Source organism: Hirundo rustica, chromosome 2 (genome assembly GCF_015227805.2).
Source record: "Hirundo rustica isolate bHirRus1 chromosome 2, bHirRus1.pri.v3, whole genome shotgun sequence".
Taxonomy (NCBI): Eukaryota; Metazoa; Chordata; class Aves; order Passeriformes; family Hirundinidae; genus Hirundo; species Hirundo rustica.
Window position 1 is genome coordinate 5,108,600 of NC_053451.1, and position 139,991 is coordinate 5,248,590.

The 139,991-nt window shown below is 49.6% G+C and overlaps 3 protein-coding genes across 7 annotated transcripts in view; 2 read left to right on the forward strand and 1 right to left on the reverse strand.

Annotated features, from left to right (window-relative positions):
- Nucleotides 1-5,761: 5,761 nt before the first annotated feature.
- On the forward strand, nt 5,762-99,897 carry IGSF3 (immunoglobulin superfamily member 3). Of its 4 annotated transcripts, XM_040054689.2 has the most exons (11): nt 6,553-6,655; nt 6,737-6,825; nt 33,164-33,541; nt 66,694-67,104; nt 67,936-68,325; nt 70,027-70,428; nt 73,924-74,328; nt 89,566-89,976; nt 91,593-92,000; nt 95,736-96,167; nt 96,920-99,897. In XM_040054689.2, exons 1-11 carry the CDS (start codon nt 6,594-6,596, stop codon nt 97,168-97,170), a joined length of 3,639 nt encoding a protein of 1,212 aa, XP_039910623.1. In that variant the 5' UTR covers nt 6,553-6,593; the 3' UTR covers nt 97,171-99,897. The 4 variants fall into 4 exon arrangements, with proteins under 4 accessions (XP_039910624.1, XP_039910623.1, XP_039910626.1 ...); XM_040054690.1 differs by lacking the exons at nt 6,553-6,655; nt 6,737-6,825 and adding an exon at nt 5,762-5,833; XM_040054692.2 differs by lacking the exon at nt 70,027-70,428 and having other exon boundaries at nt 6,554-6,655.
- A 263-nt stretch (nt 99,898-100,160) lies between these two features.
- On the reverse strand, nt 100,161-108,696 carry ADPRH (ADP-ribosylarginine hydrolase). Its single transcript, XM_040054694.2, has 4 exons — nt 108,485-108,696; nt 107,497-107,843; nt 102,083-102,443; nt 100,161-101,399 (listed from the first exon to the last, which is right to left on the reverse strand). The coding sequence occupies exons 1-4, from the start codon at nt 108,694-108,696 to the stop codon at nt 101,012-101,014; spliced, it is 1,308 nt and encodes a 435-aa protein (XP_039910628.1). The 3' UTR covers nt 100,161-101,011.
- A 15,884-nt stretch (nt 108,697-124,580) lies between these two features.
- Nucleotides 124,581-139,991, forward strand: part of LOC120748806 (T-lymphocyte activation antigen CD80-like) — a 22,237-nt gene continuing 6,826 nt past the window's right edge. For both annotated transcript variants that reach the window (XM_040055641.1, XM_040055642.1), the window contains exons 1-3: nt 124,581-124,704; nt 136,175-136,498; nt 137,882-138,163. In XM_040055641.1, coding sequence (XP_039911575.1) covers nt 124,617-124,704; nt 136,175-136,498; nt 137,882-138,163 — 694 coding nt within the window. In that variant the 5' untranslated portion in view covers nt 124,581-124,616. The remainder of the gene's footprint in view (nt 124,705-136,174; nt 136,499-137,881; nt 138,164-139,991) is intronic.

Sequence of the window (139,991 nt, forward strand, 5' to 3'; positions counted from 1 at the left end):
ACTCACATGCCTTATTCTGGCACTCACTCTAAGCGTGGGGAGGTCTGAATTAACTGGCAAAACAGCCCACAACTGGGACCCGAGCTTGATTTTGGTAGGTAGGATTAGAAAACAGAAAAGCAGTGTGTTCAATCCTGCGTGAATTCCAGGCAGAGCCTGCAGAAGCTTGGAAGGTCCCAGCAGCAGCTGCAGGTCTGGCTGGCCATGGAGCAGAGCTTACAGCAGCTTGCCAAGGAGTACCTGGGGCATTGCCTATGTCATCTGTGCCTAATGAGCCCAGTCTTCCTGGCCCTGAAGGGCTCTGCCCCTGTAATTTGCACGTGCCCAAGTCAGGACCAAGACATTTTAGCAGTGCAGCACTGAAGAACAGCCTTCTGGGCTGCTTTCTGCCCGTCCTTAGCGATGAAGGATGCAACAGCTGAACGCCACAGAGCACAGAGCCTGAGAGTTAAATCAGGAACAAGCAAAGCTTCGCCTTACTGTAGCTCTTTGCTCTCGCAGAGTGCTCACCAAGCTGCACTAATGCTCCAGCTGTGTCTGGAGGGGAGGACTCCTGCAACTATCCAGCAGGGGTTTGAAACCAGAGCTGACCATCAGCCCAGCTGGGCTGACCTCTGCCCTGCACTGGCTTGGCTCAGCCTGGGAGAGATCCAGCAGCCAGCAGGGGTGTTGGAGAACTGCAGGTACATAGTCAGGGAGCCACCTTGCCTCTGGCCTTCTTCATCTTCAGGAAACATCTTTCACTCTGCACATACTCCAAAGCTTGAAGCTGCTGTGTGTTTCTCGGAGAGATGTTCCCCTAATGTTATTTCCCAAGGTAGTAGTATAATGTTTTTCCTCGCAGATAGATCATAACCTCAGGCTGAGTGCAACATCAGACGTGGGTACATTTATGAAAAAAATTGGCATACTCTTCTGTCAAGCAACAGTTAAAAGAAAATCTGCGAAGAGATTAGCTGCCATACACTCTGGGGCTTGCTGACAGATGTCCTGAAAATCTGGAAATGTGTCGATCTATCTTTACACAGGGTTTTTGGGTTTTTTTTCTCATTTTCTCTCCTTTTCCCTCTCCTCATCCATCTTCCTAGGGTACACAAATGGGAATTCCTTCAAATCCACAGGGCTTCCTAGGAAGTGTCTTGATGCCATCCATGGATTGGCATACGTGTCCTAGGCTGCAATCTGGGCTGAGTTAAACCCAAAACCTTAGTCTCATTAGATGCCAGCTTCCCTGCAATGGCAGCAGCACTGCTTTGTGCCAGGGCAGTTAGGGTTTTCTTTCTGTTCCAACTGCAACCTCTCAGCTCATTTTAAAGGAGCTTAAATGTTGGCCATTAAATATAAATATCTTCTTTTTCCTCTGGGTGAAACTGATGTTCAAAACTTCACAGTGTAAATAAGATCTGGAGAAAATGGTGTAGGCAATGATTCTGTCAAAATAAATGGCTCTGGCCATTCCTCCCCATTTCAGACCAGAGCTCTAGGTGTATCTCCTCTCCCTTTCACAATGTGGCAGAGGGGATTTGATCCGACTGTGATGTTCCCGCAAGGACATCTTCAGGCTTAAGACTCTGCGTTCTGTGGATTGTGTTGCGTGATCATGGGCAAATAACACGGGACAATTTTGTTTTTTTTTTTTCCAAGTGCTTTCTGTTTCTGGATGGTTTGACTCTGATTGCTCCATCTGAAATGCTCAGGTGGCCTCTGGAAGGAGAGGGATGTGGATACACCTCCCTGTCCTTGAGCCATACAGTCTTTTCTGTTCTTCAGCTCTGGCCCAAGTCGCTGCCCTCAGGGAGAGAGTCACTCCTGCAACTGCGGTGAAATCTCCCCCTCCTCTTCTCCCCCCACGATCTCTTTCCCTCTCCTACAGGAAGAAAATAATTTCTCCTGATTTATGGAGGAGTCGGGAGTCTCCTGCCTTGGTGAAAACAAGACAGGGGCCTGCCTTGCCCTATTGAGTCCAGTCTCTCTTTTTGCTCTAGTTTGTTACCATTAGCACCCAGGTTACTGCCTGCTCTAAAATCTAAGGATTGCAAATCTGTTCTGTGCCTTGTTCCCTCTCCTACCTGCTAACCAGAGGAGCGGGGTAAATCCCCACTGGGTCTAAACTTGAGGGTGTACGGTGCTTTGTCCTGAAAAAGGACCAGCATTCTTATTTCATAACGTACGTAAGTTGCGTTTTGGCCAAACCTCTTTTCTCTACGGGCCAGACAATAGTTTAACTTCACTGTTCATCTGTGGGCCACGGGGAGCCTGTGCACATCGGGCGAGCAGCATATTCAGAGTCTGGATGTTGATGTCACTCTGCTTCCCTCGGGCAAAGGACGCAGCTCTCAGTCACAGCTGTTGTATTACAGCAGCCTCTGGCAATCCAGAGGTTTGGGATGCATCTACCCTGCAGGCCCTCGGCCGCACAGCAGCTGCCCAGTCTCGCCTCTCACCCAGGCACCCGTTGTTTGTGCTTCTGCTAGAAAAGGCGGGGGCATGGGAAGTGCCTGTGACTTGGTCTGAGCACTGAGCAGCCCAGCGGACGGCACCACGTGGGATCATTCCCCCTTCTCCCGCTGCCCAGCCCCAAGCCCTGCCTGCCAAGGGGAAGCGAGTCCCAGCACACTGCTGGCAGTGATGGAGCAGCAAGGAAGACGGCGGTGTGGGTTGTGACCTAATGAGTGTATCATCAGCACGGCTTGAGTCACGCCTGTCTGCCTCCAGCTCTCACAGCTGCCCCACTGCCAAAGAGCAACCGCGTGGCCCGACCAAAACCATCCGGCTGCTGCTGAGGACGGCGCTCCTGAATGACTCAGTTGTGCTGGGAGAACAAGGCAGCCCAGATCTGTCTTCCTGGAAAGCTGCTTCGCAGTAACCTTGTGCTTGAAAGGGTTTTGTGTTTGAGGTGACTGTGGTGCTCGTTTCCATTCCACCGTGTGAGTAAATGACGCGGACAGGCAGACGTCCACAGGGAGTCAGAGCCCCACCACGTGAGCCTGAAACGCCGGAGCCAAGCCCGAGGGAGGGCTGCCTGCCTCCCTGGGCTAGAGAGAGCTGTGCTGCCCAAGTCTCAGTTTCTGCACTGATGCAGAAGTGAGGCTAATGTTTTCCCCAAAAGACCAGAAGGTGTTTGTGAAGTCCTCTGAGGAAGGGAGCTCCCGTGAACACCGAGCTATTTTTATTATTGGGGTCAGGGAGGAGAACGCACGCAAAAGGTGATGAAGCTCTTGAAACACAGGTTCCCATTAATAGTCTTCAGCACACACAGTTCTTATTATAATCTAATTTGACTGGAATTGGATTAATCTTATAATGCTATAATGTCATTTCCATGGTCTTTTTTATATTTTTATTGTTACTATGCATTAATGCAATACTCTGCAAGAGCTCTGAGAAGAGGATGTGAGTTTAGTGAATCTCTGATAACATTTTTGCAGGGCATTTTTATGCTCCTGTTAGGCTTGTATGCTATAAAGTCACATAGTGTAGCCTGGAAAATAGCAAGAATTCACATAAATTCATCTTGAATTATCTTCCAACAGGCTCCACTGGCAAAAGCAATGTAATCAGAACCAAGACACCAGGCTTGTCCCTGACCTGTCCCGTGAGCTCACCTGAATCACGCCAGTGTTTTCATCTCTGTCTCTTCATCTGAAGATGGAAATAATGTGTCCACGTAGGAATGTCATGAATCTGAGGTCTATATCCCTTGCCATCTGGAAAACCCATCTTGTGTATCACAAAGCTTTAATATGTCCTTTTTTATTGAGTTCATCCTGCCTGTGCCCTTTCTTAATTTGACTTTTTTTTTTAATTTTGCTATTATTTATTTCTCTAGCTACACATCTTATGAAGCAAAAGAGTAAATGATCTTTATCCTGCACCAATTTAGAGATGTTGGACATTTACTTCAAAGTAGCTCCACGGTTCTTTCTCCGAATACTCACAGACTTGTCCATAAGGACTTATAATAGGACAAATGTGACGTATATTGGGTAAGCCGAGCAATATTACAGTGGATGACATTTCAGTCCTCAAATCACCTAAGAGAAAAGCCAAATAGACTGGTATTTTCTATGAACTCTTATCAACACCTGTGTTCCTTTTCCAAGTCTCACTTGAAGGCAGTCTCGATGCAATTAAAGCTTAAGGGCCAAAGCGTGAGCTCCATTTTCAGTGCAAGTACAACACTAACCCTTTCCTTCCCAGATCCCTGGTTGTTCTGTTCTTTGGTTCCTCTGCTCAGAGAGCGTGGCAAAGCTTCCAATTAAACCTCCCACTCCGAAAGCGGCACGCTTAACATTATTAGCCTGCAGAAACAGAATTTGCTGGGTCACTAGGAGCTGGCTACCAACGCATCTGCCACGACAGCCACGTTGGGAAGCAAGTCCATATGGTAATCCAGACAGCTTCTGACTTCTGCTGGGTACAGCTTCTAAGGACTTGGCATCTTTTATTAGACAGTTTGGGTTTGTGCTGTTTTCTGCCTTTCTGTGGCATAGAAGGGTTGGGTTCCTACATTTGCATCACCAACACTTCTCTGGGGACACTCCGTACGTAGGCAGAAGGGTCTCCTGCAGAGGATCCTTGCAGGATGGGAGCACTAGGAGGATACCTCATTCTGCTATTGCTGTCACTTCTGGCCTCCTTCTTATTTTTGTAAGCGAACAAGCAACTAGGAGTTTCATTTGGAAGGAAATTTGAACGTCTGCACCCTTGAGAAGGGCTTTCTTGTTTTATTTACAAACAACCTCAGCCCCAGTCCCTAGTGCTGCCATATTTATGCATTTCAGTGTTTCCTGGATGTACTTTTAATGCGCTTCTGCCGTCAACACACTGTGGTGTTGACTGACTGGGCAGCATCCCAAGTGCAGCAGTGCCCGCACATGGGGAGGGCTCACATCTGGCAACCTGGCATTCATACCAGCCCTGGATTCGGGTCTCGGCAACAGCGCATCGCAGCGGGACGGTCACGACTTGATCGAAACTCGGAAAAGCCCCGCTGTTATTTCTGGTTTGCAAGGGAACAAAAGGGTGCATTTATACCACGTCTCAAGACGCCGGCTTTCCGAGGAGCGCCCGAGGAGTCTCCTATTTTTTAATTCTTTTTTTTTTTTCCTTTTTTTTTTTTCTTTTTTTTTTTTTTCTTTTTTTCCCTTAAAACAAAGGAACCCGGTTTAATCCCTGCAGCTCCCTCACGACCCCTAGCCCCACGCCACAAGCATCCCGAAGCCACCGCAGCGCCGTCCCAGCAGCGCCGCTCGCCGGGGGCAGCGGCGGCCGGGGCGGGCCGGGCCGGGGGCGGGCCGGGGGCGGGCTCTGGCGGCGCGGAGGAAGCGCCGGGCACCCCGCGCTGGCGGCGCCGCTGAACGGGCGGGCTGGGCGGGCAGGTGAGGGCGGCGGGCCGGGGCAAGCCGGGGGGCGAGGCGCCCCGCTTATTTTTGCAACTTTCCGGGGTGGGGTCTTTTTGTTGTCGCTCGTGCCCCCCCCCGCCTCCTCTCTCCCGCGCGTTCCCCGTGCTATTTTTATTTTTATTTTTTTTTCCGCCCCTTGGAGCAGACGGTTTTTCCTCGCTCTCCCCCTGCCTCTCCCGCGGGAGCCGGCGGCGCGGAGGGGAGGCGCGGCGGCCGCCCCGCTGCGGGGGCGATGCCCCCGCCTGCCTTGGCGCCTCCCCGTGCCGGCCCCGCCGCCTTCCCTTTGTGCCGCCGGGCCCGGCGCGACGCCTGCCCCGGGAGCCGGCGCCCCGCGGCGCCCCGCGGCGGGAGGTAAGGGCGGCCGCCGCCCCGCGCCCCGGCAGCCATGCGGACCCTGCGGCCGCAGCTCGCCTCCCTGCTGCTCCTCGGTAAGTGCCCCTGGCCGGCGGGGAAGGGCGGGACGGGACAGCGCGGGGGTCCCTCGGTGGGGCGGGACGGGACGGGGCCCCCGGTGGGAGCAGTCCCTGGCGGGGCGTGCGGGAGGATCACCCCTTGTCAGCGCCGAGCGCCTGTCCCCAGGAGTTGTCACTGTCCGCGCTGCTCCTGTGGTCGGAGGGAGGAGTGGTGGAAGAGGAAAAAAACCAAACCACCATAAATGTGTGTGTGTGTGTGTATATATATATATATATGTATGTATGTATGTATGCAATAAACCAGGGTTTCGTTCCCATCCGCAGTACCCCGGTGACCATTCCTCGCCCCGGGGCGCGGGGTCCGGCCGGGGCGTGGGAGCAGAGGGGACGGACGGGCTCCGGCTCCGGGCGGGCTCCGGCTGCAACTTGGGAAGGCGAGCGGCCGTCCAGGGGCTGCTGCTGGGGTTGGGGCACGTCTCGGAAGGAAACCGTAAGGGCAGGGAGTTGCACGGGTCTGTGCTGAGCTTGCACAATGAAAACGGGGAAAATGCCTGGGGTAAGGTAGGCTGCAGAAACAAAGTGCTCTGCTTGCTCTCGAAGAGCGCGTTGAAATGTAGAGGGAGGGCAGACCCCGCTGCCGTGAAATGCAATTTGACTGCTTTGTGCTGCCTCTCAAAGTCCTCCTTGTGGTCCCTTCTCTCTGCCGGCCCGGTTTTGTAGCCCTGGACCGCTAAACGTGTGGTTTTGTCCCGTCCCGCAAGTGCCTGCCCCAGGGATGACTGCACACTGTTCTGTAAAGTCCTTCGGGATCCCAGCGCTGCCTGAGAGGTGCTGTGGGTATGCGAGATTCCTCCCTACAAATTCGGGAAAAAGCAGAATATGAGACAGTTAAAACGCCTCTACGCTTTTTTGCTGCAGACCAATTGTGCGAGGTTTAAGTGCTGATGAGTTGATGGGAACATTTGTGGAAAATACAGCACGGCACCCTCACGCTGCTTTCCGCCTGTGTACGTACAGAGCAACCTCGGAGCTGTTTTGGTTTGCCTTTTCATTGGTATGATTTTCTGCTGGCATTAATGCTATTGAGGGAAGAGGCGGCAGGGCTGGCAGTTTTACTGTCTTGAGAATTGTCACATACATACCTGCTCTGCCAATTTGGAAACAAGATCTCTACTGGAATTGCAGTCATGCTTCCATGTCTGTAATTTGGGGGGTGGGTGGAGAGAGGGTGATGTGCTCTGCCTGTCTCTAGCAAAGAGAGAGAGAGAGAGCAAACTCTTTTGAAATGGTTTTGGAGATGGTTCAAACTTCCCCTAACCACTAGCTTGCTTCCTTGGGTTCCCTGGTAAAAAAAAGCCATCTCCGAACTAAGTTTATCCAGGGTGCCTGTGCTCCCTGAGTGCAGGGAGGCTGTCGTAGCCCGCAAGATGGGTGTAGGCGAAGGGCACAGCCTTGGCTTCGCACGCTCCATCGCTGCTGCTGAAGAACAATAGCACCATTCTGGATTGGGGATTCCTAATATGGAGCGCTCGGGTCCGTGGGTCGGTGCGCGCTCCCTCCGGAGCGCACGCCCAGCTGCTGCGGCGGAGGAGCGGCAGAGGGCATCCCTCCTCCTGCCCAGGGCATCCCTCCTCCTGCCCAGGGCTCCCCGCCGCTGGGACCCGCCAGCCCTGCGCTGCACACCCCACGCTGGTGCTCACCCGGAGCCCTGCCCGCTGCCGAGGCCGCCCCGATCCCGTGCTTGCAGGAATTACCTTTCTGTGTTTGACCTAAAACTGGCTCTAACCTGCCTTGATCCTCCCCGGCTGCTGTCATCTGTCGCTTTGGAGGATCGGTTGCTTTTCATTGGTCCCCAAATCCCGTGGACGTATCTAGTTAGTAACAACATCGTGCTGGCCTGCCTGTGCTGAAGGTGAGGCTGTTTTTAGGGGTAGGATGTGTACCACGTGTGTGCCCGGAGTTACTTTTCCTTCTTTTCCCGTGGACTTCTTTAGCTGGTTGGTCTGCATTTGCCCAGCTGCCAGTTTTAATAAAACTGGAGGTGTGTGACAGTGCCTCAAAACCGCAAGTCACACAGAAGTGCTTTAGGTTGCTCCTTGTAAAACTCAGACGTCATTTGACTCAGTCGAGTAAAAATGTGTGTTTTGTAACGTAAATGTGACGGACTAGAAAAAGACAGTTGTTTTCCAAACAAGTATTGTTAATGCTAGTATATGGGGATAAGATACTATGGGTCAAATACGCAGAAAAAGAAATGCAACTCATTTTTCCCCTTCTGCAAACTCATTAAAATCCCTGAAGGAGGGATTGTGGTTATGGAAAGAGATGGTGGGTGATTGAATAAAATATATCAAGCATTAACTACCTACCAAAATCCAAGTAACTGTGAAACCGGGGTCTGAAAACCCACATCTGGCATGTGGGTGTAACATTTGTAGATCTCTGCTGTTCTTTCCCCCCTTCTTGCTGCAGTGTTTGTTACAGGATTCTTTAAACAAGTGGCACTTCATCACAGCAAGTACAAAATGGGAAAATAGAGCAAGTGCTGTAAATAATCCTCATGCAGCAATGAGACCATTAATACTTGTGCCAGCCAGTGCTAATCCTGTGTGTAGTTGCAAGATTTACCTCCTCTTTTTTTTGCAGGGATGCAAAGTCTGATACTCCTCATATTTATAGTGTAATATATAGGAAACACAATAGGCTTCTGGGGAACGCTGAACTCATTCATGTCAGTGACTGGTTTATGAATAGTTCTGCTTTTGAGTCTCTTGCAGTCTCCAGAATACCACCTGTGAATGCAATTTACGGCTCTTTGTGTTCAAACATTGCATATGTATATATGTACATAGACTCATTACCCTCTTCCTCTCTCTATTCATGCATAGTAATTGGTGATTTATTTGCGATTCCTAGAGGGGAGCAGAGCATGCGTAAGGTCTCGAAGCCGCGGCTCGCTTGTAAATGGCACGTTGGAGTGAAATACCCATGCCGAGGTGGCTCCTGGAGAATGAAGGGATGGTCTTTCCAGCCTGTCTCCCAGAGGGGAAGGGGTGCTGGCTGGGAAGCAGCAGCGTGCAGTTGGCTGCCGCTCAAGACTTCTGCTCTGCACCCTCCTGCTCTTCTGCTGCCTGCCCCTGCCGGGGCCAGAGGCTGACACACAAGTCTAGGTGCAGTAGCCCTGAGGACCGGTGGGCTGGAGGGGAACATACGGAGAGAACGGCGTAGTGGGTGTTGGCACACAGCGGGTTTGGGGTTGTTTTTGTTTACCGCAGCTCGCGGCCCAGGAGCGTTGCTGGCGCCTCATCTGCTCCTCGATGCATTGTTAGCAGCAGTGGCCAAGATTGTGCTTTCTCCATCTGCGTCTGCCCCAAGTCCTGCGCCGCGAGCTTCGTTTTGTGAGCCGACTCCGCTGCCCTCGTGCCTGTGTTTGCTGCCTCGGGATCGCCGCGGTGTGCGGTGCCGGACCTGGACCGAACCCGAGTGTGCTGGGGTGGGCTGTGACCCTGCTTTATTTGGGGACCGTGCTCTGCAGACGGCTCAGGCCATTGCCTCGTTTCTGTGCTTGGTTGAGGTGGCTCTCTGAGTGCCCCTAGGGTGGGAGGCTGCTGCAGCCATCGGAGCCAGGATGGCAGGCTCTGCTCCAGCTTGTCCCCAAATGTAATTCTTCATGGGCAGACTCCCTCCCTGCAGTCTTGGCCAGACTGTCTGACATCCTGAGGCTCCTGCAGATCCTGTTTATTTACACAGGAGGTTTTGGTTTATGCGAATTGGTTGTCTTTTAGTTGACCTTCCGTCAAGTTAGATGTCTTTATTAAAGCAGTTTTTATTGCAAATCGAATGTGTACTTAGAACACTTGTACCAGACCCATTATATAAAGTGAAAGGCAGAATAAACAGTGCTGCAGACCACAGGGAAGGAGGTGGGAGAGAGAGGGTCATAAGGAGAACATTACTTCAGTATTGGGAGGCTTGTTGAGTGTTTTTTTAATCAGGAAGTTGCCTTTAAAAACAAAAAAAAATAAAGTTTTTTCTTTTGGTCTTTCTTGGTTTCTTTCTTACCTGTACAAAACTGTCCATGAGTTCTGTCCATGATTTAAAGGTTAAACAGTCTGGTGTGAAGCCAGAAGTGTTTTCATTGGTTTACCTTGGGTGAATCAAAGTGCTGTAACCTGAAAGAGTGCACTTTGCTGTCTGATAGTCAGCAGTCTGCAGGATTGCTGCCCAGGAACTTAAAGCACCAGGAAAATCACCTGAAAGGAAGGGGAAGATTTTTGAGCACAATAGGGTTTTCTTATTGTTGCTAGGGTTCCTCAGCTCATGATTTGACTTGTCTACTGGTAACAAGGGCGTTCAGGCCCTCCAGCCAGTGTCTGGAAAACCGCTGTATTGTGATTTGCCTCTGGCTTTGAAGTTCCTAAATACTTCTTAATGCTAACCTGCTAAATGAGTTTTGACTCCATTTTTATATTGGGTATTTCTTTCCTAGTCATATAAAATCTTCTTATGGAATGGTTCTCTCTGTTAGAATATTAGGAGACTTTTAGCATCTGTTTCTTATCAGCCGTGGAGAGGCTAAAATGGAGCCTTCCCTGACAAAGCTGGGTTTGATCTCATGGCAAGGCAAAGAAGTTGAGTCTGCAGCTGCCTTCGGTGGGTCAGGGGTGTCTGTGCATCTGTGTCATGTCCAGCTCTAACCTGTTGCTCACCCTGTCTCCATCAGGAACATGTTTCAAATTATGTAAGTCACTGAACTTTTTCTTGTTAGGTTTAATTAGCAAGTGGCAATGAGACAAGAGGGAGTCTTGCCTTTCTTACTGTTGTTAAAGTCACATTTCAGTAAGTAATTGGACACGAGCACAAAACCAGACCATCTCAGCTAAGTGATGGGAAGCCTTTCTTGGAAAGAGAAAGGCTTTGACACTCAGTACTTGTACCATTGCTGCACGGTATTTTAACAAATACCAAAGAAGCAGGGATGCTCCTGAAATGAGATGTTCCAGCCTGGGTCCTGCCCAGTGTGGCAGGCAGAGGAGGGTGGAGGTCAGGGTTTTCACATGAGGACCAGATGGGGAGACTTGATTGATCTCAAAGCTGACTTGGCAATCCCAGTAAGTACGTAGAGGGACTGTGTGTGTGTATGTCTGACAAGAGAGTAGATCTCTTTTTCACGTGGTCCTGCAGATGTTTGTGGAATCCCAAGGGAAGGGGGATGCTGTGGAAACAGGTGGTGAGAGGGCATGGCAAGTTCATCTTGTCTGGGTTACCCAGTTTGCTGGGTGTGCATGCTCTGTGTCCCAGGGCCTCATTACTGTGGGTCCAAGGATGTGTGCCGGGTTACTCAGCCCTCCAGTGAGCCCAGTGTTTGATCTAGCCACTCTTTTTAAGTGTTACCAGCCCCTGACAGAGGCTGCCTGCTCTGTCCTGTTGGGTGTTTAATCCATAGTTTCTAGCTGAAACTGCTGTGTGAACCCTCCTATGGCTCCTCTTTCCTGATTTTACTCCTGTGCTGGTAGTTCCTTGGTATTTCTCGGTCAGTTTCCAGCTCTTACTGGGCAGTGATCTACACACAGGGAGGGACGAGGTGGTGCACTGTAAAGTGGAGGAGTAAGAAAAGGCTCACAGACTGATGGAATGATTTGGGTTGGAAGGAGCCTTGAAGATCATCTAGTTACAGTGGGTGCCACCCACTACGCCAGGTTGCTCAGAGCCCATCCAGCCTGGTCTTGAGCACTTCCAGAGATGGGACATCCACAGCTTCTCTAGGCAGCCTGTTCCAGTGCCTCAGCCCGCTCTGAGTAAAGAATTTCTTCCTAACGTCTAATCTAAATCTCCCTTTTTTTTTCCATTTAAAACTGTTCCCCCTTGTCCTATCACTATCTGGCCGTCTATAAAGTTGTTCTCCATCTTTTTTATAAGCCCCCTTTCAGTACTGAAAGGCTGCAGTGATGTTTCCCTAGAGCCTTCTCTTATTCCAGGCTGTAAAAAAGATGGGCCAAGGGGAAGCATTAGGTGGAGAAGGAAGGTGAAGAACCCAGCTGGTAAGAAGGATAGAGAATAGGCTCTGAAGGATCGATCTTGCCAGATGCCGGGCCTTAGAGCATGCCCATAGCTTTTCAAGTGTCAAAAGACTCCTGAGTACAAAAGAAACTCAGATAGTGGTGTTCTGCCTGTGTTTGTCTTGTTCCTGAGCAGTGTACTTACCAATCCTCTCAGCTGACTTCTTTCCAAACAAGATACCGATTCCATCTGGGACTTGAAAAATCATCTAGCGCTTCTCCTGTCTCTTCTGATTTTGGCAGACTTAAGACTTTGCTGGTCAGGAGGGGATGAGGGTACCGCTGAAGTGCAGGAATAAGGAGATTCCAGGGCAGTTTCTGGTGACAAAGTTATCCCAGTTGGAATCCAGAGCAGTATCTGGGGCAGCTGCACAGCCATTAGCACTGTCAAGCGTTTCACTAGTGCCAGTTGTTTGCTCTGCTGTTCTGGGTATTGCTTTTCTGCCCCTTGCAAAACAGCTCATCAGGCTCTGATGTGTCTGGAGGTGATTTTTGGTAGCTGTTGTGACACTGCTAAGTTTTGGGGAAGTTTTTAACTAGTGGCTTGTGTCTGGAATTGCTGTCGTTTGCCTGGTGTTCCCTACTCTGCTCACAGAAGCTGATAGTTTTGCTTCCCAGCAAATGTGTTCCCTTCTAGAGTCATGGTGATTACAGGGGGAATAAAAGGGAATGATGGTGCATCTGGGGGATTTTTGGGGTGGTTTTTTTGGGTGTTCCTCCCACATTGCATTCCTGATGTGTCTGCCTGAGGCCTGCTGTCACTTTTATGGCTTTTGGGCTTTGTGTGGAAGTTGATAAGCTTGTCAAAGGGAGATGGGAGCAGGGGGTGAGGTAGATCTATTTTTTAACAGACTCGGTAGTGCTAAATGTCTGTTCTGTGTTTGAGAGAAGCTGAGCACTGACCCAGGCTGCTGTGAAATGGGTGGTTTCTGAAGCTTTTAGAGAAATGGAGGCCTGAAGATGAGACACTGAGCCCCCAAATAGCAGAATTTTTGGTGGTTTCTTTGGGAAAGAAGGGCTCTGATCTCTCATGACAGCAAGGTTATTAAGATTTGGCTGCTCAGATAAATTGGGCTTTTTTCATCTTGGATGAATCATTTTGTCTCCATTCAGCATCAGCACCATGAACACAGGAATCTGCCCAGGTTCCTCCAAATCTCTCGGAAAGGGAAGCTGCACCTTGAGTATGAAAAGGCGGTTGGTTGTTGCCAGAAGTCATCCAGTACCTCAGTACTCTGGAAAATCATACTGCTGGAATCTGGCACTTATTAACTCAAGTTACCCAGTACCTAGGATCCAGCCAAAGGGCTCTGGATGGCTGCCAAGCTGAAATGACCAACCTGGGTGTCAGGCCTTGTTGGTTCCTTCTTGATAGCTTGAAATAGGAGCTTCCCAACAAGCGTCTTGTGCCAGCTCCTCTTTCTAGTCGTGTTTCTTCTTACAGCTTTGTAAAGTGTTCGAGGTAATTATAGTACTTCCTAATATTTATTCCGTTCTGAGCAATTATCTGAGTGCGTTTATCTCCGGGGGGCTTTCAAAGTGCTCTGCCCCCTCTCACCGTATCATCCCATCTCATCTCCCTGACTCAGTGCTTTCTGCTCCTGCCCCTCTCAAACAGTCCTTGGCCCTCACCTTCTTCCACCCTCCTGAATGCGCTGTCAAGCTTTGCTTTGCTCTCCTGGAGGTTCCCGTAGCCCGTTTTCCTGCTCTGTTGTCTAATCCCATTACAGAGGAGGGATGTTTGCTCCGTCTTGTGGGGGATGAGCGCTTAACCGGCCCTGCCAGGTGCTAAGGCGCTTTCCAAGGAAGGACATGGATACCAAGAGAAGCAGGGCTGGCACGGTGCCATCTCCCAGCTTTCTGCTGGCTGCTTGTGGCCTGCAGACAATATCTTGAGAGCTCCTGCTGAAGGGTTTGACCTTTATGCCTGCAGGGTTATCCGGCGCCTACAGCAGGAGTCACTGCGTGCAGATTCCAGTGTTTTCTTCTGACTTGTGGTGTAATTGTAGGCAAGTCACTCTGTCTCTGTTCTTGGCTGCCTGAAATAGAGAGAGTGGCTTAAAAGGTGTCGTGGGATCTTTTGGGGAGGAAGTACACAGTGTTAGGGCTGAGGTCTCGCTTGCTGTCTGCAAGCAAACAGAGGCTGCTTTTTTCCTTATTCATGGGAGAAAACGTGGCACGGAGGAGATTGTTACGGCCTGATTGATTTCACTCTTGGTGTTAGAAAAAGAGGAAAATTGATTTTTACTTTGAGCTCTGTGGTGTTACTTACCTGCACAAGCTCTCTTGTTTATCCTGGCTGAATGAGGGCTCTGCTTGCCGAGCGTGGGGCACAGCCCCTGTGACTGTAACGTGGAGCTGCCGTGATTCATCCCAGCCATCAGTGTTACAGCAGCACAATTAATCTATGGGTCGCTGGCACCTCAGGAGTTGTTACGTCTAATCAGCCCCATGCCATGAGCTAGTTGGCAGTTAAATCTAATCTAGAGTGTGTAGCTGCCAAATGCTTGAAGTTTGCCAAGCACTTACTCCTTTCTGCTCTAAATGAGTTGGACTTGAACAGGATCAGCTTCAGGTGCCTTTCCTGCCAGTAAACTCAGAGTCCAGCCTCGGATACCTGTACTGCACAGGGGCAGAAGTTTGTGCAGAGTCCAAAGGGCTACAAGGAGGGTGTAAATCTACCTGCTCATCCTCATGTTTAGATATCAGAACATACTTTTCTCATCTCAGGCTGCTTTTTATCCCACCTCATGTTGCTTTTTATCCCACCTCTTCCCCTTGCTAACATATGAGGAGAGGTGTGTTCGGAAGTGATCTCTCAGATCGTCATTAACGCATAGAGGGACCTCATTTTGATTCTTTCATGTGTATAAGTCTTGCCTGAGATGTCTGGGTTTTGTTTTTATTTCCTATTTTCTGCTGCTCTTACATCTCATCCCCTCCTCTTGAATTGTCCAGTTGAGCCTGCAGCGTCCCTCTGCAGATGCTACCTGTGGCTGCTAAGCAAAGGAAGGGCAGAACTTACTCAGTGGTTATTCTGATTTGTGCCCAGCTCTGGTGTTTGGGCTAATTTTTTTTTTCTTTCAGTCTTTGCAGGGAAGAATGTGGCTGCAAATGTGTGGTGGGAAGGAGGTTTGTTTCCTCCTGGAAACAATGGGAAAAGCTATCTGAGACTGCCCTGAGCAGCACGGGGTGGTGTAAGGGAGGCGAGGGGCTGATCTCAAAGAGGTCTGTCACCTCTTCTCACAAGCCTGCCCCTGTTAAGCTATTGTCACCCTTCTTCTGGCTCTCATCTGGATCCCCTTGGGTTTTTAGGCTGGCTTGTTTTGGGGGAGGGTGTAGAGAGGAGGGAGGCAAATGTGAGGAAGGATTTGCTGTGTGTCAAATGCCTAATAGCTCCTCTAGCAGATCCACTGGGATACATTACCAAAAGCATCCTTAATGATCTCAGTGTAATGGCTTTGAGCCGTGGAAGCCCGCTTGCTGGGAAGGGGATCCCAGAACTTCGTGCCTGGCTCCTGGAGGTTGAGGGCTGACAGCAGCAGACAGGGCAGGCAGCAGGAACTGCCTCAGAATCACTTAGGCTGGAAAAGCCCTCTGAGGTCACCAAGTCCAGCCTGTAACTGAACACCACCATGTCAACCAGGCTATGGCACTGAGTGCCGTGTCCTGTGGTGCTTAGACACCTTCGGGGGTGGTGACTCCATCACCTCCCTGGGCAGCCCTTTCCAATGTTTCATCACCTTCTTTAAGGTACCCATCCCTCCCTGAGGAAGTGTCAGAGGGGAGCCATATGCAGGGCTCTGGTGTGGCTGAAAAATGACTCAGTGGGAGGCTTGGCCAGGCACCAAGTCCTGCTGTTACCTCAGAACTGTAGATTACCAGAGGCTGCAGTTGTGTGGGTGCCAACTAAGTCCCTGAAGAGATGTAATCCGAGAAAAGGGTTATTTTCCTTTCAGAGATATCTGGGTGTTGGTGGAAGATACGCAGAGGAGCACGACCGGGGCTGATACCAGCAGCCTCTAAACCTGGCTGCTGGCAGCATGTGTCGTAGAGATGTGCAGGGGAATGTGGCCCCCACCCCAGCTGCAGGAGCAGCACCCGACTCTGCTGCTCACATTTCTCTAACCACTGCTCTTCCTAAGGTGGCACCGAGCAGCCTTCTCCTCGTGGCACTGGCGGTGGCCTGGGAAAGAGGTGGGCTGCAAAAATGGTAGGAGCAAGAGTCACATGAGAAAGGAGGGTTCATCAGTCCTGGAAGATAGCAGTGGAGTCGTCAAGACCTCTGAGATGGGTGGGGATGATGAAGAGGGTGTAGAAATTATGGTGGGAGTCAGCAGGAGTCCAGTTTTCCAGCGGATGGACAGATGTAAAAGAAATGCATGTACGTGATCTTAAAAGTGCTGCAGTTGAGATTCTCCATAGTTACTGGGGTGATCGGCATCATTTTCTAAATCATCCTCCGTATGTGGATGCGAATCTTGAGTGTGGGTAGGGTGAAGTGAGGCTTCTGGGGAAGTATGCTAGTGGGAGGCTAAAAATAAATTATCAAAAGAAAGAATTGAGAAATTAACAAAGCTAAACGGATGTATGCAGCTCCAAGAAAAGGGTGCCGTATTTGAAAGCATATTTTTGAAAATCCATTTGCTTAGTCATCTAACAGATAACTTAGCTATTTTTGCCTTCTTTGCTCTGATGATACTTCACTATCTATATAATAGGTTTAGCATCTGCATTCTTTTCTAGTGTAAAGAGAAAATATATCTGCTAATTTTGAGTTGGTTTTGTAGAATTGCTTTACCTCTTGGCTGTGAAATAAATAAGATACTGGTCTTAAAACTGTTTTAAAGAGAATAGTTTGCATTATTTTCCTTCTAACTCATCTTTTTAACCCATCTGCCATGTCTGCAATCAAATTTGAATAAAGGATATATACCCTTGCTATTTCATGTGTAATAATAACTGTGCCCTCAACTGCTCCAGACATTAAAGTGATGATGTTTGGGTTCAGCACAGTAATCTACTGGGGAATGAATGCAAGATCAAGGGCATTTGCAGGTTTTTTATTTCTTTGTGTTTGCTGGGGCTGTGGCACTGCTGGCGGGTTGCTCACAAATGGTGTCTTAGATTACCTCTTTTGCAGGCAGCGAGATTTGCATCTTGCCATTCCTATTTGATCTGGAAGTGATGATGAGAGCTGTATACTTGAATTCAGATTTTTCTGAGTAGCAGTCTGCAGTCATTAGGGCAGCACTTAGGCCCCAGAGGCTTTTTCCATGTTTTCATCCTGTTTCAGTAACCGTGTCTCTTGTTATCTTGTTCCTGAATATTTTCTCTAGTAAGAGGACGCTGTTTGTTGCAGCTGTTAAACCTCAAATGTCTTGAATCTCCCTTAGGGAGGAGAGGGGAAGAGTTCCTGAGGTTTCTGTGTAAGTAGACTATAGAAACACCTACATGTCTTTCCCAAGTATACAGCCAGGAGGTATTATTGGTGCTGTCCTAACCAGCTGATGGAATCTGGCTGGCTCGGCCTGTGATCCCTCCCTCTTGCTGGCTCACTACTACATTGAAGGGGTTTCATAAGGAAGCAGGGATAACAGGGATTTTTGGTTTTTTTTCTTTTACTCTTTTTTCTTTTGTTTTTTTGGCATGCAGTGGTACTGGATGGCGCTGGTTGCTTTTGTCAGAACAGTGTAGCTAGGAGGTGTCAAAGGAAATTATGGATGTTTGTTCGGTTTCCTGGCTGAATGTACCATGTGGGTTTTGGAGAAATGTGTATTGAATAAACATTGGGTAAATCTCCTAGGACTAGCACCGCCTGGGAGCAGTGTTGGGAGCTGTGCTTATCTCTATGGGAGGATTTAAAAAGAAATGCTTGTATGAGAAGAGTTTTGCGCCCTGCGTTTGGTTCCCATCGGTTCAGTGATTTGTAATGTTCCTCCGTCTGTTCCCTTCAAAGCCAGCTGGCCAACCTTTGGACAGGATTATCTGAGTCAAATTCTCCAAAGCCTACATGGCCATCAGAATTCTTTCTTTCCCTCTCTTTCGCAGTGCCGGAAGCCAGCCTGAGCCCAGGTGTGACCACTGCCGCGTTTAAAACGTTGGGCCGACCCTTGGGATTGCTGGAGGCCCTTGGGAGACAGGTTGTGCCCCCTTTGTGCCGCTTCACTGGGTGGCCGTGGGTGAGAGGGCAGAGCCAGTGGGGACAGACACTGCTTGCAAGGGCGGGAGCTCTGTCCCAGGTGGTGACAGCTCGGTGCCTTTACCAGCAGTGGCCTGTCCTGAGCTGGGAATCCGAGGCAGTGTGTGCCACGGTCCCCCTGTCCCTGCTGCCCCCACCGGGGCACCCAGTTGATGCTGTGGTGGCAGGAAGCTGTGTGGGCATGGGGGCACCTTCCCCGCCAGGGACTCATGGGGCTGGCTTCTGTGTGCTTTGGGACATTGACCAGGAGCAGACAAGTGCCTGTGGTGCCCAAGCCTTGCCTCACGAGCTTGTGCAGGACGTTTCATTTTGCCTTCGTCTTGGGAGGTGACATTTCACAGCTGCTGCAGGCAGGTACTCGGAAAGCTGTGCTAGCGGGTGCAACCTGTGCCAACCTTCACTGCCAGTCTGCTGCTGCTGTGAGGCGAGGAGGGGGATGTTCTCAGCAGCTCCTTTGGGATTGTAGTCCCAGCTTCCTGGTCCTGCAGCCCTCCCTTCTCCCTGTCTTTGTGCTGGTCTCCTCCAGCTGTGGCAGTCCCCGATAGATCTGGAGCGTGTGTGGTGTATCGGTGCAGCTGCTGAATCTGTTCAGCTTGCATCAGCCGGTTGCTGTTAAGGCTTATAATCAGTGTAAAATCTCTGGGGTGCAGCTATTTACAGAAAAAATAAAAAAAAAACCCACCAAACCCTAACCCACTGCACCCTTCCAGACTTGCATCAAACAAGAGTTTTATTCTCATTAATTGAATTCCTCTAGAGTCTGATAACTTGGGCATGTTGAAATCAGATAAAAAAACCCTCCCTCCCTGAGAGCTGTGTAAGCCTTTCCTTAACTCCCTGATCAGAGGGGACTAGGCTTTGCTAAGTAAGTAGCTGAAGATGAAAACTTCTGCATACGTCTGCTCATCGGGGAGTGTAGGCAGGAGGATGCTCAGAGTGGCGTATCAGTGGAGGAAAGATTTACCTCATCCCCCACCCTTCCTTTCCTCAGTTGGTTGGGAAAGGGGTTTTTTTTAATTGAAAAATGCTGTTTAGTCACTGTCAAAGACATCATCTGTACCTAGGAGCTGCGACTCTGCTTTCTTTCAGACCTTCAGATAAACCTGCAGCCTACTGAGTGGCAAGTCTGCTCCTGCTGAAGCCAGGGTGTATTGCCTTTGGAGCATCTCTTGGGCTGTGCTGCCCCATCTCATCTCGTGGGTGCAGGGATGCGTTGTTCTGAGAGGCCAGAAGGGCCTTTGGACTGGTGCCCGAGGTGTGGTGTCGCTGAGCTGATTCTGTAATCCTGAAAACATCCAACTTGCAGCTTTTCCCAGACTCCATACATCAAATGAGACTTGCAGTTGTTAAGGTCATGTCCCTTTCTGCGTTGCATCTCTGGTGTGTAGTTCCTGTCTTGGTGCTGAGGGCTGGGCTCCCTCTTGTTCAGCAGATGTTGGTCATCCAGAGTCATTCCTCCCTGTGCCTGGATCACCCCTGCCATAATGAAACACCTGGCTTGCCAGCCAGCCTTTTGCATGTCTTGATTTTCAGTCAGCACTGCTCCTCCCCTTCAGAGTCTTTCTGTTTTTCTCCCCCCCTACCATTCCTGCTGCTGCTTTTTTTGTGCACCCTGGATTTTGGTTCCCCCCCCAGTCCTCTTTTATCAGTATTTCTGCCCATAGATGTTTACACTACCAATGCAGTGGTGTTTCCCCCCGTCCTCAGGACACTTTTTCTGCCCTCTCTCTTATTTCCAGCCCCACCATCTGCTGCTCCTGCTGTCGTGCAGTGGCATGAGGCTGGCATGAGTCCTCTGACCACACTGACCTCCCCGTCTCAGAGCTTGGCCTCTTTCCTCTCTGTCTTGTCCCTTGTAAACTCTTCTGATTTTTGCTTTACTGAATGCTGATGGTGTTATTACCCCCAAGCCCCTCCTCCACCTTCAGATTTGCTTCTCAAACTGTAGCAACTCTATGAAGAGAACTGGCGTACAAATGATGGTCTGTCTTTACCTGTTGGTTTTCTCTGTCCTGCTGTCCTTCTCCATGCTTTTCACAAAGGTAAAATTTCTAACCTTTTTGCTTGTCTTAACGGTCGCAGCTAATTTTCCCTTGTCTCTGTCATTTGTTTTCCTACTCATAGCCTCTCTCCTTCAATGCAAAGCTGCTTTATCCCCTCCTCCTGCAGCAGCTGCTGTGTCCTCTGCAAGCCCCATGGGATGCTCTGTCTGGAGCTTTTGCCTCCCAGCTCTCTGCCAGTTTAGTCTGTCTCTGTGATTTACTCCTTGAGGGCTTTCTTAATAGCCCCCCTGCTCTACAGCTCGGTTGTGATCAAATACTGCCTTTCTTGACTTTATAATTGGCCTTGCACTAACCTGTTTTGGTCTCTTCCTGGAGAGATTCCCTCTTAAGTTCTGTTGTCTTTGTCTTTTCCTGCTTCTGACAGAGCTCTTCTTATGACCTCATGAGTTTACCCAGTATACCTGCTTCAGGGTTTGTTTTTGTGTGGCTACAAGGGGTCTATTCTATAATCCTGTCCAGATCTTCCTACAGTCTCTGTCTCTTTGTAATTTTGTCCACTCGTAAAAACTGGAGTGGCCTCTCTCTGCTGATGTTACAGGCTCGTATTTCTGCTCAATTTAAAATTTTAGCCTCTGTCTCTGGTGCTTACTTATACGCACCTGGGTCTTGCTGCTTGAGGAGCATAAGCTGCAGTGTTTCTTATCCATCTCTGCCTCCAAAATTCCTTCAGGTTTTTTGTTGTCTGCTGGTTCCCCTGAACTCTCAAATTAGTTCCTCCTCCTCTGCTGTGCCAAATGCAAGATGCGTGTCTTCCCTTTTAAAGCCCTTTTTAGCCTTGTTCTACCTTTGATTTTTAGTGCTTCTTCCCTCTGTGGTTTTTGGTTCCCAGCCTCCGCCTCTCATTGTGTTTCCTCAGGCTGAGTTCTCAGTGAGAGAGAGCTTATCTGATCATGCTGCCACTGCCATCCCTTTCCAGATAACCTGGAAGCCCTTTGGCCAATTTTACACAGATTTGACAGGAGTAGAGAGCTTGGAAATAAACGAGTTCCTGCACGTCTTGTGAAGAGCAGGTAGCTGAATCAGGGCAGTGACGGGGGACTGAAGGAGACCCTTTTCTTCAAGGGCCTCAGCAGTGCCTCCAAATGACTACAGTGCCAGCTGTAGGAGAAGCTCCTGCTGGAGCTTGCAGTCATTAGTCTCAGGGACAGCCTCTCTCCTGAAGGCATGGGAAGCTAGGCTTCATTAAGTCTCCAGCTCTTAGGGTTGCTTGCTGAAAGTGGTGGCTTGGAACCCTTTTGTTTTACTCTGTGTGATGGGGAGTAACCTGCAGCAAGCCCCTGCAGCACTTCTTCACTTGCTGCCTTTGCATGAGGCCTGTTAGAGCCCTGCCGTCAGGGTCTCCCAGCAGAGAGAGACCCTGGCACTTCCTCACGCTCTGCCCCGCTCTCCTTCCCTGCCCTCTCCTGACCCTTCTGCTGGCTGGCTGATGGCGCTGTCTCAGAGTGTGGCTGAGCTGGTGCAATATCCCAGCTGCTAATTAAAAGGGTTGTTTGCCCCTGTCCCCCAAAGAAAAAAGTGTTCCTGCTCTGGTAGTGAAAACTCTTTCCTTGAATCATTCCTTTTTCAGCGCATCTAGAGGTCAGGCATGGGGAGAGGAGTGCGTGTATTTTGCTAGGAATGAAGTGAGTGGGAAAGCAAGACTGCTTTTTCGCCGTGGCAGCTGGTACCTAGATCAGCTTAACTGCATTGTGAAACCACATTTTTGAACTGAATCTCCTGGGAGGAGGGTGGTTTTACCACCTTTTCTCTGTAGCTGGTTGCAGTGAGGTTTCCCTGTGTAGGTGCTTGGTGCTGAGCTAAGGTAAGTGAGTCTACAGCAGTGGTGGAAATGCAGGCATTTTGCAGAGTCCTTCACAGAACAGTTGAGGTTGGAAAGGACCTTTGGAGATCATCTGGTCCAAACCCCTTGCAGGTTGCTCAGGATCACGTCCAGATGACTTTGAATACCTCCAGGGTGGAGAGTCCACAGTCTCTTGAAGCAGCCTGTGCCAGTGTGCAGTTACCCCTCGCTGCTGTGTGTTGTTTTTGTTTGCTTGTTTGTTTAGTATAAAAACTGTTTTCCTGTGCTTTCCAGCTGATCAGTTCCCCTTGGTTCTTGGGCTTGTTCCTCCTCAGGGGTGAGAGTTGCATGATTGTCCTTCTTGCTCGCTGATAGTAGTACTGTGCTTAGAAGGAGTGATAGTACCTTTCTCTCCACCACCTGGAAGAAATGTTATCATAAATGCTTCTGCATCCCTTTCTTTGTTTTGTTTTGTTTTGTTCTGTTTTCCTTTCCAAATGCCAGAAAGCTCCTGTCCTCCCATTTGAAATGAGAGCCTTGGTAGTTTGGTGACAACTGCTGATAGTCTGTGTAGCATGTCAAACTAATAAATTATAGTGTATGCAGACAAGGAGTTCTAACATCTTAATTAGCAATAAAAAGGAGCAGGTAGCTGAAGAATCTCCCTGGATCTTTGCCTGTCTTTCAGGGATGCTGTCTGACTGAATCACAGAAGCTTTGAGAGGCAGCATCTTGCTGCTGCTTAGTGAACAGGGAAAAATCCAGAAGAATTTGTGGGGAGGAAATGGAAACTGCTGCTTTATGGCCATACTTCATATTCCTGTGATCCTTTACGGTGGGGTGGGAAAACTATCTTGGAGAAATGCATGCTTTTAGCCAGTACACTTAACTTGGAGGATAAGTCAATTTGCTGTTTACCTGAAAGCCCTTTCTGCTGGAAAAGTACAAGATGACAGCTTTGCCTTGCAAATTGAACGTTCTCTCGTGCTGATGGTCATGGCTGAGGGGCACAAATGTTTCTTTAGCATGCCAGGGGGGAGAGGGAGAGATTGTCCCGGCCGCATTCTTTTCTAGATATTGCATTTTAGAACTTTTTTTTAGTGTTGTTTCTGCAGAGCTGTATGCTCCAAAGGAGGTAGGGAGCAGGTGCAGACCTGTGCCTAAGGATACAGCTGAAGTGCTGGAGGAATGGTAGGAAGGAATGTGCAGCAGGGCAGTTTGTCATCAGCTCTTCCAGCCTGTCAATATTTAACAGATTGTTGTTAAGTTTTTCTCTCTAGAAGGTAATCAATTGGGGGTTAAGCAATTAATGAATGGCTGCCTGAGGCTTCCAGTTTGGAGCTTGAAAAGGAGATGCTCTAGCCCTGCCCCAAAGCCAAGTAAAGGTTATAGAGAAAAATAAGGGTGCTGAATTCCTAAGTGTCGTCCTTACCAAAGAAGGGGAAAATCTGGAGTCATTGGAGCAAGGGGGAGGGCAGGATACCAAATAAGCAACTTCAAGGAGTATGGAAAGATGGGCCAAAACACTGGTGTTCTCTTTGGAGATGGAGGGAGGCACTTTTATGTCTGTCCTTCCTCCCTGTGTTTTAAATAAAGGGAACAGGGAGCTTTGTTTTTCTTTAGGAAAAATAAATTTGAGTCAAAGTAAGAAACCAGACTCTCCATGCATCAGAAGTATTTTAAGAGATCTCATGAAAGAGAGGGAATTCCTTTAATGAAAGCCTGGGTAGTAAATGCTGTTTCCTTTTGGCAAGGATAATGTGAAGGTGAGATTTGGGACTCTACGCTGTTTTCTCCTGGGAGAGTATTTAAGCATCTGGGATGTTATGAGGTGAATTACAGCAATAATAGGGACATTCTGTTTTTTAATATTGGAAGGGATTGCAGAGCATGCAGGAAAACGAAAAAAAAGTGACATTAAAACGTTATTGACTGTGAAACAAAATGAAGTTTCTTATTGTCTGAGAGTGAGTGATAGCACAGGGAATAATGTTTGACAATTCTTTGAGTGACCCTGGATGTTGAACATGTAGGACTTGAAGACTAAAGAAGGATAATAAAAAGAAATACAGGGGCTGGAGGGCATAATGAACTATGTCAGAAATTTCCTGCCTAGCTTTGCTGCTCAAAACAATTTCATTTCACCCTCTCCTCTTGATAGACTGCAAGCAATACCAGCCAAGAGTTCAGCAGTCCAAAATGCTTCATACTGTTGGTGCTTCGTACCTTTGCTACTAAAATGGCAGTGCTGAATCTTGTAGAGGTCTGGGAGCAGCACTAGAGACACCAGGGTAAATGCTGCGTCCTTATATGTGTTTTAAGAGCTACGAGAACAGAAGAAAAAGCACGCACAAAAGTCTTAGGAGACTTCACTTTTAGTGCAGGTCTGCACTAAATCTTACAAGGGAGTACATGTGGTGACAGTTTCAAAACTCAGGCTGGGGATGTACTAATGAAGCCATCACTGCTTTTCATTGGAAAATATAAAAGTAGGCATTGCCTTGGGCATTCCAGCAGGCCGCTGTAAATGCTGCTTTGTGTGGTAGTGCTTAACCAGACCTGGAACCGGCAGCAGCGATCCAAGTCACTAGGGCTTGTATTCAGTGGGCTGTGAGGAGGAAGAAACTCCTAAGAGTAAGGCACGAGGAGCGGTGCAAGTTGGAAGTACTGCGTGGGCACTCCAACACTTCCTGCCTGCATACTCCCAATATAAGCATAATCTGCCAGGGAGCTTCTGCTCGCGTGTTCTTCCCATAATGATAAGGGTAGCGGTGGTACTGCGTGTGAAGAACATGCTGATCTGGGTGACGGAAAAGGGCTGCAGAGGTTGTGTGCTGGCCTTGGAGGAAGAGAAATAGTTGATTAAATGGTTCTCAGGACGAGCCTTAGGTACAGAAAAGAGCTGGCGTTCTGTGGGGTTACTCAAAACTTTGGTGAATACTAGGATTGCAGGTTATAAGGGCTTCTTTTTTCTCATCGTCTTTGTAGGAAAATACTAAAAGTGCAATATGCAGTAGGTGCGTTGCACAGAGATATTTGGGTCCCCAACGGTCATTTACCATTGTGACTCTGAACCAGCAGGGCAGCCAGCTCAGTCTGTCCCCCATGCCACCAGCATGTGCTCTTACCTTTTACATCCAGGTACATCTTGTGCCACCAAGTGCTTCAAAGCCCTTGTGAAGTAAGGAGGCTGAGCACCACGAGCTCCAGAGTTCTGGGATCTGTGTGCAGAAGGACTTCCCAGCCATCCTCTTTCCTTTGGTTATTATGGGTATTGCTCTTTTTTCTGACCGCAGGCGCGTCTGGCTGGCTTCTGGATGCTGAGTACTTTGACTTTTCAAAGTGAAGCTCTACTAGATTAAAGAGTAGTTTCAGGCTTCTGTGCAGCAAAGTAACCTTAAATATACTTTCTGGTGGGATGATCGAGAACGATAGAACTGTAAGAGCAGGGAGATCTTGTGTCCTGCAATCCCCTGGGGCAGGTTCATCTCTGTCTTATGGTATCCTTGAAGAAAGTAAGTGTCTATCAGAGGAAGCTGTAGTGTGAGATGCCTCAGTCTCTCAGAGGAGTCTCTCTGGTGCCTCACTTTCCTAGTTTCTGGGAAACTGAGCATTTAGCTAGCTCCCATGACCAGTCTGAATCCCTGCTTTTCAAGCCCAAGCCTATTGTTTCTTGTCTTTGCAGTGTCAGTAGATAACAAATAGATAACGAATTACTATTTCATCCTTTTACCATCTTTAGAGGTTTAAAGGTTGTAGTAATACAACCACCTTGATCTGTGGCTCAAGAATATGCTGTTCTAAGGTGGTGTTAAAACTAGCATATTTTAGCATGCCTAATTGTAGAACAGGGAAGGAGCAGTTAGAGGAATGTGACATCCATATAGGATGTAGTTTGCTTAAAAAAAGGCGTAGGGAAGAAATCACAAGGGCAGATCACATTTCACACCGTGCATCTGCAGAATACCAATGCCATACTGGGGAAAATAAGGAAATCTTCTGTCAGTGTAAGGGCCAGATCTGAGAAGAAGCAAAGGATGTAAAATGGCTCTGATGTTGGCAAGGGGGTTGGATGTCTGACTGGATGCATAATTATAGCAGAGGTACAAGACCTCTTTTGCCGTCAGAACTTGGGAAGCTAGTCGCAGGCCACAACAATCCGTGGTGATTAAAAGAAATGTCATCTCTTTCATATTTATTGAAAACATTTTTCTTCAAAAGACAGTAAACATCTGCTGTGGAAGTGAGCGGCTGTGAGACGGAGCAGCGAGCAGAGACGAGGGAAGGCAGTGGTGTTGGGAGAACAAAGAGCTTCATTGGCGGCTCCTGTCTAGTTTGCCCATGCTTTGATATTTCCCCACTGATTCTGATATTTCCATACCGATTATTATATAAATTGCTCCTGGCTGACCTCACTGCTTAGCCATCCTTAGTTGGCTCAGCAGTGGGAAGAACTGAACGAGGAATGAGTAGCGTTATGAGTTAGTTTAGGAAGGATGATCCGTGTGGTGGGATGGTGGCAGGAGTGGAATAGGAGGAGGATAGGGGATCAGGCATCCTTTTGGTTGCACCATTTAAACATTAAAGCAAAAGGGTGGAGGATAGGGACAGAGTTGTTCTGCAGGTAGCTCCAGTCAACCTTTCAGTACACAGAGCTCTCTTGGCATGAGAAAAAAATACCCCAAGAAAACACTGTATTTTCCCAGAATGAGGCTTTACCGTATTGGGGGAGTGGTGGGGGCTTACCACATGTTTTCTTCTGATAGCATTGTTTTTTTCCATCTGGCAGCAGGTTTCAGTGTATGGAGATTGTTCCTGCTGTGACTCATTTATGCAAAAATTAAGCTCAAACCTAATTTTTGGTTGTGTGCCTTAACAGGAGACTTCACAGAATAGCAGGTGTTTGTTGCTGAAAGATTGTCTCTGCTTTGGTGTTGCCTGGTGGGGCAGAGTCTCCCTCAGAGATTTTATTAGTCTTCAGCCCATAGCATAAGAAAATTATGGTTGCTTGGGAAGTGTTCTCAGTGGCTGGACAATGGTGAGCTTGGAAGAGCCTTCTTGAAATGATTTACTATTTTATGGGTGTCAGCCCTGCTGTGGAGTCCAGAGAAAAAGCAGGGACTAAGTAATGGCCTGGGTTTGGCAAGAGGTGTCTGTGGGTGACAGAAGAGAGAGAGGAAGGAAAGCCTAGCGCATAAGTGAGACTGAAAAATTAATCTGATTTAAGAGGGAAGGATGCTGACTGTCCCTGTGTAATTCACTGGAAGCACGGGCCTGTGCAGGGCTCGGTGCTCCTGCCTTGGGGCAGAGGAGTCAGGGCACTGAGGACGGGCGATGCCACAGGCTGCAGGACACGGGGAGCGGCAGGAGGAAGTCTGCTGGCACTTGCCTCGGCTTAGATGGCACCTTCCCATGCATTGGAGCGCAGTGGCCAGCCGGTGGTCAGCCTGGGCTCCTGCAGGCCCCCTGCCCCTCAGACCTGCAGGAGGGCAGCAGTGGCCACAGCCTGTGGTGCACTCGCACCTGCTCTTGGCTCGGGCTTGCCCGGAGCATCTCTCAAGCTCAGAATTAGACGCTTTAGCATAACTGCCCTTTAGCGCTTGTGTCAGAATTGTCTTCATTACTGGGGACTTTCTGCCAGGTCCTGTGGTCTGCCACAGATGCTTATTTGTCATAGCCAAGTAGGATTTATGCACGCTCCCCTTCCCTTCCCTGCATGGGGGCACAAGCTCCCATGTCAGTTCTAAGGATGTTTGGAGGGAACCAATTTGGTTGTTCAGAGCAGAAATAGCAACGCTCCCAGAGAAGAAGCCGAAATGGTACCTTGTTTAGCTTCTGTTGTAGTATAGCCAAGGCATAGTCTGCAGACCAGATGTGACCCACGTTGTTGAAGAGTAGTCTGAAATGACACAGGTTGGCAAGGGGCACGAGGACAGCTGTGCTAGTTCAGAGTAAATCCTGCACCTTGCTCAGCGTCACCCCTCAAAAAGCTGTAGGCAGGTGTTGGATCTAACTACCAATAACGGGACAGGGCGACCGAAAGGTGTTCCACGAGTTTTTTATTTCATTATCAGTCTCACTGAAGGTGAAGACATAAAAGATGGTAAAACTCACACCATAACAACAGGAGCCAAAGTTCTCTTTGTTACAAGGCCTTTTAAAAGTTTTTTAGCCAATAGGCTAATGCTAAAAGCTTACAGGTGTCTACTTAAGCCAATCACTAAACACTACACATACACCTTAGAGCATACATTAGTTGCTTGCTCTCTATTTTCTGCAGCCCAGAAACTCTTTGTGCTCCAAATATTTCAAGGCCTAAAATTCAACTCTGTTTCAAACATCCTGTCTGTGTAAGCTTATTGCAACGCTGAGAAAGTCCTCTGCCTTTTCAGTTCCCACAGTGGATAGCTGTGCAATTGTAACTTGTTTTGGGAGCCGTACGAACCCTGTGTGATTTCCCTGTTTAGTAGCCCTCTTTCATGTGCTTATCCCACTCATAGTTTGACACATGTAAACTTTTTCCATACCCACAGTGTCCTTTGGCAAGGGCGTCCACAGGTCTGCTGTGTGCAACTGCAGAAACTGCTTCGCTTGTTAAAAATCTGGATCTGACCAGTTTTGGTTTATGGCCCTTGGTTTTTAAACTAGAAGAAATGGTGAAGGGTCAATTTTTTGACCGTCCTTGCCCTGGTATATATATTTGTGAAAAAACCTTTACCAGATCCCCTTCAAGTCACCTTTTTTTCCCTCCAGACTCCATTATTTCTGTCAGAGAAGCCATTCCCTAGTGTTTATCATTGTTGTTGCTCTTCTCTTGACACTTTCTCAGGAGCGCCTTTAAGCTGAACAAACAATAGCGACAACAAAACCCAGATGTGTGCTGTGTATTTTATGAAAGGGAGAGGGATCTCTTTGGAAATGTTTTCTGTCTAATAACTGTAGTCAAAGGAACACAGTAATTTTTAAAGGAAATTTAAGATTAGTATTGTCAGTTACTGATATATAGTACTTCAGAGCTTTGCAGTGAAGGAAAACTGCTGTAAAGCTGCAGAGGTAGAAATAACCCCTCAAACTATGTAAACTGTTTGGTGTTCAGCACTGTTAGTCCTGGTGCTTATAGAAGATACTTGTACCAAGAAGGTGTCTATATCAAGACTTTTTTAGTTGCTGTCTTGTGATTAGAGACCCAGGATAATACTCACAAGAGCTCAAGTTTCTCCTTCAGGTTAAATGACTACTGGCAGTGATTATTGATATCTAAGGTAACTTGGTGCAGCTGCCGCAGTGGATGTGGTGCAGACATAACCCCTGTGGTCGGAGATGGGGGAATATTTGTGCAAGAGGCTCTTCATCATTCTGTCATGAGTTTTTATTTATTCTTTTGATCTCTCAATGCTGTGGCAGAGTTTCTGTGTGCTCAGGCATCCTTCTATTACACCCACCTGTCCCTTGCAATAATCCTTGAGTCAATGTTCTCAACTAAAGTTTTGCACGCCCGTTCTTCTGAAAGGGACCTGAAGGTCCACCTTCTTCCCAGAGGGTAAATGTTTGGCACTTTCTGAAATGGGGCATCTTCAAAGTACTTCAAGTCAGGCACCTGAAACAACCAGTTGTGTGTGGAAAACCTGAGCTCCGAGCTCTGCGTGTCCCCGCGGAAGGGTCGGATCTTGCCAAAATCATCTGAGGTTGCTGTGAGGGTACAGATTTTGCAAAGACACAGTGTACTCAGAAGCTGAGCTGCAGCCCTGCTGGGGGAGGTACCTGGCTGGCAGGGATGCTTGATGCTCCTTTTCTTGCTCTTTTCTTTCTTGGAGAGGCATTGAAATCCTGGCTGTGATGTGATGAGGGAGACTTGAATGACTGTGTGACTCTGACATAGCATTTTTCTCTTGGCTTTCCTGTGGTTTTCAGAGCTGTTTCCCATGACATTTGCAGTGGCCCTGCTGGGTGAGCTGGCATAGGGCAGGTACAGACACTGAGCATCTGAGGTTCCTGAGTCCATTGCTGCTTCAGTCTAATCACCTGGCTGCACCGTCCCCTCTTGCCACTGCTCTCATCCCCCGTGCACCTCCAGGGCCTTGGGAGAATGGGTAAACTGAGAGACGCCTGGCTGTTGTTTGGCTTGCTCCTAGCTCAAAAGGCTGGCAACAATAGCCCTGATCCGTAGGGGTTAAGGATCAGGGAATGGCTTCTTCCTTATGGCATGGGATTTGCTGTCTTTTGGAAAAAAACAGATGCACAAACCTATAACTTCTTATTAATTTTAAAGTAGCACTTGGCTTGCTACCTCCTCCCTATCAGCCCTTGTGTTGTCAGTAAATTATATTGGATTTGCAATTAAAAGCCAGCTGTGCCAGTACAGTACCAGCCAAATGCCACCATCACTGTCTCCTGGGTGTCCTAGGGAAGGTGTGGAGCACACAGCTCCTCCTGTAGTGAGCTCTTCTCTCACTTCAAGAGGGAATGATAAGAGTTTAAATGGGATCTCAGACACGTTATTTTTGTTAATCAGAGCACTTGCTCACTAAGAAATGCAGTTCTCTTCTTAATACAGTGTGTCATGGATATAGCAATTCCCAGACCTTGCAGACTGCCAAACATCATGCAAAAGGTAACTGTTTGAGCACAACACATACTGGTGGATGTCTGCCTCAGGCTGATTGTTTTTCTTCTTTCTGTTCTTGATTAAAATAGTTTTGGAGAAGTATTTCTGCTTCTGCTTTTTGGGATTTCTTTTGAAGTGTTGAAAAGCATTTGTGCCCACCTGTGTTGGAGCAGGAGTTTGCAGCCAGGCACGGGGAACAGCCTGTTCGTCCGATTTCTGAGCCTTTGTGTCTCACCTCGGGGACACCAAACCTGCTGAAAGTTGTAACAAAAGCCTGACTGTTTTGTCTTCTATCCATGCTGGAGCTGGGCAGGATTGTCTTCTGCACTGTCTTCTTCTGTCCCTCAGCTTCTTAGGCTCCTGGAGCCAGAAGGTGAAGCAAGGAGCTCTTTGGCTTTTAACTCTCTCACTTTTGGCTGCTTTAGGAAGGTGCAGCAATCCAGTGCAAGGGGATACAGAAGAGGAGGCATGTAGTAAGTGGGTCTCTTCAGAACCTGGAGGAAGACTCGAGGCAGAGTTTCAGTGAAGGTCCTAAAAACCACTGGCAAGGGAAGAAGGAAGCCCACGTTAGGACTGGCCATGAGGGTGATGAGATTTGACACCTACCAAGAATCTGTGCTGTGGGTCCCCGGGGTTGTGGTCTTCCAGTGAGCTTTGGAAAGTCTGATAACCAGCTCTGATAAAATGCTATTTTTCACCTAGGTAGCTGGAAAACTCCTCCTATGGAAAAAAACCCAGCGCCGTGTTAAAAGCCTGATAAACAAAGTTGTGCACTTAGCTGAGAAATGCCTGATTGAGTGCTGTGTGTGGAACTTTAAATTCCTACCACTGCATGTTTGCCTTGTGGTGCAGTTTTAGTTGTCATTGCAGGTGGGATATCTGTATGCTGTAGCAAGGCTACATGTGCATACAGAAATTGGATTATGAGCTGTCTTTAGGTATGTAATAAAGATCTTGTCCTTCCTGCTGCTTTGAAAACAGTTTGCTTCAAAGGAGGTAGTATTTGCTTCGTCCACATGACCTTTGTGGGGTGAGAGAAGAGGCTGCCTGCATCTTAAATGTGTTAGTTGTCGCCAGCAGTATCTCTTCCCAGGATGAAGAGATTGGTACAGCAAACAGTGGGGGAGTGTTTGCCTCTGTTGTTCCTTTCCTTGTTTGTTTCAAATGTGCTAGCTTTCCCCGTCCTCCCCTTAAATCACATTATTTCATAAAGAGTAAAAAGAAACATAATTTGGAGCAGCAGCAAGCTGAGCCCAAGTTAATAGTTTGAATTGCACTCCATCTGTTCAGCTGCATGCCCTGATGGATGTGCTGAACCCATTTTTCACAATTTGTTTTAAGCTGCTAAGAACCATCTCTCCTGGCTCCAGTCCAAGCTGGCTGTAGAGAAAAACTTTGTTTCTGGACATCGATGTTCAGAGGGCGGGATTGAATCAATAAAGCCCAGATTCAAGGCTACCTCTTCACCTGCAAGATGCCAGTTTTTGAAAGCTTAAATTCTTCTCCGGACTTGAGCATTGTTATTGAAAATTAGAGGGGAGGGGGAAGCCCCCAACGTACACACACACAGAGAGGATGAAATTTGCAAACGTGATTATGCAGGACCTGCTTTAAATCGGCTTATTGCTGTTTTATGATGGCAAGCAAGCAGTCACAGAAGCCGGGGTGATTGGCCTTGCCATGTGTGCATGCTGCTGGTAACTCAATAACCGATGAACACCCACCGTGGTCTCCAGACCTCCAGCCTTTGATGTAGCAACAAACAAGATAGATTGCTGTAATTTATCTGGCCCCTGGGGGGCCGTGCTGGTAATGTGCCATGAGCCCAAGGGCCAGCCATCCATAATCTGTGTAAAAATACAGCGGATCGCAGTCACCGTGCTGCGGGGCTGTCTTTGTTTTGTGTTGTACACATTTGCGTGTGTACAGCGCACGGCGCTTTGCCCTGACTTCAGCGGCCACTGAGCTTTGGCGTGATGTGCCCGCTCCCTCTGTTCACTTTGACTGCTTTTGTTGAGTGCTAAATGCACACCTTTCAAAGAGACTTGGGGAGGCAGTGCCGTGAACCTGATACCTCTCTGTGTGCCTTTACAAGCATGAAAGAGAATGGAGGAGGTGTGCTGGGTTTCGGGAAAAAGAATGGGATTTTTGTACCAACTAGAGCCTCTGGCAGGTTTGCTGAGGAAGGACGAGTGCCTGAGGCCTTGGAATTGAGTGGCCCAGCAACCAAAGAAGAGGGAGCGTAGCCCGCTGGCTTGCACATGGGCCTCTCTCCATGGGGTGGTGAGAGTTGGAAAGTAAAAGTACTGAAAACAAAGACCTGTCACCTTGAGTTTCTCATTTGTTACTGCTGTGTGGTGCATTGCCCTTTCACGCTTGGGTTCTTACCATTTCCAAACAAGGGGTTTATGTTACCTCAAAGCTGCTTCTTTCGTGGGGTGTTTTTTAAAACATTTCCATTGAGTCAGCAAGAATTCTGCAATGTGACTGAGGGGGATGCTGTACCAGAGCCTGAAAGTGGGGTGTGAGGACTCGCTTTGTCCAGCATGGCCGTGGGAAGGCGAGGCTATATCTGGGTGTAGGTGTGGGGATTGCCTGCTGGTCAGTAATGCCGGGCTCCTCCTCTCCTCCCACAGGCATGGCACTGGCCCAGCGGCAAGTGACGGTGCAGGAGGGACCCCTGTACCGCACGGAGGGCTCCCACGTCACCCTGTGGTGCAAGGTGAGCGGCTACCAGGGCCCGGCGGAGCAGAACTTCCAGTGGTCCATCTACCTGCCCTCGGCGCCCGAGCGGGAGGTGCAGATCGTCAGCACCGTGGACCCCTCGTTCCCCTACGCCATCTACACCCAGCGCGTGCGCAGCCGCGGCATCTTCGTGGAGCGGCTGCAGGGGGACGCAGTCCTGCTGCACATCACCGAGCTGCAGGACCGCGACGCCGGCCAGTATGAGTGCCACACGCCCAACACTGACGAGAGGTACTTCGGCAGCTACAGCGCCAAGATGAACCTCGTGGGTAAGCTGTCCTGCTCACGGTGGGGCTGGGCCGGTGGGAGGTTGTCTTGGGGAAGACAGATGTCTGCCAGGGAAAGCTGGAGCTTCCCTTGGAAATGGAGAATGTAAACCCCCTCCCTTCAAATTACTATGATTTTGAAATTAAGGGGCTTTCAGGCGAAGATATGGGAGTAGGCGTAACAGTTCTTTACTAGGAATATTAAACATAAAAATGTAGTAGTACCAAAAAAAAGGCAAATATATAAACAAAAAAAAGACAAGACTGACAGAGTCAGAGTACAATCTGACACCCTGTTGGTCAGGGTGTTGGTAGCAGACCAATTAAGTCCTCCTGGAGGGACAGATGTGGTTCTGTTGTAAGTCCAGTGGTGGCGAGATGGGTCTGGTCTTCCTCTGGGAATCCAGTGGAAAACAGGCTGTCCTGATGTTCTGAATCTCAGAACTTGCAAGCCTGTGTCTGGGACAGGGAGGATGTGTGTAGGGTGTGTCTGAGTGGCTTTGGTGGTATGGGATGTGGAAGGAAGATTTATGCAGGCCAGACACTTAGCACTGGAAAGAAAGGAGCTGGGTGTGTCTCATACAAGCCTTCAAGAGAAGAAAGCAGGTCTCCTTTGTTGAACTTGCCACCAGGTTTTATCCAGGTAGGAATGCTTGGCTCCTCCCACTGGGTGGAGCATCTTCCAATGGAATGATGTAATTGTATCAGCCATGCAGTGAGCCTCAATGGCCCATTAACAGCAGATATCCCCCGGAAGGGGGATGGGCTGTGGAAGAGATAAAGAACACTGCTCCACCTGGTTTTAACAGCTGCCCCATTAACAGAAGACGTTTTCCTCCTCTCCCGGGAGTCACAAGGAATGGGTAGCAGAAGAGGAAAACACCTCCCCCGCCAGTTTCAGCAGATAATAATAGAATACATGCTTTTAGTTACACCTTCCACTGCAACCCAAGACAGATGTCAAACCCTTGAACCACTCCCCACGTGCAGTGTGACCTGCATAGGCTGTCAGATAAAAATCCTGTGCGGGAGAACTGGAGTGGAGAGTAGGTGGCACAACGGAATGAATTGCAGGAAATCACGGTTTAGAGGCACAGGAAATAGCTTTCTTCGCTAATAAGGCCCTCATAAAAATGAAGAACCACGCAGCACGGCTGGGCAGAGCAATGTTTGAAGCCATGGCTGAAAGCAAGACGGACGTGGAACTGATTTACACAGAGGGAAAGGAGCAGGGAGTCTGAATCAGACGGCGCAAGTCACAGAGGAGAGAGCTGTTTGCCAAAGGTGGTGAAATAACTGAGCAGGGAAGAGAGGAGTAGTAATGAGCAGCACTTAAAAGGGAACAGGAGAGATGGTCATCTTCAGGCTCTTACAGCAGTGCTGAATGCATCCTGAAACCACTGAGCAGATTGAGCTGTCAGTTGATGAGTGTGGAGAAAGAAGCTCGTTTAGGATTTTTTTTTTTTTTTTTTTTTTTTTTTTTTTTTTTTTTTTTTTTTTTGTTAGAAAAATCGAAAACAGGTACTTTAAAGTCTGGAGTATTTCCATGGCACTTCTTTGACTAGAAGATTTGACCTTTTCAAGCTTCAGCTTGCTTTCTGTATCCCAAAACAGTATTTGAAGTGTCTAACTCAGCTAACAGCAGTCAAATAGCTTCCATCCAAGTCTTTGGCTGAAAGACCTCTAGAAGAAATCCTTTGCAACACAGACACTCCTCTAGCAAATTCAAGCCCACAGACAGCAAGCAGGCTTGCTTTCCTTAGGAGGTGTCTGTGAGCCTGCAGCTTGGAAACCACTTTGACATTGTCCAGCCCGTGGTGTGTTGCTGGTTCAGGCTGTGTTGACACAAGAAATCCAGTGTGAAAGGAGCCAGGATATGATTTTAATCACAATAGCCTTCCTTTGGGTTGAGCTTCTTGCCTCCAGCTTGCGTGGCCTTGGCCTCTTTCTTCAGAGGAAAGTCACAGTCACTCTCTCAGGTGAAGCTCCACAGTATGGGTGTAGGTGCTTATTTAGGTGCCTTTTTTGCCATCTGATGACTGGTTGGGTAGACACCTGAGTATTGTGTTTTTTATTTGTAGTTCTGTAATTTGCTTTAGGTGTCCGGATTTGCAGTTCCCACTGCAGTTTAAACAAGACTGAGTCAGCGCTGCTGCTGCTAAGTCACCTTGGGGAGTGAAACCCATTGATACCAACACCCGCTGAAAAACCTGCCTGGGGCAGGGTGGGGTTGGATGGATTCTGGGCTGCTCTGCCAGGGAGCTGGAACTGAGCACGGTCAGCATATCCAGTAGCTGGGCAGAGGGAAGCTCCTCCAAGAGTCTGGGGAGGCTGAGCTGGGTTGATCTGGTTTTGCTCTGTCCTTGCCTTCCCACAGCTACCAACCAGTAGGATTTGGGGGTCTCTAGACTCCACCCATGAGCAGTGCTTGGAAGACATTGGCTTCAAGGCTTACATGCGTCGGAAATACTCAAGAAAATTGATCTAAAGTAACTTTTAGTGGATTAGTTAAATCACATTATGCCCCTTCATGGATGCTTGGCGCTCAGGATTTTGGGTCCTAATTTGGTTTAGCTTAATTCATTTCTGAAAATTCACTTTGGGAGTGACTTAGGGGTCACTTGCGTTTTGAACATGTGCATCCATGTAGGTTCCCTTCTGTGGGTTGGCCAAACTCTTGACAAAAACGGAATTTTTCAGAGTGCTCCCAGCAGTGACGTGTAGACGGCAGGGCGTTACAGAAAGCCTTCCTTCTGCGTCCCATCCATGGGAAAGTGGTGCTGGCCTCAACTTTGTTGGACCGTGAGGTCTTCTGGGGAAATGGGCTCCTCTCTGCAGAGCTGGGCAGATCACATGTCCTTTCCGTTTTCCTGTAATTTTAGCTCTCAGCTATAGGTTGGGGGTTTTCAGGCTGGTTTTGTTTCTGCAGGCAAGATGCAAGAAGAGGTACAGAAAAGAGTTACTGTTCTCATTTTCTCAGTAAAAGAACCAAACTTTTTTTTTTTCTCCTTTCATCCAGTTACGAACTTTTAATTGACTCATTAGATTGAGTGGCTCTTTTCTGGCAGCAGCAAAGCCTGTAGGGAGACAGATTTGTTAGCATCTCTATTCGCTCCACTTATGTGTAAAGTGGATGAGTTTGAAGTGTTGATTTTAGGCTTGCTGCTCTGGGACCTTGGAATTGTTGTGTCCCATGGTTTGAGGAAAGAGCTGAAGGAGGAGTTTCTCCCCTTTTCCACCTTCATAATGCAGCCCTCTGACAGGAGAGCTGGATGGGAGCTGGAGCTCATGGGGCTGCTGTCTGCACTGGGGCATTTTAGCTTGCAGCACAGCAGCTGGGATGTGTTCTGCTCGTGCCATCTGAGTATTGTTGAAGGCTGTGTCTCCAGGGCCCAGAGGCTGCTGAAAGTTAATCTTGTCAGCTTCAGAGACATGCCAGTTTGGATTGAAAGTACACTTCTCTCCACTTCATGGACAGCAAGCACGGTTGGTTGTCCCTCTCCCATTATTAGTGTCACTGCCCAGGATTCCTTTTCCGTCACTGAGACTTTGGCCACGATCTAGTACCCCTTTGAGGACCTGATGTCTGTGATGGCCTGGCGTAAGAAGTGTTCTCCGGGCACTCTGTGAGGCTCTTATCTGAATTTAGGCATGCAACACAAGTGCTAATCTCACTGAAGCTAGGAATGAGGCCAGTCATGTGGTTCAAGGGTCTTCTGCCATGTGAGCCTATGTATCAAGGCTTAATCTTCTTCACCAGTCTTCAGTTTCCTTCAGTTGCTTAAAAAATAAGCAATTCTGTGCCTTACTGCTCTTCTTCTCATCCCCCTCTGAGCTGCATCTTGGGGATGATGGAGTTATGCCTGGGCTGCAAGATGTGTTAGAAGAATTTAGGACATCTCAGACTGAGTTTCAGGTGCTGAGAGAGGTGGGGTAAAAAAAAGAAAAAAGAGGGGGTGCAGCTCTTCAGGATGTTGTGGAACCATGGCCTTGTGATTGATTTATGAGAAAGGATTAGCCCATGTACAAAGTCGGCAACTCTGTTTGCTTTCAGATTTCAGTTCCCTAAGGCTGACGCAGAATTGCTGAGGCTGGTTCATGCTCTTTTGCTCAGGGTGGCAGGAAAATATTTTGGAAGATCTTATGAGCTGTCTGCCACCCATTTAACACCAGACTCACTGCCAAAGGTCCAACAATATCTGCCATCAGAAGACAGAAAAGAACAAATCTAGAGAGCAGTCCATCTTTGTTTAAATTAAGTGCATCATTCTCTGTGTTGACTAAAGAGAGATCCTACATGTTAGAGTTGAGCTAGGCATTAGTGGCTGAAGGCTTGGCTGCTTTTGGAGGCTTGCCCTATCAGGTTTCTAAGCAACTGGTGGGAATTTTGACTTTGTGGTTCAATTGGGAAGACTCTTGAGTGTACTGAAGAAGGGAGTTAAAAAATTTAAGTTGGACTGTTTAAATCGTAGGTCTGGGGACAGTACACACAGCTGCATTGGGGTCTGCTTGTTGCTGGCTGTGATAAGAATGTGGACTGTCCCTTCACTTTTTTAAGAAGGACAGCAAAGGATTTGCAGGTGAAGGAAAGCAACATCCCAGAAGCATAGCATCACCACTGACAAGGCAACAGTGTTTTCCAGGCTGTCATTGGAATGATCCCTTTTCTTAGCTCTTGAAATCTGGGCAGAAGAGGAGGTTTCTTTGCAGTAATTTAGTCGGTGAAGCTGCAGGAGTGCTGTGCAAACTGAGGTGCTGGTTTGTGCTTCTTCTGTTGATGGGTAAACTTGTGTTTTGCTGCAGGGTAGAACTGAGCACATGGCAGTTCCTTCAAAGAGCGTGAGTCACTGCAAATTTGTACTCCACTATATCTCTGCGATGAATTGTTTGTGTGCCTGTACCCTTACTTAGATAACAGTGAAGAGGCCCAGGTCTAACCTCTTCAGAAGTTTCAGACTTTTATCTCTAGTGTTTTTTCATCTGTGCTCCCAAAAACGTTGAGATCTTTTTCAGAGTAAGTGATTTGAGGGACGAAATCAGGCTTTGAGGTTTTTCTTAAACAGGTAGTGATAGAGCAGGAGGAAAGGTTTCAAAGCACTTGAGGGGGTGGCAGCTCTTTTAGTCTTTATTTTGGGGGAAGCAGCTGTACAGCATCAATCCTAAACAAGTTAAAGCAAGAAAATGAAAGGGGTTTGGATGGGAGGAGACCACAGTCCCCAGGGTACCACCGACTGGGAAGAAGCAATGTCAGTGCAGACTTTGAGAAACAGGGAGCACTCAAACACAGCTGCCTTTGCAGTGGGCAGGAGCTGCTGTGGAGCTGCAGGGATGGTCACCAGGACCTTCTTCCAGCCAGGCTTAGGTCACAGGGGGCAGAGAGGCTTCATGCTAGCTAGGTGCTGTTAAGTGGCTGGCCCATCAGCCTGGTCACACTTCGGTGCTCTGCTGCTTCTCACTGGTCTCTTCCTGCCTGGGTGGGTTGGTGCCTCGGCCTCTGCCTTGTTCTCCTGTGTCCTGCATTAACCTGTGATGGCTCCCAGGGCTCTGTGTGGTTTTTTTGGCTGGTAGCCCCATTGTGGTGAAGTTTCTACACCGTGCCAAGCTTGTGAGTGATGGTGGGCAAGGGCATTTGCGGGGTGAAGATCTATCTGCCTCCCTGCCTGAGGTCAGGGCTGGCTGTGGCTCTGTAGTGAGGTCTTGTCTCCTAATGCTCAGCTTCCCAAGGCACTTGCAGCTCTCTGCAGACCAGGACTCAGTCCATGGGTGCTTATACCATGCCTTTAGGAGTTTGTCTTCAGGGTCCTCTGTGCCCTGCAGCTGTGGCACGTAACTGTGTGGCCACTTGCAAGCCCATGGCAGGGACAGGGAGGATGTGTGTAGGGTGTGTCTGAGGGGCTTTGGTGGCATGGGTGGTGGAAGAAAGATTTGTGCGGACCAGACACTTAGCACTGGAAAGAAAGGAGCTGCGTGTGTCTCATACAAGCCTTCAGGAGAAGGAAGCAGGTCTCTCTCTTCTGTTGAAGTTGCCGCCAAAAACCTCCAGGATCTTTCTGTTGAGAGCGAAAGAGTATGTAGCAGGCAAGAAAAGAAAAGAACTTTTATGATCCCATGCCAGCTGCTGCTGCTTGTTGCCAGCAGCTTCCCTTCTTCTTGATGAAGTGCTGCCATACGTGATCTGTCTGTGCGTAGAGTAGAGGGAGAAAGTCACGTCACAGTTTGGATTTGGGAGAGCACAGTCTGCTCCTGGCAGCCTGAATGAGAGCAGTCGCTTCTCTCCATGTGGGGCACGTGGACCTCAGTGGCTGCTAGTTTATTCCAGCTGTCCACAGGGCTGAAGGTGGCTTTGCTTGAGGCGGGTGTTGAAGAGAGAGAGATGGCAGTCTCAGAGACGAGGACCTACCAGTTTTGATAGAAGTCTTTGGGGGCTCTTCTTTCTGTTGCTGCATTTTTCTTCTTTGTTTTCACCTCAGAGGCAGGGAAAAGTGTTTGTCACTGTACTTGAGTGAGCAGCTTGTGTCATGAGGAGACCAGGCTTTTTGCAGATGAGCAGCAGCAGGGCAAAAATCGAAATAAGCAATTCAGCCTGTCCTGAAAGGTTGCAAGGGCTTCATCTCTGGAGGCTTTCAAGACCTGACAGGATCAAGCTCTGAGTGGCCTTGTCTGACCTTACAGCTGACCCTGCTTCACCCTGTAGCTGCACTACAGACCCCCAAGGTCCCTTCCACCCTGAATTGTCCTGTGATGAGCTACTTGGCTGCACTGCAGAGAGGAACCACTGTTAGGCAGTATTTTGGAGGGTTGGTGCTAGATAAAGGAGTTTGGCGGGTCAGAGCTAAATGATGGCGTAACGTTGATGATCTCAATCGGGAGAGAACACCAAGGACCTATTTTACATCCTTTTTTTTTTTTTTTTCCCCCCCTGGCAAATTTGTTATATTTCCTATTGTATTTATTCCTCTAGTGAGGCTGCAGGAGTTTGTTCTCCATTGCTCTGCTCTGGTGTATGAAGGTGGAACTTGGAAATCCTAAGCACAGATGTCGTAATTTCCTAGTCTGTCTCAGCGGCTTGGCTGCCTCCATCAAACATGTGTGTGCCTTATCTGGCCAAGCTGTGTGAGTTCACCAAAGTGAGCTGCAGGATTGGTGTTGTGCTGTGTGAGTTACATTCATCTTCGCCTGTTTGGGCTGTGCTTGTTGCAGTAATTAGCTCCCCAGAGGAGTAAAATGTCCTTCACTTTCAAATTACCCTTTAGCTGACATTAAAAAGGGATTTAAAAAAAAAAAAAAAATTCAGTGCCTTCTTATAGGTGGTCCTTTGCAACTAGATACAGGGTATTTTGTTCTTACTGCTTTCCTTTACATGTCTAATTCTCTCTGTAGTAACCTTCACCAAAAAATTTGCCTGTGCTCCCCTGCTTTTTCTTTCTGTTCCTGCTATGAATGGAAGGGAAGCATTTGTCTGTTAATGGGGAGGAGTGGGGAGGGGTAAACATATTTACCTCTGGCAGTTCCTGTGGCCACAGGCGTGGAGAATTGCACCTGGTTTGTGATGCTACAGGCATTCGGCCCTGTTATGCTGCCAACTTGCTGCATGTCCCTGGATATGGTGCAATCCATCTCCCTCACCGTTTTCCAGCTGGTAAAATTAGGGATAATAGCACACAAGCCTTTCACAAAGTCTAAGCTAAATAATTGTGATGGGCTTTGAGCTCTTCAGATAGCGGGAGTTAAAAAACAAAGGCTTATATTTCAGCTCTGCCTGGTAATAATGCTGAATAGGATTCATCTCCTGTCCTGCTTAGTCATTTCTGCTATCTTGGAAGTGTAGCTGCCTAAGCTCACCCAGTTTTCCCCTGGCAGAGGCTGTGAGGCTGATAGGCACTGCCAGACTGGGGGGCCGGTGATCCGCAGTGCCGTGGGCAGGCGCGTGGGAGCCCGGCACAGGCAACCCTGTGCTTTAGTCATGTACAATCTGGCAGGGAGTTGCATGGGCTGGTTATTCCTTGTGCTTCCTGAACCACTCTTCTGTAGAGATACCAGTCAAGTTAGAGCTGAGGGCTTGTAACAAATCTCTGAGCACGTCCTGGCGTAGTGGGACAGTGCTCGCTCTTTTTGTGTGTCTTTATCTCATCCCATGTTACTGTATTTTCCTGCTGAACACTTCCAATTATTCCTGTTTTGTTGCAGAGTGCCATCTCCTATTCTTTCCTGTTGGAATTGCTTGCCTGATTTATACTTTCCTATTGTTGTATATTACATTGCATCACTTCTGTACCTCTGAATGTGCAGGAGAAATGGAACAAATTGTGGGCAGACTGTGCCTAAAAAATGGGTAATCCATTGTATCCACTCTCTTGTTTCTTTCTTCTTTTTTTTCTTCCCCTCCCTCGCCTTTCTGCCCTGTCCCTCAAAACCACGAGCGACTCGGTGGCATGACATGCTTTGTGGGAAGGGCTCTCAGTTGGGGAACTGATTCTTTCTTTTTTTTTTTTTAATGCCATCCACCTACCCATTTCTCAAAAACCTGGCATTAGACACATTTGGAACACATCAGTGTATTCCACATGTTTTTCCTGTATTGTCCCCTTTGAGGCAGAGGTACTTTTTTAAATTTAGCTAGAATGTGGAGAACAATTACGGTAAGAATACGTGTCCTTTTATGGACATATCTGTACACTTGTACCGATGCATTGTAAGAAAAAAAAATGTGTTCTAAAAATGTAAATTAATACGGCCTCAGGCAATTGCGCAGCCCTCTGCTCACAGATCTGGGCTTGTCTTTAAAACGAGCCCTCTCCTTCCCAGACTTTCTATGTCCCTTCCTTGTCAGGAAGGCAGGCGTGGAATCCCGAATGCTGACTCGCCTTCAGACTGTAAAGAGCTGCGGTGTTTTGCTTGGGTGGGTTTCTGTGCAGCGCCGAGCCCGAATCGTAACATCAGGACAGTCGGCTAAAAGGATCTTTGAAAACTAAAGCAGCCTTTCCTGCAAAAGCCTCTTTCCTGAAGGCTCCAGTCGTGCCCTCCAGTCTGCTCTTGAGCCGTGTCTGGCTCCTCTCAGGCGTCGCTCAGGTTGATGGGAATATGGCATTTGCTCTTTGCTGAGCCCTTTGCCTCCTCAGTGTCAGTGAGGCTGCAAGACTTGGGGGTCCTCTGCCGCCCTGAAAGGAGCTGCTGAAAACACAACCCTGCTCAGACCTCGTCTTTTTTTTGCTTCTCCTGCTGACTCCTCCCCATGTGCTTTCCCAGTTCCTGGTAAAATGAGGTGTTTGGTAATCATAATTGTCATGGTTTATAGGATGCTTTTCAGTCTGTCCCCCTGAACAGAGGGATTGGTGGCATAGGCTGTTTGTGTATATTGACATAATGTGTTGAGAAGAGGTATAGGATGCAAAGGTTTTCAAGTAGGATAGAAAAATCTTGGTGCATTTGAAGACCAGCTCTACCACCAGTGGGTTACTCAGCATCCTAGGTTCAAGCCTGGGGCAAAAGGTTGTCTGGTGTTGCAAACAGCTTAATGCTATCTCCCATATGAATTCAACATTTCCTCCTAACTTTGTCTGGGCAGTCCCAAACCCTTTTTTTCTCCCCCAAATGATTACTTTTTCACTCTAGGCACAACCAAGAGGAGCTCCGAAAGATAAAAAGAAAATCACTGTGCACAAAAGGGGAGCCAGAAGGAGCCGGGCTGGGCTGGGGCGAGCAGGTGGCGGAGCCAGCAGGCTGTAAAGTGGGATGGGCAGAGCCTGGTACCTGCCTCCTACCTCCTGTGCACTCGGCAGCTTTCCAGGGGCTGGAGGGGAGCTCCGGGACACCCATCTCTTCCACCTGTGCCTGGGTAGTGAGCAGCCAGCACGGCCTGGTGGCTCCCTGGCATGGGGACCCTCTCCCAGTGTCACTGGCAGAGGCTGTTGGCATTTCTGGCAGCCTTTTTGGAGTGCCGGGTGGCGGGGGAGAGGCACAAAGCGCGCGGGTTCCTGTGCTCGTGTGCCTCCGAAGAACCTCTCGGCGTTAAACGGGGAAAGCGGCGACTGTGAGCGCAGCTGGTAACATATGGCACCCGTCCCCTGCCTTAGCAATTGCTCAGTGAACTCTGAAAGTGGAATACGGTCTCCGTGGCTCCAGCCAGCTGCAGCACTGAGAAATCCCGCAATGGAGCGGCCGCTTATTCGATTACCGCCGAAAACTTCGCCTTCCACGTTGCCTATTTTTCCTACTGTGCTTCCCTGGGGAGGTTTCCGCTGTGCTTACTCTTCCTCCCACTCTTCTTTTTTTTTTTCTTTTTTTTTTTAATTTGTTTTCCCTGGAGGATCGCTTTATTTGTTCTTTAGTTCCAGCCCCTAAGACTTGGTTGCACTGCGCTTCTGTTGCTGTGGTGCCCTGAGAGGCAGGGGCAGCTGTTTCTGCTGTTGGTGCTGATGCTTTCCTTGAGTTCTCTTGGAGAACAAGTCGGTCTGGTGGTGAACAAAGGAGACCCCTCGTAGCAGAAGATGAGTGCAGTGCCCATTGCTCAGCTTTGTGCCACAAAATGCTCCCTGTGGTGTGGATGCACATCTTCTTATGGAAAAACTACAAAACCAACAAAGTCAAACTGGTGGCCAGAGCTCAGGCAAACTGCAGAGCAGCACAAGCCCAGTATCTCCTAGCAGCTAAATTACCAATCTACCTGAGTTCCTTTTTGTCATCTCAGATAAGATAGCACTAAACTTGAAACCCTACTGCTTCTGTCCCACCCCTAGCTCCGATGATTTGGAATCTGCATCTCTCATTAGACATGTTGCTGTTGAGCATCCAGGGGAGAATGGGAAGCAGGGGGATGGAGAGATTTCTTCAGTTTTAAAGCTCCAGAGTGTCTCTTGCCCTGCTTCTGCTACCCACAGGAGAGGTGGGAAAGGGAAGGCAATTCTTTGGTGCTTTAGAGTCCCACAGCAGCCTGTTCCTCCTCCTTCAGCCCAAAGCCCTGGCAGGACTGGCCTTTCTCCCCTCTCCCTTCACCTCCGGGTGGTGCAGGGCTTTTGCTTTATGCTGAGAAAGAAACCTGGCCTGCACTGGGACAGAGCTGCCCCTTGGTAAGGAGACGTTGGGAAGAGAAATTTTCCATCTTGATTCTGTGTCTGCCCTGTCAGTTTAGCCCTCTTAACAGTTTTACAGTCTTTATCTGATATAGGTTTAAGAGGATTTCCCTGGGTGCAGTGGGATTATTATAAGTCAGAGAGCAGTCTCCAGCTGATATTCCTTCAGCAAGTATTTATTTTAAGTGGGTTTAACAGTATTTAATTTTTAAAAAACTTTCTGGTGGGTTTTTTTGGATTTTTTTTCCCTTGCATGGTTTGTAAGTAAATTGTTTGTGCTATCAGAGAAGTAGAGCCTGAATAAAATGAAGAAATGTATTATTGCTTTCCAGGCTGGGGGTGGTGGAAGAAAAGCAGCAGCTGGAGGTGGGGAGGGTAGAAGATAAAATAGTAATGTGGTGGGAAACGTAACATTATTCCATGCAGCACTGATTAGTAATACTGCCAAACAGCTGTTTATAAATGGGAAGTGCGATGGGAAGGAGGGCTGCAAGGAAACATGAGAGTGCTGCAGGCACTGCTGGGTCATCATATGAGGAGGGGATGGCTTCTGTCAACCTTTTATCTGCTCCCCTGGGGTATCAGGGGCTGTGCTGCTGCAGCCCCCAGGAGCAGGGGTGGGGGGCTGGAGGTGTCCCATCCACCCTCCCTGGTCCTTGTGGGATGGTGCTCAGTTGGTTTCACACGTAACCTGCTCCCCCCGGTTTAGGAATTTTGTGTCACCTTCGGAGAAGGGGAGCAGTGGTGACCTTTGGCACTGGGAAAGCTGTGCCTGTAGGAGAAAAATCTCCTTTGGAGCCAACATGTGGGCTGTTTCTTTATCCTCTTCCCTCCCTCTGGCAGGCTTTATTGATGGCAGACGGCTCTGGGGCTGGGTGTGTGTGCACACGCATCCAGAAGTCGTGCTGTCTTAGTGAGAGCCGCCTTCTGGCCACCTGCACCCAGGCAGCATCCTGGCCCTTGGAGTATTTCGGAGGACGCTAATGGAATGGGATTAGCTGCCCCACTTGCCCTTGCTGTCAACCCGAGATGTTTCTAGAGAGCCTACAAAGAAAAGCCGGAGCTAACAGGGCAAACCCAAACAAAGGCGCTTTAGAATGCAGAGAGAAGCGTGATTTTTACCCTGAGGAGGCAAGAGGTGGGGCTGCTCTGCTCCCCATTTGAAGTCTGAATGAGCCTCTGCCTTAAGGGATCTGTGGATGGCTGAGTTGGTGCTAATGGGCTGGATGCCCTTCAGTGTCCATGCTCTGCCCCTGCTCCGGTTCCTTGACGTTGTGTTGCAACATATTGTGCCCTTCAGGGCTTTATTCCTTGCTGCTTGAGAGTTAAAATGATAACTTAGGGCTCTCCAAAGAAATGTAGAGCTATGGATGCCTGCCCTGGGGAAGTGTGTCATGGCAGGCAGGGTTTTCTGGACAGGAATGCCTCTGTGCTAGGCACGAATGTGCTCTGAGCACTTAACTTTCTCAGACCCTGTCATCCTTCATTTTTAGCTGCCTGTTCAAGAGAGCGAGATTTTTATAAAGGCATTTCTTACCAAAAGCATTTCCTGATTGTAACTTGTGATGCCAAACATAATGAGCATAAGAAGGTTTGGAGAGATCAGTAGAGTTTTCTTGATGGCGTTGTGCTGCTGCATGGAAGCGAAGAGGTCTAAAAGCAGCAAGTTACTTATTAGAGGGTTAATGCTGGGCTCTGTGTCCACTGAAAAATTGCATCAGCGTGCCGCAGATGACCACAGGTGCTCTGGCAGTCTGTTGTCACCTTTTGAGCTCTCTCAGGTGTACTGATGCCACCTGTCCACAGACAGGACTCCTTGCAAATCTGCAGGTGATGGTTGTGCCCGATGGGTGGCCCACCTGGCACTGGGGCTGGAAGGGAGGAGCGCTGGCACAGTGATTTTTGCTGTGGGGAAGGGAAAGCGGGTGGAGAGGTGGCGTTATCAGGGGCACGAGTCCGTAATTCAGAGAAATTCTGTGCTTTGAAGGAGCTCCTTTGTCGTGGGGATGGGCCAGAAGGGCTTCCCTGAGAGGGGCAGGTGCTGTGGGACAGTGTGAAAGGTGCGCTGGGGCTACAGGGGTGCTTCCAGTGTCTTCCCTTCTGCAGAAGTTAGGAGCACTGACCATCATCCAAACAGCCCCTCTCGAGTACAGCAGCTGAAGCCAGATGAGTGTATGAGCACATCCAGAGGACTGGTGCAGGGAAGAGCATCCCTTTGCATGAGGGCTTCCTGCCTCCAGGCAGAGTCCTGGGGTGCAGGGTAAGCTGAGGCAAGGATGGAGCCCCTTGGCTGCTGTGGGATAGGGGATTTTGGCACCCCTGCCCTTACTGAGGAGAGGGAAGGCTGTGGTCATCCCAGTGCTGGGCAGCGTGAAGGAGAGCAAATGAAGGCAGAGAGTGAGTGGGCTGAGGGAGATGGAGGTGAGGGGGTTAAAAACTGAGCAAAAGCTGAGAAAAAAGGGAGCAGGAAGAAAAGGAGGAACAGCAGCACTGGGAGGGCAAGAGGTGGAGGGAGTGTAGAAGTGGCAGGTGGAAGACCTTGGATGGGAGGTTTTGTGCTGTTAAGAGCAGTGGGCTGTGTAGGTTGGCATCTTGGAGGTACTGAAGCAGGGAGAGCCGAAATGGGGATAACCAGAGAGGGACTGTGGTTGGGGTGGAAGGAGTGTCCCTGCTCCCTCCTGCAATGGGAGGAGGCCCCAGAACTTCCAGAGATGTGGCTCCCTCTCCATCCGGCCTCCTTCTGCAAGGCTTTGTGGGAGCGCTTCCCCTACCCTTTCCATGTGTCCTTCGAGTGCCCTAGATGCTGTTTCAGGCTTTTGACTCCGGAGCAGACAATGGAGGTTTCAGTGCTGTCTTCCATCAGGGCTGTCAGGATGCAGTAATTACCTTTGCACTGCTGCCTCCTACCCTTTATCCCTCTCCCTTTGTGGCTGGGATGTCAGAGGCAGCGATGGTGCTTTGAGGAGCTCCTTTTGAAGCGACTTTGTGAGTCACGGGGACGGTGAGCAGTGGGGAGTGAGACGCTGGTGCCCGGCACTCTCCGATCGTTCCGGCTCCCTCGTGTCTGCGGCCAGAGCAGCGTGTCCTGCGTGCCCATCCTCGGAGACACCGGGCTCCTCACATCTCATCTGCTCAGAGAGCCTCCTGGTGAGGGTTTGATGTGGATGGAGGGAAGGGGAGAGAAGGAGCCGGGACACCCAGAGGCGTGCTGGGCTGGGCAGCAGTGCTGTGGGTTTGGGTTGTGCCCATGGGGCCGGGCGTAGCCGGAGCCTGTTGCTGTGAAAAGCGCAGCGCTGGCCCCGGGGGCTGCGTGGGTGCTGAGCTCTGCCCCGTGGCAGCAGTGGGGTGAGTTCCTGCAGGCAGCCCTGTCACAGATCACCAGAACAGCAAGATGGACGTGCTGTCTCCTGTGGTATGTTCAGGCCGCAGGGTGCTCTGGTAGGGAGAAGTTGAGCTGGATAGCTGTGGGCAGTTTGCACTAATGAGGTGTTTTAGATGACACGTGTGCCCCCAGGAGCCCCTGTAAGAACCCCTCCCTCCTCGAATCTCTCACTGACAGGCTAGAAGGTGCTTTCTATCACTGCTGAAGTGTCATGAGTTGGAGCCAGGCGCCACAATCCCAGCTCTATTACTGGTCCACTGAGCTGATGCCCACAGGGCCACCCATCCTGTCCCTTACTATCTTCTGGTTGAAGCTGACAAGACTGAAATGTGAGTTCTCCTCTTGACTGCCAGGACTCAGCAGTGCTGCTGAGCGTTCAGGGATGCTGCGTGGAGCAGTAGGACAGCCAGCCAGGCTGTCTGTGAAACCCCTGTACGCCAGCCAGAGCAGAGCCTGATTAAGCTTATGAAACCTGACAAGATCACAGCCCAAGGTGGTATTGCTGGAGGCTGCTTGACTGGGAACCACGTTCCTGTTGCAGCAGCACGAGCATTAGGGATATGTCTCTTGAAACCTGTCATGACACACAGCTAGCCTGAGTAAGGAGCACATGCATGTCGCTCACAGCTGTTATCCTGCCTGCAGAGTGCAGGAAGAGCCTCCTCCCAAAAGGAGCACTGGCTGCTGCATCTGCTTGCAAATGAGGAGCAATTCCTCCTTCTCTGCCATCTTGGTGTTGAATGGATGGACCCCTGAAGGAGTCAGTACTGACCAGGGCACCGCTCTTGGCTCTGCAGGTACAGCCACCCCTCCAGCTTGGCTGGTGTGTGTGTCCCCAAAATAATCAGGCTTCACCTATGAAGGACATCCCCATAGCACCGCTGCTCCATCGATGGCCTGTGTCACTTTTGACCCCAGATGAGGAGCTGTTGCCCATCTGTCAGGGCATGGCAGTCGGTGCCTGAGGGTGCTGTCTGCTGTAGGTCTGGGAGCTGGCAGAGCAGGGGTTGCTGCAGGAGGCTCTGTGGTCTGCTCATCAGCTAAAATAAACTCTGAGGCGATGTATCCTGTGGTACAGCCTGGGTGGGAGACTACCTGACTCACCACCTCTGCCTAGCAGCTATTGCAAGGATCTTCATGCCACTTGTTGTGGAGCTGCATGAAATCAGAGGCTTATATTTCCTAGCAATCAGTATTTCTCACGCAGGCACTGCCCTCAGATTCCTCCTGGTTGGATTTGTCTGGGAGAAGCAGCAGCAGCTTCTTAAACAGACCGGCTCTTACGCCTTTGTTTCCTTCAGCCACACAGGGTTAATCTCCCTCTTGGCACCTGATTATTTGCTGCTGCAGGGTGTGTGTTTGAAATTCTCATTTAGCTGGTTTTAATCCCCATCTGGGAGCTGTGTCCAGGTCCCAGGGGATGGGGGTGGGCTAATACCTGAGCCCCCCCTGAGCAGCTCAGTCTCCTCTGCCTCTCCCCGCAGCTGGTGTCTCTCAGGTATCCCCGAGGGAGGTCTTGAGGTGAATGGACCACTTCCCAAATGGTTACTAAGCATTTTGTGTTCCTTTGTGAGGCTGGTGAGCATTGGTGTTGCTGGCTTAGCAGCAGGCCTGCTGACAGACAGGGATGGGGGCTTGCAGGGCTGCATGGTCAGGTGAGAGATGGAGCTCCCCTTCTCCTGCTCGTGCCATGAGCTCCCGTCCTTCACCTCTGAAGCACATCAGGCATTGACACAGCTGGCAAACATAACTATATCCCCACAAGCCACTAGCTTTTATCACCCTCCTGCAGCTCCAGCTTTTTGCCTGGTCCTTCTGCAGGTAATGGCAGCCAGCACTTTTCAAGCCGTCGCTCCGTCTTGCTGCCTTCTCCTTCCGCCCCAGAGATGCCCACAATTACCTTTTCAGTGTTCCTCTGCCACCCACTTCCATTCATGCCTGGTCCAGACCGTCACCTTCCCCTCTCCCGGTGTCCCTGCTCCTTTGGGGCAAGACCGTTCCCGGTGGAGCTCAGGGTGCTCTCTCTCCCCGCCCCTGTGCCACCCCTTCTCCCCCAGCCCCACGGGGACGCGGCTCTGCTCTCCCTCACTCCTGTCCCCTGCCGTAAGTTCCCGCTGTTTCCAGGCTGCTTGGTTCCCCTCCCGCTGGCTCTCCCCGGCCCAGGTGCTTGTGCCGGTGTGGAATGAGCCGGCCCAGCGCGCAGGAGTGGCTCCCCCGGGTGCTCTGTGGCTGACAGCAGCTACAGCGGAGACAGCTCCGCTCGCTCCGTGCGCCTCGTCCTCCTCGCCGCTGCCGGGAGCTCCAAAGGCATCGCAGCCGTGGAGCAAGCGGGAGCGCTTCGAACGAGCGGCACCGTAATCCCTCCCTGCCCCCGCCCCTCTGCCCCCCCCTTTTTGCAGACATTAGTGTGATTAAAATTGCATGGGCCCGCACACGGGTGTATTTTATTTTCTTTATCTCCTCCTAGCGAGAGGCGGGTTTGAGGTCTGCTTTGTGGGGAGGCAGCCAGAGGGCTGCCGGGCAGTTCGGCGTGGTTTAGAAAACTTTCCCTCTGCGGAGCTCGCAGCCGGCTGCCGTGGGGCTGGTTGTACTGGTGAGACCTGCTTTTCCTGTGGGGTGCTAAACGCAGGCACCTTCTTCCCAGCAGAGCCTGAGGTCCTTGCTGGTGGTGCCTGGGCGTGTGCTGGGCAGGCAGGAGCCGCTTCCAGCACTGCTGTAGGGCAGCAGCATCTGGAAGGGTGCAGTAGGGTCCCTCCAGCAAAACTTCTCCCAAGGCTTTCCCCTGTCACTGAGGGCGTCTCCATGGCTGAGGGCGGGTGTAAACAGCAGGTGTAAAATACAGGAATTAACTCACACTATAGGTAAAACAAAAATAGATACATCCTCTTTCAGTGAGGTTTTGCACCCAGATTGGCCACAAGTCTTCATTACCATTTGAAGCAGCCTTCTGTCTCCTCTAGAAATGGGGAGAAGGCATGGAGAGTTAAATGACTTTGTTCTGCGGCCCTGTTCCACCCTGTAAATGCAGTATTTTTGCCAATGCTATGTCAAAACTCCTTGGTGGGTGTTTATAGTATAGGCTGTCTTACTGCCTCACCCAGGGGCACGTACAGTTCAGCTTTTCCATGTTTTCCCCCGTTCTGGAAAAGAAAGGTGCTATTTCCTTCCCTTCAGGAGGGTTTACTTTTAATGAAGTGTTGCAAAGTGCAGTATGACTCCAGTGAGGGCTCTGTTATTCTCCAGGCGTGGTTTCCTTGTCTGTGTCTTGGTCGTGCCCTCCTTGTGCCTCTGCGTTTTTCCCCAGGCGGAGCGGTGAGCCAGAGGGGCCGGCAGCTCCCACACGTGCTTATCCCAGGGCATTGTGAGCTGCCTGGAGGTTTAATCTTCTCTCCTCGGACATCACTGTGCAGCACAGGCCTCTGGGGAGATGGGCTGGGGTAGCTGAGTCCCAGCTGGCTGCTCGGCCCTGAACTCCTCCAGCTCAGTCGCTCTGTCAGGTTTGCAGGCCCGTGCACTCTTTACAAGATGGAAAAAGCAGTGGGAGCGGTATGTTCATGGCTTCTTCTCCTCCTCCTCGCCCACAGGGTTGAAATGGTTGTGTAGTGTCTAAAGGATAGCAAGGTTTCATGCAACAGCAGTGCAGGACCCTGAGGGGTGCTCTGTGCTAGGGGCTCAGAACCCCACGAGGTCCTGCCCCTCTAAGGCAAGAGGAGCCCCCCACAGCCCTTGCATTGTTCTGGTGCAAGATGTGGCCATCACCTGCTGTCCCCTGGCACGGAGTGCCTTTAGTGATTACCTTCCTTTAGGAGTGGCCCCTCTTGAGCAGTGGGACCCTGTCAATACCTCCACCCCCAGGTCTTGCAGCAGCTCCCAGGTTTGATGGCAGTGTGACCTGCGGGACACAGTTCCCTGGGTTTCTTGGGAGTGTGGCTGCTTGCCTTCCTCATGGACTGGAAATCTTTGCTGGCTGGTAGGGGTTAGCATAACAAAGCGTCAGGTGAGAGGGAGGCATTGAATTTCAATAAACCAGCAGCTGGGGAATGAAATCTCCTCGCTTCTAATGCGAGCCCGGGCTCCCTCTTGCTTACCTTGGAGCAAATCTGCTGTAATGCATAGGAAACAGCTCAGCAACTGCAGCTCTGGCTGTCATCGAGGTGCAGGCTGAGGTTTATTAAAGACCTGCAGAGGTCTGTTAAAAAAAAATATATGATCTTCTTGGGCTTAGTCATTTCAAGTTAAATATTTGAATAGGTAGGGGCAAGCATTTTGCTGAAATTGGATGATCCCTTTCATATTTATGTTTGGTTACGCTTGCTCCACGTGTATTTGGATGCTTGGCTAGGGGCGGAGAGGGAGGTGAGGGATGAAAGGGACTTAGTACAGAGAGGGGAAAACAGGAGCAGGGAGTGATTAGAATGGAGAAGAAAGCAAAGGAAACTACTGAAGGTTCAAAATAATAACAATTAGGCTGGGGGGGAACCAAGAACAGGCAGCAAAATAAATCGGGGTCTTTGAAGAAAAAAGGGGATAGACAGTGAAGCCTTTTATTAAAATCTAAATGGCTGACTCTGAAGATAAATGAGGTTGCAAAGAAACAATGAAAACAATAAAAAGTGGAAGACAGGAAGGAGGGAAATATTTAAAAGGAAAATGAGAGGTTTTCACAGGTGTGGCGATTGAGCATGTCAGCAGAGAGGCTCTGTAATCTCCTCTAATAATATGACAGCTACTGGGGGCTTTGAAAAAACAAACATAGCCCAAACCTTGCAATTATATTTCCAGGGAGGTGAAGTTTCTCGAGTGTGTAAAGCTGGCTGTGTCCTCCTTTTGTGTATCTCTGAGGCTGCAGGTTACAATCCAGCCTTTCATCTCTGGGATGTGTCAGGAGCTGCTGCACGGACAGTAAGCAAAGCCTCTCCCAGGGCACTGCTGGCTTTTGTTCCAGATGCAGGAAGGCTGGAAGGGCAGTGATTCAGTGCTTGCCTGGGGTTGCACAGCCATCAAGGTACTACTGCCCACCAGCAAAGGAAAGGGGCTTTGATCACACCTTGGGAAAATCCTGCCATTTTCCACCCGAAAGTGTTGTGCTGCAGGGCGCTGTCTGCCCTGTTTTGGTTTGTTCTGCTGTGTCAGTGGAAGTGGTTGGTGATTTTGGGAAAGAAGGATCAGGACATCCTTCTTGCTAAGGAGAAGCCAAGCTCCTGTTGGGTTACTGTGAGCATTTGTAAGCTGGTCACCTCGTTTTGTTCAGGTCTTTGGCACTGTGGGAGGTTTCTTGGCTTGGTAGGGCATGGCTTGGATGGATAAAGATGTCAGACTCTGCTCTGGGGAGGTGTGATGTTGTTTGCATTTCTGGGAGGTCAGGTCTGACCCACAGACAGGCCGGTGGAGGAATATGGTTGTTCCAAACCAGGCTGGGGTGGTCAGTGCTGCCCATCTCCATGGGTAGCTGTGCACTGCAAAATGGGGAAGAACCAAGTTCATTGACCTCATTTTTCCTCTTTTCCTAGTGGAACAATTTCTTTAAGGTGTGCCTGACTCCCAGCAGGGACAGTCTTGCTGCCATCCACCAGCCATGCATGCATCAGCCCCTCTGTGGAAATAACATTTCCAGGAGGGAGCCAGTGCTTCACAGTTCAGTGGAAAGTCCTGTCTCAAAATCTCTCTCAGCAGTGTGTTGGTCTGCACCTAGGGCAAAACCACAGCAAGTCACCACGAACTGTAGAGGTGGAAAACAGATATGTATGACTCTTTTCCTTAAAGGAAGAACACTGAATCACAGGGACCTAATTGCTTAAAATAAATGCAGGGGGGGAAAGGAAGAAAAAGGTAGGAGGAGAGTGGTGGAGGTGAAACTCAGCAAGGCAGTGCCGGTAGCCCCTGTTAGGCTGCACATCCACCCACTCTGTCTCTACTGCTGTGTTCAGGGTGAACATGACACATTTCTCGGGGATGTGGCTGCCTCTTCCCCACTCTCAGCCTGTGTTTCCACAGGCAAACTTCCTGTGGGCCATAGGAAAGAGTTCCCAAGCAAGGGAACCCAAAGGCCGTGCTCTGCATGTTCTCACTGTGGTGGTGTGCGCCTCAGCAGCTCCATGGATAAAGGAGGAGCATTTGTCAGCCTCCTAGGAATTTAATCTTCCATTTTTCTCATATTGTTTCTGGGTACTCTTGGGGGCCGAATTTGCATTGGTGGCATGAAAGAAATTGGCTTTTCACTTGCAACGTGTGAAGTAGTGAGTTTTGCATTTTGCCTGGGTGTCTTTTCCACAGCCTCATTACCCCCACCCCTTTGTGGATACCCTTAAATTCCTGAAATTGTCAAGGTGAAGTGCATGGATTAAATTCTGATACAAATATCTGTTTTAACAGCAAGGATAAGAGGCTGCATTAGTTTAACTGAAATCACTTGGTGTGGATTTCTCTGGCATAAACCAGACCTTAATAGATCCAGAATGTCTGAGGATGATCGAGTGCTCAAATAAACTTGCAATGAATTTTATGGGAGAATAGCTTTCTGTCTCTTTTATGTTGTGGTTTTGATTTGTTTTGGTTTTTGTTTTTTTCCCAATGATGGGTAGAAGACTGAACATTTTTCTTAAACAAGGATGTTTGGTTTTTGTTGTTTTTTTTTTAAATAGTTTCCCTGCTTATTTTGGGGCAGCAGTGTACAATGTTGCTGTATAGCTTGTTTTGCTATAGAGAGGTGGCATTTTGAAGAATCAGGCTAGAGCAGCTGCTTGGAGCCTCAGGTGTGGGCATCTCTGCTCTCAGGCTACAGGTAGAGAGTCGTTCCCAAGGAATTTCTTTCCCTAGTGTGCCTGTTAATGAGAGCTGTAAGAGTCCCCCTGAAGCTCCCTTCCCCTATGTATTGACTTCCCCGCTCTCCCATCTGTGCTGTCATGATTCCACTAGTTCTTCAGTCACCCTTGAGTTTGCCAGGGCACAGGAGACTTGAATACCTAATGTGCTCAAGCAGGGGTTTCAGAACACTAAAAAACCCCACCAGAATAATTACGTGGAAAAAAGAAAAAAAACCTTCATACCATTTCAGTGTAACAGAAGAAAAGGAACAGTCTAAAGCTTTTTTCTTCCTTTTTGAAGGCTATGTTTATAGGAATTTAGCTGTGATCTGAGATACGATAGCCTTTAAAACTGTCCTGCTTTGTTACAGGGAACAAAACAGCGATAAGCAAGAAGAGAGGACGTGTGCTAGCTATGCCACAAAACAAGGCTCTAGAGTCTACCTTCAGTGGATTTTTTTTTTTTTTTGTTTGAGTGGGTCACTTGTTTTAGACAGGATAGAATGCTGATACCAGTGCTGACTTTGGTGGAGATTTTTATAAAAGAAAGAAGAATAAATGCGGGCAGAAGAACTACTGAAGTTTACTGAAGAACTACTGAAGAACTACTGAAACAAAAGTTTCTTTTGGGTCTTGCTTCATGGCTGAATTGCTAAGTATCTAAAAAAGTGCAGTCACTTCTTTTCCCTGATTGCCCTACCCCCGTGGTTATTTTACAGGTGACTTCTTTGGTGTTTGAGGGTTGACCAAACATTTCATTGTTTTCCGCAGAGAAATACTCGTACATGGTGGGTATCTCTTCTGCTTCTCCAGGTATTTCATTAAATCCGTGCAACTTATTCTTGAACTGCTGTATTCTCTCTCACTTTTGAGAACTCAAGCCATTCTCAAAATAGGTAGTGACCACTTGCTGAAGTTAGGTGAGAGACAGGTGCAAACACTACACTGTCAGACAGTGCTGTCTCCTTTGGAAGCCCAAGTATCTGGAGGAAGAGGACAACCTGAGAACATTTACCGGCCAGAGGCTAGTACAAAAGGTTGAAGATAGGAAAAGATACTGTCCCAGAACCTTGCAGTGCTGAGAAGACCCTCCTGAAGACTCTTTCAGCAGTCTTAAAAGGATTGCCTTCTGTCTTGCTCCCTCATTTTTCTTTCATAGCAGCCCAGAACATTTAGAGATTCCTCTCTCTGTAACTGCTTTGAACTTCCCTCGCCCTCCTTCTGCTCCAGAGTCATTTCAGGCTGGTGTGAGTTGGTGGTGTTTCCATTATGCTGTGCTTTCCTCCATCTGCTGAGCTGACAGCAACCAGCAGAGTGTCTGCTGCTGTTCCCAGCCATTTCTCTCAGGGTGTCTCAGCCAGTTTAACTCCAGAGCCTACCTCTGCCCAGGGCTTTCCTGGGGAGCAGCCTGAGTGAAATGCTTCATGCTGGCCATTTTGCCATTTACCTGCAGGGCAGGGAGCAGCTGCTGGGAAGCTGGCAGCTTGCAGAGCCTCTTGCACTCAGATGCAATGGTGAAACAAGCACAGAGTGGGAAAACTGGGGCTGTCTGTGGGTCTGGGGACAGGAGTGTGTCAACTGTGCTTGGCTCTTATTCAGAGGCTTTACCAGTAGAAGGGCTGGAAGCCCTATAAATAAAATGCTGAATTCAGCTGGAGTCAGTGCTATTGATCCTGCACTGGAGACATCATGGAAACTTCCTATTTACTAGTTTATTTTGTGACTTATTTTCTTTACTGTTTCGAGTGGGTTTCTTAATGCACTGCTTTGGTGCCTTTGGGTTAATGATAGATGCGCCAAAAGCATCTTCTCCTTATTTTAATGAGAGATTTATTTCCTGAACAGTTATTTTTAAGTGCCCACAGTCTCCTGCAAAGGATTTGGGGTGTTCTGGAAAACATGGGAGTGCTGTGCCCTAGCAGACCTACCTGCATTTTGGAAGACTGAGCTTTCCCTTCTGACTGTGTAACCATCAGTGGCGTGTCTGTGCTGCTGAGATCGATGCATATAAAAATAAAGTAATTTATTAAAAGATGCTAATACAGAGATGCCAGACACTCTCATGCAGAAAGTTAACTGGTTGTACGTGCCACGTTAGCTTTTCCAGACTAGCTCATTGCCACGCAATTGCACTTTTTGCAGTCTGGAAAGCCCAAAAGTTTCAAGCAGAGCCATTTCATCTCCCTTTGACTTATCCTCTGTCCCTCAAATTACCACTACCTGAACTAGAAAAAGCTTGGAGAGGTGACCATAGCCATGTGAGGAAGAGGCCAAACTGCAGAAGTACAGTAGAAAATAAACTCCTCAAGAAAACAGATTTGCAGAAGTGAATGTTACCTTGTTTTATCTCTGCTACCTTGACCAGATGGCAGAAGACTTGTCAGCTATTTGGCTGAACTTGCTTTATTCATCTTAATTCTGCTTTCCTCAAGTTTCTAGTAAAGGAGAACAGGTGGTCCTTGTGGCTGGGGAATTTGGACTCCATCCTGCAAGAGCCAGACTGTGCCTTTCATTCATCGTGAGAGTGCCAGCTTCAGAGTAACAGTTCTGACCTGCCAAAACCTTGTTGGAAGAAAGTAGCTTGGAAATATGCAAAAGAGCCACTAGCCTTCCTTCCAGCTTCCAGAAATCCCTCCAGCTCATGCTGACTCTGTGGCTCGCTAGATGGTTATTGTCTGGTGAAGATGTATGTTTGTATAATACGTTACGAATCATTTCCCTGCTTTAAACAGGACTGATAGATGAAGAAAAGATTTCCACTGTCTTAGTTTGTGTGGGTTTGTTTGGTTTTTGCCTTAGATTTCAAAACTTGTTCTCATCTACTTATTGACTGTCCTATGTCTCTCAGTAATCTGCATGTGAAGAATGTGATCCTGTTCAGAATTCAGGAATCTGTTCAGATTCCTGTCTGTGCCTCAGGATGCCAGTGTTCTCTCTTTGTCTTTCAATGAGAACTTAAGACCTAATTGTGATCGTGGGTTTTGTACCTCTTGGAACAGGTTAGGTGCCCAAAGGCAGATGGGAGAAAGATGCTTGCAGGTCTCAAACCCTTCATTATTGAATAAGTGAAGGAAAAACAGCTCTCACGTGCACACCTTGACCTCCTGTGTGATCTCTGCCGAGCTCTTGAAGCAGGGGCACTAATCTCTGAAAGCAGCTCTTGCACTCTTATCTCCTGGTGTTGCTTGTATAGCTGAGGTAGAGGAGAATGAATCCTCCTTGAAAATTGATTTTTGAGAAGGGTGACTTACCTGACTATAAAGAGCCAGAAACGTTATTATAGTCCGGGGGGAATGTGGCCTGGGATGTGTTTTGAAATGATACTACACGACTCTCCCTGTTCAGCTGTCTGTTTTGCCTGCCTGCCTAAGTGCACTAGGTGGAATGAAATCAGGCTTTTCAAAAAATTGGAGAAAAGAGGATTTTCTAAGCTTCCCGTTCCTGTCATTTCTTAGCTTCAGCTTCGGAGGTGTAATACATGGAGACCCTGTTGCCTGCAGAGTTTCAGAGGAGCCCGGGCGGCGTCAGCTCCGTGTTTACTCCTTTTCTGCTTTCCCTGCCTGTCCTGCGGGCTCCAGGAGGCTGTGGCTTAGCAGGTTGCCCTGTGCTGGTTTAAGCCACAGCAAATTCCCACATCCCTGCTCTTAGCTCACAAGTGCTGTTAAGTAAAACACATCAGCTTAACCCTCGGTGGAGCAGTTGCGTGCTGATGCGCTCTGCCCTCGCGTTTGCAGTGGCTTAGGCTTGCCTTAAGCTGCGGGAGCTGCTGGTGCTCGGGATCAGCGGGAGAGCTAAACCCTCACAGAGGTGAGATTGTGGAAGAGGGAGGGAGGCAGAGGAGGGATTTGTGGTCTGTCTCACCTTGGCTTGCTGCTGGAGGTTGTTGCCTCCACAGGTGAGAGGCTGCTGTGGCACATGGTGGTCTGCATCTCACTGCTGCCCTTCCTGGGTGTCTCCCCCGGCTCTGTTTTGGAGGGCTCTGTGGGGTGCCTGGTGGGGCTGGGCTGGGCTGGCAACCTGGCCAGCTGTCACTGAGCGCAGCAGCTGGGGCAGGGACAAGTCCCAGGGTCACCCAGAGCAGTGTCAGGGTGTGAACATAACCTTTGTGAGAGCAGGGCAGTGCCACAGTGTGCCTGGATCATGTCTGGGTGTTCTGTGACCGTAGAGCCTGTCCAGGAACCACCTCCTGTCAGGTGCTGGGTTCTTGAGAAGGGACATCCAGCCTTTTACCAAGCACAGGTTTCCTTGTTGCAGAGAAGCAAACATCCGTGTCCTTTTGGATGTCATCTCTGCCACCTCCTCAAGCCTATTTTTTACTTGCAGGCTGATTTGCACAGTCCCTGCAGAGCGCATCTACCTCTCAGAGCAGGACTGCAAAAAAAAGTGTGCATGTGTGAGGGAGTAAAGGTTTTCCTGCCTGAGCTGGCTGGGAGGTGGCAGCAGGGATGAATCCTGTGCTCTCTGCCACACACCCAGCTCATGGCATGCCTTGTGCTTGTCCCCGGTGTCTCTGCCCTTTGGGCTGCTGTCGTCAGGGTTCGCTCTGCTGACGCTCCAGATAATTTTTGCTTAATGAACAAATGATGACTCTCACTGCTGGGTGCTGCCTTGTCCTTTTACCACCCCTCTCTGATTTCTCCTCTTTTTTTTTTTTTTTTTTTTTTAATTTTAATGAGGTCGCTTGAACTTTTCCACCTAAATTAGCTGTCCTAATAACCAGATGCTCCTTGGGATGCTTTGGGACGTGGGTGGATAGAGGAGAAGGAGCCTGTTAGCAGGAGCCTGGCTTCTGCTGTTCCCAAAAGCAGCTTTAGTTGAGGACAGGGGCTGTGAGTGTGCTCCCAGCACGTGCCACACTGCACCCAAAGCAGTCAGGGGAAGGAGCATCCACTCAAAGGAATGATCTGAACAGCACTGTGCTGGTGGGGCTGGAGCCCCTGAGTAAAGCCCAAGGGAATAGGGGAGGGCAGGTGTCATTTTTCCTGGAGCTGAAGCACTTGGGAGAAGTTCAGAAAGGTTCAGCTCTCCCAGATCCATCAAGGACAAGCCAGATCTGGAGCTGTGCACATCGGCTCTCCTTGCACACGTGCCCTGGGTGCACAGGGAGGGGGTTTCTGATAGGGTCCTGGGGTACCTGCTGCCAACCCCTGTGGGTTTGTGTGGGGCTTGGGAAGCTGCGGGAGAGCATTGCTGTCCCGTGTGCCTGGGGTCGGGGTGCTGCCTTCTGTCCACGATGTCTGAGGGGTCTCACACAGCTCAGATGTGCGGCTTTGTCTGGGAAGCATCTCCTGCGAGGGGGATCGTGGAGACACGGAGCAGGCTGTGCAGCGGGATCCTCTGCCACTGCCTGGGAGGGAGCACAGCCTCAGATGGGTGGGCTGGACGCGTGACTAGCAGAGCCCACGACAAGCACGGAGGAGTTCAGGCCCTGAGTCGGAAAGCTGACCTAATTTCCACTTTTTGCATCTTCTGTCGGATTCTCCTCTCCCCTTTGTCCTACGTTAGTTACTTCTGGTTTGTTTTGTTTTATTTTTTCCTGTGCCCTTTCTCACTTGCTGCTTGAACTCACCTACTTGCATTGGGAGATGCATTTCTATTGGCATAATCATTCCAGGCAGTTGTTAATGTACCAACAAGGATACCTTTGTAATTGGAGGATTTATTACTACTGCTGTGAAACAACTGCCATGCTGTCTCACTTAACTCTTCAGCTCCCCTCCTGTCTTTTGCCAGCAGCTCAGTCAGTAGCAAACTGCTCTTTTAAAAAAGCTGCAAGCATGCAGCCTGGGGATGTGTTATTTTGTTCTTTTTTTTTTTCCTGCTCTTACAATAGGATGCTGCAGTGATATGAGTGAGAGTGAGTTCAGTGCTTCACTATCCATTTCTGGATTGTGTTGGAGCTGAAAGTGACTTTGTTGTTAAACTTCTCATTTAAACTAAGATTTAAATATTTCCGTGAAGATGAAAAGTACAGTTTGTCTGCCACAGCAGTAGCGTGGCCTAAAGAACCTTGGAGGACCTCGAAGGGAATTCGCTGTTTCAGAGAAGTGTATGACTTCTTTTTTAGTTTAGTTAAACAATTGCTAGTATTTTATCTGCCTTTAACTATCCTTATTTTTCAGTGCAGATGGGGCTTTGCTGAAGGAAAGTAATCCCCAACCAACCGGACTATCAGTACTTGTTTTTCCTGGTGGTAGCCAGAGCCTGTGGCTATATGTTGGTAGGCAAGGAGGAGAAGAGGGGAAGTTCTGCACAGAGACCATGCACCCTCAGTCACAGTGAAAATACCTCTTGGGGTGGCAGGTTTTCCTCCTCAAATTCTCTTCCTCAGGTAGGACCTCAGGCAGTGGAGGGAGCTTATAAGCAGCAGCACTAGAAACAAAGCTTTCCTCTGCCTGCAGCCACCTGAGAGTTTCTAGCTGGTACTTAAAACTGAGACCAGCCAAAGAGATGCTGCCAGTAGCGTGATCAGCTCAGATTTTTTGCCACTTGCAAAGGTGACATTGAGGGTCTTCATCAGTTTTGCGGTGCGTGTTTCCTCCCTGCTGAAGGCTCTACAGGCACTCGTGGCTGACGAGGAGGAGCGCCTGGTGTGCTGCAGCAGGTATGGATCAGCGTGTACAGCTAATTGCCAGGCACCAGGGCCCCAGAGGATTACACTGCTAATCTAGATACTGCTGCTGCCTTATCAGCACCCCCCGCCGCACGCCTGCACACGTACTCGGATCCTGTACGGAATAGGAATCAGTAGTGCTCTGGGCGAGGGATGTAAAGGAACGTGGATCCCTGAGATCGTCCAGAGACTGGGAGACAGCAGGTCCCTTCCAGCTGCTCCTGCAGCAACAGGGTGTCTCTGGTGGCAGACCCTTCCTCCTTCCCTGGGATGGCATGGGTGCCCCGTGAAGGGTCAGCAGATTTTGCAGAGTCTAGTAACAAAGTGGTGTGTTCCCATTCCTCATATTCCAACCCTCGTTGCCATTCAGGTGCCTCCCGGTGCTCACCTCTGGCATTGCTGTTCCCCTTGAGCATCTTGTTTCTGTCTTGCACACACAACTGGAGGGCTTTGGAAGGTTTGTTGGTGCTGAGCTGTGATCCCTGTGGGGCAGGCAGACGTTGTGGGGCAGATGGAAACATAACTTTTGCACTAATTCCCTGTCTTAGCCAGAAATAGCTTCTTAGGAGTAGGGAATACATGTATTTGTTCTTCCTAAATAGTTCACATCAGATTCTTGGTAAGCTTAGCTCTGTCCAGGTGGCATGAAGCAGGCAGCTGAGGACACAGGGTAACGCCATAGAGTGCCTCTAAAGTGTATCAGTGTGTAAAAGCTATAAGGAAATCCTAGGGAAGAAGAGAATGCTGGGTTTTGCTTGTTCTGCAGTGGCCCTGAGATGGTCCAGCTGTATTGGGTAACCTGAGTTGTTTTACTCTTGAGGAGCCTGAAGTGTAAGGCTGCTGTAGGGCTGAGTGATTTTCACAGCATTGTTTCAGCAGCTTGAGCTAGAGAGCCTCTGGCTCTCAGCCTGATGCTCCTCCTGCACTGCTTAGCAAGGAAAGGGAGTCTCAGGCAGGTTTGCTGCCTTGCCTGGAGCAGAGAAAACGTCGGTGGTTCTCTGCTTTGTGTTGGCCCATGAAAGCTTTCATAGCCTACCCCTTGGAGGTGTTTGGGGTTTTGGAGACCCAAGGATGAACCAGAGCCAGCCTGGGGAAAAGTGAGGCACCTGGATTATGCTTGTGTGCGTGGGCAGAGTTCAGCGTGGCACTGGGAGCTGCTGGAAGCCTGGAGCCTGTCCTGGGGCTTGGAGGAAAGTGTGTTGAGGTGTGCACCAAGTGCACACCTGGGAACTCCAGTCTCTGTTCCCTACCTGTTTTCCAGGAGACTGTTAGCCAGCTTCTTGTCCTGAAATTAGCCCTAATTAGCTCACTGAGTTCTCGCTGATTGTGTATTATTGAGGTGTGTGCATTTGAGGTGGGTTTGACTGGAGCTGGGTGTGCAAGCTTCCCAAGGAGGGCTGCCCTGGCCGGTGGGGAGCAGCTCTGAGCTCCTGGTCCTGGCAGCTGGGCCCTGGGACTCTCCCTGGCTGGGCCCCTGACACCCTCTAGTGGAAATATTTATATTTAATATTTCAGGAGCTTTCAAAACTTGGTGGTGGTTGTGAGCACCCTGTGCTCAGCAGCCCATCCAGTGCCCTCTGCAGTGAGCTGTGGCTTGGGGACTCACAGGAAATGCTGCATTCCTTGCTCTAGACCGTTGTAGGTACAAGCTCAAAGCTGACAGCTGTAGCTGGCTCAGGGATGACAGCACAGTAGATTTGCTCCCAGGAATTGCTTTTCAGTCACTCCTCTCCTTGTCCAGCTGCTTGCTGCCAAACCTAACCTTGATGCTGGAGAGAAGGGAGTTCTACTGATGCTTGCAGTAGCTGCAGGCATGGACTTGTGTTTGGGGACAAGGGGGAAGCAAGGCTTGGATGCTGGGGGAGGTGCAGGGAAGGCTGCCTGGATGGCACATTGAGAAGAAAAGAGAGGAGAAACAGGCAGGAGCTGGGTGAGAAAGAAAGAGCAAAAGGATGTGTCCTGCAGCATCCCACTTGGCTCTACTTCAGGTGTGGCTCTGCTCCCTTTCATACAGGGAGGTGACTCTCATCTAAGCTTGTCCTTGCTTTCAAGTGGAGCTCAGCTTGCAGAGTGTCCCCAGGAGCCCTGGTGCTTCCTGTGGCAGGTGGCTGCAGGATGAGTGTGGGCGGCTGGCAGCAAAGCCAGGGCTCTCAGGTGAGTGCTATGCAAAGACTTACTCATGTCCTGATCTGCAAACTGAAGTCTGTGAAGCCTGAGTAGGGTGACTGGCCTGGGAGGAACTGCTCTTCTGAGAATGCCCATCCTGCATGCTCTGTCCTGCCCTGGTGAGCACCTTGGTGCTGTTCCCTGCTTCATTTTTCCTCTGTGACTTCCCAGCCCTGGTCTGCTCCAGCCTGATGGGCTAAGCCATGCCTGTAGTTCCCTTGTTACGCGTAGTCACAGAACAGGTGAGTTTGGAAGGTTTTCTAGTGCAGTCTCCCTGCTTGAGCAGGGTCCCACAAAGCACGTTACTCAGGATTGTGTCCAGAAGGCTTTTGAGTATCTGGAGAGAAGGAGCCTCCACAGCCTCTCTGAGCAGCCTGTTTCAGTGCTCTTGTCATCCTGACAGAAAAGAAGCTTTTCCTCCTGTTTCTCTCCTCCTACTGCTCAGCACCACCTGGCTGCACCCTCTTGATGCCTGCCTTTCAGACACTTGCATGCATTGATGAGGTCTGCTCTCAGTCACCCCTTGTTGGTGCAGGCCAGCAGGGGCTGTGCCTTGGGAATAGCATTTTCTCTCCTCCTGCCAACTTCCCCCCTCACTAAACACGGGACCCGAGGCACATCTTGCGGTGTAAATAAAACAGCTGTTCGTGCATCGCTGACTAAGTGTGAGAGCGATGGTGTGAAGCACAGAGCCTCCCCGCTGTCCCAGCCACCTCAGGGCTCTGGCTTGTTCCTCCCTGATCATCTGATCCTTGAAGAACCCGGCTTTCATTTGTCAAACGGGTCTCGGGTCCTCCTGGTTAGGGAGGTGGCACTGACTGAATGTATGTCCCTGCCATGCTGACATAAGACAACAGCCTGAAGGCTGCATGCAAGCCAAAAGATCTTACCAGTTCCTCTAACCAGGAGGTTCTTGGTTGGCTTTTTTAGCAGGAGGAATGCAGCACAGTGTGTCAGGTGTTACCACAGTTCAATTACAGCGTTAACCACATGCCGACACCTCCTGATTCTTCTCCAGGAGTGCACTTTGCAAAAACTTGCCTATGTGGGGTAAAGGATGCTAACCCTTCAGCCAGGTTATGACCTGGAAATGCAAAGTCGCGGTTCCAGCTGGCAATATTATGTCTGTGCTAGCCTCCAACCTACTCAGGGAATGGCGTGGCAAGTGCTTTCCTGAGACCCAGCCTTCAGACAGCCTTCCCAGCGTTACTCCCGGGAAGTGGGAAGCTCCACGTCTGGCAAGCCAAGTGCCTGTCCCCTCTTGGAGCATGAGCTGGCTTGTCCTGCAAAGCCAGACAGGCTCCCGGGGTCAGCAGCTCCCTGTGCTTGCCCAGAGAGCAGCTGTGCTGCTGAGCAGAGCTGGGGGGCACACAGGGACTGGTGGGGCACGCAGGGCTCTCAGACTGGGGGAGAGGGGACAGGCACATTTCCTTCACAGGTAGCTGCTTTCACCCCGTAAGCTGCTGCACAGAGGCTCTGCATTCAGAGCATCTCCTTGGGAAAGTCACTCCAGCAAGATGATGATGAGGCTTAATTTATTTAAATAACATAAGAGAGGTTGTAAGAATCCATGGCTGGAGGGCGAAGAGAAAGGAGCCGTGCATCTGTGAAAATTACTCTGTAGGGTTTGAAATGAGGAGTTTAAAAGCTTGTTGTGCAGGCAGCGTGAACTGGCAAGGTTAGTTGTTGCTGTCACCACTGTTTGGGAGTCAAGGGTAGGGGGAGGGATGAACTAAGAAGGATCCTGGCCAGGAAATACTGCCAGTGAGCAGGGGAAGGGGGCTCCAGTGAGGGAGATGAGGGGAAGGGAGGGAGTAGAAGACGTGGTGGTCACAGGGACAGAGACCATGACCTGCAGCGTAAGCAGCCTTACAAGGTAGGTTTCCTGTCGGGCAGTAAGCTGAGTGGTAAAAGGAGATGCTCCAATCCACTCCGGATGTGGGAAGACTTCCCTCTCATTTACTCCCAGCTTGTTCCTTTTTTTCTTTGCCCTCTTCTGATTTTGACTTTTCTGCCATAAATAATCCCAGTGATTGTCTTCATTGCAGCTCTTTGCTCTCTGTAGCAGTGCCTGAATGAAACAGATGCAGCTTCTGGCAGCTCAGCTAATTTTGTCAAACCATCCAGTGCTGTCAGTGAAACCAAACTGAGATATGTTAATTATATTCCACTGGTATGTGGCAAAACCGTGGGCATTCACAGGCTCACTAACACTGCCTTGTCTGCAGAGCTGGGGAGAAGGTTTACATTCTTCTTTCCACGTGATGTTTCTTGAGACAGCAAAGTCTAGGAAGGCTTCTTTATTAAAAAGTCAAATCTTCTGGTGGTAGAACCGCTTGCTAAATCCAAGCAAGGTTGGGGGGCTGCAGTTTTTTGGTTTTCATCGTGATTTTAGCAGCTGTACTTCCTTTCCTTTGGTTAATCAACTGGAAAAGTAGCCAGCAGTTTTAATTACCAAGTGCCTTGATGTGGCTGTGTCCTGGGAGTGAGCACTGGTCAGAGTGCAGTTGTATTGCTGTCCTTAGAGGAGCCAGTTCCCTCTGAATGCAGAAACCCCTTCCTTTGGCCTGAGGGGGTCATTAAAAGATGAAACGATGTAAACAAAGGAGAAGGGAATTGGATCTCCTGACTTTCTTATGAGAGAAGATTAAAGGAAGATTAAATATGTTTGTCTTGGCCCCACCAGTGACTGAGGAGTGGTGAAGACCATGCCAGGGCCAAGGAGAGGCTGAAGAATGTAGGCAAGAGGGGGGTCACAGAACAGTCTGGGGGGCACATGATGGAGGGGAGGCTCCTCGTGACAAAATGCCTTGATGGGAAATGGATGCATTAAACTGTGCTGCTCTGCAGTGTGATGGAAAACCTTGTTTGGTCGTTGGGGCCCACTGAGCAGGAATTTAGGCACTTGGAGTTTGTGCTGCAGGTCATGGTCTTTCCCAGCCTTCGGGGCTTTGTGGACGATTCTCTTCTTAGGAGCTAAATGTGAGGTAACACAGCCTTCCTAATACTTCATGTTTAATTGAGACCGTAAAAAGAAACTTCTCCCCCAGCTCTCTTCTAAGGTGTTGGGCCTTTACACTCAGCATTTTGGCGTTGCTAACTCCGGGCTGTCTGTCCTGCAGTGATCCCGGACTCGCTGCGGGTGACGGCGGTCCCGCAGACGCTGAACAAGGTGGAGCACGACTCCCTGGAGCTGAAGTGCGAGGTGTCCAAGAGCACGGCCCAGCACAGCCACGTCTCCATCGCGTGGTACCGGCAGCGGGGCAGCGAGGCGCCCGTCGAGATCGTCTCCCTCAGCCGCGACTTCGTCCTGCGGGCCGGCAGCGCCTACGCCCAGCGACAGGCCACGGGCGACGTGCGCCTGGACAAAGTTGGGGAGACCACCTCCAAGCTCACCATCTACAACCTCCACCCGTCAGACCAGGGCGAGTTTTACTGCGAGGCAGCGGAGTGGATCCAGGACCCGGACGATTCTTGGTACGCCATGACCCGCAAGCGCTCCCAGGGCGCCGTCGTCAACGTGCAGGCCACTGGTCAGTATCTCCTGTGCCTTTTCTCCCTTGGCTGGGCAGTGGGAGGAGATGGAAAATGTGGCTGTGCCTTGTTAGGTGGCTGGGGTTTGGCTCCCTGCTTTGACACGTGCCCCACTTGGGGGCTGCTGGCAGGGTGAAACAGGGCAAAGGAGGGCCCAGGCACTGCCTGCAGCCAAGGGAAGTGTCAGCAAAGGGCAGCAAGGGGGCTTGGGTGGCAGGCCCTGTCTCCTGGCGTGGTCAGGGATCTGGGGCTGGCACAGAAGCTAAAACATGCGTCTTAAGCACTTGGTGCTAGCACAGACAGGGAGGATTTTGGTAAGTTGGGAGGTAAAGAGTGATACAGCAGGAAATAAAACCAAAAATTTCAGCAAGCGCTTTTGTATCGCACAAGGTCCATTTACAAGTCAAAATTCTTCACCTAGCCCCCAGCACAGGTTCCTGCTAAGGATCTAAAGACCGAGCTGAGCTCTGATATCCCCAAAGATTCTGCCCCTTGACTCTGGCTGAGCAGGGTGTGAGTAGGACTAGGCTTCAGGTCATATTCCACGGTGGTACTGGATGCTGGTGGCACACTAGTGCTACCACCTGGAGGGAAGGGATGTGGCTGAGGAAACCTTTGCTTGCTCTTTGCTTAATGGGCAAGAAGGTGCCTCTCTGGCAGCACAGCCCATCTCAAAAGCAGAAGCAAGTCCCTAACCTTTTTACCTCTGGACGTGCTTATCTCAGGGTTATTGGCTATGCAGGGAGTAGCAAGTTGTGAACGCCTCACATGAGGTGTGCTGGCTGTCCTGGTGGGCTTTGCTGTCCTGACACAAGTCAGTCTCTCCCCAGACAAGGAGTTCAGTGTCCGGCTGGAGACGGAGAGGCGGATGTACATCGTGGGCGAGCCGGTGGAGTTCCGGTGCATCCTGGAGGCGCAGAACATCCCCGACCGCTACTTCTCCATCTCCTGGGCCTTCAACAGCTCCCTCATCGCCAGCCTGGGACCCAACGCCGTGCCGGTGCTCAACAACGAGTTCGCCCAGCGCGAGGCCCTGGGCCAGCTCAAGGTGGCCAAAGAAAGCGACAACGTGTTTGTGCTGAAGATCTACCGCCTGCGCCTCGAGGACAGCGGCAAGTACAACTGCCGGGTGACCGAGCGGGAGAAGACCGTGACGGGAGACTTCATCGACAAGGAGAGCAAGAGGCCAAAGAACATCCCCATCACTGTCATGCCACTCAGTAAGTAGAGGCGTGCCCATCCCCTCCTGGGGGCATTGCTGTGCCGGACAGGCAGCCAGGAAGGATGCGATGTGCCCAGACCACGGCGGTACAGGAGAGGGAGGATGAGAGTCCCCGTGCTGTTCGGGCTTGGAATCCCAGCTGGCGGGATGTGTTTTTGTTGTTTGGGAAGGCGATGAATAGGAGGGATGTGTGTCAGGCTCATGGGTGGGGAGTCGTGCCCCCACCTTGGTATTGACACCAAGCTGGCATTCCGTTCTTGAGCTGCAGGTGCATTTGACGGCCTCTGACCTGCTCCTCACGTCTCTCTCCTGGCCTTGCTCTGCAAGGAGCTGGGTGCTCTGTAAAGTGATCAGCAGGTGTAGTGGGGAGACCAGCTTGGCCTTGGTTTATCCTGGGAGCTGCTAGGTTCCTGCAGGCTGTTACGTGATGGTGATGCAGCTGTCTTGCAAGACAGCTGTACTGGAAGAAACCAGGTGTGCTCCTTGAGCCCCAGTGCTCTTCAGCGAGGAGCTTCATCCTGGTCGCTGCGTGCCAGCCCGCTCTGGCGAAAACAGCTGGAGGCTTCCCTTGAATGCCTTTTATATGTGTCAGGTAAACATGGTAAATACAGAAATAACAGGTTGAGAGGAGAGATTCTGCTGACTCATTCCTTGTTGCGCTCTCTGAAACTCTGGTGGCCGTGGCATTGTGAACCATTGCATGGGTTGCCCAGGCTACTGTGGCAGTGGGCTTGGGCCAAGCAGAGGATAGCTGCAAGAGGGTTTTGTGCTATATTTGGCCTCCTGTCTCCTAGATTTGTAGGGAAATGCAGCCCTTTCCTCTAGCTTTTTTTTTTCCCCCTCCTCATTTCTAGAAATTCTGTTTCTTTTCTCTCCTACCGATATTTGGTCTCATTTGTTTGGCTTTGAAAATGACTCTAGCTAGAAATCTTGCATTGGACAAATATCTAAAATGTATTGTTTCCCGACCCAGCCACCTTTCAGACAGGTTTGATTCTTGCCTTTGATAAATCACCAGCTGTAGGAACAAACATGATGATGATTTTTTTTTAAGGGTGCAAAATGTCCATAACTCTGATGGAAGGCAGCAGGAGTAACCAGCACTCAGTGCCTCTGAAAAACCAACCACAAAGCCTTACACCTCTGGGAAGCTCAAGATAACCAGATTTTTTTTGAACGTTACCCGTACGGTGATAACTACCTGTAGTGTCACTAAGCAGTGGGAGTTTGGGAGAGCTTCTCCCAAAAGGTGTTGGTAGGGATGGATGTGGCAAGATGGTGATCGGGATGACGTGGATTGAAAAAGCCACAGGGCGCTGGAAGCCTTTTTTTTTTTTTGTCAGAGCCAGTTGCACGCAGTGCATATTGTAGCGACAGAAATTCCCTCAAGTTTTGCTGAGATCCCATCCCGGACCTGTGACCAGAAGACACGGCAATGTCTCCTGAGCTGTAGGCAGAGATTTCTCCCAGCTTTGGCCTACACCTGCCTCGAGTGTGCAAGTCACCAGGAGCAGCTCGCTGCCCACCCAGCTGTTTTTGGATGTGGTCACGCATGAGGTTAAGACGTGCCTGGACCCAAATGCGTGGGCAGTTCCCTGCACCTGGTGGAAAGCGTCTCTGGCCAGCAGCGTCCCTCTTGCAGCCCGAGCAGTGGCGAGTGTGTGTCATCTCCCCTGTGTGTATGCGTTTCTCTCCTTAGAGACCAGCATCTCCTTGGAGATAATCAACAACGCCAGCTATGTCTTGGAGGGAGAGAGCCTGCGCTTTGGCTGCAACGTGCGCTCGGGCCTCGGGCCGCAGAGCCGCCTCTCGGTCACCTGGCAGCTGGTGGACAAGCTGAACCGGCGCAGCGAAATCGTGCGTCTGGACCGGGAGGGCACCCTGCACCCCGGCCCCGCCTACGCGGAGCGCAGCAGCTACGGGGGCATCCAGGTGGAGCAGGTCCGGCCCGGCTCCTTCACCCTGGAGATCTTCAACAGCGTCAAGGCGGACGAGGGCCACTATGAGTGCCGGGTGGCCGAGTGGACGCGGACACTGGATGGGGAGTGGCAGATGGTTGGGGAGCGGCACACGAGCACCCCGGTGTCCATCACTGCTCTGGGTGAGTACTCGAGGCGTGGGGGGCCCTGGGGCCACGGTCCCCCGTGTGCCTGGCCGTCCCCCCGAAGGTCGCCTGCGCATCGCTGAGGCTGTTCTCAGCGCTCCTGCCCTCGCTTGGCGGCGAAGTGGAGGCACCCAGCAGCCTGCCCGCGGCTCCTCTAGGTTGGTGCAAAACGCCCCCGTGCGCCGCTGCGTGTGGGGGCGAAGTCTGAGGGGTGGCTGTGGCAGGAGCAAAGCAGGGAATGGCTGAGGAGAGGGATAGGGCTTCCAGTGTCCTTCAGAGGAGGGAGGTTGCCAGTCCCATGATGTGTCCTGCCAGCGCTGGAGCTGGGTTTTGGTCAGCGCGGCGGTGGTGCTCCATTGGCATTGGACACTGAGGCCTCCTTGCCTGCCCTGAGTAAACCTTGCCTCTGCCCACACCAGATCAGGAGTGCAAAATGCTGGGCATCTGTTGGCCCAAAAAGCAGAAATGGTGGGCGTCTCTGACAGAAAGCATGAGTCGGGAACGGTCCTCGCTGCCTCTGCAGGGAGGCACTGAGCTGCTTGGCCTGGAACCACAGTGTTGTCCGTGACCAAACTAAACCGGTCCCTGGAATCATTGCAGCTGGTACTCTGCTCTGCCATCTATTCAAACACAGTGAAACCACATCAGTTTAGGAGAGCTCACGTAGGGAGTTGGACATTATGCATGGACTGTGGGTTACTTCGGTCCTCTTGGGCTGGTTCCAAAAGTGATCTGCAGAAGGCTGAAGAAGGGATGACTGCTTCTGTGAGGCCACTGATTTTCAGAGTGCCAAGGCTAAGACAATTAGGGAGCTCTATTGAAAGGTTGAGATAGGAATTTTGGCAGGAGGGTGGGGATGGTGTGGCTTTTATTGGTACTCTGAAGTATTAACCTCAAGCTTTGACAAAATGTGCGTGAGACCAGACTTGAAAGTTGTATTATATTCTGATGAAAATCTTGCTTTTTTCCTCCTTTCCTCTCCTTTACTGCTGACCTGCTTTCAGAGGCTGTTTTGTCTGGAGTTAGAAATCTTTTCTGTGTAGATTCCAAAAGCAGGTAGGGATGTTCTTCTGCAAAGAACTAAAGGAAGATTCTCATTTAGTTTCAATGGTGTCTTCCTCTTGAGGTCAGCAGCGTTTGGCCTGCTACAAGTCCCAAGTATCAACCCTTCCCTTTACTCTGCCACTTGTAAAAGTCTTGAGATTAAGCACTGAGATTTTAAAATCTGTCACTTCTACTCTTGTTAAAATTTAAGATGCTCAGAAGTGCACAGCAGTTCCAGAAGGCATGATGGAAAGGTTGTCCCACCTCCTCTGCTCCTCAGTCACCAGCTGTTGAGCATGTTCTGTCTAGTCCTAAGAAATTCCTAGGTCTCTAACTAGCAAAGGTGAAGTACCTGATAGAAATGTAGTAGAGAACCTACTGAGTATTATTTTGGTGCTGAATCTGGTATTTATTTGATTAGCTTAACGTTTTTGAAATGTCCTGAGAAACTCAAATTCAGGGTGCTAAGAAAAAGCAAGAGAGGTTTATGGCTTCAGAAACTGCTGTTTAAAAGAAAAAACACAGTAAATTTAGTGACACATTTCAAGTTAAGGTATCATTGTTTGCCAGCCTGCTGGGGTAAGAAACTCGTCAGCAGATGATGTTCAAACCCATAAATCTAACCACAGGGTGGTTCAGAAGCAGCATCCAAAGGAGAGAGACGTGCTGCCAGAAGAGACCAGATGTTCCTGAACTTCTGAGGCCCTTGATTGCGTGGCATGGACATAAGTCCCTGCCTGGCCAGGGAAGGAGGGGTTGAGGGAGCGCTGTGTTTTTGTAGGGAGGTTTTATGGAAAATCAGTCCACTTCTGTGCTTTTTGTACCAAGTCCCAAAAGAAGAAGGGCTTTTGTTTGTTAACCTAAGTGCCATGACTGTGTTGACGGAGTTGAAGACCTGAGAAGTACACCAGGCTTCTGCATGACTTCGTGAAGCTCCCTTGCCTAGGCCCAACACCAGGAGAGTAAACTCGGTGAAGTCAGCTGGTCTTGGTGAAATTAAGTTGGCTTTCTAGGGCCTTCTCTGAGTCAGGGATTCTCTGAGCTGGGCCTGGTAGCACACTTCTTGGGGCAGGAGTGCTGCTGCAGGGTCTGAAGGTGAGGGCTTATGTGGGGCTGAGACACAACAGCTCTGCAGGGGAGGCAGCCTGGGTCTGACCCTGCCCTCCTGGGTAATCACTGAACATGCTGTGAGAGGCTTTAATCCCGAAGATTGACCTGTTTTCTCAGTAATTGCACGTCCCGAAGCTCTGGCACGCTGACGCCGTGGGGTTGCAGAGGCACTTGCTGGAAATGTGCAGATTTGGTGGGCTCCATGCTGTGCCTGGTCTGCCTGCAGCAGCAGGGAGCTCCTGGCTCATCTTTTCGAGCCAGTGGCAGGCTGAAGCTCCACGCTGATCCAGAAGATGTTCCTTTTTTGACTGGGCGCTGTCTGGGGTCTCCTCAAGCAGTGGCAGCTCTGCTGAGAGCTGGGGTGGTCAGCACTGCAGGGAGAGGGAGAACTGTCAGCCCATGTGGGGACGCCCCATGGAGTTTCTGAGGAGGAGAGTGCTTCCTGGGGACGCTGGCAGAGGAAAACAAGGTCCCTGCTAAATCTGCTGGCCACGCTGAAGTGATTGGAAGAGAAGAAAATGTTTCTCTCTGCAGCTTGGAGCAAATGAGCAATGGAAATTCTCTGATTGAATACGTAAGCCTGACTGGCTTACAGTTGACTAACTGGAATATGTTACCTTATAGTTACTAATAGACTGCTGATTTCAACTCCTCTAAACAAACAGAGTGCTGGGGGTAAACAAGTCAAAGCGTATTGACCAGCTTGCAGAGTGGCAGACATGTGAGAATAACTGCATGAAGCTGTCCTGGAGTTGTGATCTGGATGAGAACAAAAGCTGTGCTGTGTGAAGAACAGGAGCAACCAGCTTCTCTTTCAGTTTGCCTCCATCCTGGGTTTTGTAACCACTGCCACCTCTACCGTGCACGTTTTGAAGGCCGCTACGTCTTGCTTTCCTCATTCTTCCTCCAGCTGCAGCCACCAGACGCAGTCCTGGGTTGGGAGACAGGGTGGGACCCCCTGCCCAAGAGGTGGATGTGAATCACAGGGGGCTGGTGCTGAGTAGCTGCTCTGCCGGGTGCTGCTCCCTTGCCATTGTGCCGCTGCATTTCCGTACAGGGTTTTGGCAGCTTGCGCAGGCTGCGTGTCTCAGGGGATCTCACTCCTCTGGGCAGAAGTCAAGGGCAATCCTGCTGTGGCTGCAGCACGTGCTCACTCAGGCAGTCACTGCTTTTGTGGTTTTGCCTCTGCTTTTCGCCTCACTCGGCCAGAGCGAATGAGAAGCTGGCACAGCTCGAGCGGCTGATTACGCCGCCGGATGTCCACGCTCTGTCTCTTGCATGCTGGCAGCAGGGCCTCCTTAGGCAGGTGTCTCAAAGCCCTCTCCCCTCTTCCCACAGAGGCCGGGTTTGCCGTCACGGCCATCTCCCGCACGCCGGGGGTGACCTACAACGAGTCCTTCGACCTCCAGTGCATCATCAAGCCCCACTACCCGTCGTGGGTGCCGGTGTCGGTGACGTGGCGCTTCCAGCCGGCGGGCAGCACCGAGTTCCACGACCTGGTCACCTTCACGCGCGACGGCGGCGTCCAGTGGGGCGACAGGGCCGCGGGGTTCCGCACCCGCACCGCCATCGAGAAGGCCGAGTCCAGCAACAACGTGCGCCTGAGCATCAGCAGGGCCAGCGACACCGAGGCCGGCAAGTACCAGTGCGTGGCGGAGCTCTGGAGGAAGAACTACAACAGCAGCTGGACGAGGCTGGCGGACAGGACCTCCAACCTGCTGGAGATCAGGGTCCTGCGGCCGGGTGAGTGCCGGGCTGTGTGCGGGGGGGTGGGGTATGTGCTGATACGCACCTGTCTCCCCTGAGTTAGGACTGCTCTTCTGGCGGTGGCTGATGTTTCTCAGCTCTTCGACCGTGATTCTGTTGGAGCTTCTTTTTCCACCTTTGGGGAAGTGGGTCCTCTCTTTGCCTCTTGTATGTTGTTCCTGGGGTTTTCTTCTGGGAGGTGAGGTGGCTGAGCTCAGTCCAGTCTCTGGAGCGTTCCTGTGGGACAGAGGTGGTTTTCAGGTCGCCACCTCTATCTATCAGGACAGACTCTGAAAAGAGAGAATGATGGGGTAAACAGGACCAAAGACAGAGATGTGTTCCCACCAAAGCTGCACGTGCACCATACGTGCAGGAATCTCCTATTCCTCCAGCTCTAGTAACTTGAGTGCATCTCTCATTCTGCTGGAGGCACCTCCAAGAACAGAAGGTGATCAAAGAGCCTGATGTTCATCCTCACCAGAAGCTGAGCCCTTTTGGCTGAAAGTCTCTACGGCCACGGGTGCCCATACAGAGTGTGCAACAGATAAGCAGCAGGCACCTGGCATGGCAGGGGCAGTCAGGAAGCCTCCAAGGTGCTGTCCCTGTACAGCCAGTGGAGAGAGCGAGGGGCCTTCTATAGGCCTTGTCACTGATATTTTGGTGGTGTTCCTGTTGTGCATGAAATGTGCAAAGATACGTGGCCACGGTAGCTGTGGGCTGTTGCTGAGCTGAATGGTGTATTGCTGTCTTGGCCTTAGGGACGGAGCTGGTGTTTGGAGTGAGGTTTTTAACATCGTCAAGACTGTTGGCTCGGGTCCTTGCTGCATGTTAGTCCTTCTTTTGTGTTCCTGTGCAGAAGGACTCCTTCCTAGGGTCTCTCCTGGTTGGGCTTTGTGTTTTTCCCATCAGTATTGCTCTTCATACTCCCTCCACTTTCCCCAGCCCTGTCTTCAGACAACTCAGGGGATGCTGTGAGCTCCAGCCACCTCATGAGCTCTCCATAATTTTTCTTCTCTCTCTCTCCCTTGCCCTCATCTCTGGGTTAATCTTCTCCATTTATCTTGATTATGCTGCCTTGTAATACATGTTTTACTGCTTGCAAGTTCCAGTTGGTGATGTTCATCATTTTAGCTTACTTCCCTAGGAAGCAGTGTTGAATGGATGTGGTCCCTGGAGCACCGTGCTTCTGTCACAGCCTTGTGCATGCATATCTGTGTGTGAGACAGAGAGGGAAAGAGAAATCCTTGATAACAGCTTCCAGAAGAGAGCCTGTGTGTCACAGCTCAGGGTGGCAGGCAGCTCAGTTAAACCATGCTCTGGCAGCCTGTTGTTCTTTACTGGAGCAGTAACCCTCAAGTGATGCCTTAGCAGAACAAGTTGTCCTGGTCTCCATGGTTTTTACCTCTCCCTGTCTCCCAGCTGCTCAGCAAACGACTGCAAAATAAATCTTAGCTGTCAGTTCAATGAGCCCTGCAGGATGTTTGAGGCTTTATGGCTCACAAGCAAGGGTGGAAGAGAAGAGGGACTCCTCAGAGCTCTCCCAGCACCGTGGCTGCATCCTCTCTGTGTTTTTGTACTGTGTCCCAGGCAGCCTCAGGGTGCAGGTGGTTGGTGCTCTTCATGAATGAAATGTTGGCAGTCAGACCAGGGCCTGCTCTGCTTCTCTCTGGTTTTGCAGGTGGCTGAGGGTCATGTTGTGTCATTCCTGGGTCTTTGGCTGGATGATCTCCAGAGAGGATCCAGGATGATATGGGAGATGCCTTCCCCAGACACTTCTGAGTGAATGTCCTAGAGCCCTCCCAGTCAAACCTGTGCTGCTGAAGTGGATGCTGATTTTCAGATAAATATGCAAGGTTTCTCCAAAAAGGGTCATTCAGGACCCCCCCAAAAAATAAACAGCTGAGAACTCTGTCTGTCTACTTGTGTTCCACTACAGTCACCTTAATCTGAGATAACTTCAGGCTGCTATTGGTGTCTCAGTCCTGGCTTTTCCTCTGCCGTTAGCCGTGGGTGTCTGCCTTGACCCATATGCTTGGGGTGACCTGTCTCCACTACCAGTCCACTAAGGGACACCATAAAGCAGGCTTGTCCCAGAGGTCTTTTGGCAAATGGAGCCAGCATGTGTTTCTAAGACTGTAAGTTAATGTGTGGATTCTAGTTCCCTCTCAAACCTCCGCTCCCTGTTTGAGTGACCTTTCTGTTTGACAGGTTCCAGGTGCAGACATGGAAATCAGTATACATCAGCCTTTGAAGTGTGTTGAGGAGAGAAAGGTAAATTAGTGGCGGCCTCCTTGCTTTGTGGAATCCCACATGCCTAAGGAATAGGGTGCTGGAGCTTCTCCTGGTGTGTTGATTTGCCATTTCAGTGCTCAGATGGCCTCTCCTTGGTGCTCTTCAGTGGGGTGGTGTTTCTAGATGTCATCTGTGCTGAGTGGTAGTTGGCAGAGGTGGCAGTGCTGGTTTTGAATTGCGTGTGTTAATGTGGCTACAAAGTCATTTCTCATGGGGCTGTCTTGTGGCAGACAGGCAATGCTGAGGGAATGCAATTTGAAACGTCCAGTCCTTTGCTACTCTGAGAAGAAATGAGCAGTATTTTGAGAAATGAAGCATGTAGGGGCTGAAGGAGGGGGCAAGCAAGGCAGGCAGTGGCAGCATTAACCCCACTCTGAGTGCAAGGTCTGCACAAGGGATGGCACAAGCCTCCTGTGTGGCATCTGAGCCAGATTTGGCCTTTGTGAGTGACGTTCCTGATCCCTTGGGCATGAAGCTGTTCTGAAGACAGGCAGTGTGAGGAAATTCCCTATTAAGGGTGTTGGCTGTGCGTGTGAGAGGTTATAGAGAATTCAGGTATCACCGGCAGTAGCCCTGGGATCTGAAGCTCCTTTCCTGGCCTGCTCCTCAGTGTCCTGCAAGCCTGCACACCTTGGGTTGAAAGCTCGTGTGTGCTTAGCAGGGACCTGCACTGCTTTAGGGGCACTGCTGAGTTTTAACTGCTGTAGGCTAGGGCAGAAATCCAGGCTGGTGTGGGGGGCTGTTAGACATGACTGGGGACCAGACTGGCTCAACAGCCTGTGGCTGTTTCATTCCCCTACAATCCAGTGCTCTCTTTTTTACTTCCATCTCTCAGGATGCCTGTTGTTTCTTTCTGGGTGAACTTAGGTTGCAGCAGAAGGATAATGAAAGTGCATCTCAGTTCACACCAGCTGCTTCCCTGAAACCAGAGCTGGCAGGAGACCATCCACAGTAGTGCAGCCTGAACTAGAAGTGAGCCCCAAGTGCAGGAGTGGAGATTTCTTTTGTCTTTGGGGCTCCCCTTCCACTGCAGTATCTGGCTTGCCTCTGTAAACTTGGGTCTTTCATCCCCAGGGCCATCATCCCTTTTCCCTGAGGGTTCACCACCATTTTCCCAACTAGAGACATTGCTTTTCCCTTTGGCTTGCCCCTTTTCAGGTGGAGAAGAGCATCCAGCATGCAAGGCTTAGTGGGCTGGTATGCGAGAGATCCATCAGGATTAGCTGTGTCCTATCCTTGGAGAGGACATGTGGGGTGACTCCCTGGACTTAGAGTTCTCCTGGGTTTTAGGGGAAGCAGAGGTACCTTTTAGGGAAAGCAGGGGGTTCCTTTTGAATCCAAGTGACTCTGGAAGCATTTGGATTCAGGCTGAGCTCTCAGGGCTCATGCTGAGATGCCAACTGACCTCAGTGTTCCCTTGCCCCCTTCCTTGCACAGCATGGAGGGGAAACAGTGCTTGGGCTCCAGTCCTGCCTGAGGAAGGAAGGTGGTAATAGGTTCAGACAGGTCAAGGGGAAGGCCCAAGGCTGTCAGGCCAGCTTCTGTTCCCATCTCCTCCTTGGATCTTGCTTCTCCCTGCCAGGTGTCCAGGGATGGAGCGCTGAGACAGCAGGTGCTGTCTGGGAGCAGTGCGTGTCCGTGTGGTCTGCAGGACTCAGACAAGGACAGCAGACAGTGCACGACGGGGGCTGTGCTGCAATCTGGGCAGGCTTGGGTGTCTGCAGAGTGCTCTCTCTTTTGGCAGGGAGGCTTGGAGCAGATTTGTGCTGGTGTATTAATGCCATTGTCACTGTGTCTGTCACTGCACTTACCATTCCCCTGCAGCACAAACGAGGGGGCAATTCGGCAAAGTCCTGGGGTCTGAGTGCTGAGAGAGTATCTGGCAACAGCAGAATAAGAAAGCAGGGCTTTCACATAACACCCCCACCCTCAGAGCAGCTTCTCACTCCTTTCATGCTCATGTACCTCCCCATGCAGCTCCCCGCCTCTCCATCCTTGTGCTGTCCCTTGTCCTGTTCCTTGGTGACTAATTCTGGATCAGCTGCAGTTGCCTCTATAAATCTGTCCTCTTGCTGCTGGGATTCTGACAGTAATGAACATGGGAGGAGGGATGGCAGGGGATGATGACTGAGCAGACACCAGAGGTGCTGGGCTCCTCGCTGCTTTTTTGCAAGCCAGTCTACAGACTGATTGACCTGGGAGCTGTCGAGCAAACAAGGCAGTCATGCTCTTCATTAGAGCGTTAATTGGCTTCCAGAGGCCCTCCAGGGGCCACTTCTTAAAGTTTGGTTTGTTAGGAGCTGTGTGGTGCTAAACCACAAGTTTTCAAGTTGAAACCATCATGGAGGGGGAGGGTGGAGGCTCCTCTAGCTGGCCTTGGAAGAGCCGGAGGTGGCTTCTTCCTGAAGAAGGAACTTGCTTCCTTTGGGAGTGAGGTGAGCCAGAGCTGTGCTCTCCCTGAAGCCCTGCATTCAGGTGGGTGCAGAGCCCTCTGCTACTTTTCTGCTCTCCACAGGAAACCAGACAGTGACTGTGCTGGGCTAGCAATGGCCAGGGAAACCTAATGAGTGGAGACTGAAGGACTCCTATCCCTCTGTCCAAGCCCATCCATGGTACACATAGAGAGACTGTTCAGTCTCATGCTCCTCCTTCTCTCTGAAGGCTCGCTGAACAGCCGAGCAGTGGATGCTTGTGACTGTGCAGACTGGGGATGCTGGGAAGATGAGGAGGTCACGAGGCAGAGGAGAACTGGAAAAGGAGGCTGCTTTATAGCACACTTAATGCTGGGAGAGGAGGACTAATTTTCAAATAATTAATTACCAAGACATTTGTGGAATATAGTGAGAAGCTTTCCATAACTCAGATATTACTGTTAATGCCTTTATTCCATCTCATCTTCGTAGTTCTTAGTAATTTCAGTGTTTAAGGAATCCTCTCATGGATGGATGTGAAAGATGCCTTTCCTACTGCCGGTGGCCAGTGGGATACTGACCAGACTCTTGAGTGGAGGCCCAAACAAATGTTTTCAAAGCCCACAAAGTCTCTACTTTCACCTGACACTCCTTGCTTCTGGCAGCATCCAGCAATAAAGTTAAGCAAGGAAAGTTAATGAGCTGGAAACTTCCTTACAGAAGTGAAGTCTGAAGTTTGCTGCTTGCTTGATCCCAGAGTGGTTTAGCTCTGCAGAACAGCACTGCTTCCCTGCTTTACAGCTGCCTGCTCCATCTGGCAAATGGTTGTACTCCTGCTTGAGTGATGAAGGAGTTTGAGAAGAGACGAGCCTGTTCCTCAGCAGTAGCGGCTGTGGCACAGAGCTGTCTCCTCTTCCTTGTGCGCTCGGGGACTTGTTCCTTTCCCTTCACTGCCAGTGGGGCAAGACCTGCTGGTCTTCCTCAGAGCTACTGCTCTTTCCTTCCAGCACACTGAACACACGAAATGAAGGGGCTCAGTGTCTGATGACCCAGAGCTGTCCCCTGGCATAGACCTGCATTAGTGACCCAGCTGGAGCCCTTTTTCTTCTGCAAATAGCGGAGGTAGGGTTGATTCTCCAGGGTAGTCTCCTATTCCTGCCCATTTGCCCTGGGGAGCTCTGTTGCCACACTTGCCAGGTCCTCTGGGACAGATTCCCCACTTAGACTCACTGTCACCTCCTTGGCACAGTTATTTGTCCCAGGCCAGCACTCCAGGGTACTATTTCTTAGCCATCGCTCCCTCCTCCAAACATCCCTCTCGTCCTGGGTGTAAGCAGCAGGGGAGGGAGCTCGTGCTGGATGCGCGGCTGCATTCCTGATGCTGTATTGGGGATGGCTGACCCAGTCTCTCGTGGGGTCAGAGCTGTGATTCACTTCTCCCTGCATTTGGTTTTCCTTTGGGAGCGGTGCTGCTTGGCTCCTCTGCAGGTTTGCCTGTGAGAGCCTTCTGTAAGAGCCAGGTGTGTTGAGCTGATTGCAATCAGTTATGTTCAAGGTTTCTCTTGGGACTCCAGGGGTGTGACCTGAGAAGATGAACTGTAAATGGATGAAGCACCTTGGATGCATTTCACAAGGGTGAAGAGTGTAGGAATGCATCCTTGCACCTAGTGGGACCTTGACCTAACTCAGCCTGCTCTGTGTGTGCCCACTGATCTTAGTGGAGGCAGTATTTCTTTTCAGCCCCTCAACAAGACTGACCAGGAGACCTGGTTCATATCCAGGATACACTGCTCTCTTCAAATTAGCTCGCTCCATGGTTACTTTTTAGGTCCAGTTTTTTCACTTCCATTTCAAAGTACTCTCAGCTTTCTCTCTTTGATATCTCCTGAGCAGTTTTCCACTCCTCTTTTCAGCGTGGATATACAAAACCATGGTGTCAGCCTGTTTGCAGTCTGTGCACATGCATCTTCTTTGATGTTGTCTTGAACAGCTTCTCTGTCTCCACACACTTTAGCTTCTCATCGATTCCCTGTTTGCTCTCCTCAGACTAAAATACTCTGCAGTGAGCAGGCTTGGGTGGTGTACCTCCTCCTGCCCTTGAAGATTTCAAAAGCAGAGTCAGCAGGGGCAACTCTTGAGGGAGTGGAGGACTGGTGATGAGCAGCTTTGCAGCCAGGTGTTGGCCACTCTTCTCCTGCCCCAGTCTCTGCATGCAGCCCCAGCTCTCCATGAGGTGAGTGCCCGTGGGGCCAGCGGCTCAGTGCTGCAGCAGCACAGTGTTTCTCTTGCTGCATTTCTGCATTTCTCTTGCTGCATTCTCAACCCTCCAGTCAGAGCAGTGCCCAGCCCAGAGATCCCTCCCAAGCAGCACCTTTGGCAGTCCATCCCTGTGCATGGAACTTGCACCATTTTTCTGTGTTCTGTGTCCTGAGGAATGCTTCTCCTGGCTTGAGAAACTGCACGTTCTGACATCGGTCAAAGGTCTGAATTCCTGGGTTCACTGAACCTGAGATCTGCTTCCTTACAGCAAAATGGCTCCAAACATGCTGAACCTGTGACTCAGGGTCTTTTATTTTAACATATGTATGTATACATAAAAGTTGTCTCTCGAGGCCGTCTTACTTTCTTAAATAGGCATTTGGGATACCTATAGTTTTCCTTGTCCCAATTAACAGAGAAACAGGGAGTGCAGATGATGACTGATGAATCTGTAGCCCATTACACTGAAATACGTCCTCACTTCTTAAGAAGTGCAAGAATACAATTCCTTAAGAAATGACAGATGGCTCATTTCACTTGGTTGTTCTTCCAGCAGTAGTTGTACTCACTAGCTATGGAAGCAGCATCATCCATGAGCGTTCAGTTTTGGGGAAACAATATCTTCAGCTGCAATTGAACGTTGCCATTCCCAGGACGTGGTAATAGTGGCTCCCAGGTGGGAAGTAAACTCCTGCAAGTGAAGCTGATCTGGCACTTTGCTGCACAGAAGGAGGTGATCCTCATCCCCGATGTGAGCTGCTGGCTGCATGGTCCTGTCCCATTCCTTGTGCTGGCACGGGTCCTGCTGTGCACCAGCTCAGTTTAGTACACCTGCAGAGAGCTAGCCTGGTGGGAAGGGAGAGTTAAAAGGTGAGTGGAGTGAGCTTGTGCTTGGCTGGCTTCAGCTGGGTCCTTCTCAGGGGACTTCTCTTTGCATGGAGAGCAGCACCTCATGCCAGCTGGGCTGGTGCAGACAGTATCCAGAAGATCTCCTGATCCTGCCTGAGGTCTGTCTGGAGAGCTTGCTCTCTGGATGGCAAGAAAATTACATTTCACACTACCCTAAGCAGCTCATCTCTGTCTGCCCAGCACTCAGTTTTTCAGCTGGAGCTGCTGAAAATGCTCAAGTCAGAACACAGCGTGTGCAAAAGTCAGCCGTGCGCTACAGCATGTGGTGTGCTTGGTGTTCTGAGCGTGCAACTGCACAAAACTGTCAAGTTTTTTTGTGAGGGAAAATATATCTCAGGAAATCCAGCCTCCAGCACGGCATGGGAGTTGGTGTGTGGTGCTGCTGTGTGTGTTACAACTTGCTCTTCGGGTGCATTTAATTACTTTTTTTTCCTAATTGACGGAGCACTCCTTTGTTTGAGCTCTTTCTGATGAGGAGTTGATTAAATATCTTGGTATGTTATTTTTTTCTTTCTCTATCCTCAGTGGCTGTAGCTTGGTGCTGAATTTATCTTCCAGTGATCCTATCTCCGTATTTTAATTTACAAGTGATCAGTGAGCTGTATATTGTTTTCTGACAGCAGGCACAGCTCATGCTGGGAATCTTCTATTCCTCCCTCCCCTCCTCTCTCTCATGCAGAACTTTGGTGTGCATTTCAGGGTTTTGCAGGAAAGTTTCTGGTTTTAGGTTTGTCAGGCATTTTGCTTCGGGGCATATTTGTTTCTTGCTGTTCTTTACAGTGACATGGTTTCTGTTTCTTGGGGAAAGAGCCCTTTTTTCCAGGCCAGTGGCACGTCCCAGCAGGTGGTTTCTGCCTTAGCCCTAGCTGGACCTGGGAGGCTGTGAGCTTCCCAGCTTTTTCCATCCTTGCCTTTTCTATATGTGCTGGCAGGTGTATGGCTTCTGGGCTTTAGAGAGCCTTTCTGGGTCACACATGCAATCCTGCCCGAGGCCCCACCGGGTTACCTGCTAGTTTGTCAGCTGCTCCACAGGCTCGGGCACGGCCGGTAATCCCAGGCTGCTCCCATGCCAAGCTGATGTCCTTGTCACTGCCTGCACTCTTCACATGCAGAGATGGACTTCACCCCAGTGTTTGGTGGAGTCTGACTGTGCTGCTTTTGGGGAGGGGCGGGGCATGGGCCACTTTGGGATGATCAAACTTCTTGGGGCTGGCGCTGGTGAGGGTGTGGATGAGCAAGCGGATCCCCCCTAGGGTTTCAGGAGAGGTGCCTGTTCTTCTTTGCCATGGCACCCTCTGGCACCATTTTGAGAGCATCAAACTCCACTCCCCAGGCTGCAGTAGCACAGTGTTCTTCAGTCCCGTGCCTGTGCTTGGGGCTGAGTGCTGGGCAGGGCTGTTGCATGGGTGATGGTCAGCATGGGCGTGCACAGCTACTTAAACACCCGGGTGGTCTTGCTGCTGCAGCACCAAGAGGCTGGGGAGTGTCTGGGCTGCCTGCTGGGCTGTGGGCTTTGCAGTAACATGCAGAATGTGTTGAAATGCAGGTCACTTGGTGGTGTTCAGTCACAGCCTCAGCTCTTTCGTCTGACCACATGGGAGGGGGCTGAAGCCGAACCTTCCTCAAGAAAGGGTTAACGCTGTCTTTCCTTCCCACAGAGCTGCTCTCCCAGTAATTCAATCATGTCAGCCTGTTTGCAGGCAATAATTCATTGTTATAGGAACACTACAGTAAAGTGACAAGTTAATAATGGCAGTAATAATGGCAGGCAAAGTCTAATGCTATTTCCCTTTCTGCTGCTCCTGTTGCACCAGCAGCCTCCCATGTTGGCTAATGCAATTTGCAACCTCACTAATCCAGTTTCAGGAGGAATTGTGTTCAGTTAAAAGAGAATAGCTTTAGTAGTCAGAAGCTGTGCTGCCGTGTTCCTGCCTTCTCTGGGGAGGTTGTCCCGGTGCTGGAAGCCTTTGTCTTTACTTTGCTGTGATTCCTATGCTGTGGTTAAGCTTAATGAGCACAGTCCTCCTAGGAGCATCTCGTTTTCTTCCCTTCTGCACATGCCTTTCTTCTGATGCCTTCTCTCCAAGCGGGCTTGCACGTCTTTCCCTTTTGAACGTTGGTTTGCTTTCAGCTAACCTAACAAACGTGAGTCACCCAGCTCTCTCCATGCTGAATCAGTAGGCTGGCGTGTACTTGCTTGACTCCGTTCAGACGTTAAAGCAGGAGTCCTTGCAGTGTCTGGGGAGGTGGAGGAGGCTTCTCAGCCCTGCTTTGTGGAAGGGAGAAGAGCTGGCAGAGGTCTGGGTGTTAGTACATGTCTAAGCCTGTGGCAGTGACCTGCATGCTGGTCTCTTGAATCCCAGGCAGACATCCTCAGGGAGGAATTCAGGCACCGAGTGCGTTTCAGGCCCCAGTGAGCCTGAAATGAAGAAGCACCTCTGGGTTGTGCCCACAGGCTGAGGGAATGGCTGAGTTTGTGGCAAAGGCCTGGCCAGTGCCCTTCAGAGCTGTATGCTGAGCATGCTGGGGAGAGAGGGGTTCCTTGTAGGAAGTCACCGTGGGGCTGTGCTGCTGGAAAAGAATCTCTCCTGATCGACCTGCTAAACCCACTGTATGGTGTTAAACCAGGGCTGGGCTCAGGTTGGACTGGCCTCGTTTCTGCTCCCCCTGCACACACACCTCAGCACAGTGGAATCTCGGTGGAGGCTTTTAAAAGTAGGACATTCCCCCAGAAAACTTTTTGCAACATTTCATCGGTTCTTTGGAAGCAAAAGCGTTCTCTGGAGGAGCTCTCCCCAGCGAGCAGCAGCCTCCAAAGTGGGACACCGCCTCCCTGCTGTGGTGGCAGGGCTTTCTGGGGACTCTTTGGGATGGCGGTGACCATGCTCCTGCTCACCTTTCTGTGCCATAGCTGTTGGTTCATGCTGGCTCCTTCCCCAGCGGATGGCCCCCTGCTCCTTTGCTGCAGGGGCAGCATTCTGGGGTTTTGTGTGGGGCTGTTTCGGGGAAATCTTATCTTTGGCTGCAATTAAATGTTGCCATTCCCAGGACTTTGTAATAGCGGCTCCCGGGTGGGAAGTGAACTCCTGCTGTTGTGTTTTCTTGCTGCCTGCAAGGCAAAATGATCTAAGGTGTTTGAGACGGAACATCTTATCACAGCATTTTTAGGTTCAGGATGCAAAGTACTTTGCTAAAGGTAAGTGTTGTAACCCCAGCTTGATGATTAGGAAACAGAGGGGAGGGAGCTAAGAGGCAGCAAGTCAGCAGAAAAACCATGAATCACATCACTGTCTCTGTCCTCCTCCTCTGATGACTGCTCTCCCTTTCCCCAAATATTTGTATAACCGTGCTTACCACATGCTCGGCTTGAGGAGACTGATTGCCTGCTTGATGGTGTGGAGAAAACCCCTATTACATGCCAGGCTGTGTCGTAGCCAGCTGTGGTTGTAAGCTGTGTGTGTCTGACCTGAGTTCCCAGGCGGAGGTGCAAGCTTTGAGGACCAAAAGCTGCCACAGTCATCTTGAGATAATGACAAAAAAACCTAAGAGGGTTCTAACCATGACTTGTTGACACTGTAAATTGAAAGCCTTAATAGCATATGTAAGGCCAATTACAGTACATTAAGGTACAATATCCTCTTTACTGGCACTCTCCAGGGAGCCAGGAGACATTGTGGCAACAGGATTATGGTTTGCAGATGATATGCACGATAACTTCACCTAGACACAGGCACCTGTTCCTCTCACAGAGCAGATGTTGGAGGCTGTTAAGAGAACATCAGCCCCTTGATAGCGCAGCGGAAAATGCGGGATAACCGCGTCTGCTCACAGCACTGCGCCCACCACCTCTGCTGCCTGACCCTGCCCTGTCTCACTGAAACCCCAGCCCCTGGGGCACACCGGATCAACTCAGCATTTGAAGGCCAAGCCCTTTCCTGGCTCTCTGCCCAGGCAAATCCTCAAGCCAGGAAAGGGAGTTTCCCCCTTGTCAGTAGGGTGAGGTTTCGCTGGCTCGGTGCCTGGGGTGTCAGACTTCTTGCAACCTCACTCGGGAACCAGCAGTTACAGCTATTTTTCCACGTCATGGCAGCATCTTTAAACACGACCTGGCGAGCTGCACGTGGCATGGAGAGACTCAGTGTGTTCTGGAATAGGCTTACCACCAGAATGGGAGAGATGGATGGACTCCCTGGCATTGTATTGTACCATTCCCATTACCCTGGACCACCAACTTGAATATTATCTATTCTCCCCCTTTTAAGTAATTTCTCCCAAATGCAGAATGAGCTTTGTGGATTTATTTGCATATCTGTGAACGGTGGCCGATATTCAGCCCCATGGGAGAGCAGAAGTGTGAGTTAGCCCAAAAAGCTTCCCGTGGCTTAACCAGGATCTCTCCCCTGCATGGACAAGCCAGCCAGCCTGAGGGTGAAGCTGTCCCAAGGTAACCTGTGTGCCACAGCATTTCCAACTTAGCAGTTATAAGCCTGTGGTCCATAAAAGCCTTGAGTCATTACTACAGGATCTGCAAAAGGTAATGAAGAAAAGAAGGTTGCCTGCATACTGTGCAGGAGCCAGCAGCAGGACGTGGAAGCATTTGGCATTCACAGAATTGGAAAAGACTGAGAATGTCCTCTCTAATTTTGTGGGAGGGAAACAGAACCTGCACTTGCATCTTCTGTAGCGTCCCTCCCTTAGGAAAATAATTCATGTTTGATGAAAAGTGCACTTGCAGGGATGTCATTACAAATCACTGATACCTCTAATCTGGAGGAAACTTTGTGCACAGTGTTATGAACCTCTGCAAGAGAGCAGTCTGGCAAAGGGAAGGCCTGTGATTCCCTGCCAGGGCTTGCTGCTCCAGCTGGTAGCAGCTGTAGAAGCGCTACCTCATCAATATCTTGGGGACTCAGCGCAAATGTAGGCAAATTCCTGACTGCAGTGGCTGCCAAGGATGGCTTGGAAGGATGGGGGCGTGTGTGTGAAATTTAAGATCTCATTTTTGCCGGAGTTAATAAGATTGCTTCCCCGTTGCTCTCAAAAAGATTTCTTCCCAAAGGTTGCTTGGGAGCAGGGAAAGCTGCTGAGAGGCCATCTAAGAGTCCTTGGATGACCTCAGGGGTCCGTGCTGTTTGTACACAGTGACAATTACTGTGATGAGGTTCTGGGAACAAGCCCTCACTGCTTTGGTGGAATGCATCTGACACGTACAAGGTGCAGGTCTGTTGCCCCAAACACTAAGATTAAAATTACTCCGTGTCAGCCGTCCTCATTTTCATCTCCTGGAGGTGCTGCTATGTGGGAAGAATGTGGGAAGAGCGCTGAGGAGAGGGATGCTTGCCTCCCAGCAGCTCTGGTCTGTGTGTACCCTGGCTTTGTCTGTGTGTGTGTGTGTGTGTGTGTGTGTGTGTGTGTGTTGATATTGAGCAACCCACCACACGCAGCATGTGTATATACTGCATTTTAATAGATATAGGGCTACTGACTTAACATACACGGTTGCTATAGTAACAGAGGTTTCCGTAGTAACGGTTGCAGAAAATAATCCAGTACCAATTAAAAATAAACTGTTTGGAAAGGGGGCTGGGGGAGGAAGGAAACTGCTGAGAGCCACCTTCTCCTTTATTGGTTCATCTCCTAGGGACTTGGAAGATTGATTAATGCTCAAAATAACTGTTCTTAACCAATGGTGAGCCAAAAAGGTGGGATGAGGGTGGGTGTGGTGGCTAAGGATGTTGTCCTGAAATGAAACAAAAGGGAAGGAATGTGTCTGGGGTATCGCAGAAATACAAGAGATTGATGTTGACTCTTTCCATTAGGTTGAAGTCCCTAGGGAGGAAAAACAAGGACAGTTTCCCTCCTTCCCTTCCTCCAGTGCCTGCATGCCATACCATGGAGTCTTTATTAGCATACTGATTAAGGCCACGGGCGATCCAGGCTCCAGGGGAACGCCTGATGCGGTACCAGGATGCCTATCTCGGATGTGATAGCGCAGAAGGCAGCGCTGTGGTGGGAGTTCCTCCCATTTGAAGTTGTTTGTGCCCGTGCTCTCCCTGGGCACCGTCACTCATCACTTGTGCCGACAGGCATCCGAGGCCCTGGTGCCCAAGGGAAGCTGGAAGCAAAGCATGATGCAAAGCAAGGAGCCCATGCCTTGGTGAGAGAGAGAGAGGACAACATTGCTTCCTCACAAACACAGGATGTGTGGGATGTGTTTCCAGGGTGGGCACAGATCCCCTGGCAGCCTTCAGTTGTTCATGCCTGTGGTGCCACACTTTTGTCGTGCCACTTGTACCCGTGCGCTCTGCAAGTTTTATTTAAGAGATTTGTGGCTTGTCAGCAGCAAGGCAGCATTCCCCCTTTCAGAGGGGAGCAGCTGTGTGAGGAGGGGTGAAGGAGGGGAGGCCCATGGTGGCACAGCTGCTGGGAGGAATGGTGTGTCCGGCTGGATGGGAGCTGCCCCTCTCCCCGGTGTGTAGCCGGCGGGGGCTCCAGGGCACACCGAGCACAAGTGTCACAGGAGGGCGCCTGGTGTCCTCCCCTGCCGACAGGAATGCCCTGGCTCAGGGCTCGGGTGGCAGCACACGCTGCAGCGGAGGCTCTGTCTTGTGATGGTACAGGGAGAGAGGAATTGGGAATCTCTGTGTCTCTCCTTACAGGAACCAGAGCTAATGATTCTGCTGTATCATCCTCAACACTGTTGGGACTGCTTAACTACAGCGTGGGAGCTGCAGTTGTGCTTGGGAAGCCAAGAGAAGTGATGGGCCTGTGGCTTGTCCTAGGCTGTGCAGTTTGTGGTGGACTAGGAGCCAGATCTCTTGCTGTGGGAGCAGAGCTTGCTCCGTGCTGATCTCTTCCAGTGTGGTGCTCTTTCTCCTTTTCCAGTTCAGCCTGCACTTCCTCCCCTAGCTATTGCGTGTCTGTGGGATCCATCTCACTGAAATGGCTGGCATGTGACAGCAGTGGGGTCTCATTTAATTCACTTTCTCAGAAGTGGTTTTCTCTGGAACCGGTCAACAGCTCATTGTCCTGAGGTGCGAGTGGTGTGATTTCACCATGAGAAAAACCACTGGGTTGGGGTGTAGTCTTCTTACTAAGTCTGGTGCCTTAGACCACTATGAATTAAAGAGAGTCTTTTAAAGGTCAGACTGTGAAAAAGCAGCCTCTCTTGCTGAGGGACACAGTGGGAGGATCCAGGAGCAGATAGGTGTTGAAAGGAGAGATTTGGTAGAGTATCTCAATGTCTTAAAGGCAAATGGGACCCCAGCAAGAGGGGACTCTCTGGCCCACCCCGAATCCAGTGAGTTTCCTTCCTTTGTTAATGACCCACCTCTCTTCATGTTTCTCCATTCCCCCCTGACAGTGACCAAGCTGCAGGTGAGCAAGTCGAAGCGGAGCATCACTCTGCTGGAGAACCGGCCCATCCCCCTGAACTGCTCGGTGAAATCCCAGACCAGCCCCGACTCCCACTTCGCCGTGCTGTGGTACGTGCACAAGCCCTCGGATGCCGACGGAAAGCTCATCCTGAAGACCACGCACAGCTCCGCCTTCGAGTACGGCACCTACGCGGAGGAGGAGGGGCTGCGGGGCCGGCTGCAGTTCGAGCGCTCGGCCTCGGGCGGGCTCTTCAGCCTGACGGTGCAGCGGGCAGAGGTGCGGGACAGCGGCAGCTACTACTGCCACGTGGAGGAGTGGCTGCTCAGCCCCAACCACGCCTGGTACAAGCTGGCAGAGGAGGTGTCAGGGCGCACCGAGGTCACCGTCAAGCAGCCAGGTGGGGTCCTCTTGGCACTGGCTCCTGTGCACGGCCTGCGAGACTGCCACCCTGTCCCTGCATCCTTGTGCCTGCATGTCCCTGCATGGAAGGAGGGTTTCCCTCCTTTGATGTGACTCTTGTCCCTCTAGGCTGAGCTTTTGTGCCTTTCAGTGTCCCCACGTGAAGGTTGTTCATCCCGTCTAGTCTGTAGAGCCACTGCATCCAGCCAGGTTTCATTATCCTTGAGAGCTATCCCATGTAGCAAGAGTGTCAACTAGCGACTTACTGGGAGAGAACCCCTGTGTGCCTGCCTGGGAAAGCATTTTTATGTCTTGTACAGAGTTTAATTTTACTCTGTGCCTGTATCCTGGCAGGCGCAGGGAGCCTTGTCTCTTTTCCCTTTGCACGTGAGACGGCAATAACATTTAATAAAGTGGGGACCTGGCTGCCAGGAAAGGAGAAATCTGTTCTGTGGGTGGTTTCTGTGGCAGTGGGTGACACAGAGCTGGTGGAGGAGCTAAATATAGCCCCCAATAAGCTAGGGCAAAGGGGAGAGTCAGGGAGACAAGTACTGTCCAGAGCATTGGCACTTCATGAGAAAGCAAGCCTGCCTTGTCCTTGCTTGCTCCAGCTGCCTGTGTCTGGAAGATAAAATCCCTCAGGCAGGATGGATGCAGTTGGATATCAGGTCTGGAGTAGGGTGCTCAGTGCATTTTCTGTCTGGATTCGGCTGGCTCGACACAAGCACTGTGGACAAGGACGCAAGAGGGATATTGGATGTGGTCCCCAGTGCAGCTTTGCCTGGTCACACCCCACAGGAGGCACAGCAGGCCGTGGCTTGCTGCCAGTGCCAGCTCCTCATTTCTGTCTGCAAAGTCCCGAGACGGCTGAGGGGTGGTCAGGGACGGGGCAGCTGTGACTGCCCCCTCCTTTGCATCGCCCACCTCTCCCTGGGAAGTACAGTGCTTGTTGCTTGCTGCAGCAGCGGTACCAGGGAAGTCCAGAGTGGCCCTGGAAAGAATTGTGAGGGATTTAGGAGAGTTCGACACGTCATTTCGCGTAAAAGAGTGATTCCAGTCACCCTCCCGTGTATCAATGAAGTTGTGGAGTATAAACCAGGGACATTCCCGAGGCAGCAAAACGCTGCATGTGACTTTGTCCTCATGCCACTTCTTGTTTTGCAGTGGGGGTTCCCTGCAATCAGCTCTGTTCTCCACCTTGCTGTTTTTTTCCTTTTTCCACAACAGGGGGCCTTACTGCTTGTGGTGTGATCAAGCTAATGCCTCGTCCTAGGAGAACAAGAGTGAGGTGCAGTCTCCCTTCGTTAGGTCTCTGTGTACTCTTAAGACCTCCTAGGTCCTGCTGGGAGATTGTGGGTTTCCAATTCCCTGCACTGAATGAGTGATTGTTGGTGGCTAGCCTGAGATTTCCAGAAGACCCTGAAAAACACAAGCCTTATTTTCTTCTCCTCCTCTATTTTTTTTGTCCTTTCCTCTCTCCATCGTTTTTTCCTCTACTTTCTTATTTCTTTCATCACACCCCAGGATTGTGGCCACGCAGGAAAGGCTGGTGGGGAGACAAAAGACCCTTGCAGCCCTTGGTCACGTTGCATTTCTAACGGGCTTTTCCCTTAGATAACCGCCTGCAGGTCAGCCAGACCCACAAAAACATCACGGTGCTGGAGAACGAGTGGGTGACCCTGGAGTGCCTGGTGAGCAACCGGACCAGCCCCTCATCCCAGCTGCTGGTGGAGTGGTCCGTGTGGCGGCCGGGCCGTGGGGACAAGGAGCTGGTGGCCTGGCTGAGCCGGCAGAGCACGCTGCACTACGGCGACCCGGCGGCGCTGGGCAAGCTGCGGAGCCGCCTGCACCTGGAGAGCCCGGCCCCGGGCCTCTTCCTGCTCTCCATCCAGAACTCCACCGTGCGGGACAGCGGGGCCTACGGCTGCCGCGTGGAGGAGTGGCTGCCCGACCCCAGCGAGCGCTGGTACAAGCGGGCAGAGGACACCTCCGGGCTCATCACCCTCACGGTCAGGCAGCCAGGTGAGTGGGATCTGGTGCCACCTGCCTCGAGCGGCCCTGTGCCCTCTTGGGCAAACGCGAATCGCCATCTGTCTGTCAGCGACAGGGCAGGACCACGGGACAGACCGTACTGATTCCTTTCTCCGTGTCTTCTTGATTGCAGTCTTGCTTTTCTGGAAAGAGTGTAGCGCAAATTCTGCAAATACAGCTAGATGGGCTTGGCGATTTGTCACTGCATCCACGGTTTAATTTTTTTCAGCACTTCTGGCAGATTAAATAGAGTAGGCTCCTGATTTTACTCACATTTTGGTGGAGAATAGGATGGAAGAAGCTACCTGTGTTTCTTTCCCAGGTGTGTGCCCCAGGGGCACGGTCCTTTGGTGAGAAGAGGGCAGTGGAGGCACACTGCTGGGTCTTACTGAGCTTGCTGTCAACCAGCACCTCCAGATCCCTTTCTGCAGGGCTGCTCTCTAGCTGCTCCTCTCCCAGTTCTACTTGTGCATGGTGTTACTTGGACCTAGATTAAAATCCAGGCATTTCAACTTGTTTAAATTCCATTCCATTAATTAAAGTCCAGCTAGCTCGCTTTGTAAGGCCTCTTGTCCCTCAAGAGAGTCAGCAGCACCTCCCAGTTTGGTATTGTCAGCAAATTTGCTAATGGTGTATCCAACTCCTGTATCCAGATCGTTGATAAATACATTGAACAGCACTGGCCCTAAAACTGAACCCTGAGGAGCACCACTGGTGACCAGTTAGCAGCCAGAAGCAGCCCCATTCACTGTATCCCTCTGAACTCTGCCCTTCAGCCAGTTGTTTGCCCCGTGCACCATGAATCCCCTCATCCCACAGCTGGAAGGATGCTGTGAGGGACAATATGAAAAGCCTTACTGAAACTGAAAAACTGCATCCACTGACAGAGCAGGTGGCACAAGGATACTAAATTATTTAACCAGACTTCCCCTCTGTGAAGCCATGTTGAATGTGTTGTTCTTTGAATGCCTTTCAGTGGTACCCAGGATAATCTTCTCCATAATTTTTCCAGGAACTGAGGTTAGACTAACAGGTCTGTAGTTTTCTGGGTCTTCCCTCATGTCCTTCTTGTAAATTGGAATATATACTGGCCAGCTTCCAGCCAAAAAACACTTCCCCAGACTCCCAGGGCCCTTGCATGATGTTCAGGAGGGCTCCTGCTGTAACTGATGAATCCCATCAGGCCCCATGGACTTGTGGACACTCAGCTGATACAGCTGATCCCTCACAGTTTCAGAATCTGCAGATGGAAAAGTTACTGTTCCTGCACTCGTGGTCCTCTGACTCACGGGACTGGGCAGCCCAATGTCTATCAGTATTATCAAAGACTGAGGCAAAAAAAAAAAAAAATTGAAAGCCTCTGCTTTGTCTTCATCACTATTAAGCAGATAACTATCTTCAACAGACATCACTTCAACATTTTCTTCAGATATCTTCTTGCTATTAATAGCCTTAAAAAAGGGCTGACACAACACTGACCAATTTCAACTCTAACTGAACTCTGACATTTGTGTCTTCTCCCTGCATATATGAGCTACAGCTGTGTAATCTTCCTGAAGAGCCTTGCTTCCGGAGATCATAACATTTCTTTCTCCTCTTGAGCTCCACAAGGAGTTGCTGTTCAGCCAGTGTTGCTTGACTCAGGACACAGCGGAGTTGCCTGCTCCTGTGCTCCCAAAAGGTGGTTCTTAAGACTGACCAGCACTGATGGACTCCTAAACCCTCAAAAGCAGATGCCAAGAGTGCTCTGCTAAGTTTTGCCTGTTTTAACAACAGATAAGATGCAAAGGCAGTTTGCCTTGGAAAATACAGATTCCCTACTTTTCGGGGCACATGACTCAAGATTAAATGTCTGTCCTAAAGGCTGTAGGACAAATAATAGTACAGTCCTCCTTCACTGAGTACTTTCCAGCTTCTAAAGCAACCACTCTCTGCATGTTCTGCAGTGCTTCATGCCTGCCCAATCCAGCAAGATGTCAGCCTTGTAACTGTGCAGCAGAGCTGGCAAAAGCGTGAGGTTCTGGAAAGATTTTAGTGGTCATTCCTAGCAGAGACTTGCACTGTGGAGGAGGAGCATACTCAGAGGACAGCAGAGCTCTTATCTGCCACATCTTTGCTTGGGAAGTTTTGCTGGCCAAAGTGGCTTGAGCAGAGTCACCTCCCCAAGCACTTCCCCTGTGCCAGTGCTGGGTTGTCAGTACAGCTCTCCATCCAGTGTGATAATTGCCATCCCTGAATGAGGGGATAATGAACAGCAGGAAAAATCTCTGAGGCTCCTCTTGAATTGCAGAAGAATGTGGAGTGGGAAGAAGAGAGGGAGCTCGGAGTGCTCTAATTGAAGTTGTTTTTTTTTTTTTCGAAAAGTGCTTTGTTGTTGTTTGTTTTTGTTTCATAGCAGTCAGTACTTAACAAAATGACTAATCGTGCTTGTGATTCATGTCTCATTAGTGAGGATCTCCAGCCTCATCTGTCAGGGCTATAATCATCAGCAAGGGAGGGAAAAACCTCTCAGCACCTTCAGACATCAGTTCTTCTCTTTCTGCTTAACCTGCTAAGGTGAGGGACACTTTGTGTTAATTTTGACAAGCCATTTCCTTCCCTTCTTCCTTTTTTACCTCAGTAGTCCCCAAAATGTCATGAATTAACTCATTCCTGTTTCTGCTTAGGAGTCTTCTTTGGGAAGATGTGAACTGCAAATACTCACATTGCTTATGACCTGAAGAGCTCTGGCCTTAATGAAGGTTTAAAGGCTTTAAAAAGTGTTGGGCAGGTGCTGTAATGAGAAGCCCACTGGGCACAGCAGCCCTGTGGCTGATGAGAGCTGAGGGACAGCAGCCCCCTCCTGCAGGGACACCCAGGGTCTGCACAAGGGAGGGCTTGCCCAGCTCTGCTCACCAGAGGAGAAAGTGCCTCTCTCTTCGGTGAGCTATACCGACTCGTCCTTCCTGCTCAGCTCCTGCTTTGGAAAGGGCTTTTTAATCTCTAAATGAAAGCTTAGATCCAGACTGATTGTGATCCCTGGAGTATGTGCTCCCTGGCAAGATGACTAAACCAAATGTTAATTGCTCTTGAAGTCAGCCTTTAATCAACTCATCGTGGGTTCTGGCCACTGTGTCTCAGTTAGGTAAAAACATCTCTTTAGCCTTGCAGCAAGCACTAGAGGAAAAAAAAAAAAGAGAGGAAGACTTTTGGAGCATCCTTGCTGCATCATTGTTGAGACCATCTCCATGGAGGAACCTCTTACTTAAATGACTTTCCAAGCTGCTGGAAAAAGTCTTCTCTTCTGTCATAATGATTTTCAAGTCCTTTGAGCATTCTCAAAGAAACAAAAAGCAGGGAGTGCAGTGTTCCGTGCAGCAGTAGCTCAGAGGAATAGCACATTGCTCCTCAGCACGTGCACCACACCTTGGTATCCTGACACGTAGCATGTGTGGATGAGCTGCAGCAGCTTCCTCCTCTCGTCCCTTCGGTGGGGTAAGGGTGGGCAGGGATAGGATGGTGCTTGCAGCCAGCACCTGTTTGACCCCGTGCCGGATGGTGCGTGGTGAGGTGAGGATGCTGTGCCTGCAGAGTTGGCCTCAGAGGAACCTGTGAGTCTTGGCAGGCTGCATTGAGCTTTGGGTTTTGCTCGGATAGTGCCCAGCACCAGTGTCACGACCGTGGGTGTTGAGATACGATGGTTTTGATGATAGCTCAGTGCTCACCCCTTGATTTTTGTCACCTCAGATCCCACCTTGCAGGTGGACACAGCCACTGCCAACCTCACGGTGCAGGAGAAGGAGTCCTTCCCGCTGGACTGCAGCATCCTGTCCCGTTCCAGCCCGGAGTCCCACTTTGCGGTGACGTGGTACAACTTGCGGGCCAAGGAGGCGGGCGACCACGCGGAGGAGGGGGAGGAGGAGGAGGAAGAGAGGGAAGTGGTGCTGAGCGTGGGCCCTGATGCCATCTTCAGCCCCGAGGCTGGTCGCTGGGAGGGCCGCCTGCGCTTCCAGAGGCTCTCAGCGGTGCTTTTCCGGCTGACGGTGCTGCAGGCTGGCGGTGCCGACACCGGCAACTACTCGTGCCGAGTGGAGGAGTGGCTGGTGGATCCCAACGGCGTCTGGTACCGGCTGGCCGAGGAGGAGTCGGGGATGGTCGCTGTGCACGTGCAGGATGCAGGTGAGAAGAGGCGACGGCTGACTGGGGCCATAGCCCTGGCATTCCCCGCATCTTTGGTTCAGCCAAGATGAAAAGACCGGGGAGTGAGTGGGACTGGGGCAAGTCTGTGGCGCTGGTACTTTTCCAATCAGCTCAGTGGTTCCTTCCAGCTCTTGCTCTGCCTTGAGTATCCGCACTGCACTTAGCTCTGTAACTGGGGCTGCACCCACAGCATTTGCCACCTGGTGTGTCTCGAGTCAGCGGGGACAGACCTTACCACCCACTGGGATTTAACCCTCCCCTCTGGGAGAAGTTGGATTAGCTCTGCACAAGAATGCAGGCTGTGGCACACGAGTCTCCTCACATCAACTTGAAGCTGCTGCATGGTCTAGAGTTCCCAGAGGTAACTGAGGTCATGACGGCCCTTTTGTCGGCCCTCAAGGGAGATAGAGATCCTGAGGTGCAGCTGCCTTTGTGTAGCACCACTGAGAGAACCCAGGCTTTGCAAGGCTCCCTGCTTTATAAGATGCTATAAAATCTCCACCAGGGAGGACTCTATCACTCATTAAACTCTTCGAGGGATAAAGCTGAAGCATGCCCTGTTACAACTTCCTTCTGTTCTAACACTTTTTATTTTTCCCAAAGCCCCACCTCTTGCACCACCTCCTATTCCACAGAATAATGAGCATCTGGCTTTCTGTGTTTCTGAGGAAGTTTGCATGCCCTGATTACAGAGAAACCATGCAACGTGACCACCCTGTGTCTCTTTCCAGGCTCCACGCTGCAGTCTGTCATCTGCTCCAATGACGCCCTCTTCTACTTTGTGTTCTTCTACCCCTTCCCCATCTTTGGCATCTTAATCATCACCATCCTCCTGGTGCGGTTCAAGAGCCGAAACTCCAGCAAGAACTCGGAGGGCAAGAATGGGGTTCCCTTGCTGTGGATCAAAGAGCCTCACCTCAACTACTCTCCCACTTGCCTAGAGCCGCCAGTCCTCAGCATCCACCCGGGAACCATGGACTAAAGAGGCAGAGACACCTGTAGGGACGCACAGAGGGAGAGAAGCAGAGGTACACACCGGGAACCCTGAGGAGCACAGTGGGGTTCTTGTTCTTGTTTCATTTGTTTCGGTGGCTGTGCTCTGACGCCGTGGCTGAGCTCTGCCCGGCCAGCAGGAGCAGGAAGGTCCAAGGCTTCTTCCAGCACCTGTGGGAACATACCCCCTCACCCCAGTGGACAGAGGCACTTGCTGTACATAGCAGATGTTCCTCTTGGACAAATTTGATTCATATCAGTTGCTGTCTTTTGGGCTGTTACTTTTTTATCATTTCTTTTTTTTGGTCACTCGAAGAACTGCAGACTTTCCCTGCCTTCCACACAGTGTGGAGTTCCCAGGGGGTATTTGGTCCTGGGATCATCTCTTTGGAAGTAAATGTATACGTTTTCCAAACCAGACTGTTTTTCCTTCTCAGATTCAGTGCCACAGTGAAGAAGGTCTGTTCTCAAGGTGCACTGAGCTAGCTTCTCCCTCTTCCAAAGCAGACAAAGCCAGGTCTGAACCCAGAGGGGGTTAACTGGGCTGTCTGTCAAGAGGTCCATTTCAAAGACTGGCTGTAGCCTCAGTATCTTCTTGCCTCCATCTTACTTGTTTTCTCAGGCGGGAGCAATTCACCTTTTGGGAGTGTTCCCAGGTCTTGGAGAGAGTGAATATTGAGTGTGCTTGCGGTCAGGACAAAAGCAGTTTAGTTTGTCTCAAGGAACTGAAGGGGGGAAAGGATGGACACCTGAAAGCCCTGACTGTGTTGTAGTAAAGGGGGTCCTCGTATTGTCTCACCAGAGTCATGCTCCTCCCTGGTGTCCATGCTGCCATCTCTGATGAGGCAGATCTCCTCTGTGCCCCTGTCATTTGGGAATGGGAGGCTTAATCCAGTCTCTGAAGGCTTCAACATGACCAAAGTAAAGACTCTAGGGAGAAGGGAAAGGAGAAGCTCCACGGGTCGGGTTCACAGTCCCTGGATGGTTCAGCCAAGGAGCCCAGTAGCAAACATGCCACGTAGAGAGGATGTGCAGTTAACCACCACGTGTCACGAGCTTTCCTGTGGCTGCACTACTCCCCAGTGTGAGCCTGGACAAAGCAAGGGGCCTGCAGCACATCAGCACCATGGGGACTTCCCTGTCCCCTCGGCCAACAGAAATTTTCCCCCTGTGTGTATGTGCATCTGCTGTTTGTTTCTGAGACTTTAGGAAGAGAGTCCATTTCTCTGTAAGCTCCCCCTCCTGGTAAAGTCACCTGCTCTTGTAAGAGTCGCTGTGGCAGGAAATGCTGTTCTTTCTGTGAAAGATATGGCTCTCGTGAACCAAACCAGGGCTCTCGCCACGTGGGGCACCTGTGACCCTCCTGCACCCCCTCATGCCAAGAACCCCTGCCCCATCCCGTGGAGGAAACCGCCTCCTCCCCCCATAAGCGTTACGTCTGGCGGAAGAAAATGTTTGCCAAAAATGGCCTTTTGTTGTCTTCCTTGATGTCTTCCTGGCAAATCCGGCCATTTCTTTTTTTGCAGCGTGGCTGAAGCCAACTGGGGGCGGACGGGTGCAGCCGCAAAGACCCCCCCGCCTCACGTGTGAGAGGTGCCATATCCACAGCCGTTGTCCTCTCCGGAGGGTTGGACTGTTTTTTGGGAGCGGAGGGGACCTCAGCAGATGCTCTGTAGCACTAAGTCAGTTAGACCCTGATGCCTTGACGTTTCGGAGGTGGTGAAGCTTCAGGTAGGAGATCTGCACCGTGAAGCCTTGCTCCTGTCTGGGAGAGGACCCACGTGGCTGCAGATTGTCCCGTGCTAAGGCGTTTGAAGTTGGCTACCTCTGCACCTCCACCAGAACAGCACTGGTGTCTTCTGCTGGGAAGCCCCAGTTTCACTCATCCCTCTGTGAAGTCTGCCTCCTCGAGACTTAACTGCTTACTGGCCTCAGCATATGCATAAACTCACGCTCCTGTATCTGTATGTATCGCACACCCGCACACTTGTCTTCCCTTTCTGGCTAAGATGTCTGCAAAGTGGAGGAGTGGGATGAGAAGTGAATGGAAGTGAAGAACCGAGGTGCAAACAGCTGCAGTTGCAGCCAGTGGGTATTTGTTTCCCAACTATCTCCTGTATGTACTGCTTCCGGGCAGGAACCACGACTCACTTCAGCTTTAAGGAAGAAGAGAAAATGAAGTCAGCGGGAGCTGTTCTTTCCTGGGAGAGCTCTGCTCTGCACCTGAGCCGCGCTCCTCCTCGCTAACCTGTCTGCCCCAGAGCAGGGCTCTCCTCGGGGCCTGCCCCATGGCCCTGCCCCCCTGGGTGGACGGGGTCCCTTTCCAGCCCTGTGGTTCCTGCACAGAGCCCAGGCTTTCCTGGGAAGTGGCTCCCACAGTGGTCCCTGAATGTACCTTGCTGGTGACATTTCTCCGTTGCTCTGGCAGTGTGTTGCCCAGTCTCAAACTTCTCTGTTTTTATAAGGCAGACTCTTCCTGTAACGAGTTTTAACACAGAGCTTTTCAAACCACTCTCTCTGTGGTAACTTTCTGTAACGAACTCAAGAAGAAAGAGAGAGACCCTGTCCATGCATGATGTGGAAAAATGTTTGGGGTTTTTAAAAAAAGAAAAAAGTGGGGAAAAAAAACCCAACAAAAACTTTGTACTATGTTGCACTAAAACATGTTTTATACAACACACCCGACAGCTGTAGTAAACTGTGTTGAAATTGTGAATCCTATTGCTGCTGGTTTTTGTCAGATCTGGGCTTTTATTATGCCTTGATGTGCACTCACAGCATAAAGGTGTGCTGAGGCCCTCCTCTTGGGAACCTTCTCCCTCTGCCCCTACTCCTTGATGCAATAACTTCTCTCCCTACCATTGGTAGCACATCTCTTCTCTCTTGCAGCCGGAGCTTGCAGGCACCTGGCACCTCTGATTTCATACCTCATCCATCCCTCAACCTATGCCGTAATAGAACATAACATTTAAGAGAGGCCTGTCAGGTCTTTTTATTGAATGGGATACACTGGTTTAGAAATTGTTCTGAAAACAGTAAAAGTACTTTGCTGTGTCATAGTCTGGATTTGAAGAAAAAACCTTTATTTTAATAGAATTATGCATAGCAAATGTTAAGCAAATTACCTTTAGTAACCTTGATGAGAGGAGAATATAGTGCACTGCAGAAGCTGATGTAAAATGCAACTTGTTAATTCTCATTACCTGCTTTTGCTTTAAGTAAGGATTTGGTCAGGAGTCTTGAATTCCCATATTCACTTGAAATAGGGAAGTAGCATGATGCATTCCTACCTGTATTGCAGAAGTGGTGTGGAACTGGGCAAAATGGGCTGATCACACAGCTTAAAGGTTGGCTGTGGGGGGGTTTTCCACATTCATTTGAAACAAAAAATATCCTCTGCTAAAATGATTTTATAAGAAAGCTCTGTTGTCCCCAAACACAATGGGTTTCTAGTGGCCCCTGCTCCCCTCGTAGGGGTGGGATGCTGGTTTGGGGCAGCCTGAGTGGGGTTTGCTGCCTGTCCTGCTGCTGCAGCATGACCAGCAGGGCTGCAGTGGGTGCTCCTGCTCCTCTTGAGGACCAGACAATGTGCAGCCACCCTGCAGCACAGGAGGGACGTCTCGGGGGATCTTTGTGTGCTCCCATCAAACCACCAGCCCCAAACCAGTGCCGACGTGGCCTCCCCAGTGAAGCCAACTCCCAGAGAAAAGGCAGGTCTGGCTCTGGCTTACATTCATGAGATTTAATCCGTGCGGGCTTACAAACCAAGCGAGAGAGCACGGGATGGCTGCTGGGTAAGCGTGCCTGCGGGGTGCCCTGCCATCTCCTGCCTAAAGGACGCTGTACAAGCCCTTGGCTACCTTCTCCAGGCGGTCCTTGTACTCCAGGTGGGCGTAGAGGTGGGGGGGAACCCCCTTGAAGCCGTACATGACGCCCCACCAGCTGGCGGCGATGGCAGCCGTGGAGTCGCTGTCGCCCCCGTGGAAGAAGGCGCGGTGAGCCAGCTCCGTCCAGGAGTCGCCCGCGCCCAGCAGGGCGTCGTAGGCGATCATGGGTGCGTCGTGCCCGCTGCTGCCCCCCCAGCCGCTGTAGCTGAGCGAGGTGTAGAACGAGTCTCTCTCTTCCACGCCATACTCGGCTGGGAACTTGGGCGACGAGACGCCGTCCGAGATGCCTCTCTCCGCCAGGTATTTCTTCCACTGCTCTTCAAAGTAATACCTGCCAGACAGGACGGGATGGAGCGGCTGTGAGTTGTCCTGGGACAGCAGCACGCAGCTGAGCGCCATGTGGGCGCCGGCGGAAAACGCTCCACGTCAAGAGCCCGGAACAAGGGTTCAGCAAAATGGTAGGCGGCCCCCATTTGTCAAAACTAGGGATGTGATTTACAGTAAGAGGCACGAGGACATGTTTCAGTGAGTTAGATTTCCCCTCCCTCCAGCCATGTGAGAGAAGGCAGCCCAGCACCTGCAGGATTCAAAGGCTCAGAGTGAGAACTGAGTCATCTTCCCAAATTCAGAGCAGCTCTACCTCTGTGTGTGCCCCTTCACACAGAGGTGCAGCGAATATGCAGATTTGGTCATAACTTTCAAGCTGAGCTCAGCCCTAAGCTGGATGCTGCTCCCCAGCCCCACTTGCCATCTTTCAAAAGATCACAGTTGCACAAGATGACGAGTCTATGTACTTCGTACCGGATCCAAAAAATGGTCACAACTACATGACCCAAACACAACCTGCCTTTTTCCCCCCCCCAAGTTAAAGTATTCTGAATTTATTTGATCCTACGTCAGGTCATGCTGCCCTAGGAGTTTACCATAATGTGATTACTGAAACTGAGGTACAAGCAGAGCTCGCCCTGTTGTACGGGGGTTTTAAGAAATGGCGGTGCAGGGAGTGAGGCTCACCACTGCTCCATGTTCTCCTTCACGAAGAAGTCGGACTTCTGCACGTAGGCTTTTGCCTGTGGCAGCACCTCCATCAGCCCCTTCCCCCAGGCCACGGGGGGCACGCTGTTCACTGCGTAAGCCGTGAAGAGGGCTGAGGCCAGGGCGCCCAGGTAGCCGGTGGGGTGGTGGTGGGTCATGCGGCCGCTCTCGATGCTGACCTCCACCAGGGTCTCCAGCTGGGCGGGGCGGTAGAAGCGCAGCCCGATGCACATGGCGCGCATGGCGGCCCCGCAGCCTCCTGCCCGTGGGCTGAACGGGATCTGCCAGCCGCCCGGCCGCCCCGGATCCAGCTTCGCGGTGCTTTCCAGACTCATAGAACCTGGAGATAGGAGCCGCAGAGCCAAAGAGAAAGAAGAACCAGAAACATCAGCAGGAGATAGCTTGGGAACAAGGGGAAGACAGGCAGGGCAGCGGGGAAGAAAGCATCGCTCTGCATAAGGGATTGAAGCTTCCTTTTAAAAACATACGTTGTCTGCCCACGTACATATCCTGCCTTAAACTGCTGGAGCATCCTGCATCCTCCCCAGCAGACCTGATAATTTCTGTTTGTGAAAATAATTAAAAGGTCTAGGGGGTAGGAAGCACTTTACTGCTCATTTACTGACGTGGTTTATACTTATATTTTGCATTAGCCATAAAACATATATACTAATAGATACAGGCACATATACCTATTATCTCTGCAAATGGAAAGGTTTGTAGGATCTCTGACACAAGGCAAGTCTAGGTAGGTAATTGCTTTTTCACAGGACTTCTAAAGGCAGGGACCCCACAAGCTCCTCGGGAATCTTTCCCATTGCCTTACTAATAGAAAATTCACTGACAGAAAATGTTTTCCAGCACTCCCTTGCTGCATTTTAAGTTTGTCAGAAAGCCTTGAGTGTAGCACACCTCACCTCAACATAGTCTGCATAACTGGCTTTACTGTACTCCTCTTCCATAAGATGAAGAGCAGCTGTACTAGGTGAGACTAAAGGTTTGTCCAGCTCACTAGATCATCTCCAAACACTGCCACTAAAGGGTAACTGCAGAAAGACTGTAAGAAGTGAGGCAAGGCCACCTCCATCTCTTTCATATTTCTGCTATTTACTTTTTAAAGAAATTACTCTGCCTCTTCCAGTGCTAATTCTTCAGACTAATACTTGTTAGTCCAACACATTCACAGGACAAAGAAAACGCCCAAATTCAGAGCCCAGCCAGCCTCCCCAGCCAAGACAGTGAAATGTCTTGAGAGCTAAGCCCAGATGCTTATGTGTAAAGAAGAAACAGGTTTGGAACACCGAATTATCTTCGATTCTCTTCTACCTTGTTTGTTTTTTTTTTCTCCTAGTCTTCTTTTCTGGCCCAATCTGATATACTTCTTTTCCAGCAGGAAGGTAAATCAAGGCAGGTTTCAAGCAGCTTCATTTAAGTTTTAATGTGTTAGACAATAGCAAAGGTGGACTCAACAGACTAACCCCAGTGTGCTCAGTTCTCTCTGGGACACACAGGTAACAGCAGCAGCTGGCTGTAACCACACCCCCAAAACTAGACGCGCTCCTGCACTTTGTTCCCTCACTGGGACAGGGAGCTGATGAACTTGCAGGTGCTCTGTTACTTTGGAAGGCAAACTAAATAGAATAGAGTAGCAAGGAGGAAGCCCGGTCAAGCAATTTCACCTCACTTTGGTGCAACTCGGTCACCGTGATCAGTGACCTTGCTAATCACAGCCAGGTAACTGCACTAAGTCCCCTGCAGGGCTCTTGGCTTCTGCACTTCTGTGTACATGTCTGGCAGTAGGGTTGGGTTCATGGCAGCCTGTTCTACCTGCACTTACAGCACCCTTGTAACTGAAATAGCTCCAAATCCATGCACAGCTTTAAGACTGGCTTCTGGGCCTATGCTAAAAATAAGTAACAGCTGGCCACTGTCAGGAATAATGTCACGTGCTGGGCCAAGTGTCTTTAGCTCTACTGGGACCGGTCACCACCAGCCTCTAACTGAAGTGCCTGTGTGTTTGCTTTAGGACGTCTCAATTTGAGAACATGTTCAGGCCTCTAAATTTCATGTAGTTTGCTAATTCAGTGCTGGCTGCCATGTATCAAAATTGTTAAGAGGGATATCAGCATCATTTCCAACTTCATGATGACTAACAGAAAATTGGGGCATTTTTCTAAAAATCTCACCCTACCAAGCATTGTACCAAATGATCTGTAACAGGACATTAAAATGAATGTGTCAAACAAAGCCACATTTTTAAAAAGCTGGGCCAACGACTCTTATTTGTATATTCCAGTAAAAGAGAACTTCTTCCAGGAAAGCAAGGGGGAGGGGAGGGAGCACAGGGACTAAGGTAGCTTAAAATCAAAATCTGTACAACAAAAGCAAAGATTACTCTTGCTGAAACTTCGAGAAAAAACATTTCTTTGGGACATGTTTGGGCAGGTTGAGACCACACACCTCAGTCCTTGATCAAAAGTGAGATTGTTCTTGCACTAATTTAAGCTAAAATAAAAAGGAAGATGACAAGGCTTTAAATGGAAAGAAAGACTGGTTATTTTGCAATACAATTTGCTTGCAGCTTTAGGCATGTGTGTATTATTTTAGGAGATGACTACTGATAACTTGCAAGTGGAAAAAACTATGTAAAACAAAGCAGTGTACGAGAGACCCTTACAATTTATGAAGTATTACAAGTATTATCCCTCACGCTTTTAAACTGTTAAAATATTAAAACATTGGAAAGCCGATTTAGGAAGACTAAGCTGGAATCACATCAGGTCTTTTTTAAAAAACAGGTTTTAAAAAAACTGCTGTAGGGAGTTTCTGAATTAGGAAATAGTTTCGGAAATCCTTCACATCCTGGTTAGAGATCCTTTGTACTAACAACAGGAAATTAAAAGTAACCTAAGCATGGTACTGGTCTAAGGAAAGAAGAAATACAAAGAAAAAGTAGTGTGTGAATTAGGGCAACCTAAGTTTCAAGAACAGCTGGATGCAATTTTTTGGGATAGGCCTTCATTCCACTTACCTAGACTCTTGAAGAGCACAGACAGTAACAGTTGTTTGGGGAATATAAAAAAAAAAGTGAGTTAAACAAACCACACAGTGGTAAATAATTCCAAAGGGAGAGGAGTAGGACCAAAAGACAAGGTTTTCTGGAGAAGTGCTGTAGTTGTGCTGTGAAAAAAGTACATCTATGCTTGCTTAATTAATTGGCTTTGTAATCTGCAGGGGACAATGAATTTGAGGCTGTGGCACATCACAAATAGCAACAGTGGAACTGGGGATCACCTTGTCATTGAATTACTACCCCCAGAGTTCTCTCCTGGGGCTGTGTCCCTGGGGGACACTGCTGTGGCTACCCTATGACTCAGAACGTTGTGGGAATCCTTTTGTTACTGCAGCTTTGGGTTTTCAGGTCTGGACTCCCTCATGTGAGCCATCAATGTGACTTTCCCCACTGTTCTAAGGAAATCTCTTCTGTGCTGGGCAAAAGTTCCAACAGCAACTTTCCATTCTCAGCCTTTAGGGCTGCAATTCCCTGGTGAGTACTTAGGCCAGAACAGCACCACCATGGGCTATGAGTTAAAATCCATTTATTCTGAACTGCCAAAAGAAGTTACTGGCATGCAGCTTTTATCATTAGGACTGATCAATATGGCACAGAGACTCCAGATTGCAGACAGCTTTTTAGGGTATGGATTAGGTATTCCCTTCAGTGGGAATTAAACTAAGGGTCAGAATTTAAACTCTGTGAGCTGAATGTCTTTCCTGTAGCTTCAACAGGAGCAATTCTGACTGTAAGATGTTAAATTGTCCTCAGAGCCACTAAACTGTGTATTTCTTTTTTTACCTAGATAATCTGACCTTTCCTTGTCACTTCTCTTAGTGTCCATAGCTTTCAAATTCTTCACTTCCAAATGGGAACTTCTTTTGGGCATGTTGCAGCTCACTTTAGTCACAGAAGGAATGCCATAGGTGTCCTATTACCCTTAGATATTATATACTAACATTTAAATTTGAGGTTCTTCTTTTCATCTTGGGTTTTAGTCACCAAGATTAGAGAGTGAAAATCCTTCCAGGTGCTGTCTCACTGGCGGCTGTGGTTAGTCCATCTTGGCTGGGGGAACTAAACTATGCTGCTTCACCAAAACTGCAGTGAATCTCTCGGAAGTTTGATCTGCCAGCTTTGGCTTTCCTGACAAGCATCATTACCCCTTCCTAAATATTTTATTAATTAGGCCACTGCAGCAGCTGGGAATATGGGTGTTGAAAGAAGACTGATAATTTAGCTCTTTGCACAAGGATAGGAGCCCACTGGGGAAAGGTAAGCAGAATAAATTCCTGTTCAGGTTTATTTTGGAAATGCACAGCTCCAATACACTATGCTCAGTGCCAAGATTTGGCCTTTCCCCTGTTTAATGTCAAGACAGAACACTCTTGACATACTCTGGGCACTCCAAATAAGCACGTCTAAGCATACATACAATTTCAATGTATAAACTTTGCCCAGGAACTGCTGAATTTGAGTGTTTCCTGGATACTTCACGCTTCCTGCGTTGGTCAAATCAGAGGCCCAGCCCAAGCAGCTCTCATTTAAATGTAATCCAGAAGCATCCAGAAGAGCCTGGGCCGTGAGCACAGAGACAGATTAAACCCTTGGGGAAGAGCTGGGCCAGGAGGGCTGGGTGAACTAGGAACCGCAGGGATGTGTTGTACATGTCTACTGTAGCCTGTCAAGGTGCCCTTCCTGAATACTGCCAGGCCCACTGCTTGTGACACAAACTCAGAACCAGTGTGTCTATGCAGAGAATAGAGAGATGATGGAAGTACAGGGGTCAGAGAAGAAGATTGTGGCCCTGACTGCCCTGTCGCAGAAAGCAGGCGTGCAGACTTTAGGTTTAATAAATGTAATTACTCCAAGCAAGGATCTTTGTGCCTTTAAATGTATTTTACATGTAGTTTGTTGCATTTCTGAAGAGAAGTTCTGTATTAATTCTCAGTTTAAATATGTTGCTTTAACACATCTCAGGGTGTGCATCACAGTGGTTGAATGTGCATTTTTTTATCCACTGAATGTAGCAATCCCGAGTGCAAAAGCCATCACCCATCCCGTCCTGAGGCTAGGCCTCAAACACACCTGTAAGAATGTTTTGTAAATGTGGGCCAAACAGTATCTTTTTCATCTAGTTCAGAGAAGCCCAAACCCCTTCAGCTTGCCTTATTCTGTTCTCTTTAGCTCATCCTGAAACAGGTACTGAGTGTGGAACACTTTTGCCTTTACATGAAATACAGTTAACACTCCAAAAAGCCAAAAGCAGAGCTGAGGCCAGCCCCAGCTCCAAGCTGCAGGAGAGACATGAGCGACAGCACGATGGAGGGGTTATTACCTGGAGCTCTGCCCTCCATGTCATTCATGCACTCCTTGTAGTTCCTTGCCAGCAGAGAGTAGAGATGTGGTAAGCTTGGGTTTTTCCCGGCAGCTACCAGGGCTTCGGCCGTGGCCAAGTGCATCACGGTGTCATCGCTGACTCTCCAACCTTGGATGCTGATGTTGCCCAGTCCCCCCATCTCTGCCAACTCCTTGTGGATGACCAGGCCACTGTTCTGGAACTCCCATCTCCCATTGTAAAATCCCAGCGTGTCACCAAGTGCACTCAGCACTATGGATGCCACATAGTTCTCCACCTCCTTAGGACACATTTTTCGTCCCACGACTACTTCAATGTAGAAGACACTATGAAAAAGAAAAAAAAAAAAAGAAAGAAAAAAAGGAGAATGAGAATTAAATCTTTCCCAGTTTAGTATGCTTACTAAGCTCCAGCAGGCTGGATACCCTGCCTGGTACATGAGTCTCACTCAGAGGATGTATTTGTTCACAGCACGTGGACCCTGTGCACCTGGAGATGTCCTGCTGGGATGCTGGCAGCAGCCCGGGATAACGCTGCGTATCGTACCCGGCTCGAAGACCAAAAACCCAGAGCAGGACTGCTGAACCATGTGCAGAATGTGACCACAACCGTGCTCTCCACCTTTTCGAGTGCACGAGCGGGCTCAGATCAGCACCCAGCGGCTTTTGTACCCTGGGGGAAGGCGAGGCTGACCCTCAGGGGTACAAGAGTAAGGGGCGCGGGGTAAGGCCTGGCTGACCTGCTCGGCTTTGGCAGGTCCAGGCAATGGCGGTGACACCCGGCCCCGCTCCTCGGGCTGGCCACAGCAGCGGGGTTCGCACAGGCAGCGCTCCCGCCCCGCGGGTACTTCAGCCACGAAACACCAACCGCGCCCTCCCCCAGGAACCCGCCCCAAGCCAGGGCTCGCTTCTCCTTTTCGCTTGTGAGAAGCGGAAGCGGCGAAGGCCCGCTCGGGCCGGCTACTTACACAAGGAGCCCCCCGATGGCCGCCAGCGCGGTCAGCACGGCCACCACTTCCAGCAGACTTCGAGGATCCCACGGGAAGCCGCGCCGGGCCGTGGGGCGCGGTTCGGCCTGCTCTGCCCTCCGCCCGGCCTGCTTAACCCGCCCCGGGCCGCTCCCCTCGGGCCGTCCCTCCGCGGCCTCCCGGGGCGGTGTGAGCGGCCACAGCTCCTCCATGGCCCCGGCCCCGGCCCCGGCCCCGGCCCCGGCCCCGGCCCCGGCCCCGGCCCCGGCCCCGGCCCCGGCCCCGGCCCCGGCCCCGGCCCCGGCCCCGGCCCCGGCCGCGGCCGGCTCGGCGCGGCGCAGGCGGGCGGGCGGGCTGGCCCGCATTCTCGGGGCTGCCCTCAGGAGAGCCGGGCTGAACCCTCGGAATAGAAACCGGCACGGGGGAAAGGAAGGCGACGCCTGCAAACGAGCGGTTTCATTTTAAAAAAGAAAAGGCGCCGACAGCATTTCGCTTAAATGAGCGGCCCCTCCCTCCTGGCTGGGCAGGATCCCGCTCTGTGTCTGCTCCGGGGACAGATTTTGGGAGGGCTTTCCTCGGCTTTGGGTTATCTTTCCCCTCCTTGCTGCAGCCTGAGCAGAGCCTCCAGCCTTTGCCAGGCATCTTTGCCCCTGTGCTTGCCCCCTTATAGAACCACAGAATTGCTACTGAAACTGCGGGAAAAACGGGACCTTTCTGACAGCATCTTTTCAGTGTTAGAAAATCAGGGCATTACTTTATTCCGGCCAGGATGTGCAGTAGAAATTGTGCCATCCACGCATGTCCGGTCTGCGCGGCGAAAATTATTCCACTGCACCTGGTTCTCTACTAGACTTTTCACCCATTTATACATAAAAAAAACTCCAAAGACATTCATGTTCTTTGGTCCTAAATTACATGACTCTCAGTGTTCGATCTCCTCTTGGTTATTGATCCCTTCGGCTTTGATGCTGATTAGGTCCTCATTCTTTGGTTCTCTTATCAATCTTTTCTGAGACCACGTGTTTCTGACCCCATCTGGGGTAATGTTCATTAATGTTCATTTACCTCCTGTGTATTTTCTATTAAAAAATACACCTCCTGCGTGTGAGCTGTTAAACTCACCAGACCTGACCCAATCTCTTTGAACAGAATCTTTCAAAGAGAAACTTCAATTCCCCTCCCCCCGGGCAAAGGCAAACAAACCGCTGACTAAGGTTACATTAAAATTTTTTAAAGTTGCATCACTTCCAACAGAATCATCAGGGTTGGAAACAGTGACCTTCAAGATAACCGAGTCCAGCCATCCACCCAGCACAATCGCTGTAATCCCTGAACTACAAAACCATCATTCGGCACCACATCCTGACACCTCTTGAGCACTGCCAGGGGTGGTGACTCTACCACCTCCCTGTGTAGCTATTCCATTGCCTGACCATCCTAACAGTGAAAAACCTTTTCTAATACCCAGTCTGAATCTTCCCTGCCCCAGATTAAGGCTGCTTCCTGTAGGCATGGGAGAAGAGGCAGTAGAAGAGGTAGTTGTAGAGACCGGTGAGGTCACCCCCGAGCCTCCTCTTCTCTAGACAACCTCCCTCAGTATTTGGGGCAACACTTTCCCCACAACCTCAGCATGGCCCAGATCAGCTCCCTGGTGACCCCAACCCCTCCCAAACCAGGGCTGATCTTTGCTATGTCCAGAGGTGCTGCTTTACGTAGTGTCCTGAGGCGCCTTGTGATCCCACTGCCTTGCTTTATCCTTTGTTTTTATTTTCGGTAGTGGTTAGGTGGCTGAAGGAGTTTAGTCAGTGGATGAGGAAGGGATAGGAGCGCAACACAGGAGCAAGAAACAGGACTGAGATTGCACTTTGTGGAGGCTGAGCATTTTTACCAGCTGGCAATCACTTCCACACCAGGTCTCCAGAGCTCTTGCTCACCCCAGAAGGTACCAGCACCCCTTGTATGGTGGGAAAACAAAAATTTCCCCCGGGTGCCTGTGGGAGAAAGAGGTGGTAGTTTTTGAGCTGCTGCCCCGGGGTGTTGGGAAGGATGAAGCCAGAAAACCCTATAAATATGATTGCTTAGATTCTGAGAACGTGAAACATGTAACTGAAATAGAATTGAAAGTAAGTTTTGATGTTTGAGATGTCCTAGCTGCTGGATGCCTAGGAAAACAACCCCTAATGTATGATTTATCCCACACTTGTAACCCCCCCCGAAGTATCAAGTATCTGTAACCCCATTGGCACAACCCTGTTACAGCCCACCTCAAGACCCCTTATCAGGGGGCTGCGAGAGTGGGCCTCCCTTCTGTTTCTTCTGTTCCTTCTGTTTCTTCTCTCCTCTTGTCTCTTTGTTTTCTTCTCTCTTGCCTCTTGGAATTTCCTTATCTCTCACTACCCCCCCCTTCCAAGGCCATGCTACAGCTGCGCCTGGCGGCTCTGAGCAAGGCCTCCCATCTTATACAATAAACCCCTTCTTCTAAACCCCAACTTCAGAGATCTCTCGTCTACATTCATCTACACCGTCCTGGAGTCCTCAGCAGCAGCAAGAGGCATTTTCTACACCGGGGGATTTCAGGGCAATTACAAACATAGTGCTGGGTCAGAGCTGAGTCCCTGGGGAATTTGGGGGCAAGTCATGGGGGGCTTGGAGAGGGCTCTGGAGGAATTCAGGTAGCTGAGAGCACAGGTCTGCATGGGAGCATCAGTCCCGGTGGCCTCGATGCTTCATCATGCCATGTTCATTCCTAGATCTACTACTCCTCTATGCCCTGCTGCTGATGTGGAGTTTGAGAAGCATCTAACAGAAGAAATAGTAACAGAAAAGGAAGTGGGAAAAGAAGTTGCCGATGTTCCAACACTGCCAGCAGTGCCTGATGACCTTTTCTGCTTCTCTGCTTCATTTTGTTTTCTCTAGAACAGCTCTGAATTTACCCAGGTTGGTGCAATGCTCAAAAGCAAAGCGGGGCTTTTCGCTCCTAAGGTTTGGGACTGTGAGAGGGAAACCCCTCCTGGTTTTGTCTTGCAGAATGGCTGTCTGTGAGGAATGGCTTCTGCTCCAGCCTCAAGGACAGAGGAGCAGAGGGGAAAGTCGCAGGGCTCCTCAAGCAGAGGAGGAAGGTGGGACAACATCTCTACATTGGCAAAAAATTGCCCGTGGTGCTGAGATGTTTGTTTCCCTTGATTGTTTCCAGCTTCCTGAATTCTCAGCTTCCTAAAACACGAGAACATGGTATGCAAAGCAGTTAAGTGACATCCAGGAGATGTCAGAGAAAAGTGTTGGGGGCTCCGTGCAGACAGGCAGTGGGTAATGATCCTAGCAGCAGGAACCATCAGCAGTAGCCTGCAAACCAAGGGTGGGGAGAGCAACAGTCTTCAAGCTCAGAGGGATTCATTGATCCCAAAGGGATCTCCGTGTTTGAGTCCCATGGGATGTCCACAAGTGGGTGAGGAGAGCATTCTCCACCAGGGAGCACCTCCATCTCCAAGATGCTGCAGGAAAGCATTGCCCCGGCTCAGACTGTGGTGTGGGGAGGCGGCCACAAGTCTCCCCCTTTGCAGAGATGGCCTTCTGATGCTGAGCACTGCAAAGAGTTAGACTCACCGTGTTGCACAGTTCTGCGGGGTTTGTTGTATCTTTTATTAATGAGAATTTAGGCTTCTGTGCACCAGTGGCCAGGATATGCCTTCTGGAAAGTACCATGCTGGGGCAGCTTGCTGACCTGCCCCTGCCATGTGTCGGACACTGTGGTTAGCACTCACTTAGACGTAGAATTTTCCTTTACATTCATCTGGAAAAAAAGGGTAATTCTTTCTGACTAAAAAAATGTGCCCCTCTAGCTGAGCTCAGGGTTGAGGGCTCCTGTTCATGGGGGCTGTGAAGAAGGGTAGCACTGCAGCACTGGAGCTACAAACCGGTTTGAGACCCTGTAGGACATTTCCTCAGAACTACATGAGGCCTTCAGGCCAGGAAGTAGAAAAAAGGTCAAAATTTAACATTAAATTTAACATTAAAAATGCGTGGTGCACTTAAACACATCAGCATCCCTGTTCTAGATGCTACAGCTGTCCCCAAAATGGGGCTGTAAAGGCACATCTGGAATTCTCATTTTTCACCTCCCCTATTCATCTTCTCTTTGCCCCCTCAGACTTACCACAGAATCTTTTTGGGCCCTAAGAATATGTTCATTTGGGACCAGTGCCAAACTCTTACCAGTCTCTCATTCTTTTAATAGCACCTTTTTCTCTGTAACAACAGCGGACTTTAGGTTTTTTTGTTGTTTGTTTTGTTTTTGAGTGGGGAATATTTCTGGGCTTTCTGCTGCATGAGGTCTGGATCTCTGTGGTGAGCCTGGGCAGAGTCCTGGCAGGGCAGCAGTGTGTGATCCTGCCTGCCTGCTCCAGGGAAGAACTCACCCCTTCAGGATGCCCTTGCAGGACCAGAGGTGCTTCTGGGCGACTGGGCTTCAGGGAATACTGGATTTTAGTCTCTTAATGAAGAAAAAAGAAATATTGCAGAAATATCAGCTGTGTTCTTTCTAGGTTTGTCTTCTTCCACAAACTGTCCAAGAGCTGGCCTGACTCACTATCCAGGGCAAAAAGGACACAGTGGAAAATCAGTGTGTTCTCCTCATTGTGGCACCTACTGCTCTCCTCATGATGCTTTCAAAAGCCATTTTTAACACAGATTTGAAAGCAAAAATGTAAAAAATACAAGAGAGTCTGTTTCAAATAACTATAATTCTGCAGGGCAGAAAATAAACAGAGTAATTCCCTTACCATAGAGGCATTGCAATTCCAGCTTGGGGCAACCAGAAAGGTCAGGGACACAGGGAGCATCTCCTGGACTGTGATCACCTTTCCCTTGCATGTCTAAAACGGAACTGCAAACTCATCTTTACTGCCCCTCCATCAGGTTCATAACTGACATGTTGGTAAATGGGAGAGAGTGGGCAGGGGCCACCCTAGTACGCTCCAAATCCTGCTTCTGAGCCTGGGAACAGAGAGCTCTCATGGAGCTGATATCTGGCTCCAGCGGTGGATCTGAAGCTCCAGGGCTGACAGGCTGGTTGCTCCTTGCTGTGAATCAAGAGACGTTTTCATTTTGGATTGTGTGCTGGCACCGTGTTCCCCACTTGCATGGTGGCAGTGTCTGGGGGCCTCGCGTCGTTGTCCCTCCAGGTGCTTTCTGGGCAGGAGCTGCTGGCAGTTGAGTCCCTCTCCTTTTAGAGTATCAGGGTGGAGGGGAGCCCATCAGAGGTGTGACACACCAGCAGGCAGAGGGGCCCATCAATCCTGCCTTGCAACCGCTCTCAACTCACCCTACAGCACCAGCAGGCTAAACTTGGAGGTCCTTGGCGCTTGCCAGTGGAAATAAACCCTGATGGGATGTGGTGCTTAGCGATGGGAGGGGAGGAGGTTTCATCGTGCTGCGGGTTTTGAAACAGTGATGCTCTTCCTGCATTATGCAAGCAGCGGTGTTTGAAGTGTTAAATGTGCTTTCCTGCCTTGAGAGCAGGTTTCTCCTTTCTGTGGGAAAAGAGACAGTCTGGGGAACATGATTGTGGTCCACAGTGTAGAAAAGATGTGCCAGGTGAGAGGAAAATGAAGAACAGCTGCAGGAGGAGCTCAGTCTTCTGGGACAGAAATCACAGCCCTCCAATCCCAGCCAAAGCTCTGCTGAGGTTCCTGGATTTGCAAGGATAGAAGTAGTGTAAAAATAAGGATGAGAAAGGAACAAGGTTGGTAAGGGCTTCTCTTCCTTCTGTCAGCAAGTTGCAGGTGTGTTCAAGATGTCTGAGGAAATCACGGGTTGTGCACAGGCACAAGAGCTAAGCTTGAGGGAGGGAGAGTTGGAGGCAGTAGCTGAAGTTTAGGAAAGCAGGTGGATGGGAATGATACTCAGAAATTCCTATTAGCTTATTGGGGAGGACTTATAGTGCCAGGACCTGGCAGGCTGAAGGATGACTTTCCTCAGCTTGAATGATGTAAACTGAGAGTGGGTGAAATTGTAGGTATGATAGGTTAGGAAAAGCCCTGTGGTGGCTTTGAGTTACTTGACTGGCTGGTTATATTCCACCACAGGGATTTCTTTGATGCTGGGTTGTGACCAGGGCCTCCTTTCTTGTCTCGCTCTTGTGGCTATTTCATCACCAGCTCCCTCTGTAATGCTGCTGTTCTTGGGAATGACTCCTGCTTTTGAACATATACCAGAAGAACAAAAGTGCATGATAATTCATGAGAAAGGGCTTAGGAACAGCAAAAAGCTCGACATTTGAAAAGTTACTTCTGCATTTGTTTCTTCATGAATTGAATTTCAGAGAATTGGGAAGTGCTGGTTTGTGACGGAAGAGGAACATGTGGGCAACATCACTGAATGCTCTATTTTATCCACTGGTCTGACAAGGCTTAAAAATATCTGCCTGTGTTTCCTTTCTCTGTTTACGTGCTTTATGTGACGCAATTCAGTGGTGACATTGTTTTGATGCATGGAAGAGTCCTCCTGAAAGGAGGGCAAGGCAGCGGCATCCCCTCTTCCTCACCCTGCGCACGTATCCAAACTCGCAGGGCCATGAAGGCTTTCGAGAGGTCACCAAAGATGCTGTGGCCAGTCCCCTGGTGTGCTCCCAGGATGAGCCAGGCCCACCAGAAAGGAGAGGCAAGCTCCTGACAGCAGTCACTAGGCAAAGGAAGCTCTAACTGTGAAACCTCTCGGTCTTAAAACTGGGACAGCACTTGAGGTCTAGGAGGACATGGCCACTGATCTGCCGGGTATGTGGCTGCACAAAGCTGCAAGACACTGTAAGAGAACCTGGTCTGGGGAAAAATCTAAGCATATTTGATGTGGTGTGAGACTTCAGATGTTGTTGAAAATAAGTCCAAGAGACAGAGAGAGGCACGGGAATAAGGATGCTGCCCTTCTTTTAGGTTTAGAATTGCTGTGATCCGTACTTCTCTGACGGCAGTGGCTCTGCACTGCCTCTGAGCAGTCACTTCTCCTTGGAGCAGAGGAGAAAATCACACTGGTGCTTTCATCCTGTATCAAAGACCCCATCCCTGTGCTCTACCCCAGCCCCACAGCAGCAGGAGCACAGGACAGATCCTTGCTTGACATGGATGTGACAAGAGCATGAGCCCAGGGCTCCGGCTTTGTGTCAGCCCAGACATTTGCTGGGTGTGGGAAATGTGTTGGTCTCCGGTCTGTCAGTCGCAGTGGAGTAGCTGGGGAGCTGTAAGAAGCAGAGGAGTGTGAGATCTTTTTGCATGCTGTTCATGCTGTTCACTCATCTGCTTGCACTGGGACCAGTGCTTGAAAGTGAAATGTTGCTTATCCTGTCCTCAGTCCCCAGAGCCTTCTCATTTTCTTCCACTGAGTATCCCGGACATGCCAGCCGCTTTGAAGTAACCTGCTCATGCGTGGCTCGAGTAGTTCTGGCTGTGATAGTGAAACCTGCGGGGCCACGCTTGGACCGACATTGCTGTGTCCAGCCATCAACAAAGCTGGGTGTGAGGAACCCCTCAGAGCTTCGGGCTGTGGCCAGGAGGAAGCTGCTTGAGCTCCTTGCTGAAAAAGGTGTGGGTGGTGGTAAGGGGAAATGAGGGGCAATATAACTGCTCCATGCAGGGACTGGCGTGTGAAAACACAGTCCAGTGTTGAGACTTTCTACCAGTAGCAAAGCTCATTGCTATCATTAGGAAAATAAGGCTGGAGAGCTGTGTAAGCTGGGATCCTGAAGCAGCCAACTAGCCTGACCTCAGTAAACGGGAAATGAGATCAAGTGCAAAATGAGTTTACCGAGGCGATCTCATGCCTGGCTATCTTAGTAGGTTTATTTTGATAAGATAATTGACTATGTAGACGGTGGACTTCGGTAAGGCAGCACTTAACAGTGCTACAGGCAAAGCCATTAAGCTGGAGAACCAAGGGACTAATGCGAGCATTGTAAGGATTTACCTAAAGAAAGCATGTCAGGAGGATGTGCCTCAAGGGCAGCAAGCTGGGTGGAAGGGGGTTATTAATGATGCTCCTCAAAGGAGTGATCTTGTTTACCCAGCAAGAAAACAAGCTGTAATCAGATTTGAAGGGCTAAGTCACTGCAAAGACTTTTCGGGCTACAGGAAGAGAAGCACTGGTGGCACCGAGGAGGGGAATAGGGGAAATAGGCTAAAAAGCAGCAGCACAAAGTGCTTGCATATGCAGACAGTGGCTGTAAGATGTTTTGCTTCCAGCTCGTCCTCTGCCATTTGAAAAATACAGAGTAAGCCGAGTTTGACTGAGGATGAGCTCTCACCATAGTGTAGCCAAGAAAAAGAGGAAGGTGAGCACATCTGCTGAAGAAGCCAAATACAGCACCTGTGCTGTGGCATTGCTTTGTCTCTCCTGGCAGCTTTTCATGAGGTCATTTAGATCTCGGGCCTCCCCTCAGTCTTTGCCCGCAGTGGAAGACAAGATACATTGATGGAGGAGCTGTGTTGTCCAGCCAGCCTCACCTGAGCCTCACAGATAGTGGATGTGGCCTCTGAAGAAAGGCAGATCCAAGTCAAAGGCACCCATGACCCAGCAGTCTGAGGGTTTCCATTAAAAAAAAAAAAAAAAAAAAAAGTGATACCCATTTAAAAGGGGAAACCCCATGGCTCACACTTAGAGAAAAATTACTCTCTTTATGTTCAAATGGAAAAGAAAGAATCCAAAGCTGGACACCACATTTAGGTTTGAGATTCTGAATGTTTTCAGGGCTTGGTTCTTGTTTTAGGTTTTGGGGGCTTTTGCTTTTGTTTGGTTTTTTTTTTTCCTGAACTCCCCCTCCCACCTTCAAATGTCAAGCTGGCAAGTTTCTGGAATTGAGTCCTTCTGAGCTTTGCTTCCTGAAAGCCCTGAATTTGCACTTCCCATGTTGCTGTCTGCTCTGTGTGTACACCACAGTGAGCTATGTCTGCTGATGCATCCGCAAGGGCAGACACATAGCTGTCTCTAAGAAAGCAAATCTGCCAAGAAACGTTGTGTTTGGCAGGAAAACTGCTCCAACACGAAGAGTGGCCAGTCTGTGGGTTGCCAGCGCAACCTTGCTGCAGATGGAGGTTTTGGAGGTTTTCTATACTGATCCCTCTCCTGAGCACATGCAAAATGAAAACAACTAATGTTTCCTAACGCATATATGGGCATAATTTTTCAAAGGGTTGGAAAAAACAGGGGCCCTGACAATGCTCTTCTGACCACTGAATTCCTTCTTCCAAGACAGAAACAAGCCAGAGCCCAATAAGGATTTTACAATCACAGCCTCAGCAAAAGGGAAAAAACCCTTTATTCTCTTACTGTTAGTGGTAGAAATACATGTTTCTTTTCTTCTTTTTTTTGGTGGATTTTTAAATAGATCTGTCTAAACCATATCTGATGTAAAACATCTGATTCACCCCAGCAGGTAAATTTTTTAAAATGAGGCCTAACCACAGTCAAAGCAGAGGACAACAATGCCTAGCAGTGCTAATTACACATAGCGTTTTCAGTTCTGCCTTTAACAGAGCATATAATTCTACTTTTTGGGCATGATTTCCATTGAAAGCACTGTTGCATTTTATATACAAATCTGTGTCAGAATGGCATTCACACTTACAAATATGGTGCTTGTCCATATGGGAAGATTGCAGGTAGGAAGCCAGGCTGCAAGATAGCAGCATGCTCATTGGTTCTAATTAATTCCTTGACTGCATGCTCCTGTGGGCACAAGGGGTGATTTGCTTTGCCTCACTCTTAAAGGCAGGAGAGGATTGAGCACAATGATTTAGGTGAAATGATATGTAACATTTTGGAGCTGGTGTAATGCCCATTTTTTGTCAACATCCCCTTCTCTCTTTCTCAGTCCACCATATCCTGCTGCTGATGCTGGTTCCAGTAAATCAATGCAACTCACAAAGATGGCCAAGAAAAGCAAGTTTGTTTCATTTTTTTTTAAATTTTATTTTTTTTTCTTTTTTCTTTGTGGGGTTAGCATGTTGAACCAGATTCCAAAGGGGCACTGAGGGATAAACGTTCAGGGGTGAGATTTGTCCCAGCTTCTGATAAACCGTATGGAAGTAATTCTTGGGATTTTTGTAAGCCTGCATCTTAGAAACCAAGCATCATGGGAATCAACTGCGGATTACAAATATCAAAACCAACATTCTGATGAGCAAAACACACTTACAGTTTGTCAGTCCTTAATCATATTGACAGATTCCTCAAGCTGGCAGGACAAATGCCCAGCAGACCTCACGGAGAAGGCAGATCCAAAGTGCCGCTTCTCCAACACGGCACTTCACACCTTGATTCTTTCCTATTGCAGGTGCATTTTCTTACCCGCACATCATCATCTTGGCACACAGGCTTAAATATTTACTTGCTTATGTTTGCACTGTGTCAGTTTCTCGTTGTCACTGTGGTTTCATGATTAGGAGAGTGTGAATTTCTGTGGACCTCTGCAAAACCTCTAGGACCTCAGGTCCTCAGATTTTGCCTCTGTGTGATCCACTCTGAAGCCAGCTCGGAACCTTATGCTTTTTTCCCCAGTGAATGCAAGGGCAACACAGGGAAATACAGTCCTGGTTAGGAAAGAGCCCAAAAATCACCTTCCCCTTGATGCAGTCACTTGTGCCAAACGGCAAAATGCCTGATTAGGCAGGCTTTCCAGGGATCTGACTGTCCTCAGCTGCACCCCGGCACTGCTGGCACCCGGAGCAGGGAGCGCAGGTGCCCTGCCTGCAGGGAGAGGCAGGGCTCCAGCAGCCCTCCGAGGTGGGGAACAGGGCAGGGAGTGTGCTCTGAATGTGCACCCTGTGCAATGCTTGCTCCTGGTTGCATTTACATTTTTTCCATGGAATAATACACACACACACACACACAAACAACCCACAAACAAGAAAAAAACCAAACCAACAGCAACAAAAACAAACAAAAAAAGAAAACAAACAAGCAAAAAAAACCCACAAAAAACAAAGAGGGAAAACAAACAAACAAACAAACGAACACCTGCTTGTGAAAACAGGACAAAGGCTCACAGCCCCTTAAGAGCCAGCAAAGCCTGCAATGCACCCAGCACAAACAGTAATTTAAGTCACAGCACAGCCAGACACAAAGTTTGAGCTGCCTGTCTGCTGATATCATTGGTGGGAATATTAAAACCAATAAAAATCAGCCTGTGTCTTCTTCCCAGCCTGGTGCTCCCAAGGACTGCAACTCCCTGGCACAACTATTGCAGGCAGCCCATCCTGCTTTTGTGAGGGAAACCAGTGTGTTTGCAGCTCTGTCATCACTCGCAGGGGTGGAAACAGCAGGGGATTGCATCCTCCTCGATGAGCACCTCTGCTACAAGGGAAGGGCTCTCAGGAGCTACCCTGGAGGAAGGGTGTGGATGAGGGCAGCTGTGAGTGCCAGCCTGCATGCACACACCTGCCACTCTTTCTTTCCTGCATGGACTGTGTGAGCACGGTGGTTGCACAAACAGAGATGCCTCACTACAACAAAGGACAGCAATCCGGTGGGTTCCTTGCTGTGAGATAATTGAGGAAGGTTAATCCCAGATTATTACGGAATTTCGTCAACAAGCCCCAGTGCTTTGTGCAGTAAAAATCAAATATCCACCCACACAGTAATCAGGTCAAAGTTACACTTGTCAAACAATGGTGGTGCATTTTGCATTTGCATTGCTGGGATTAATTTCCCAAATTGCCCCCCTCTCTGTTTCTGAATTCAGATTTTTTAAACTTTATTGGTCACTCCTGATTTACCATGACACACCAGACATGCTACCTATGCTTTCAAATGTACCATGTCACCAAATCACACTATCTTTTCTTTTCTTTCTTTCTTTTCTTTTCTTTCTTTCTTTCTTTCTTTCTTTCTTTCTTTCTTTCTTTCTTTCTTTCTTTCTTCTTTAGTTCTTTCTTTTTCTTTCTTTCTTTCTTCTTTCTTTCCTCTCTCTCTCTTTCTCTCTATCTTTCATCTATCTCTCTCCTTCCTTCCTTCCTTCCTTCCTTCCTTCCTTCCTTCCTTCCTTCCTTCCTTCCTTCCTTCCTTCCTTCCTTCCTTCCTCTCTCCCTCCCTTTCTTTTTTTTTATCTGTAGACAAGATGATGCTTGTGCTCCAGTCTGTGCCAAGACAAAGACTTTACTTCTTCAAATCTTTCCAGTTTTAGAGTCTGAAGGTTGGGGAGAACTAGGGGAAAAAACAAGATGTCTCTGGAGCTGTAGGAATGCTGGTATTGTTATTTTCCTTTGTAAGATGAAAGGGATTTACTGTAACCTGAACCCATTGTATTTTCTTCTTACTTCACAAAGTTATCTTATTTTGTTATTGATATTGCATATATCTATTGCATAGATATTTCATTGTGTGAAAAGCCTAAGTTCTCAGGATGCTGGGACCACTTTGGTAAGGTTGCTTTCTGCCTTTCTCCTGGAGGAAAAGAAAAAAAAAGCTGTCACATAATTCCTCTGAGAATCAGATGAGTATTACCAGCTGAATTAAATTCATTACTCCACATACCTTGTATTCCACGAGCTGGTATTGGAATCAGCAAATGCTGACAGGACAAGAGGAAAAGGTCTCAAGTGGTGCCAAGGGAGGTTTGGACTGAATATCAGGAAAAAAAATCTTCACCAAAAGGGTTATCCAGCCATGGAACAGGCTGCCCAGGGTATGAGTTTCCATCCCTGGAGATGTTTAAAAGACACGTAGACATGGTGCTTAAGGACATGGTTTATTGGTGGACTAAACCCAGCAGTGCTAGGTTAACAGTTGGTCTAATTGATCTTAAAGGTCTTTCCCAACCTAATTCTATGATTTTATGGAAAAAAAAAATCCCTAAAAATGTTATTCTGCTCTGCAGTGGGACCATTTCTCTGACAAAGATGTTTTTAGGACATTTGCACAACCATATTTTGGTGATGTACATCTCTGGAAACGTATCTTGGGTACTTCCCATTCAACCTGGACATTCTGGTATTAAAAGCACGTGGGTGTGTTTTTAGTTCAGATTAACTCAGATTGGAATGGCTGTTCACCTTGAAAACAGTGAAAGGTATCCCAGTCCTGTAGAAGGGAATGTGGAGAGTAGGTGCTGTGTTTTGGTTTAATGTTTACCCAGTTCTGACCTTTCTGATAGTTCTCCGAGATGTTGATTGAGAGAGAAGTTGAGGTTCTTTTGTATGTTCTTGACAACCAATAAATGGTCAGAGTAATGACACTCAGCTGCACTGGAAGTGCATTTCTGCAGAGATGGAAAAAGCTGGTAACGTCAGTGGGTCTACAGGAGAACACTATGTATTTGAAAAGACTTCCCTTTGAGTGCAAAGGAATTCTACCACAAGTGCTGATTACTGAAATTAATTTCCCCTACATGGTACATATGCTGCAAAATTTCACTTGTCTTTTCTGCTTTTTCCCTAATGGTTTTCTGTGAAGGCAATGGAAAAATGTAGTTGTGTGATGCTCTCACATCTTCCTCTTTTCTGCAGTAAATATTTTTAGCAGAATTTAACCATCCTTTCTTATTAAATCTTAGCATCTCTTCTGCAATACTTCTACCTATTTAAAGCTGTTTCTGGAGCACATAGGGATTAAATGCTAAAGGCCTAATCAAGTGCACAAGAAACCTTATTTATATTTGGATTTTGCTGTGAATTAGTGGGCTTATATTATTCTCTGCAGTGCTCAAAAAAGCTGTGTCTTCTGTACTGTGACTTTGGTATGTATGAGGGCTTCGACTTTGCTAACATCCTAAAGTTGCATAACACCTCTTCCCTTGCACTGATGAATCAAGGATATGATATGCGCTTAGGGAAGCTTTAAGTGATGGAAAAAATTATGACTTCTGCCTCTGATCAAAGCAGAACAAAGCACTTGGCTGCTCCTCTCTCTGTTACTTCAGCCTCCTTGCAATCAGGGAGATCTCTGGAGGAGAAGGTACCAAGAACTGTAATACCTAGGAAAAGAGAAGGAGCCCTGAGTGAGAATAACATCCTTGAGTTCAGCTGTCTATCTAAAATTTAGGCAGCCTCAGCGGGTCCAGGTTCTTCTGTGTGTAATAAGGGGTTGTGGTACTTCCTTACTACAGTCTGGCAGCTGATGAGCTCAGTTACTTTTCCTAGGACTGCTCGTCCAAGATCAGGCTTAAGTCCCGAGGAAGAAATGCAGATGCAAACCAGTAACAGGCTGGAGTTTTCTTCTAGTTGTAATATGCTAGTGGCAGATATATATATCTAAAAAAAAGCTTGAATTTGAAATGAAAGTGAGGTGATGAACTGTACGGTTTAACAGGATTGCCAGTAACTCTGTAATGATAAGGATTCATGATTAGACTAGCAGGAGAAAGTTTATTTCATCTGACTCTCAGAGAGGCAGGGAGTCCCTGCCCGAGAGCTGGGGCTGTGACTTAGGGAAGCCGTGTATGGCTGTACTAATGACACTTTCTTCTTCTCTGGGCACCATGGAAACACTTCTGCATAAACACATGGTGCTACTGTCATCTGCCTTTGCAAACCATGCTGGTGAAAAATGCATGGACGGAGTACAAACGTAGTACAGGATTTAGATCATAGCCGAAAACAGAAAACACAGGCACTCAAGACCCTGCAGTGGAGAAAGTGCCAGTCTGACTCAATAAGCAGACTCCTCTCAGCCATTTCATATACAATGATTTTCTCTCTACAGAAATGTTATAACCTCCATTTGATTTCTCTACAGAATACCGTCATTTTAATTATGTCAAAATAAAATTCTGATTTGTAATTCAACCCACTCCATCTAATCTATCTAATTCAAGGAACCTGTACTGAGGAAAAACTGGAGCAATGTAGCGGCAAATCATTTCTGATAAAAAGGATGCATTTCATTTAAATCAAAATAATTTAAACCAGCAAACCAGAAATCTGCATTTAAATAAAATATTTTACTCTTGATTTGTATGTGCACTTTTTTTTTTCTCCTTGAAGAATGCCAGGTTTTCATTGGTGTGCAACCCTCCTGCTGTGATTATTACAGCTAAATAAAACCCTTTACACTACACCGGGGTTTATTTTATTTTGCAGGAGGGTATGTACAAACATTTTGCAGGAGAACTGTACAAATCTACATCACTTAGCATGCATTTACTCCCTCGGGCTCTTATTTACTAAGTGGTTTGTTTTTCTGCCCAGGATTTGCTCCGAACTGGCTGTGTTTGGCCCTGGCTTTGTTCGGCAGCTTGGCTTGCTGATGGCTCTGCCCTTCCAGGCTTTAAAGCAGGGATGGTCCATGCCTCCCCCCGCCCCCATCCAGAGCTGGGGCCTTGGGTGAGCAGTGGGTGCCTTCTGGGGAAGGCAGGACACAATTCTGGGGAGGCAGGTGCTCCCTCCACTTCCACAGGGCTGGTGGAAGCTCTCCGGTGACACCACGACCATCCGCACTTGGCCCCGCTGTCGCATCCCACTCCCTGTCCAGATGCTCAGCCACGACATCCATCACGCTCAGCCTAAGCCACCCTTCTTAGATTTTCTTTTGCAAAATCCATTTCTCAATGGATTACGTCCTGCTGGGCCTGAAATGGTGGTGCGGGCGTTTCATTTCGAACATAATTTATACGACTATTCCCAAAGCAGCGTCAGGGTTTCACTTGGCAGCTTTTTAACCTCCCAAGCCCCCAGCACCTGCTGACGCTGACACTGACGGGCAGGGTCCCTCGGCCTGACGCGCCTGGCCAGAGGAGCATTCCCGAGGGATGAGGGCAGCCCCGTGCCCGTGGGGGCGATGAGGGCGGCGGGCCTGCGCCCTGACGCACGGAAGCCGTGGGCGGCGTGAGGTGACTTATGAGGCTGAGCGGCCTCCCGGCACCAAGACTTCCCCCTTCACCCTGTCAGGGAGCGTTTCGGCAGCCTGTGACGGCAGCCAGGCGCCCATGGCCCGGCGCTGAGCCCCTGCCTCCTCCCTGCCTCGGGGGTGGCCTCGGTGCTGCTCGACCAGGGCAACGACAGGTACCAGCGGGGCAGGCCGGGCTTGTGCTCAGGGCTTGTGGTGGTGGCAGCGGGCAGGAAGGAGAGGGACGCAGTGGAGGGTGCTGTGACTCCTCAGGCTCCGTTCCTCTCTCCACATTCCCCTCTCCTCCCAGCCCAGGAGCTACAGGAAGATGATGTGCCTGCCCGCTTCCCCACCGGCCCTGGCGTTGAGGACGTGGCTGGGGCTCGGGCTCTTCGTGCTGCTCTGCCTCGGCACAGGTAAGCAGGAGCCAGAATGGGAGTGTGGGAAGGGGCTGGGCACCAGCAGCAGCACCCGTGTGATGGAAAACAGGGGATGGTGGCCCTCAGGACGCTCCTGGTGCCTTCTGCCACGGCTGAGCCCAGGCCAGGGTTTGCGGTGACTGGTGCTTCACTGAGGAACCCTCAGCTCTCAGTTTCCCAAGCCCTTTGCACCAGGCTGCTGGCTCCCAGAGAGGCATGGTGATCTCCCATCCCAGCCAGGGGGAGAGAAACGAGGGTGGTTTGGGTCAGCTGATGTCTGTGGGGAGCATATGGCGCAGCCCCTTGCGCTTCGGCTTCAGCGGGGGGGTGGTTTTGCAGCTGTTCGGGTGCTTAGAAGTGGATGCATGGTGGGAAAGGTAGGGAAAGGTGGCAGCTCGGAGTGCTCTGCACCTCCTGGCCAGCTCAGCACAGAGCAGAGTGAGTTCTTTCCCCAGCAACACAAATTCCCGTTGAAGTCATGCCTGGGCTGTGCCCTGTCCTTTTCTGAGCACTTGCCGCAAAACTCACAAAGATCTCTCCTCACCTCAGCAGGCTTGGGATGAGTCTTCTCAGATGTGTGAAATGTTAACCTGGAAACCACACAAAACTCACTTCTGAGCTGGAGTTCATTGTGGCTGCAAAATAAGTTGTGCTTATTGTAAATTTTAGTGTTTCGTTGTAGCTAACGATACTCTAGAGAAAACCTGGGCTGAACTGAGGTTTTAGTTAAAAAATCAAGCGATGCTAAATTAGGAGCTTTTCATGTTGCTATTGTAAAACTGGGAGGTATTTGATACGGGGTTTCATTTTGAGTTTCAGTCTCAGAATTTTAAGATAAAGCTTGGAGAATTTAGCAGGGAATGAATTGCAGAGCTCACTTGTAAAGAAAGCAAACGACCTCAAATGTCACTCTGGGATCTCTGCTCTTCCGTCTCCCCCTCACTCCTTCCCCTACCTCTGTGCTTGCAAAGCATTTGTCAAGCACAAATATATTTTGTTTGTATTTGCATCAGGCAGACCATCGTGAGCAGAACTCTTTCTCCCTCAGTACTTTAAGAGCTTGTGGTATGTTAAGAATGTAATTACGAGCATATGGTAATTGGCCAGTCGTGTAATTTCTCTGAAAATGATTCTGGTGCCTTGGCTAAAGGGTGTATAGGTGGATGCATAGTTTGATGCATGTTAATATCCACTGCTAGAAACAGGAGTTTGATAATAGAAAACTAAGTGTTCATCTAAGTTGTACTTTTGGGTTTTAGATGCTTCTCAATTTTTAGATGCTTCTCAAGCCACAAGTCAGTGGAAGTCCCGGTGAGTTTCCCTCAGGAGCAAGGGGCTTGGCAGACCGATAAGAGCAGGGCAGCTGATGCACTTATTTCTCTCTGTATGCACTCACACACATTCTGAGCCTTTTCTCTCTGAAGATCAGCATTCCTACATTAGTGCTCCTTGATAATACGTGGTGCAGGACCCACAAAGGACTGGGTTTCAAAAGCTTTCCTGGTGCTCGTGGGTGATGCCCTCTCAGCAGTGCCCACAGGGACCACAGGGACCGAGTTCTGACCTTGTTGTGGCGAAATAGTGGAGCCCTGGGTGTCTGCCGTCACCCTGGCAGTGACTTCCCACACAATATTGAGCAAGTCACCACAGCCAGCGTTTACAGGACTGACCCCACACGGGACTCGTGGCCACGTCAAGGCACAGTCAGGCCTGGCTCCCAGAGCCCGTGTCCTTGGTTCGGCCCAGGTGTCCTGATGCTGGCACACCTCCCTCATGAAGCGCTGCAAAAGGTCAGGTGGCCGCTCTAGGATGGAAACACGCGCCCTCAGTAAAGCCCATGTGAGAGAAATAGTAACAGAAGGGACACCAGGCTGAATTTTCACATTGTAGCAGTGGAAGGCATTAATGGGGGCCTTAATTAAAAGGGATTTGAAGGTTGTCTTTCGTAGGAAAGGTTGAAGGTTGATTTGAAGGTTGTCTTTCTTAGGAATTTCATGTATGTGCAAGCTATGTAGATCCATTTATTTTCCCTTGAATTGAATTTTGCTGCTCTGACGTTCACCTGAGGTGCCCCACTGAAATGCCAGTGTGATTTAGAGCTGCTTCTGGGATGTCATCTGCTGCTGGAGACACTGATGTCTGTGAAGAACACCCTATTTTCTCAGCACAAAGTGGCAGAACAGTCTTGGTTACGGCACTTTTTTTTTTTTTTTTTTTTTTTTTTTTTTTAATCTGAATGCACTTCTGGGGTCGCCATGGGCTTGATTTTGTCCTGCTATTGCACCTTCACACCTACCTACAAACTGTAGGATGTCCTCAGTCCCAGTTTGCTATCCTAGAAAAACATAGGGACTTGAAGTTCCTCAGTATGACCTTTCCCTGCCCTGTGTGCAAGCAAAGCACAGGCACTGACTTCAGGGACCCAGCAAGCCCAGCTTTATGTCTGTGGAGTATTTTTAAACTTCCCTGGAGTCTTTTCTTCCAGCTGGGAACCACTTAGCCCTTGGTTTCTTCCCAGGGGCAAAATTTTTTGAGAATTTTTGAAGAAAATTCCCTACAGCTTTTCTAAGTTACTGGAGAGTTGGGAAGGGAGGGGGAATATCCACTTCTGTGAGCGAGCACTGGCTCACAAGTAACTCATTCCGGGAATCCCCTTCCCTTGTGTTACTCCCAGTAAAGAGCTCGGAGTGGAGCTGGGTTTCAGAAAGGGACAATGAGGGCTGAGAAAGATTCCCTGTTTTGTGGCCACCCCTGAATAATGAAGTGTCTGGCAATGACCTTTAGGTGCTTGGTGTCTAATTTTCATGCCAGCTCTGGTATGGGTTGTGCTGGGGCAGATTTCATGGCGGAGATGGCAGAAATTTTTCTTTACATACCGGATTTGCCCACTTGATCACTGGATGCAAATTGAGTTTCTAACTTATTCCTCTTCGTGCCTTCAGCTGTTGTTTTAATTTCTTTTTTTCGGATGAGTTTCCGTCTCCTGTTCTGGACCTGCAGAAAAAAGAAGTCTTTCCACATCTAAGGAACTCCTTTTTCTGTCTGTCAGTCTATCCAGAGTGAAACCTGCTGTAAGAGCTTGTCTGGAGAAACAGAAACCTAGCTAAAGCCTACTGCTTTATGCTTACAGAGACCATTTTCCTTCTTCTGCTGGGTGCTTGTTAAGGACTTCTTAAGAAAGAAGTCCTTAAAAAATGAAATTCTTTAGGAAAAAAAAAAAAAAAAAAAACCACAGAAAATTAAACTTAGACAAGCAATGTTTTTACACACAAAATACAGATAAAAGCCCAAATGCCAAGTTTGTAGGTCTATGGGTCAAATGTTCCTTTCACATGATTTCCTTTTTCCAGTTAGATCGGAATGAACCCAGATAGCTCTACAGTGACCTCATGTTGCTCTGACTGCAACAGCTTTTTTGCATTTCCTGGATCACTGGGACATCTGCACCCTTTCTGCAAGTGTGCATGTTGGACATTCCTGCATTTAAACATGCAAAGTTTGGAGTAGACACTTTTACTAACTGAGGTCGATCACCAGCAGAAGATGCCCCCCCTATGCCCTCACACCTTTCCTGCTCATCACTGCCTTGATTCTGAGTGCCAGGTGTGGTTTAATGGGGATAATTAATATTACACAAATGACTGATGTTATCCCTCTGCCTCTCTTGTGGTTAGTTTTTTCTTTCAGAGCCAGTTTGGTTTTACACCTATGCTGTGCATCCTGGAGGGGGACGGATGCAGACAGGCATCACAGTTGAGGGGTACAGACAGGTCGTTGCCACCAAAAGATGCAATCCTGCTCCTCTCTGGCTATGTGATCCTCCTCCTCTTTGCACATGTCTGATTCCTGGATGATCTACTTCACCTTCCAGCTTAGCAGAAAGTTTCTTTTTTTTTTTAAGACTGGTATATTGAACCAGACCTGCAAGGGGGAACACGTGGGATTGGAAGGGAAAGGGGAGCCAGATCCCCTCTGTTTGCATGGGGAAGGCATGAGATCAGTGTGAGTTTGTTGTCCGGCTGCATCCCAAGGTCGTGCCAGGCTGGGGGAGAATTTCCACATTCAGAGAAATTCTCATAGAATTACAGAGTTTGTGTTGGAAGGGATCCTGAAGCTCAATCTGTTCTAACCTCCCTGCCATAGACACTTCCACAAGACCAGGTCCCACCCAAACGGGCCTTGAAGATCTTCAGGACTGGGGCATCCACACCTTCCCTGGGCAGCCTGAACCAGCTCCTCACCCCCCTCACAAAAAATAATTTCTTCCTGATATCTGACCTAAACCTTCCCTCCTTCAGCTTGAGGCCATTCTCCCTCGCTACATGCCCTTGTGAAAAGTCCATCTCCAGCCTTTTATAAGGCTCCTTTTAAGCACTGGGAGGCTGCTCTAAGGTCTCCCTGGAATCTTCTCTTCTCCGGGCTGAAGGCTTCCTTTTAAACATGTGTTTCCCAGTATAAGTGCACATGTGGATGTGGTATCTTCCATAGGGTGGCAAAGCAGGTGTGCTGGATGCAGTGGAGCCTGCTCACCTGGCAGAAGGAAGGAGGCCAGTTTTGGTTTAAAACCGATTAACTTTGTGTTTAATTGTAGCTTTTCTGTCCCCTTGGAGGAGCATCGCCACTGGGAGTCTCGGGAGTTCATTTGAGAATGTGTAAATCTTTCCCAACTCGGAAATGCCACAGGCTTTGCTTCTGCTTTTTCGCTGTTATTCTTTTAAAATACCATTGGTCTCTGGGGACTCTCTGACTCAAAAGAAAATGCTGACTGATGGCTAATGGTGGCATTTCTACCTATCCTGCACTCAAAGGACATCCACCTTTTGGCGAGCTCCAATTCCTACCGCATCACACAAAAAGTTGTTAGAAAAGACAATTGATTAGAGGAAGTCTCTCTGCACACCGCTGCTCTCGCCTTAGCAGGTACTCTCTGGTGTCTTTTTAAATGCCCTGCAGGCAAGGATTTGATCCCAGTGCCGGGGGAAGTGCTTCAGAGAGAGCAGACACCGGTCCCTAAAACCCGAGAGAGCCCCTCCCCTGCCCTCAGTGCTCCCGGATGGCGCCTCCAGTTGCACCTGCCCAAACCTTTCATTCCAATCCCTCTGCAGCTTCTGCAGCTCACAGACCCCTCTGGGCTGCTCTGCTCCGGTTTCCCGAGTGTCCTCCAGTCAATTACCATTCTCCATGCCCAGCTCTTATCTAGGGCTGTGTAATCTCCTCCAGCTGCGGGGTGACTGTCGGGGCTGTCTGCGGAGCATCCTGTGCTCACTGACTGTGAGTCAGTGCCAGAGCACAGAGCAGTTTTTCTAACAAGATAATGGCTGGCAGGCCTGCAGTGTTGTTAGCTGCACTGGTGAGTGTTGCTAAGGCTGTGGGCAAGTACTATAGCAGGGGGAAAAAAAAATTATATATATATATATATATATATATATATATATATATATATAATTTGTAGTTTTTCGACTTTGCAGTGGGCTTATGTGAGAGATATTGTGCTTGATTTTCCTTGTTACTGGGTATTTTCACCTTCTATCAGTTTCAAGAGGGCTGGCTGCTTGGGGAGCATGAGACAGAGATTTAGTAAGCACTGGAGAAAACTACAGCCTTAAGCAGTGGGGAGGACCTCAATTTCAGAAACTGCTGTGAGGACAGTAGCATGCATGGCAGTGGTACTGGAGGAATTAGGAAAATTATCCGGGAACATCTTCAGCTGGGAGATAAATATAGAGGAAGTACAAAGTGATCCTGTCAGCAAGAGACAGAGACTGCAGGGGAAAAAATTAACAAATTTATTTTTGTCTGTCTTTGTGACAAATCTCCCCCACCAGCCCCTCTTACACAAATGCCACATCTAGTTTCTGCTCCCAGTCTGGGAAATCGAAAGAGTGCTGAGCAAGATGCAGGAATTTGATCTCTAAAGGAACTAAAATATGCAAATCTTCTGAGGAAGTCCAGATTCACTGGCCCTCCCTGCCCTTTTTTATTTCTAGCAGGGTCAAATTCCACCGGCTGGGAATGGAGAAAAGAGAAGGTTCAGAAAGACTCTTCTTTTGCTTGTTTCTCCAAGTCAAAGACGTCCTTCTCTCCTCACGGCCGTGTGTCCCTGCTGTTTTCAGGGGCCAAAGCAAGGTCTCCCTCCTCTCCTCCCTGAGCAGCACCCATGTGGTGCACTCTGCAATGCAGGGAAAGACCTAAGACATGATCTAGTCCCCATCTCCAAGTAATTCTGGTTCCATAGCCAGCTCCTTGCTTGGATCTGACCTCCTGCCTGGTGCCAAGATGAGAAATCCGGTGATTTGTGGAGAGTCGCAGTTTTACTCATGTAACAAACACAGCAGACTGGACATACCCGGGCAGCGGGCTTGTCCCAGGCTGACTCAGAAAAGGAGATCTTGATCTCCACAAATACCAAAACCTCGTCTGGATCAAGAGGTGTCAGCTGGCTGGAGCTGCCCCAGCACTGCAGCGAGCCCCTCCACCAAAGGATTTCAGGTTCCCTTTTGTCTTCCCAGACGCTAACTGCAGATCGCCCTCTGGTTTTCACAGCCGCTTCATGGCTTCAAGGATTTCCTCCTCACTGAGGGTGAAGATGTGCAAACACACTCAAAATAAAAGAGCATTACAATGGAATGAAGGCTGCTGGTGGAGTGGGGCACCAAAACACCCTGGGAGTGTTACAGTAATTGCTAAACCAACAGTACAGAGCTGGGCAAAGCAGGGTTGCTCTTTTGTTTAGGAGGAATGTGGCAGCATAAAGATGGGGAGTGCATAAAACCATGTATGGGGTACCCCGAGGTTACAGCACAGAAGCGAGCAAGGGCAAATTTTTGGAAAAACCTGTTCAGACCATTTCCCTACCTCAGACCTGCCATCCCATCACCATGCACTAGGATTAATCCTGTCACTTAGCTGCTGCAGGCACACTTGAGTGGTGTGAGCAGGTACAGGGAACCAAGGGGAATCACTGCTGAACAAAGTCCATCACTGGTTCTATTTGGGATGCCTTCTTTCCTGCTCCCCTCTCTAACCACATTTGGGATGATGATTTAGGGAACTTGACCTGAGCAAAGCATCTGGATTTGCAGCCGCTTTGCTTCACCACAGCAGCCCAGAGCAGCAGCAGGCCCCCGGTTTGTGATGAGAGCTTGGGCTTGGGCTTGTGCAAGGGGAAAGGGTCGCTCCTGCCAAGACCTCTCTGTTCATGCTTGACCTTGCTGCAGTGGAGTCTGTGAAGAAGGAGCCTCAGATGCTTGTCAGGCACTCATGCTTGGATTAATCTGCAGTCACAGACTCCGTAAAGAGGACAGCCAGCAGGGCCTTATAGCACCCGCTTTCCTCTGTTTCATCCCATCTTTCTTGGTGCACAGGGTCTTTGCAATGAAACACAGAGGAAGGCAGTGTTTTTGTGCATTTCTGAACCAGTGTCTCCACACAGAGGTTATCTGGACATCTAGCAGGGTCTTTCTGCCATCAGTGTGTTCACAGGAGCCACTGATTTAAACACAGAGCATTTCAATACTCCCGTGTAGCACAGGACATTTGCTGGCTTTTGGCTCTATGGAAAGCCTGGGGAGAATCTCATTCCTCATCGGTAAAATCACCTGGGATAAAGACAAGATCAAGGGGGAGTGTCGAGTCTTTTGAAGATTCGGCTTTTCAAAATGTCCTGATTTCTTTGACTCATTGTCTGTTTTGCTTGGAAACCCCTGTAGAATACTGCATTGTCCTCAAAGGATAAATCATGCAAGTTTGGGGTGAATGTGCTCTTCACAGAAAATGAGGGATGTGAGCTGCAGAATTACCTGCAGAGTGGGAATCCCAGGTGCTCCGTCCTAGGCAAAGTCAGTGATGCCATTAATTTACGAGTAGAGACACCAGCTGTGATTGCAAAGATAGATAGGAAACCAGAAGGAAAAAAAAGCAAAGCAAGGCTCAGAAGGGCAGAGAAACAGGGAATGCAGGGGAAAGAGAAAGGCTTGGGAGCTTCTGTTCATCAGGACTTATCTGGAGGTTTCCAACCGTTTGAGGCTGCTTCTCCAGAACACTGCCAGCTCTTTAGCTGCCTTTTACTATCAGATGTCCCTGCAGGACTTCTGTGCCAGAGGAAATCTGCCCTCATGTGCTGTCTGACTGCATGTGTGGCCAGGATAACAAAGCTCTCTGTGAATGGGGAATTCCTGAGCCATGGCTTGGGCAAAGAGTGCGGGAAATAGGGGTATGGGCTCAACAGCACTCCTGACTCTCAGAGCAGACAGGAAGGAACAATCCTCCTCTATACTCCTTTCTGTTCCAGTTAGCCCTGCCCTATGGAGCATCTGCAGCACAGGCATAGCTTGAATGAAGCAAGCTTTTCTGCCCAGGGAAGAGAAAGTCAGCCCTTCCATCAGTTCAGCATTGCCCCGTGCCACAGGCTTCCAATGATGGAGTGATGTGTGTGCACAGCATGAGAGTAGCTGGGCTTCAGAGGAGTGGGAAGAGGAGGGATCTTTTTCTAGAAAAGTCATTAAAAATTATTTCCATGGTGAATACCTTCCCCTCAGCCTGGCTGCAGAGAGCGTTCAGCACAGAAACGGCACAGAACTGGATTTTCATTTTTGCTTTGCAGTTCACCTCTAAAGTGAAAGGGGACTTTTGTAGGGCTGAATGACTCTTCATGGACTTTGGTTCCTTCAGGCTTGCAGCATTCAGGTTGCAGTTTCAAGATTGCAGAGCCTTTTAAGGGCAGACATGACATCAGCAGGAGTTTCCAGCCCCTGCACATGTACTCCCGAGAAGGTTTTTGTTCTCCTTTTGGTTGCAAAGGAGACTCTGAGGGGCAAGGTAGGGAGAACCTCATGCAACTCATGATGTGATATCACCCTGACATTTACTGTACACCTACTCTTCCCCTGTTGCTGCAAAAGAAAACAGAAAATGGTCTTTATCAATCCCAAAGTTTGACTGGACGTTTGACTGCCTGCTCTTTCGAGTCTCTCCAATAATAGTAAGAGCTGCACTGTGAGAACAAGAGAAGATGTGGTCAAAGATAAAAACACACATACACACAAACATACACAGAGGTGCAGAAGGAACTTCAAGAATCACAGCCTGAAGTGGGCTGCTTTTAAGGTGAACAGAAGGAAATGCTTTTTTCTCACACAGCACGTAATCAAACTGCACAAGTCATTGCCAGGGGATGTTGTGAATGCCAAAAATATATGTGCATTCCTGAAAGGGCATTCCTGAAAGGGCAAGAACTCTTCCTGCAGGGTAGGTCTAGCAGTAGCAATTTAAATGCTGATGTCAAGAAATCCTGAATTTCAGGCTGCAAAGGTTGACGAGACAAGGCAGTTTTTCTCCTGTGTGGAAGAATTAATTTTTCTCTCAGTTTTGCTACCAGTTGATGGCTGACAGAGGTCAGCGTGCTGAGCAGCTCCTGGTCTGCCCCAGCTTGGTTGCTCATCATCTGCAGTGCACTAGAAGGGGAAGTACAGGAAGTGGGGGGAAAATATTGAAACTTTCCCTTTGGAAGACCAGTGGAGTGGCTGAGTGGAGGGAAACCAGTTAAATAAGAAGTTGCTCACTTAATCACATATTCTATTTTATTTAACTAATATTAAAACATTCCATAGCGCCACCAGGACCTCCACAGTACTTTTTGGTGCGTTTCCTACAGATTTAATGTCAAGGATGCAAGTAGGACAGGGGTTAGTGTGTGGCAGGGGTGGGGAATGAAACTTATTTTTCACAGAATCACAGAATTATTTAGGTTGGAAAAGACCTTTCAGATCTTTGAGCCCAACCTTTAATTCGGCCCTGCCGGGTCCACCAACAAACCATGTCCCTAGGTGCCACATCTACATGTCTGTTGAATGTTTTCACAGGGGTCTTGCTGTGACAGTGGCCCCAGGGTCTCTGAGTCACCCCAGGGTCTGTGAGTCAGTGCTAAGCAAATGAGGCCTGGCAGGCGACCGGCTTGTGCTGCCTTGGACGCTGGATGTGAATGCCGCAGCTCCCCGGTCACAGCCCGAGTGCTGCCGCGGGACAGCGTGGCTGCAGTTAGGCTGGGACTATCGAGAGTGAGCCAACATCAGCCAGACTTTGCTGGGGGGGTGGCAGTTCTGAGGCTCAGCTTTGCGCACTGCCCAGCTCACACGTCAGGCAGAGGCTCTGCACGTGGGTTCTTCCCCTCCACCGATGGTGATGCTGTTTTGTCCCGATCGGTGACACATCGCCTGTCAGGCCTTTCCTGCTTCCTCTCTCAGGTATGTTTACTGAGATGTGTTCTGCGGGAAAAGAAGAGGGAATCTGAATCTTTCCTGCTCTCAGTCAGTGGAGGGTAACAGATTGATATCCCACTTCCACCACTGCAGAGGAGTGCTAAGGCAGTGAGGCAGAGGCAAGCAGGACAGAGAGCAACCCGATCGAGCAACCTGATCTTCTGGACTAACAAAGCCGGGTGCACGCCGTCCCCAGGCTTGCACCAACTCAGGTCAAAGCCCAGCCACCTGCCCTGTGGTGCAGCACAGGGCTGTGTGTCCATGCTGGGTCACTTCCAGCAGCAGCAGGAACTCCTTGCCAGGCTGCTCCCTCGGAGGTCAGGCCCTGTGAACGTTTACCCACTGGAAAGAGGAAGGAGAGGGAAAGCAAGGTGGAACATGGGAGCAGGGTGCTTAGTAGGGGAATTACTGCTCCCATGGTCCAAGCTGTGCGTAATTTCACTCTGCAAGGGTCTCAACTTATCGTTGTCAGTCCGTGGCTCTACTCCAGGTATGGCACTGGCACAGTCACTGGCTGGGAGTTGGGGAACAACTGTGCTAGTTCCAAGTCATCCCATGAGCTTTCACAAAAATAAATTTGCTCTAGCTGGACTAGGCATAATTATTCATTTGCTAATGCTGGAAGGCTGATGACAGTGTGGCTGCAGCCTTTGCGTATCATTGTGGGGTTGATTCTAGTTTCTGGGATCTTGAAAGTTATTTTTGGTGGGGGTTTTTTGTTTTATTTTTTTTCTTTTACAAAGAAATAACTACCAAAATTCCCCCAGCCCCCCTGAACAAATAGTCCACCGTGGCCCTGTTAGGCAGGCAGAGAACCCAGCGGAGGGTGACACAGATTTTCCAAACACCAGGCGCTGAAAAGGGAGAGCAGAGGAGATAGCAGTTTGTGCATGTGTGTTTCTATCCCTGTTTTCAAAGGGGCCGGCAAAATTTCTGTTCAGGCAAGCAACTCTCCTGCCTCAGCCTTCAGCAATCCACGCAGCCATCCTGGTGTGCCCGCTGGGTCATGATCCTGAGTAGGAGTGGAGCATGATGTCCAAGGCAATGCCCAAGAGTGGCTCCCCTCAGTGCAGAGCTGAAGCTGCAAAACAGCTCGGTGGGTGGTGAAGGATGTGAGCAGTCAGAGCCAAAAGGGATGAGCTTTGGGCAACAGGTCCTGGCACAAGGCTGCGCCACTGACTCACTGACTTTTGTTTGCCCCTCACCTGCAGGCCAAGCGCTGGAGAAGAAAGTAGTCAAAAGCAAAGTGGGGGAAAAGGTCAGGCTGCCTTGTTGTCATGAAATCCCCAGATCCGAAGGCCTACGCGAGTACCGTGTCTACTGGCAGAAGAACATTACGGACGTGGTGCTGGCCTACTCAGAGGGCGAAATGATCCGCAGGCACGAGCGCTACCGGAACCGGACGGAGATGGACCCCTGGAACCTCACCCTGTGGATCTCCCCCGTGGAAATCCTGGACAACGGCTCTTACCAGTGCGTGGTTCAGCGCAACTCCGTTGTTGTGTGTGGCGAGTCTGTCATCCTCTTTGTGACAGGTGGGTGGATTGCCTCCTGACACCTGAGGCTCTCCAGTGCCAGCTTCTGGGGGTAAAAGGATGCTCTTCCAAGCTCATTGGTACTGTAGCAGATAGACTTTCATCAGGAAGCCTGGAAGAGTTCTGGAAAGTGTGTTAACTGTTTCCATTCCAGCAGCCTCCCTTCTTACCTTTCTAAAGCTACCCCAGGTACAGATTTTTTTTTTTTTTTCCCCCACCACCAACCCAACCTCCTCCCCTTGATGCTTGTAAAGGATCCCTCCTGGGGCCCACCCACTTGTGATGGGTGCCTGAGGCAGCCCCTGCTGTCTTTGGGGCAAAGCAAGACCAAGCCCTTAGTGCCTGGCAAGCATTCAAGCTGAAAGAGAAATAGGGTGGCCACGGCAGCATCCCAGCCCAGCATCCAAACCCCTGTGGAACTGGCTGCACTGTAGCTCCTCAGCCTAAGGCTGAATTCTGCATGGAGCTTTGAGGCTTTTTACATTAAAGAAACTGGGTTCCTTTGTTCAAAATGAATCTGAATCTTTTATGAATCTGAATCTTCTCTTAGAGGCCACAAAAAGTTCCACTGACATTTCCCATTTCCACCGGTGTTTTTGTGGCAGTCGATCTCAACCCAAGACAGAGATACTGGTGACATATATAAATATACACATGCATTTTAATACCCATAACAGCAGAGAGTTACGTGAATCTTCCAGATAAGTCAGTGAAGGAGCATTCCTCATCTGTAAGGAGATTTGGCAACAAAAAAAAGACTATCTCCTGAGATCAGGCCATTTCCTGCTGGTCTGAGAGCATATGTGCAAGGAGACAAATTCAGTGATCTTTCTGGGAACTGGTATGAAAAAAGGGAAGTGTACTGCCAGCACCCTTTTTTAACCATGAGGGTTGAGGAGTTAACTGCATAAGAAACATAAAACTACTGATCTCTTTTCCTGTCCACAAATACTCCAGTTTCTTTCCGGCCAGAAATCCCCTTGCTGTCTTAACGGGCCAGCTGTAATAATTATGGTAAACTTCTGCTCCCTTTGGTGAAGTGGGATCAAGTTATTGTGGGGATCAGGAAAGGGAAATGCTGGAATCAGACTGGGATGCCTGAAGGGATTTTCCAGGCTGGATGGCAGTGTTGTATTGCTCAACAGACAACGGGCCTGGAAGGAAAACCCTCCTCTCCTTGCTTGCCGCTGGTCAGCAGCCACACAGCGCTGAGCAAGTTTCTTTCACTAGTGACTGTTTGCTTGGTATCCCAGACCATGGGCAGGAAAATCTTCCCATGGGGAATGCTCTGTGGGGGAGTCTTTGCTTTGACAGTGGGTTTTGGGGGCTGCAGACCTCGCTGTGGCCTGACAGACGCGTAACCAAAAATCTCTCTCGCTCCAGCTGACTTCAGCAAGCCCAATGTAACGGCAGAAGTGTCCGCTGAGTCTTGCGAGTTGACTGAGATGGTGATAACGTGTTCTTCTCACGGAGGTTTCCCCAGGCCCAGAATCTCTGGAGCCCTCAACAACGTGTCCGTGGAGTGGAATGCCAGCTGGGTGTCCAAGTCCCGCTTCAGCCCTTACAATGTCACTGGAAAACTGGTGCTCAACGTGACCAAAGATGTCAACATCACTTGCTCCGTTGAATACAGTGGCTTTGCCAAGTCCACCAGTTTGCTTCTGAGTATGTTTTATTGATGGGTTTTTTGTCACAAAACCATTTGGTTGAATCTGCTCAGTTGCCTCTCTGAGAATGCAGTAGATTTTGTGCAAGTGTTCATGCAAAGATCACCCAATGATCCCGTCTGTCAACGACACACCAAAATATTTTAAAGGCTGGAAGATAGCCAGGGTGGGAAGGGAGAGTTAGAACAGTGTCTGGCAAGCAGAGGCAGCTCTGTCTTCCTGCTGCTCTGCTGCAGCTGGGCTGAGAGCTGAACTGGAGCCTGTTGTGATCAGGTAATGTCACACTTGGGGGCTCCCACAGCCTGGGGCTGCCACCATCCTGAGCCCCATGGTCTGGCTGCCAGATGTGTGACACAGACCTGGTACCCGAACGGAGGGACCGGAGACACGTGTGTTTTGAAAGCCACAGGCTGCACTTTAAAAGAATTTCCTCGTTTAACAAGCATGTTTGTCCCTGCTTCAGTGAAAGAAACTGTCAGCTGGGGTCTAGACAAAATTCTGCTTTCAAATGTAACATAGGGTTAACTCATACGAAAAGAATTCCATCACTGAGCATGGCTTAGAAGTGATGGCATAATAGATAAGTCTGTGCTTTGAAAAGCTTGAGGCACAAGTGGAAACAGCATGAGGGAAGGCAGCACACTACATTCCAGATGTTTTGCAGTAGAAGGGGATTTGCAAGAAAATTCGTAAAACCAAAAGGATTTTTTTAAATGTTGTTACCAAAAAAGTATTCTGAAATGTCACTGGGTCTGATGTTTTTACTGTAGAGATAAGGGCATCTTCAAGGGAAGCTAGAGAAACAGCATTTTTCCTGGGGAATTGTACCTTATTCATCAAGGTAGCTTATTCATCTATCTTACTAAAATCAAAGGGGCTTGTGGGGAGAGGTGCCATTCAGCTTCAGAACAAATGCCAGGAACTAGTGCTTTATGAGTATTGGCTATTGTGGGATGTAGAGCATAATGTCCCTAATGAGGGGAGAATAAGGTTGTGAATAGCTGACTACATAGGCAAAGAGAGCAACAACAACAGAAAAAGCAGCAGTCAGAGGAGGGTGCGGTCAACAGTGACACAGCCACAGCAGTCACAAACCCCCCACTTTTTGAGTTTTAGGATGTGGACCCATTCCCATTTTGGTATGGTGTAAATGGTCCTCCAAACAAACCTCTCATGAACACTGAGCTAGACAGAACAGAGCTTCTGGTAAATGTAGAAGGCAGTCCCTACAGAGTGAGGGCAGGACTGAACAGCAGCTCAGGCTAATTAATGTCTCAGGAGCGCAATGATGCTTCCCTGTGCCAGATGCAGATGGAGGAAGAACTGAAGGTCTGTGCACATAGGTCTGCAGACCTATGGACATGCAGCAAGCTCTGTCTTGTACAAGAATGGCCCAGCATCTACTCTAAAATCCCAGTGGTAGAGTGGGATTTTCCACCATCTCCGATGGTGAAAAGCCAAAGGCTCCAGCCAGGCTCGCTGAAACTGAGCTCTGTCACAACACTGCTCCTGCCATGCAGAAAAAAAGCCTATTCTAAACTGTCAAATGCAGCGTTCTCCTTCACCTGTGAATCCAAAGGGGAAAAAATAAGGCAGAAATCTGATGAAAACAGTACGGAAAACTGCAAAGGACCTTTGAGAACAGAAATTTTCTAGCTGTGATCTCAGACTTTTCCACTAAGCCTAGCTCGTTTCCCTGAAACAGCTTACATGTTTTTAAATATTTCCTGTCTCAGGACAATGACCCAGCTTTTTACATTCTGTGGATGTGTTAAAAATTTCAACCCATAGCAAAGATGGGTAAATGGAAGAAATTTAGCTGCCAG

What these genes read in the sequence shown, in the direction of transcription:
- ADPRH (XM_040054694.2), bottom strand. Translation starts at nt 108,696, where the DNA reads ATGGAGGAGCTGTGGCCGCTCACACCGCCCCGGGAGGCCGCGGAGGGA. An exon ending in CATGGAGGGCAGAGCTCCAG is followed by an intron (nt 102,444 to 107,496) that starts GTAATAACCCCT and finishes TCCTATCTCCAG; the next exon opens with GTTCTATGAGTCTGGAAAGC. An exon ending in AAGGAGAACATGGAGCAGTG is followed by an intron (nt 101,400 to 102,082) that starts GTGAGCCTCACT and finishes CCTGTCTGGCAG; the next exon opens with GTATTACTTTGAAGAGCAGT.
- IGSF3 (XM_040054689.2), top strand. Translation starts at nt 6,594, where the DNA reads ATGACTGCACACTGTTCTGTAAAGTCCTTCGGGATCCCAGCGCTGCCT. An exon ending in GGTGTCCATCACTGCTCTGG is followed by an intron (nt 70,429 to 73,923) that starts GTGAGTACTCGA and finishes CTCTTCCCACAG; the next exon opens with AGGCCGGGTTTGCCGTCACG. An exon ending in GATCAGGGTCCTGCGGCCGG is followed by an intron (nt 74,329 to 89,565) that starts GTGAGTGCCGGG and finishes CCCCCCTGACAG; the next exon opens with TGACCAAGCTGCAGGTGAGC.